Source organism: Musca domestica, unplaced genomic scaffold (genome assembly GCF_030504385.1).
Source record: "Musca domestica strain aabys unplaced genomic scaffold, Musca_domestica.polishedcontigs.V.1.1 17, whole genome shotgun sequence".
In the NCBI taxonomy this organism is placed as follows: Eukaryota; Metazoa; Arthropoda; class Insecta; order Diptera; family Muscidae; genus Musca; species Musca domestica.
The window spans coordinates 3,955,398-4,099,576 of NW_026712230.1; the positions used below are offsets into that span (position 1 = coordinate 3,955,398).

Genomic DNA, 144,179 nt, shown 5'->3' on the forward strand with positions numbered 1-144,179 from the left:
AATATAATATAATATAATATATATAATATAATATAATATAATATAATATAATATAATAATATAATATAATATAATATAATATAATATAATATAATATAATATAATATAATATAATATAATATAATATAATATAATATAATATAATATAATATAATATAATATAATATAATATAATATAATATAATATAATATAATATAATATAATATAATAATATAATATAATATAATATAATATAATAATAATATAATATAATATAATATAATATAATATAATATAATAATATAATATAATATAATATAATATAATATAATATAATATAATATAATATAATATAATATAATATAATATAATATAATATAATATAATATAATATAATATAATATAATATAATATAATATAATATAATATAATATAATATAATATAATATAATATAATATAATATAATATAATATAATATAATATAATATAATATAATATAATATAATATAATATAATATAATATAATATAATATAATATAATAATATAATATAATATAATATAATAATATAATATAATATAATATAATATATATAATATAATAATATAATATAATATAATATAATATAATATAAATAATATAATATAAAACAAAACTTGCAGAAACGAAAACAAATAAAAGTTTGAAAAATGTAAAAATGTGATTTCAAAATTCTATTCCATAGACCTTTCCAAAAATTTGCATATTGCCTTAGCGGTTTAAATCAGTTAACATTATAACAACAGAGTTATATTCACAGGGTTATAGTGTTTATCTTGTTTTTCTTTTCACTGCGAACTTCAGATCAGTTCGTCTCGAAAGAAAAATAAACATATAAAATCGGTCCTTAAAACGCTATTTGAAACAATAGGACTCTGCTGCAGAGTTGCATTTTTATACATAGAAATGGAGGGTGTATTATTTTGTCATTCCGTGTGAAAATATCTACTTTATGGGGTCTACCAAAATTCTATATCGATTAACGATGTCCGTTTGACTGCCTGTATGTTTTATGGTCCGTCTCCTGAGGTTTGAAATTTGGCACGATAGTTTGTATTATGTCTAGGATGGTTGGTATTGAAAATAATATATATTGGTTCACATTTTGGTACGGCCCCCCAATAGCCCTTATCGTTATATAAGGGTAGCTGCAGATATTCAGTATTTTTACAATTTTAGTCCAAATTTTCTATCGGGGTTGTATTAAATGCGGTCTTTGTAGTTCACAATGGGATCTACACCGGTGTCAAAACATTGTCCAAATTGGTCCACCAATGTTTTAATGATCCTAGTCAAATTTTTCCACAGTGTTTTGAATTCGGTTCACTGATATTTCGATCTCTCTGAAATTAGCAATTATATTGAAACACGTTTGAGTCCAGATACTTTTATTAAAATCAATTTTACCTAATGAAGTAGGGCGTTGAATGGTTTTAACTTCTTATTTCCTTCGATATTGTATTACCTTGCTGGTTGTGCCTTCAATGTATTGCTATATGGCGCCACTCTAAATTATGTACTACGAACATTGCTGCAGATAGGGTTCATATCCTTTGAAGACTTGAACCGTCCAATAAAAGTAAATCTTGTAAAAAATGTATCAAGAACTTATCAAATCCTTTATATAAATGGGTGGCATACATTGGCAAAAGTTTTTCTTACCAATACATAGCAATACATAAACGTGGTGGAAGTTTATCCATTTTCAATTTTGTACCAACTTTGAAATTCCCTCAGAGGGCTTAGAAACTGAGACAGACGGACGCACTAGATAAACTTAAAATTATTCGTCGATGCAACAAAAAACCAGTAAGGAGCCGGAGCCGACTATATGATATCCTACACCACTATGCATATTTAGTAGAGCTCCCGTAACAAAAGAATTTATATTGGGAATTTATTTGAAGTAGATCATACCACCTAACAATCTTTGGCTTTAGAGCAGTTATAATTTGGTTTGAGAGGGAGCTAATATATGGGAAGCATATCCAATTCTGAATTGATTTTCACCAAATTTGACAAAGACATTTTTATATTTAATACCACATTACATTGCTATAGAGTGAATGATATCACTTCAAGAAGGATTATATTAAAAAACCAGTAAGGAAAGCTTAAAAGTCGGGCAAGGCCGATTATATGATACCCCACACCACTATGCATATTTAGTAGTATGCATATTTAGTAAAAGAAAGGCTTATATGGGGTATTTGAGCTCTATGAGATATTTGGTACAAAATATGATTATGGTAGAGTGCATATTCCGAAAGTTGGAGATTTAAACACCAAATCGGATGAAACATATACAAGGTGTTAGAGCTATATCTGAACCGATTTTCACCAAGTTTTAAATGTTAACTTCTAGAATGAAGTCGCTCGGTAATGCAACTTTTCACTCACTTTGGGCTGAAATTAGCCATCTGGTGCACAAGATAGCTAGAATCGGACGAAGATATGTAGGGAAGCTATATCCAAGTCTGAACCGAATTTGATAAAATTTGATCTATGAATTGCTAGGCTGTATCTGATATCTGGTGTTAAATATCAGTCTTGTGGAGTGCATTTAACGAATGTAAGGGACTTAAACACCAAAATCGGATGAAACATATATATGGGAGCTATATCTGAACCGATTTTCACCAAATTTGAAGTACATGCTTGTAGGCTGAACTTGGACGGATGTAGCGAAACTCATACCAATTGGACTGATATTAGCCATTTGGTGCACAAGAAACCTAAAATGGAATTAAAATGTATATGGGAGCTATATTTAATATGGACCGATTTTCACCAATTTTAATAGGGTTCGTCCTTGAGGCAAACACATGTTATTTAGAAAATGTTATCTCAATCGAATAATAAATGCGACCTGCATTTTGTTTACAAAAATACATGGACAGACGGACGTACGGACAAAATGTGATTCTATGCTGATCACCAAAAGGAACTATGGGTCTGTCTCGTTTCCTTCTCCATGTTACAAACAAACGCACAAAGATTATGTCTTACCATTATATGGTGTAGGGTATAAATATATATTGGAGCCGAGTTCCACCAAATTTATTCCATTTTCGCTGAAATTAGCCATTATTTGCACAATAAACCTGAAATCGGATTAAGGATTTATATGGGAGCTATATCTAAATCTGAGATGATTTCAATAAAAATTTGGCAACGGTATTTTCGAGCTCTACAAGATATCTGGTACCAAATATCATTGTTGTGGAGTACATATTACGAATGTGAGGGACTTAAAGTACAAATCGAATGAAACAAATGTATGGGAGCTATAGCTATATTTGAACCGATTTTCTGATGTACTTGCATCTAGACTGAATTCGATCGGATGTGCCGAAATTCAGGTCATTTGGATTGATATTGATCATTTGGTGCACAATTAACCCGAAATGAAGATATAGTATATGGGAGCTTTATCCAAATCTGAACCGATCGTGATAGAAGTAGGCAGAGGTATTTCTGATATTTATTTAATCAATAGAACCAGATATCATTTTTGTGGGGTGTATATTACGAATGCAAGCGGCCTAAAGACCAAATCGGATGAAACATATACATGGGAGATATTTCCAAATCTGAACCGATCTTGACAAAAGTTGTCAGGGTTATTTCTGGGCTGTATTTGATTTCTGGTACCAATCATCCTTGTGGAGTGCATATTAAGAATGTGAGGGACTTAACAACCAAATCGGATGAAACATATATATGGGAGCTGTAACTATATCTGAACCTATTTTCTCCAACTTTGATTTACTTGCTTCTAGAGTCATTTGAATTGATATTGGTCATTTGGTGCACAATTAACCCGAAATCGGTTGAAGATATGTATAACTACATCCAAATCTGAACTGATCTTCATAAAATTATGCAGAGGTATTTATGTGAGCTATATCTATATATCTATTTGAACCGAATATCACCAATTTCAATAGGGTTCGACCTTGGGCAAATAAATATATAAAATAATAATAAAAGCGACCTGCATTTTGTTTACAGAAATGCATAGACACACGGACAACGGACTGACATGCATACATCAGTTAATACTCCCGTAAAACTTGAACCGCCCAATTAAAATAAATCTTTTCGGGGGGAACATGCAAAAAAAATATTATCAATACATAAAAGTGGTGCAAAATAATCCATCTTCAATTTTGTACCAACTTTCTAACAATGTCCGTCTGTTGTATAGCTTTAAAATTTAGCACAATAGTTTGTATTGTGTCTACGTTCACGTCCACGTTTTGATATAGCCGCCATATAACGGTGCCTACCGATATTGGCGTATTGATGATTTTCGCCACTTTTTTCAAAGATTTGTCTATAAAATGGTATTTATAGTTCATAATGGGTTCTAGCTCCGGTGGCGGGATATCTATATCTATAAAAGAGGAATATGTTTGTATGTTTGGTTGTAATTTATGGTCTCGAAAACCGCTGAACAGATTTTCCTGAAAATAATACAACATCGCCTGAAAGTAACATAGGCTATATACATTTTTGAAATTCCACTTGGAACTGGAGGTATGGCATCAGTATCGGAGGTACCTTCAAAAATTTTGATTTTATATGCAAATATCTATTGGTCGATTACCGATACAGTCTTCAAATTTAGAATGTGTAACGGAATTTGGAACAAAAATAAATATGCCAAATTATATTGAAATCGGTTTACATATGGATATAGCTCCCATATATATTTTCGGCCGATATCATGTATTAAACTAACAGCAAACAAGTAAGCAAAGGAATGTTGAAATGTCCAAGGTCTGTGCCAAAATGTTTGCCTGCCCAAAGCTTTGATACACCCTTCCGAATATGTTCGCGATAATATTCTGATGCCACGGTCGATTAATACGAGCGGAGAACGATCATCGGCTGTTATGGTGGCCCACACCATCACCATGGCCGGCGCTTGAGTGCTGGTGGCCAACCCAATTGGCACATTTTCAGTAAACACGATCATTTTGTTTGTTTGTAAACTGCTGGACAACGAATGTTTTCTCATCGGAGAAAACCAAATTCGGCAGTTCACCACTATCTTTACTTTTCGAACCATTTCTGCTGATGTTGCTGTTTTCTTCCGGCCACTTCTTTGACGTCGGGCTACGCTACCAGTATCACGGTAACGAGCGATGATACGAAACACAAAAGACATCTAAATGCTGGAGTGCTCTAACGATAGCCACTTATATAAGGAAATCACACTACCACGCTTGAATTCCATCACGAATAACTTTTTTTTTTGGAAAATTCTCACCAAAATGCCTTTGTATGCTTGTAAATAATATAATGAGCTATCACTGGAATCATTTTAACAGCTGTCGGACGAGTGGCTTAGAAATGACAGCGGTCTCAAGTTGGTTGCAGTTTTTTCATCTCACCCTGTACTACTGAGTATTTTCTTTAATGAAAATGTTATTGTACTGGCCGTTTTTAATTGTTGGTCAATTAATGTAATTTGCGTAAGATAATTACAGTAATTATGGTATGGAAAGCCAAAGATTAATCAACCGATCGAAGATATGCACAAATATTTATACAATTGCAATCATAATTACACAATTATCTTGTGACTAACTTATGTAGAATGCGTCAGTTAAAGTAAAATTAATTAATACCAAAAGAAACTAAAGACTAATTTTCATTGGCAATCGTGACCGACGGTTTAATACCCTATACCGGCACTGGTATTTATAAAAAAATAATAATTGGCTTGCTTTCCTTAAAATCACAAGGGTTATTTTTTATATAAATGTTATATCTAGAGTCTTCTTGATTATAATGCCAACTCTAATCACAAACGAAATCCTATTGTGGCTTCGAAATGAGAAGAACTAAAAAATATAAGAATAAAGCTAAGATTTACATACATTTGAATTCTGCTGTATTTTTCCTTTATTCTTTTACCAGAAATGTAGCCAAGCAGGACATACTACTTATAAGTATTTTTCTTTAAGCATACAAAAGGACTTCAATTATTTTACTAATTCTCTCCACATCATTGAATTTTGTTACCATCGACATTATATCCATGTTACAAATCCATACACAACACAAAATGACATTCAACAAAATAGGACTGGTAAAATATCCATATAAATACAGCAGAAAACTGTATTTTTTTAACACTATCGAAATGAAACTTTTTGTAGTCATAGGGGTGTTAGCCCTTTTGGCTGTGGGTCAAGCCCAAGTAAGTAAAACTGGAATGGTATCTCAACCCTTGAATGTGAAAATCTAAGAAATACATATATTTGCAGGAAGAAGGTGCTGAAACAACTACTGTTGATCCCACAGAAGATGATGGAGAAACGTCATCTCCCCCACCACCACCTCCACCACCATCTAAAAGGCCAGGACCACCTGGACCTCCTGGACACCACAGACCGCATGGTCCTCCCGAGCATCATAGACCACATGGTCCTCCGGAACATCAAGGACCACATGGTCCTCTAGGAAATAGGATTCCCGGACCACCTGGTCGTCCTTTCAGACCAGAACATGGAGAACCTGGACCTTTTGGAGGACCAGGACATAGAGTTCAAGGATTATTTGAAGAGTTGAGAAATAGGCCAGCACAAGGATCACGTCCTGGTCCGTTTGGAAGCCGATATGAAAATGAACGTCCTAGTGAGAGTCATCATTTCCCCAAACGTTTACCAGTTCTCTTTGATTTTGGATCTGGCAATGATTTTGGCGTCGGGAACATATTTGGCGGAAGAGATGGTAAACTACCAACAACAACAACAACAACTACCGCAGATCCTGGATACTGATTTTTAATTACGTAAAATAAATCATATTCATGAAATTCAATAAAAATGTTGACATATTTTAGACAGCAAATACAAATTGTCTTTACGTTCTTAACCTTTTCACAGGGAGTCACACTTGTTGTTGTTCCAACAGCTACACATATTTGTTTGATTTCTGCTAACTGCAGTGTCAACAATTCGGCTACCTCCACGGGTTGTAAACAAAGACCTTCTGGATTGAGTGGGTAGGTTTTGTAGGGCCATTAAAGAGTACCACATAATTTGTGCCCAATACGAATTGAGATGCGGGGTGGACTCCAGATGCGGGGTGGACTCCATGAACGGCATTCATACTTTAATTGCTGATGGGATCTGTAAATGCCACTTAGACCTGACACGCCCACGGGGAGTTTATCCACCATTGATGGTTTAGTTGGCTCCCACCCAAACAGGCACTGCAACAAAAGTATGTGGATATGATGTTATAAGAGGCCAAAAAATCTCTTTGTCCGCAACCCAAGTTCTGCCCGTGATACGCCTCGCCGTTGTCCTCGTATTTTTTTTTTTTTTTTTTTTTTTTTTGCAATCGTTTCATTTAGTGTGAGGATACAATTCCCATCCCCCACTCTGTCGTAAACAACACAAACTTTCGTTATAAATTGGAAATTTTTATTGAGCGGTTCAAATAACTTGAAAGATGTGAAATAAATATAAAGAATCATTAATATCGTTACAATGTATAAAAGGGATACTCGTCTATATTTTAATGATTTTCTTAGACAAAGACATAAATAAATTACTAAATATTTGTAACAACGAATACAAATGTAATGTTAAGAATCATACGCAAAAAATAAGTCTTTAATTCTGCTTTCCTCACGCAATACGATTATGACTTATTGTGAAAATGAGTGAAATATAAAAAGAACACCATCGACTTTATGTAAAAAAGCACAAAATGCTGACTTTATATGAAATGCTTCTATTTCTTTTTCTTGTTTTTGCCTTGAGCATTTGCATCTGGAGCCCCAGTCAAAGCGGACAATTGTTTTTTGAGAGCCAATAGAATCTCCACTTCTGGTTTCCATACTGATGCATCACCAGCCGCCTTCAATGTGCGTACCTTTTCACCCTATTTATATAAAATGCAAGTTATTGAATAATATATATAAAGCTTTGATCAAAAATATTCTTAAAACTGTACCTGTTTGGCTATTTTATCCTCAAGTTCTTTGACTTGATTTGCATCAGATGCTGGAGCAGGATTCGTTGTGGCGGGAGTGGAAGTTCCAGATTGTGCAGCAGCCAATTGTTTCTTTAAATCCAAAAGTTTGTTGACTTCTGGCTGCCATACGGACTTGTCTTTAGTTTGTGCCTTCAATTGCCTCACTTTTTCACCCTGCGCCTGAACAGCTGCTTCCAAATCTTTGACTGATGAGGTACCATTCTGCTTGTTCTCACCAGCAGCTTGTGCCTCAGATAGTTGTTTCTTTAAATCTAATAGCTTATCGATCTCTGGCTGCAATACTGCCTTGTCTTTTGTTGTTGATTTTAGCTGTCTTAGTTTTTCTCCTTGTTCTTGAACAGCCTTCTCCAAATCAGCAACAGATAGGCCAGATCCTGACGATGTAGTAACTTGGGGTCCAGAATACTTCTTTTTCATTTCATCAATGAACTGTTGTTCTAACTTGGCAAACAGAGGGGCTGGTTTACCAATCTTGTGTCCAGTTTGCAACAAAATAGAGACGTATGGTTTTCTGCAATTATAAATATTAAACAAAGATTTAGTTTAAGAGTTATTAAAAATGGCGAATGAACTTACTCTGCATTCAGTAATATCTGTTTTGTGTTTAATTGTTCAAACATAGTGCGTGCAGTGGAAGGCATGTAAGGGAATATCAAGTTGGCTAACCAGCAGGCGATGTTTACGCAAATACCAATAATTGTTGCTGCTCTGGCCTTTTGTTCTTCACTTCCCTTGAGCAGCACCCAAGGTTGCTGACTTTGCAAATAGCCATTGCCATGTCTTGATATGGATAACAAGTGACGAATACCGTCGCGCAAACGAGCCTTCTCCACCGAACTAATGTATCCACGTATTTCACGGTTGATGAGAGCCAAGAGAACCTCCTCGTCATTGGTGAGAGTCATGGCCGGCACGGTACCGTTGAAGTTCTTTTCACAGAAAACCAGGGCACGGTTAACAAAATTACCCAGATTGTTGAGAAGTTCGGAGTTATTACGGGCCGCCAAGTCATTCCAACTAAAGCTTGAATCTTGGCCCTCGGGACGAGCACAAGCCAAGTAGAAACGCCATACATCAGCAGGTATACCAGTATCCTGAAATAACATCTCAATTAGCAACCAAATTTTTAACAATGCTCCAGTGAACATTAAACGTAAGAGCGACTCTCATAAGAATCGACTTTATTCTTTTCAAACCCACCTGAGCATCATTACCAAAAACACCAATTCCACGGCTCTTGCTGAACTTGCCATCTTCATAATTCAAATATTCTGTTGCCATTATATGCGACACCATGGTGTTGCCCTTGTTTATGGCCAACAAAGCACTAGGCCAGACCACTGAATGGAACGGAACATTGTCCTTGGCCATGAATTGGTATAGTTCTACGTCAACACCCTTTTCGGGCTGCCACCATTGTTTGAAGTCCTTGGTGTAACGTTTAGTCATGGAGACATAACCGAATGGTGCATCAAACCAAACGTAGAATACTTTATTTTCAAATCCTTTGTGTGGTACAGGAATACCCCATTTCAAATCGCGAGTAATGCAACGGGGTTTCAAACCTTCACGTAGCCAAGCACGTGTGATGACTCGAGCATTGTTCGTCCAACCGTGTTCTGCGCGTTCAATCCATTCACGCAATTGTGGTTCAACTTTAGGCAAATCAAGGAACAATTGGTCTGAAGAACGTATGACTGGGGCAGTATTACAAACTTTACAACGAGGTCTTATCAGTTCAGTGGCGTTAACGAGTTTACCACATTTGTCACATTGATCACCCCGGGCATCTTCATAACCGCAACCGGGATGGGGGCATGTGCCCTCAACAAATCTGTAAATGGCATAAAAAATAGTAAATAATTTTAGGCACATGGGCAATTGTATGCATTACATACCGATCTGCCAAAAACCTATCGCATTTTTGGCACAACAATTGCTCAACACTTTCAGTTAGAATGTAACCGTTGTTATAGACATCATGGAAGGCCTCTTGGACAATTCTAGAAAGACACATAAATTAAAAAAGTTTTAAATTGGAGGTTTGAACTTTGACTTACTCTGTTTGTTCCTGAGTTGTGGTACGTCCAAAGTAGTCGAAACCGATGCCAAACCAACGGTAAATACCATTGTGTAATTCGAAGTATTTATCACAAATTTCCCTGGGAGTTAATCCTTCGGCTAAGGCTTTGTTTTCGGTGGCGGTGCCATACTCATCTGTGCCACAAATCAATAGAGTATTATAGCCCACTGAACGCGAATATCTAGACGTGAAAATAAAAAGTTTTGACGAAGATTTTAGTTATACGATCATAGATAAATCATAAATAATTGTGTGTATTACCTTGCAAATATATCCGCAGATAGCACACAGCCAATTATGTTGCCCAAATGCGGTACATTATTAACATAAGGTAGGGCAGATGTGATCAAGACATTGCGTTCACCAGCCTTTGGCAGAACTGTACGAGGCTCTTGGCGTTCAGCAGGTTTCTTGTAAACAAAGTTATTTCGTGCCGATGTTATTTCCTCCTCCGTTAGAGTATCAGCTATATTAGAACCAGCATCGGCCAAGAATTTACCGGCATCAGCTGATGAAGCAGATACTTTCAAAGGAACATGGTAAAGGCCGCCAAAACGATTCGAGTTTTGCAAAGCATTGAATGTCAAATCTTTCAATGGTTCTGTTGCCAGTACTGCTTGCACTTCTGGCATGGCACAAATTTTCCTATACCACACCAGAAGATTATCAATCTGTTGAGCACCTTTTAGGGTACCATCAGGGGCCAATAAAGACCACACAGAGATATCGGCAGCTGACAATTTATCACCTATTAAAAATGGTGTTTTAGATAAAGTGTCTTCTAGTTTCTTTACTAAAGCATTGAGGACGGGCGAGGCATTTGGATTTGCACGGTGGCCCACACCCATTTTGTGAACTAATGCAGGTGCCAGCAATGTAGTGGACCACTCCAACCACTGCAAAACAAAGATAGGTGTCAATTAGTGTAACCTTGACAAGGTCAATAGGCATAGCAATGAAATATTTTCCATCTATAAACCGATTTTATTTGACAAACCTCATCCCTCTGCAATCCTTCTTCAGGAAAGAGATATTTTGCTACAGCATCTGTGGAAAACAACTTGATACCATTTTCCAGTTCATATGTTGGCAACAAAAGAAAATCCTTGCCGTTTGCATCTGCAATAATAAAGAGACATTTCATAATTTTATTAAGAAAAAATTCCTGGGAATTCTATTATTTCACCGCGGTATTTTTGCCTTAATTAAAAAAATGTAAACACTCCCCCCTGCATCGAATGTAAAATGCCCCCTTTCCTATACTTACCATTTAGGTTAACTTTTTCCACAACCACCTCACGTTTTGCGAACTTGGCCAAAAGTTGCAGTTTAAGTCCAAAGGGATTCCCTTCATTTGTGTAGATTTTCATATTGAAATTATTATTCAAAGACCAAAATAAATTAAATTCTGAGGTTTAATTCAGCAAATAACGTGGCAAAAAGGGTTGAAAATTCGCAGCACAAATATTTTCTTCTGCCAATTAGACAAATCTCACCAAGAATATATTTGACATTCAAATAATCGACTTTCAGTAGGAAAAATCGATAACAATTCATGTACAGTATAGGCCAACTACAGACCACAACAAAATAAGCATTGCCTGCATGGTAGATGAATACAGGTAGTCGCATCGAAACAGCTGTTGGGACAATGAACTGCCAAATCAATTTTATATTTGAAAATTTTGAATGAAAAATTATTCAAATTTGTCAAAAATGTGGAAAAATGCATACAATAACAGCTTCAGATTGGCGTCGTATAACAAAACATATAAAAATCCACTTATTATTGCAAAAGAAAAATAACAAAACATTTTAAAACTTTTGATATTTCAATGTACCCAAGCGCTGATGCATCTACATGAATTCTTCTGCCGTCATTGCAAGCGTGGTACAATCGTGGTAGAAGGTAAAGTGATTGCCGATGTTTACAATTTTTTTTACATTATTATTTTGATAACATCTCATTGTCAAAATGTACATTTATAAATCCATTGTACATACACAAATCAGAGATGGGAACCTATTTTCTAAGCAGTGAAATTTAACAAGGTAACTTACAGAAAAGGCAAACACCGTTTCTGATTTCATGATTTTTCCTTCTTGATTCTACAATATTTGTTGTCTGAAAGTATATAAAATTAAATTTGGGGAAATACATCAATAAAGATTATAAATTCTTGAAAATTACAATATAATAACAATGCAATCAATCGAAATAAAAAACATGTGTAACTGCGTGATAGCAAAAATTATGAGTTATATATAACATAGGAATTTTGACATACACAAGGAAATACACGTGGATAATAAAAATAACAGCACATAATGAAAACCCATTCAGTCTGATAATGCCTTAAAGCAAAGACCACAAGGAGACGTTTTGTGACGAAAATCGGTCTCCCTGTTGTTCTTTTACCTACAATAATACATTAAATGGCCCTTTGTGCCCTGTCTGTTAAGCCCTTTAATAATTTACAATATGAAAATGGATGCCTTGCGATACGAAAAACATGTAGCACGTCCATTCTGTTATGCCATTGAGATTTATATTTATTCTACAATAAAAATTAGATACAAGTGTGCCATAACAGTAATAGTCTGTTCCAGAACTGCAAGAATATAAAAGTTTTTACTACGATAACCGAATTTTCCTTTTTGATATCGAAAAATATTCCAAAACTAGCAGATTCTTCCAGGTTTTGAAACAGATTAACTGTTGGGCAACGTTTACATTAAAGCCTTTTACCAGGACAATTAACTATTCAAAAATACCTTCTTTATTGTTTTTATTCAGATTTGATTTATTACGATAAATTATTTTAAAACAACACTTGATTTTACATTTAAGAATTGTACCAATGATAATACGATCACTTGAAAAAATGTCATCTAGTGCAAAGGTAAAGCCATGGTACAATTAAATCACGGTAGGTAAATAATAATATGCAGCTCTGCAATTTTCTGTAATTTACGGTATCATATATAACATCACTGAAAACAGTTTCCACCTCTGATTTGTCTATATACAATGGATTTATGAATAAAATGTTGACAATGAAATGTTGTTAAATGCATGGCATAATTACAGAAGGTAGAACCATGGTGCAATAAAAAGGTAGGTAGAGCCATGGTACAATGAATACAAGGTAGGCTAACTTTGAAAAAATTGCAAGTATAGAGGTCTACCTGTTTGGCTTGTAATGTCAGAATTACTATCAAAACAATAAAAAAAGCAAGCAACTTGTTGCATTGATTTTGAATAAATAATTTAAAACCGCGAAAACTGAATGAAAGGTCAAAATTTCTTTTCAAAATCGTGTTCTATATATCTCTTATGGTTTATTTCGTGTCAAAAACTGTAGATTTTGTCGATGCATAAGTCGCAATAAGCATTTTGAAAACACCCGAATTTGAATATTTTCTGAAAATTTTTTTATTATTGAAAAGAATACACATACATAAACAAATGAAGTTGACATATTAAGCCAGAAAAAAAAAAAAATTAAAATCATATGGTAGTTCTGCCCTACCTTAAATTCATTGTACCATGGGTAGAGCCATGGTACAATGAAGAGAAGGTAGGTCAACTTTGAAAAATTGCAAGTATAGAGGTCTACCTGTTTGGCTTGTAATGTCAGAATTAGTATCAAAACAATAAAAAATCAAATAACTTGTTGCATTTATTTTGAATAAATAATTGAAAACCGCAATAACTGAATGAAAGGTCAACACTTCTTTTCAAAATCATGTATTATATATCTCTAAAGGATGATTTCGCTACAAAAACTCTAGATTTTGTCGATGCATGCTTTGAAATGAACATTTTGAAAACACCCGAATTTGAATGTTTTCTGAACAATTTTTTTGTTATTAAAAAAAAAAAACACATACATAAACAAAAAAGATGACATATTAGGCCAAGAAAATAAAAAAATTAAAATCATATGGTATCATAGCCCTACCTTGATATCATTGTACCATGGGTAGAGCTATCAGCTTTTTACGATTTTTTTCTGTGTGTGCCCGACTTCTGCTAATTTTGTAAATGTATTTATTGTTTTAAAAATGAAAAAAAATCCAAAACCAATGATTGGAAGACACGTACATTGGGGCTCGCGCATTAAAGCTATTAACCAGTGTAGAAATTAAATTAAAATATTGAACAGTTTGAATAATTTTTTTGGGATAAAATTCGGACATTTCATTCATTTTTGGCGCTATTTGACTCATTAATAAATGAGGGAAAGTATGAAAAAAATGAAAACTACTTGTTTCGTAAAATTTTGAATGAATCTGAAAGAAATCGGGCATAGCCTCAGGGCTGTATTTCTGTAGTTTTACGAAGCTGTTCTACCTCCTTATTGTTCCATGAACCAAGCTACCCTAATGCAATTTTTTTCTTTTTGTGCCCTTATTCTGTCAAAACGTATACACATTTTGTGTATGTGTGTGTATTGTTTTGAATAAAAAATACAATAATTTCAAATTTGGTTGCAAAATAAATACAAATTTTCTACGAAATGGGTAAGAAATTGTACAATTTTGTGATAGAAATGTATTGTCCTAGTAGGACAAGATTCCATCTTGTGGAATAACACCGAAATTCCATTCTTGTTTCGCGGGCTTTTCCAAAAATAAAAATTTTGTTAAAAAAATTAAAAATTAACAAAGCAAACTGTTGTATATTTAAAAGTTTGTTTGACACATAGACTCCAGCACAGATTTGCATTTTTCTAGTTTCTTTGAAGTTGAGAAACCTTTGTTCCATTCTACAATCATAGTACAATTAAGAAGGTAAACCGGTGCAATCCTATGTTTACAGCTTTTTTAAAATTATACTAAAATTACATTAAAACATCCATTGTAAATGCACAAATCAAAGACAAGCTAACTTGCAGAAAATGTTGAGACGGATATGGTTATTTGACATGAGTTTACTTTCTTAACTCTACAATGGGTACATTATCAGAAGGAAAAATGTAAAAAGCAAAATGCGATTTTTTATAAGAAAATTTCATAAGAAACATTTCTTTAGTATGTTATGGCATATAGCAACGTTTTCTTGCATCACTACTGTTTGTATGTTTTATGTCGCAAAGTTGGGCTAGTTTAGAGAAATAAATCACAAAGAGTATAAATGCGGTCGGCGGTCACAGTAATATAAGTAGATAAAATAGCATCGTTTTGTTTCAATTATTTAATTTTTTCGACATTTCAAACTGTGTTAAAAATAGCGATAGAAAAATGATATTCCGGCATTTTCTTTATAAAATTGGATCTAAATAATTCTATAATTAAATTCAATTTCAAAGCTAGTTATTATCTTTAATGCGGCTCTCGCACTTTTTGTTTCTTTTAAATATTGATTTTCAAAATTCTTTGGTTTTATTTTCCCAACCACAAAAAATAGCAGAAGCCGGGCACAACCAGAAAAGTTTTGTAATCATCTGGTTTTTTCACCATACCTTTTTATTGTACCATGGGATAAGTGGAGTGTGCCTTATGAATAAACTACAAATAAAATCATACATTAAAAGGGTTGGCAGCTCTTTTAGATATACAGCTGATAGTTTGTTTACATTTGCGTTGGATCACAGACGTCTTGTTCGTTGCTCCTTTTAGTGAATAGCCCTATTGTGTCAAAGTTTGTTTTCCAAACGTTTCTTGAACTATCGAACCACTCCTGGTAAATCAAGGCCTTGGAGCTACGACAAATCTTTAGTTGAATACAAATAGAAAGGGAGGTAATAGACAACATTTGGGAGAGCTGTACAAGTATGGGATCTAATCTCCCAGTTGCCAATTTGTACGAAAAGGAATAATAAACCCTATTTCTGGTATGGAAACAACACAAAACGTATACCTAAACAGATGAAATTTTCATCTTATTCTCTAATTATTTCAGCTAATCGCAGTAATAACTAAACTAGGAAATCCTACATTAACGAAGTCGATTAAGATTTGCAAAGATGGGTGAACGCAAGGGACAGAATAAATATTACCCACCGGATTATGATCCACGAAAGGGAGGTCTTAATAAATTCCAAGGCACACATGCCCTTCGTGAAAGAGCCCGGAAAATTCACCTGGGCATAATTATTATACGGTTTGAGATGCCCTATAATATTTGGTGCGATGGTTGTAAAAATCACATTGGAATGGGAGTGCGATATAATGCTGAAAAGACCAAAGTGGGCATGTACTATTCCACGCCAATCTACAAATTTCGCATGAAGTGTCATTTATGTGATAATCACTTTGAAATACAAACGGATCCAGGTAATCTGGATTATGTGATATTGTCTGGAGCCCGAAGGCAAGAAAATCGATGGGATCCAACACAGAACGAACAAGTTGTACCAGAGACCAAGGAGGTACAAAAGCGTTTGTTTGATGATGCGATGTACAAACTGGAACATCAGGCTAAGGATATAGTTGCCGGTGAAAAGGCAAAGCCAATATTGGAGAAATTGATAGATCGAAATAAAACACTTTGGAATGATTGCTATGAGGCAAATTGCAAATTAAGATCAGAATTTAGGGTATGTATACAACGTCACTAAGTGCCTGTTTCTGTAAGACCATTCAAAGGTATTAAGAAAGAAAAACAATCATTGCAACAACTGTGTGCATTTTCCATTTTTTTATTTGCTTTCGCATTCGATTCAACATACTTAAACGGACCCAAAAAATACTGAATTTAAGTAAATTGACCAATTATTCATTTTAATTGCAGAGCAAGAAAAAAGAACTCAAGGCCCTCAAGGAAATTGATGATAAATTACTGGCAAAAAGTAGCTTGGACATTGATTTACTACCCGAAACGCAACAAGATCGTCAAATGGCTTCTTTAATGAAACTGCAAAGTAAATCTGCCCATGAACGCGAAGAAGAAAGACGTCTAGATATCCTAATGAAACCTGCCTTACCTAGTGCCACACAGACTACATTCGGTGGTTTGAAGAGACAAAAAGCTTTAAATTCACAACTGCAATATGAGCAATTGGGTATAAAAAGAAAATTAAACACAGCTGAAACTGAAGCAAATACAAGTGAGGAGTTTGTTGAGGCTAAAAAGGTATCAAACCCAAGTGAGGTTCGTAATGAAAACGAAAATACCAAGGACAAGTCCAGAGATGATGAAAACATTTCTCAACACCAAACAGTTCCTGTATTAGTAGATTTACCCAAAAGTTTAGCCTTAGTTTGTGATTATGCCAGTTCAAATTCATCATCGCCGTCTCCATCCCAACATTCAGATAATGATGGTGAATAAAGAGCTGTATCTATTGTATATTCTTAATTTTATATTTTATTAACATAACATTTATTAATACCAATTATGAAAAGTGAACAAAAATATATTAGAAATATTTCATATATCAGTTTCTAATGATAATGCTGGCATCATTTCTTGTGCAAGATCATCAACAGGGCCTGGGGGAGTGTCATCTGTAGCATAGAGTATGGTCAAAGCACGATTACACCACTCAACGAAGATATTATTCTGCACTGACTCATTGAGGCTAGGAAAAAAGAGAAAAAGTAATACATTAAAAATTCAAAATTATAAAACAATGAATGATGTGCTTCAATGGCACAGTTAATGCAATTAGAATTCCAGGAAGGACGTGAAGTATAAATACATAATACTTCGACTGCACAAATCTGATTTGTTTTTTTAAAATCAACTCGTATGCATCCATTGTAGTCATACATGCCAAATTAAGAGCAAATCATGAAAAAATATTAAAGTGAAGCTTCAAAAATACAGTAGCAAAAAAAGTCATAGGCATATTTGATTGGAGATTTGTACTGGTTACGAAAGCTTCAGCAAATGATCTTGCTCTGTTGTCTTGACTATAACAAGCGCCATCTTTATATTAACTAAACAAAATAAAATAGGGAGTATAGTTTTAGGCGGCCAAAATTTAATTTTAATTTAAAGAAAAGTTAATGTGACTGGTATTAAAATATATTTAAACAGTAAAACATATAATTCAATTAGAGTTAGAAGACGCGGAAAATGGTCACCACTTACTAACATGACTTAATACCGGGTGAGATTAAAAAACTGCAACCAATTTCAAACTCCTGTCATTTCTAAACCACTCGTCCGACAGCTGTTAAAATTATTCCAATCACAGCTCATTATATTGTTTACAAACGTACGTAAGCATTTTGATGAGAATTTTATAGGAAAAAAGTTATTCGTGATTGAATTCAAGCGTGATAGTGTGATGTTTTTAAATTGGAAAACCACAAGTGGATATCGTTAGTTAGACCACTCCAGCGTTTAAATGTGAATAAATCTTTTGTGTCTCGTGCCATGGCTCGTTACCGTGATACCGGTAGCGTAGACCGACGTCAAGGAAGTGGACCGAAGAAAACAGCAACATCAGCAGAAATGGTTCGAAAAGTAAAGAAGCGACTTGGTCGAAACCAGCGTCGCAGTGAACATATCGCAATATTCCATTCGGCAAATATTGAAAAATAAGATCGGGGTAAAGCCATTAAAATTCCAAAAAGTGCAAGAACTTACACCACAACAAAAAGAAAATTGATTCAAAAGAGCTAAAGAGTTGCTTCGCTTGGCCGAAAGTAAACTGCCGAATTTGGTTTTCTCCGGTGAGAAGACATTAGTTGTCTAGCAGTTTGTAAAGAAACAAAATGATCGTGTTTACTTACCAAAGAGGTCAGCTGAAAATGTGCATCTTCGGTTGGTTGTGTGTCATAACTGTCGATGGTCGCTCTCCGCTCGTATTAATGATATTATGAAAGGTGTATTAAAGCTTTGGAAAAGCGCTTCCCTTGACAAGCGCTTCGCCGGGATAGGCCAAAATACCGCAGAGCAACATTCGGGCAGCGTGTGACGGTTTCATTGGCCGTTTGAAGGCCATAATTCGTGCCAAAGGTGACCAATTCGAACAAATCTATCAAATCAGTTTTTTCTCACCCTGTATTTCATATTGAAAACAAATATATTCCTAAAACCAAGTTCTACGTATTCTATATGGTACACCAATTCCTCAGAAACTGCAAGAATCTACAAGTTGCACAATATTAGGCAATTTTCGCTTTGAAAAATGAAAATTTGAAAAGTTTTACCAGTTTTTGGTAGGAAAACCCCCTTAGAAATTTGGAAAGTTTCTGACGTTTACCACTTTTTCTACATCTTAAAAGCCGAACTAAAATAGTTCGGTGGATGTGTCGATAAGTTCGAAATAATTATAACTGCGAATTACAATGCTTTTTTAATGAGACAAATATATTGGCACTTGTTTTGGGCGATTTCATAAGTAATTTGGTATTTTGTATTATCGGCAAGTAAAGTATCTCTACGCAAAAGTGTAATTTTCATTTTATTGAAAGCATCATAGAGCTTTCAAGGACACAATACATTATTTGATAGATCAATTTTGTTGATCTTTACCACCATAATTACTATACCAAGAACTTCTCTCAAAATATGTTATTCATTTGAGTTATTATCAAATATGGGTCTAGAGATTTCGTCCAATCTATTGATGCATTTTAGTATTTTAAATTGATTTTTTTTTTTGGTGGGTACTTACATAACTTCAATTTCGGCCAATTTCTTATAATATGTATCTCTTTCATGTTCAACAGACAGTATTTGCTCGGCCAATTGTTCTTGTGTCTCTTGCAGGGTGCGTATTGTCGAAGGTGACACCTGGCGTTCGCCATGTTGTTGTGTACCTTTAGGAGTTTTCAGCATGTCTGGTTTTGCCGCAGGCGTTTTGGCGCTACCCAATGTTTGATTGCCAGGCTTCTTAATAGGTTTCGGAGCATTTTGTGCTGCTGCCGCCATGGCAGCTGGAACTCTCAGGTTCTCCTTACCGGCCGAATGAGTATCGAAGAACTTTTTGAACCATTGTAGAAATTCGAAATTATCTTGAAACTTTCCCTTCATTAAGCGATCAATGGGAACAGATTTATCGAAATTAAGTTTTATGAATGCCGCTTGGAATAGTTTCAAATTGTAGAGAAATTCATGTTCCAATTTCGCAGATGTTTTGATTCGTTTCAAACCAATGCAATTGGGAAATAATAATTCCATCATTTGACAGTAGGCCACACCTAAGGATATAAAAGGAAAAATTAATCATGCACAAAGCATTCAATCTTCCTTATAAGTACTCACCGGAGCACAGCTCCTCGATTTTCTTGTGTTGGCCATGAACTGTACTGTTAACCCACTCCAGCATATCATGACGTGACATTTTGTCCACTGTGGCGCTGGTAAGGGCCACAGTTGGCTTCAGTTCGGTTTTATTCATACTGAGGGAGAAGTTTTGTTCTAATTTTATTTTTGACTAATTAAATATTTAGATGGCGATCGATGAATGATTCGATTTGTAATGAAGATCAATATCTAACGGTATCACGATTAATGTGTTATGTAAATTGTTTTTTTTTTTTTCTTCTTATAATGTTGGTACCGGCACTAACTCGCTGGATGTGTGCTTATGTCTCCTACTTTGATCGATATGAATTCGGTTTTTGTTTGTGGGTAGGTAGGTATGTATGTACTGCAACTCTTCTTTTTTCTTGTTGCACTCTATTCTTAGGATTCTCACAAATGATGAGTGCAGAGACGGGATTTGTGAATGCATGCCTTGTGCAAAAAACAATGCAAATAAAATCCGAATGACAGGCAAAGGATAGCAAAACATGGAGAAACACAGTGGTGGCTAAATGTTATAGTATGCATGTGTACATATGTATGTAGAAGGGATGATCTCTTTGTTGATACTTGGATATTTTGGGATCATTCAGCCAATTATTAACTATTACCTTTTTAATTATTTTATCATGCAAAATATATAAAACATTTTGCAAATAATCTTTAAGTGATACCTAAATAAAAATAAATCCTGAATAAATCCTCCTTGCGAAAATAAGAAAATAATTCGCAAAAGTATGATACAGAAATGAATATACGAGACACAAAGCAGTCGAAAGCATGTGTTTAATGACATTTATTAAAACGTATTCTGAGATAAAATCTTGTGATCTAAGAAAGCATAACTTTGCTGCTGCTTTTCCATAGCTAAGTCGACATGATTTTTGTTTTGGGCACAGTCAGAGATGCCAACTGCTCCGACTTAAAAATCCCTAGTGATAAGTTAAAAAAAAAAAACACTATAAGAATTTGTAAAAACAGAAGAAAGAAGAAAAAAAAAAACAAAAATCATAAATATATTTATGTTATTTTAATCTGTCTTGAACATAAAGCAAGTAAAAATTCAGTAAGTTCGGTGAAAAATATTCCTAAATTTATAAAAATATTAAAAATGGACTACGGAAATTTTCTGTCAAAGACGGTAGTACTCATTAGGCGCCTCGAATAGGAAATTTGAAAAAATTCCACTGAATAATGTCGTTAAAATCATCAAAGATAGGGAGGTACCATGTTATGGGGGCTATACAAAGACGTGGACCTGCATAGGCAATTTTCTGTCATTAGGAACTTTAAATTGGAAATTTGAAAGATTTCCGACGAAAAGTGTGACAAAAATCATCAAAATACCGAATACTTGGAGATACAGTTTTATGGGGTCTATATCAAAAATTAGACCTACATTGACAGTTTTACGGAGGGATGTTTCTTACGTAAGGGGAACATATGCTGCCAATTTACAAATTGTGACTAAAACAGCCACAAAAAAAAAACCTTAAAAATGTCGGTACAGATATTTTCAAATACCTAACATTTTCAAAGTCATGCAGAACAAACATAGTGATTTTCACAGAAGGACGGACAAACAGACAGACGGAGGGATATCGAAAGGTCGTAAGCCTGATACAAATATTTCAGTGGAATCGGATATATTTTTGAAAACAAAGACCGTCTATGGGGAGGCACTAGAAAGAGCGAGTTCATATAGGTGCTCTCTCCGCGAACCTTATTCATACTTATAACTTAGGACGCTATACGTTTGGCCTAACATCGATATGTCGATAACACCTTTTAGGCTTATCAAATATATATCCTCTGCAGCGTTAAAAGAAAATATCCTATGCCATTATCATTACATAATTTCACTATATCATATGTCCATAATATTTATATATTAATATTTCTAAATTTTAATTTCCGACTCTGCTCAATTATATTGCTCATTCTGCCCGCTCGATGTAGGGTCTTGTACATATCTGCAAACGTATTAATCCGTGATTATTATTAAACGGAAATTACGCAGCAAGCCATTTATGACTTGTCGACGTATGACACACCATTATGGTATTTAACGGCTAGAGTCAATGTTATTGTGTTATCATGAAAGACACTGAATTTGTGGTCAGGACATTCATATATGTATATCTATGGTATTCTGCAGAAAGAAGTTTATTTAAATTAACTAATAATGGGTTATTTGGCTCGTTCAGCTTCCAAGTTTTTTCTGCGTGAGACATTATAATATTGTACATAAATATGTAAGCTCCATTACAGTACATTTTTAGAGAGAGCTATCAAAAATTGTTGTTATGAAAGCATAAAAAATAGTTGAAGAAGTACGGGAACAGAAAAGTTTTACAAAAATGAATCTAATCAATTTTATACAGGGTAAGATACAAAAACTGCAACAAGGTCAAACGCCATAATTTTTACATTTTTTTTTTTTTTGAATTAATTGAATGAAAGAAAAATGTCGGAAATAGCATCAAATTTTAGAACAAGTTTAGATTTGTTCGAATTGGTCACCATTGGCACAAATTGTGGCCTTCAAACGGCCAATGAAACCGTCATATGCTGGAATGTCCAAGGTCTGCGGCCAAAATGTTTGCCCAAGGCTTTAATACACCCTCCAGAATATTTTCACAATGATATTTGACATTTATTCCGAAGCCACGGTCGATTAAAACGAGCGGAGAGCGACCATCGGCAGTTATGGCGGCCAACACCATCACCATGCCCGCCGCTTGAGGGTGCACATTTTTAGCTGACCTCTTTGGCAAGTAAACACGATCATTTTGTTTGTTTACAAACTGCTGGACAACGAATGCTGTTTGAAATTCTTCCTTCTATGCTAAACTCGGTTAAATTTCGAAAATTCACCCCATTTGGGCTAATATTAGCTATTTGGTGCACAAAAACCTAAAATCGGATGAAGATATATATGGTAGCTATATCCAAATCGGAAACGATCTTGATAAAATTTGAATCATGAATTGCTAGGCTGTATCTGATACCTGGTGAAAAATATCAGTCTCGTGGAGTGCATATTACGAATGTGAGGGACTTAAACATAAATCGGATGAAAGGAGCTATAGCTATATCTGAACCGATTTTCACCAAATGTGAAGCACATGCTTGTAGGCTAAAGTCGGTCAGATGTAGCAAAATTCACACCATTTGGACTGATATTAGCCATTTGGTGCACAAGAAACCTAAAATCGGATGAAGATATATATGGGAGCTTTATCTAAATTTGGACCGATTTTCACCAATTTCAATAGGGTTTGTCCTTGAGCCAAACAAATGTCATTTAGAAAATTTCATCTCAATCGAATAATAAATGCGACCTGCATTTTGTTTATAAAAATACGTGGGCAGACGGACGGACATGCATAAATCGGCTCAAAATGTTATTCTATGCTGATCACCAAAAGGAACTATGGGCTTGTCTCGTCTACTTCTCCTTGTTACAAACAAATGCACAAAGACATAATACCCTTACCACAATGTGGTGTAGGGTATAAAAATGCATAATATAAATGTAAAAAATGAAGATTTACATAAGTCTCTAACATTATGTATAAGGCTATATACATACGTAGCCATTGAGTCAAAAATGAACTTCTTCGAGCAATGGCAAAAAGTTCCATTACCAAATAATGGGGGTTTAATCCATTTTAGTAAACGGAACTGATTACAGTGGTTTCTATTTACCTGCATCAACATTAGCTGCGCATTGGCCTTTGCAGACCAAAAAACTTTTGTTATGCCATTTTTTTCTGAATCCCTTTATTTGAATTGTATTTAAGTGCCCAATCGATAGCTGCACATTGGACATTCCTGCCTCGAAAATTTGGTAATTTTTTTTTAATTTGGTTACAAAAGTTGTATTTATCTGCACAAGAAAATTTTTTGGAAACTCAAAAACGATACTAAAAACTACCATTTCGTTTTTGTTTTTGTATTCGCAAAAACAATAACAACACAAGAAAAGAGCATGCATTAAAAACATATTCTCGCTTCCTCTCCCACACTAAAAGATGGTTATGCTGGATAAAACACCACTGATGCTCAAATACATACGAATATAAAATTAAAGATACCTGCACTTTTTGTGCACGTAAGTAAAATTAAAGATACCTGCTTCATTGTGCAGATAAGTGCAATGAAGCTACCTGCATTTTGGGCATTGCTGCACAAGATGTCATGCAATTTTTGATTGTGCAGGTAAGCAAAAAATACTGTACAAATTAATCTAATCTAACTCATTATATTTACAAATTCATATCAAGCTAAATGTAATTTGTTCATTGCATATTAATGTGAAATTATAAAAGCTTTGTGAGCGGCTATGACATCTCTTTCTGATATGTCACCAAATATGCCATGTCATGATGCCAAGTTGCTTGTGTATCATTTTCTCTACACCTTGGCTCGTATTTTATTTCCAACACACTGGTAATGCGCTAGATTGTTTGTTTACAGTAAATTTGGAAGACCCCCATTATTTTGAGACTGCTGGTAATACAGAAAATAGTTAAAATATAAAATAGTTAAAAAATAGAAAATAGTACATTTCAGGACCAGTGAATGGCAGTACAATTGCTGTTTACAATGATGCTTTCCGTTAATATTAAAGATATTTTTTGGCACGGCTCACTGGTTAAATAAATGCGGATTAATCAATAATCAGTCTTTGTTGGGTTGATCCACCGTGGAAGAATATAGGTAGCCGCATCGACACAACTGATGGGACAATGAACTGCCAAACCAATTTGAATATGTATATGGAAATTTTTGGAATGAAAAGTTATTAAAATTTATAAAATTTTCATCATCACAACCTCCGATTGGCGTTGTATAGGAAAACATTTGCAAATCTACTCACTTTAAAAAAAAAAACAAAACTTACAACCAATTGATATTTTCAATACAGTTGTTTCTGTTCTACTACTCCTTTTAAGTTGTTAATTGTCACAATATCCCATAAAAACAAAATAAAATAAAATATTTTTTTATTTATTTTGAAAAATCTTTAAAAATAAGAAATAAGACTTGAAAACTATGGTCTTATTTACAGTTCTCTCTTGTAGCCAGTAATTTTCTTCACCTTCTCCACTTTCTTAACAAATTCAATAAAATCTAGATATAACACATTTGAAACCTCCATGGCCGCAAAGTGGCCACCCTCCTTGTAGTAGGTGCTGTGTATCAGATTTTTGTACTTATCCTTCAATTGAAGATCCAAGAAATGCATCATTTCATTCTTAAAGCGGGCACAGCCAGTGGGTACATTCGTAGGAACGCGATCCAATTTCAAAGCACGTTGTTCCTCGGACACTGCCTCTTTGTAAATACGCACCGATGTGGTAATGGAATTTGTTAGATAATAAATCATGACATTATCCAGCAGAGCGTCTAATTTATAACGTTTCTTGAGACCACCATCGGGCAGATGACGATAGGTGGCATTTGTCCACGTTGAGAATTTTTCCAGTATATAGGCTGCCAAGCCGATTGGATTGTCATGCAAAGCACTTCCCAATGTATCGGGTTTGGTGGACTGTAAATGGGCATAACCAGTTTCTTCCAAGAGATATTGTATTTTTTCTGATACTGGCGAAAAGAAGTCTTCGTAGCCCTTTGGTGCAAAGAGTCCAGGGAAAGTGCCAGCTATCAAACCTTTTACCATTGATTTGGGACTTGAAACAGTGCACATATTCGAGTGGTAGCCAAGCACATTCTCCGGAAACAGTGTGGCAATGTGTGAGCCAATAATAGAACCCCAATCACCGCCTTGAATAAAGAATTTTTTATAACCCAAACGTAACATCAGATTTCTCATCATTACAGCGATTTGAGCTGGACCAAGACCACGTTTCGATGTGCCCTGAAATGAATAAAAAAGTGTACATTTGTATGTGTGTGTGTATTACAACATAAATTTGTATCTATATGTGTTGCTTTATTTATTTATTGAAAGGTTGAGTTGCATTAACTAACCTGTCGTATAATTTAATCTTTGGACCATTATTTATAATTGATTATAAATAAGCATTAACAATGTATTATTTTAATTAGAAATTGTTTTCTACAGCATTTGCGGAAATAATATGTACATTAGGTATAAAACTTTTTATAACCTTCCCCATAATATATGTGAAGGGTATATTAAATTTGCCATTCCGGTCGCAACTCCTCCAAATAAGCATTGTAGACCCTTCAAAGTGTGTATATTCTTGATCAGCATAAAATTCTATATCAATTTAGCTTTGGTATAGCCCCTATATAACGGTACCGTAAGATTTAAGGTGTTTTGGGTGTTCCAATCATTGTTTTAAGTCGAATTTGCTTTAAACTGCAAGTTTGTATTCCCAGTATGTAGAGAAATCCCCACAAAGAATAGGCCGAAGTCGAAGCTTTGAAATAGTCCTCATATAACTGTTTCTTAGAATCTTTTACGTCTACGTTTCCCACCCTTATGGGGGTAGCACTCGTTTTTTATCGTATAGCCCCCAAATAATAGTGCCTCCCGATATTCGGTATTTTGACGATTTAGATCATATTACATTTAAGACAGAATTGTCTTAAACTGGGTACTTTAAGTTTGTAACGGATTCCACCTCCTATGGCCCAACATTGTCTATATAGGTTAATTTTTCTTATTGTCCCATATAATTGTACATCCCCACAATTAAAGCCAATTTTTCAAACGGAATTGTTTAATATTCGAAATTTAAAACTTGTAACGTTGATTTGGGATTCTGACGGTTTTGGCCAAATTTCCCAGTGAAGTCGTGGAAAATTCGGTATGTGGAGTTTATAATGGGTTCTGTCTTCTTTGACAGAAGACTGCTGGGGCTGGATTCTTGTTCTATGGAGATATGAAATGAAAAATATTTCCTTTATACAATTTCTCACTTGACATTTCTTTCCTTTAAAAAAAAATTCATTTCACATTTTCATAGAACAAGAATTGAGGCCCTGGATTATTAATATTTTTTATCACTGATATTACAAAATATTTGAGGTTTTGTTGGGTTTAGCCACATTTTTAAACAGATTCTTTTCTAATTTGATTTAGATTTGGATTTAAATCCCGAAATAGATAACAACCACTGTAGCAGGAAAATGGTACCATCAACATTACGTTATTCTTAAGACTTTACCAACCGATTTCACTGGCATAAATTCAATATTCAATCCCAATTCTTTTATATTTAAAACGGTGGAGGGAGGGTTTGAGGTTCAGCCCTGCCAAACTTAATGCTTTTTTACTTGTTTTTTTTTTAATTGTGTCAGTGCGGAAACTATACGACTTTGGAATGTACCGTAAAAGTAATCTGGAACCCAGTGATGTTTTACGTTAATATGTAGATTTTACACCGGATTTAAAATAAAACGGGTTGAATAAATCCGGTTTAAGCAAATCCTGATAATTTGGGTTAATCGAGATAATAGATAATTTAATGCGGTATGGGTTGAAAATGTTAGGGCGACATTCTCTTAAATTAAAACATTAAGGAAAAAGTTCAAAAAAATCTCAAATAAACTAAATGTTGCATTTGTTATTATTAAATTTGAAGTCACAATGAACTAGCTTGTGAGGTATCTGATGGTATTATTTAGATAAGACATAGGTCAAGGTGTGAAAATGGACGCCACAAAGGGTCAAAATCTTGCAATCAACCTGTGGTCATTGTCCGATTTGAATCATACTTAGCACATTTTAATATTTTTGGCTATTTTGAAACCATTGTTAAAATGGAATTTATTGGTCTTTTAATTCTGGTACCTCTTAAAGGGCATAAATATTACCAAAAGAAAACCAACAAAGAGAGTCCAAAAGTCCCCCCTTGCATATTAAGTAGAGTTTCATTTAACAAATAAAAATATAACAAATCTGATGAACAATATATATGGGTCTATTGCTATATCTGAACAAATTGGACGAAGATATATGAACCAATCGCGATTAAATTTGGGAGACGTATTTCTGTGCTGTATTTGTTACATTTCCTCTAATATCGTTGTTACAGAGTTCATGTTACGGCTGCAGAGGACAAAAATAACAAATCGGATGAAAAATGTATATGGGGGATATAACTATATCTGAACCGATTTCGATCAAATTCGGCATACACATTTTCAGGCCTAATTTGGGTGTATATGCAAAATTCCATACAATTCGGGCTGATATTACACGTTTGGTGCACAATAAAAAGCAAATCCGACGAGGATATATATGGGAGCTATATCTAACTTTTTTTGTGTAAAATTTCATCTGGATCGAGCAATAAATACGGCTTGTACTTTGTTTACAAAAATGCATGGACAGACGGACAGACAGACGGACGGGCATGCATAAATCGACTCAGAATGTGATTCTCTGCAGATCATCAAAAGGAACTATGGGTCTATCTCGTTTCCTTTTGCTCGTTACGGACAAATACACAAAGACATAATACCCTGACAACCTTGTGGTGTAGGGTATAAACATAAAAACCTCATAATGAGAGATGGAACTTTCCAATATTGTAAAATCTTGGCAAATAATGTTTAGATAAAATATAGGTCAAGTCTAATATTTTGAAAAAAAAAATAAATAAATAAATCGCGTATCCGTGGTTGTATTTACATCAGACTTAAGTCAAGAGCAAACATGGAAAAAACATTGATTCACTGTGTATTGTCCTCCCCCCCAAAAGATAATGTGAAATCAGTGTCCAATTTTCTTTAAACTATCCCAATCGGTTCACTCCCTATGTTACATTTCCTACAAAGGGCCAACAATTTTAGTAAATTATATCTCTTGCTTCGTTCATTTATTTATGGAAACGCCCATATACTTTACGCTAAAAAGTTCTACCGCATTCGCTGCGTTGAAAACGAAAACGTAAACATATTTGGTAGATATGCAAAAATTATGGCACCGTGCGTGACAGCAATTCAAATTTATACATATTTTGAGAATAACTTATACTATCCAACAATATTTAAAAAAAAAACAACAAACAATTAGATATATTTCATTGCAAAATCTTATGTTTCTTCTCTGGAGAACTGGATTCGTAGAAGCCTATTTCGTGTGGGGACTAATAATAGCCAGGAAAGATCTCAGGATTTACTTAATAGTATGGTAGAGTAATTTTTTTCTTAGTGTGTCCCTTTATATCGAGACGGAGAAGACTACTTGCGGCCACGAGAGTTGAAGCTGCACTTCGGATCAGAATGGATACCAATCCGTAAACATCCTCCTCATCCGATTCAGTATGTGGACGAAGTTGGCAAGTGTAAATAAACCAGCGTCACTGAAAAGTTTATACTGCTGATCTCCTACATATATTACATCAAATTAAAAAGTTTCAGTCGAGTATGACAGATGTATACCCTCAGCAAAAGTTCGTTTATATTTTGACCTGCGTTATTATTATTATTCAAAATGTTGAGGTTCCGTGCAAGATTTGGACTATTTCGTCTACTTTCTTCACTTTATATGGGATATGTAATAACTTTTGAAAAATTTTAAAATGTGTGTGAGATACCAGACAAAGTGGACCGAAGTATTTCACTTCGTCTAATACTGATAAAAATATTGGAATGTAAATTTCATACGAATAATTGCAAATCAAAATTTAAAATTTTTGAGGGGGAGGTGCCAGAAGCATTGGGCAGATAAATTAGCGACTCTTTGTGAGGGTGGTATCTTGTGTTAGTAGAAACATTGAGATGTCTGAATTTGGAAGAGTATTGGATGCTTATTTCGCATTTTTGAGCGTTTGGTTATTCAAAATTTTGACCCTTTGTGGGGAAGGTACCAGAAGGAGTAAACCTACATTGGTTTACTCCTTCTGGTTCACAGATATTGAAGAAGAGTATCTAATGCAATTATTCAAAATTTTGACCCTCTTAGGGGAAGGCACCAGATGGAGTGGTCCGACAAATTCTATCTTCACATCTGATCTTGTACTAATAAAAATATTTGAATGTTGGAAATATTGGAAAATAATCGGATACTCATTTCGCGCTTAATGATATTCATTGTTATTCAAAATGTCGACCCTTTTGTGGGGGAGGTACCTGAAGAAGTAGATCGATATCTGCTCAATCTTCACACCTGACCTTGTGCTAGTAGAAATATTGGAATGTGTGAAATTTGAAGAAAATCTGATTAATTGTTCAAAATGTTGACCATTTGTGGGGGAGGAGTGGGCCGATATTATCCATTTTTCCAGTTGACCTAGTACTGATACAAAACATTAAGTTTGCACAAAATTGGATTATATTTTTTTTGTTCTATACGATAAATTATAGTGGAGTTATTAGAAGGAGTGAACCGATATTACCCATCTCCCAATTCGATCTAAGTTTGACAATACTATGGCGATATACCAAGTTTGGATCAACTCGGATACTCCTTTCGATAGTTATCGTGCAAACTAATAAGAGAGACCGTACACAGCACAGCTTTAGGACAGATCGACTATAAATGTCCTGAAACGGATTTTGTCCAAAGGCAGGTCTAAAACCGTTATTTCGTTTAGGCACGTTTTGGCCGTATCAAATGGTCCTGAGATGAAAAAACTGCAACCAACTTCAGACTGCTGTCATTTCTAAGCCACTCGCCCGACAGCTGTTAAAATTATTCCAGTCATAGCTATTATATTATTTACAAGCGTACAAAAGCATTTTGGTGAGAATTTTCCAAAAAAAAAAAAATATATATATTCATGATCCCAACATGCCAAAATGGCTTGAGAATAATATTACAATAAGCTTATGAACATAAGCCTTAAGCTTGAGAAAATCTTGAGAAAACATTGAAAAATGTTTGTGTTACAAGTATAGAATAATCGAAACGGAACCCTTATTTATAAGCTTACGAAAATAATATTATATTAAGCTTATTTGTGTAATAGTATAAAATATTTTTTTTTTTTTAATTTTTAATCATATTTCACATTTTTTTCTTGATGGACATCCCAGTAGTCACTGCCTCAGTAGTCACTGCCTTCATACCCTGACGCTTTTTTCTCCCTTATTTGAGCTTCTGCATCTCTTCCACTTAGACTACACATCGATTGAATTCCTGAAACTTTTTTGATGCTTCCAATCTGAAATGGGATTGGAATAATTTATGTGAAAGATTCCCGGATTTTTTATTCATCCATACCTTAAGAGTTCGGTCCAGAAATGGGTTCTAAATTCGCATGATTTTGTTTTTTACCAAAGAAAATAATTTCTTGCTGACAATTTTTACAAAAAATCCAAACTAATTTGTCAACAAAGGACAGATTTGAGAAAAGTTTGTGGAACATAAGTGTTTCTCAAGCATTGTTGAAAAATTATATTTTTATAATATTGTTCTCAAGCTGTATTGTATTTTTGGTATGTTGGGATGGGATTCAAACGTGATAGTGTGATTTCTTTATAATTGGCTGGAAAACCACAAGTGGAAAACCACAAGTCGTTAGAGCACTCCAGCATTTAAATATCGACAAATTTTGAAAAATAAGCTCGGGGTAAAGCCATTAAAATTCCAAAAGTGCAAGAACTTACACCGAAACAGAAAGAAAATGGACCCAAAAGAGCTAAAGAGTTGCTGTCGAATTTTTGGTTTTCTCCGATGAGAAAACATTCGTTATCCAGCAGTTTGTAAACAAACAAAATGATCGTGTTTACTTGTCAAAGAAGTCAGCTGAAAATGGGCAACTTCGGTTGGCCACCAGAACTCAAGCGCCGGCCGTGGTGATGGTGTGAGCCGCCATAACAGCCGATGGTCACTCTCCGCTCGTATTAATCGGCCGTGGCATCAGAATAAATACCGAATATTATCGCGAAAAATTTCTGGAGGGTGTATTAAAGCCTTGGACTCGATCACCTCATGCAAGCGCTTCGCCAGGAACGGGTCAAAATACTGCAGAGGAACCTTCGGGCAGTGTGCGACGGTTTCATTGGCGGTTTGAAGGCCATAATTCGTGCCAAAGATGACCAATTCGAACAAATCTAAACTTATTATACTAAAATTTGATGTTATTTCCGACATTTTTTGCTTTCATTCAATAAAATTTTTTAAAAAAATATGGCGTTTGACTTTGTTGGAGTTTTTTATATCACCCTTTTGTAGCCATATGGCTGTCACTCCTTCATCGTTCTTTACTAATTTAATTTGGTCACTAATTCAAAAAATTGCGTAGAAAATTCCACTATTGGCCAAACTTGCATATGGTGGAAAATATCTCTTTGAAAATAAGTTTTTCTCAGTTTTTAGAAGTGGTCTAAATTTTGTTAAATCTTTCATACAATTCTACTACTCCAATTCCATTTCAAACTTACCTGTGACCAAGCAAATCCTGGCAAACTTGGCACAATGACATTGAAGATATATTTGTTGTTTTTGTCCTTTTTCGTTTGATGCAATTTATGGATTAGACTATAAAACTCCCGAACTGAGCTGGGCCAGCCATGAAGCAGGAGAACTGGATAATGGTGTCTATCGACGGTGTATTCATCATAGACCATCAAATGGAGGAAATGCATACGTAGGCTGTATAGGATTTTTTTTTAAATTAGAAGAGAATCACAAATCCAGGTGATAAGAAATGATTGACAGTTAACAAAAACAACAACATCAACGAATAGTGATAAGACACTCGGACACATGTTTGTGTATAAAAACCTTACCCTTGAATATCGGTGGTAAAGTGATTGAACTGCCATAGGAAAACTTCACGTTCACGCCAACGCGGCATATAGTCATCGCGCCAATACTCAACCAATTCTTGCAAGAACTTGGAATTGAAACCGTATTCGAAGTTAACATCTTCCAGAGGTTCAGTTAAATGCAAAGTTCTGTTAAGTAGTGATTTCAAATCGTCCAGAGTCTGAGAAAAACAAAAAATGAACACAACTCACACACACAAATCACAATCAATCACTTGTTCAAAATCATTTTTCAAACTTTATTCTATTACCGTATCGGAATACATTAAACGATTGCCAATTACTTCCGATGAATTGGCCAAATAGGCCTGCCAGTCTTTGGGCTCTTCTTCATCGCCCCACCATTGATTCAGCGGCAGTTGGGGTGCCTCAACATCACCCATTGTGTCGGAGATTTTCTTGTAGAGCATTCCGCCGCCCATGGCGAGCGCAAGGACCAAGATACGTGTTATGAGCGACATTGTTATCACCTGTTGTAGTGACGTGTCTGCGAAAATTTATTACCCAAGCGTGCCACCGTTATGTTCCAGGTATTATAGACAACTGCCCTCCAAAGCATTTACTAGCGTATATAGCACGGCGCGATTGAGTGCTGCTACTACAACCCTAATCGTCATTATTAGCTGGATTGTTTATTTGTTATTGTTTTCCCTATTGGCCGTCCGTCTGCTGTTCGGGTTCTATTCCAAAACAAAAACAGTGACGACGTATCTATTCAGACTTGAACATTGTTATCGCATGATAAGTGCATTAAGCCATAAACGATCTCTATGGGCGATCATACCCCACTTCGTCGTATCTCGTTCCAGCCACAAAATGTACGTACATACATATGTTCACATTGTTGTGGGCAGAAGTCGGTTTTGTTGTTTACGATACGTGTATGTACCTCTTTCGTCCGTCTATTCATTGGCCCAGTGCGTCCAATGATTTGATTTGTTCTTATCAAATTCTTTTGGCGTTTTTGCTACTGAATGAGTAAAGTACACCAATGAACACAATTATAGCACAGCGTTTAAGAGTATATTACCGCTATATTCCAGATCTCCGAAAAACTTGCTCTCCTGGAAGCAAAAAAATCGAGCAAACTCAATTTGTTTGGTGTTGATCGAACATGAGTGAGCATATTTTCTTCGTTTTTGAGTGGGACTAAAAACTGTAAAAATCGAGCAGATTCTACTCTTTCCGAGCACTCTTAACGTTTTTGTCACACCGTTATTGTATTTCTATGTATATGTTTTTTTTCAGTACAAGGTCGCCTTTCTCTTTCCATCCTCTTCTACAGCACGCAGCAACATCAAGACCTGTTCGCTGTTACATACAAACGCACACACAAATCAGATAACCAAACATTTTTTCCACTCATTTATACTCTTGCTCTATTTCGAGCGATTTTGCTCCGACTCTAATTTTTCATGACTCGGAAGAGCATCCACTCAAAACAAATGAGTGAAGAGTATACTCCGTAAAAAACTCCTACACTTCTAGCAATCAAATCTAGCAATGCCCGTAAGCAAGTTTCGCTCCTGAGCGAAAATGAGCAAATCTGTGCTATGTATTTTCTAAATGTTCAGCATAATATTTTTTCATGATTGACCCTTTAGAAAAATTGAGCATACTCGATTTCGTTTTTTACTGGCAGGAGTGCTCCCACTCGAATTCGAGAAGAGAGTAAAATATTGTTTTAGAATCTTCTAGAATGTTTTCAGGCAGTTATAATTAATACAGTTATTCCAAATGTAATAATTTAATGAAGTATTTTGTTGAGCCTATTATACAAAGAACAAGGATAGCTAAAATTGAAATGAGGGTCACTTAGGGAGTGTATGATGAATGTACCAAAGGGTTTTTAGAAACTCGCACTATAACGAAGAGCACTAAAATGTACTACATTTGGTATTATGTGAACGGATAGAGCTAAAAACTTGAGATTAAGTATGAGAATCAAGATTTGGAAAGTAAGTTTGATATATGAAGGTGGTTTAGGAAATGTGTACTAAGTGTGCGAACTTTACAAAATGGTACTAAATTCGGAACAAATTGTTTAGGGTAAACTGATGAAGGTGGAATTTTGAAATTTAGTATTGGGATCTCTGCTGGTGGTAGGTTTGTGGCAAAGAGTTTGGAAATGTGCTATAAGTGCACGAAAAGTACTAAGTAGTACTACATTTGGTACAAATTGGTATTGGGTGAACAGAGAGGGTCGATGTTCATGTGTAGCCTGGCATATGGATTTGGTATGGAAATGTGTGCTATAATTGTAGGGAACTTAATAAATACTACCAAATTTGGTATGGTCTGTTGTTGAGATATGGAGGCGGTTTTGAAAATGTGTACGAAAAGTACAAAATTGTAGTAAATTTGGAATTATTGGTTAAGGGAATAGAACTTGAATACTGAAATTTGATATAGATGTCATTGTTAGTATCCGTGGTTGGTAGAAGGAGCTGGGTTTGGAAATGTGTACTATAATTGTTCGAAAAGAACTAAGTGGTTCTAAATTGGGTATTGGGTAAATGTATAGGTCTGAATTCTCAAATTTGATATTGTATATTATTAAATTGGATGTTGGTCCATTTTGCAATGGTTTTACTAATGTCCTCCTCGGAAAATATAAAAATAAACGATTTTGAAGACATTTTGGTAAAAATCGTAAACATTTCCCCATTATTCTTTCCAAAAAGTCTCAACATTTTGCACCATGTATGCAGTTTTAAATAAGAAAATTTGTCAATCTGAACAAATTGAAAAACTGTTTGAAAATATCTAAAAATGTAAGATGGACTTTTCACTGTCAGAGTAGCGACATTTGCCACTGGTTGTTAAAATTTCTAAGATATTTGAAATTTTTGAATGCGGATACGGTTCCCTAAAGAGAAGAAAACTTCAGCTATTGCTCATGGTTACAATTTTATAAGTCTAATATCACCGATTCTTGTTCCGCAGAAAACTAACCCGCGCTAACGTCGCAATATTCGCCAGCAACAACTAACATAATTTTTTTTAACTGTATAAGTTGTTGCAGTCGAATACTGCAATCGAAGTTTAATCTTCAGAAACAGTTCTAGTTCTAAACTGATTTCTGCCATATAGCCAGCACCTATGAGTGCACCGGCGTCAATTTCTGATCCTTTATTTGTTGTAGTATTTGAGCTCTATCATTTCTACAAACAGCAACGAATTATAATAGTTACTCCCAGAATAAGTATATTTATTACAAGGCTCAATTGTGAAGCTGGTATACAAATAATGTTACAATCCTATGTAGGGTAAGTGTACCAGTAGTCGGCACTTTTAGGATTTTCGCGTTTTTAATCGCTCACCATTCTGAGTAGAACTTTTCAATTACTACAAAGTTAATTTATTCAGATTCGAAATTTTGTATAGTTTTTGCAATAATAAATAAAGTTTTAATAACTTTTTATTCAATTTCATAAATTTGTAGTTTTATTAAAACAGTGCTTTTTTGCCAGTAGTCGGCACCACTTGCTAATTGTCGGTATGGCATGTTCCAACAGTCGGCATACCAATTTTTTTTGTAAGAATAATTAATAATAATAATAAATTAATTCATTAAAATATAATATTTTTGTTTAGTTAAACTGATTCGGCGTCTTTATTGTACTTTTCTTAAGAATATGAATTGTTGAGGACCTTCACAGACAAAAATTTAATTTTTATTAGAATAATTCATCTTTTCTTAGCAAAATTGTGCACAAAGATAGCTGACAATATATTTGAAGTAAACAAAATACATTTAGTTATAATAGTTTCATTTATTTGGGCTTAAAAATAAAAAGTGCCGACTACTGGGACATGCCGAACTTAGGCACACTTACCCTATAGTTTCTTTTCCTACATTTCTGTTAACCATTTTTTGTTTGTTTTCCAGTTGTTTTCTGAAAGGAAACATGTATATTATATAGCATTGTACAGTATATATTACAACAAGTAAAGAAGCAGTAAGTTTGGCCGGGCCAAACTTTGGATACTCTCCACCATTTGGAACAAATTAGGAAATTCGCCAGCAACAACTAACATAATTTTTTTTAACTGTATAAGTTGTTGCAGTCGAATACTGCAATCGAAGTTTAATCTTCAGAAACAGTTCTAGTTCTAAACTGATTTCTGCCATATAGCCAGCACCTATGAGTGCACCGGCGTCAATTTCTGATCCTTTATTTGTTGTAGTATTTGAGCTCTATCATTTCTACAAACAGCAACGAATTATAATAGTTACTCCCAGAATAAGTATATTTATTACAAGGCTCAATTGTGAAGCTGGTATACAAATAATGTTACAATCCTATGTATAGTTTCTTTTCCTACATTTCTGTTAACCATTTTTTGTTTGTTTTCCAGTTGTTTTCTGAAAGGAAACATGTATATTATATAGCATTGTACAGTATATATTACAACAAGTAAAGAAGCAGTAAGTTTGGCCGGGCCAAACTTTGGATACTCTCCACCATTTGGAACAAATTAGGAAATTCGCCAGCAACAACTAACATAATTTTTTTTAACTGTATAAGTTGTTGCAGTCGAATACTGCAATCGAAGTTTAATCTTCAGAAACAGTTCTAGTTCTAAACTGATTTCTGCCATATAGCCAGCATCTATGAGTGCACCGGCGTCAATTTCTGATCCTTTATTTGTTGTAGTATTTGAGCTCTATCATTTCTACAAACAGCAACGAATTATAATAGTTACTCCCAGAATAAGTATATTTATTACAAGGCTCAATTGTGAAGCTGGTATACAAATAATGTTACAATCCTATGTATAGTTTCTTTTCCTACATTTCTGTTAACCATTTTTTGTTTGTTTTCCAGTTGTTTTCTGAAAGGAAACATGTATATTATATAGCATTGTACAGTATATATTACAACAAGTAAAGAAGCAGTAAGTTTGGCCGGGCCAAACTTTGGATACTCTCCACCATTTGGAACAAATTAGGAAATTGTGAAAAATTGTTAAAAATACCGAATATCGGAAGGTACAGATATATTCAGGGGATAAAGTACATACAAGAAACTCATTGTGTGGAATTTCAGACAATTCCATTGAAAAATGTGGCTAAAACCATCAAAATACCGAATATCTGAGGATACCGTTACATGGGGGCTATACGATATCGTGGATCAATATAGCCCATCTTCGTTTCGATTGTAGCGTGATTACAACAGACGGATGTCGTAGAATTTTACGCTGATCAAGAATATATATACTTTGTTGGGTCTAAAATTATTATTTCGATGAGTTACAAACGAAATGAAGAACTTAATAAATCCTCCATACTATGTATTGTGTAGGGTATAAAAAATATAGCATTTCGTTTCCGCTTAAAATTCTGATTCCAAATTGTTAATCACAATATTTTAACAAATCACTTTACATATGACTTCATCACGATATGGAATCTAGTTAAAGTGTGTTGAAGTCATATGTAAAGCGACAATTTTCTACATTTATCTTTTGCATTTTTATAGCATACTTTTAGATGCTCTCCAGGATTTTTAATCTAAAAACAAATTCTTAATGGCATTGTATAAATAAATATTATTAATACAGGCATAATTCTCTTTACATCACACTGTTGCACAGATTATTATGTCTTTTTGCATTTGTTTCTAACAAGCAAAAGAAAACATGTAGGTCTATAGTTCCTTTTGACGAACTCCATAGAATTACGTTCTGGATCGATTTAAATACGTCCATCCGTCTGCCCGTCTGTCGTTTTTTCTTTTGTCGCATTCACGCTCGATTGGGAATGGGATTGAGATGTTGGACAGCACATTTGTTTGGGTCAGTTGCACTTTTATATATTAGTTGATATGTGACGAAATGGAATTGATTTTGACTCATACGACCGAATTCAGCCTCCAAATAAATATATGAAATTTGGAATAAAATAACTTCCATATATGCGTTTCATCCGATTCGATAACAATCTTGTTTAGCAATCATGTTGGACACAATACATCAAATTCAGCCTCAGTCAAATGTTGTCCAAATCGGTTCGATTTATATATAACATCATTATATATTTCCCTTCAATTTTTCATAAATGATACACTAACCGTACTACGTACTAGTCTCTCAAGTGTACTTCAGAAATAAATATATTATAACCTTTGTTGTTGTTTTATAAAATATATTTCATTCCATGAAAAACAAAAGTTATAAAACATTCCAAAAAAACTAACCAACTAACTATGAAATATTTTGAATCACATCCACAATTATTAATAGAAAAACAAAATAATAATTTATAATTAACATATCGATCAAATTTATAAATTAGCTTTCTTAACAAATTCGATGAAATCATTGTACAATACTTGTGGCAACTCCATGGCAGCGAAATGGCCACCATCTTCGTAGTATGTGCTTGTAACCAAATTCACGAACTTGTCTTTCAACTGGCAATCGGTTGTGTGCCAGAGGTCATGGAGGAAACGAGCGCAGCCAGTTGGTGCCTTGACTGCAACACGATCCATTTGCAGTTCCATTTGTGGCTTGTTAAATGCTTCGGCATAGAGACGTTGAGAGGTCGTGATTGAATTGGTCAGATAATAGATCATAACATTGTCGAGCAGACCGTCGAGAGTGTAACGTTTGGTCAGGCCACCATCGGGTAAATGTTTGAATTCAACATTGGTCCACGTGGAGAATTTTTCCATGATGTAGGCAGCCAAGCCAACTGGATTATGGGCCAGAGCAGTACCAATAGTATCAGGTTTGGTGGCTTGCAGATGCATGTAGCCACTTTCTTCCATCATATAGCCGAAGAAATCGCCCAAAGGTTTAAAGAATTTCGAATATTGTTTTTCATAGAAGAAGCTTGGTAGGAAGTTGGAAGCAAGCATTTTAATCATGCTAACAGGACTCATGGTGCCGCACATATTAGAGTGGTATCCAAGTGTGTTTTCGGGGAATAGGGAGGCCAAGTTGGAGCCAATAATGGAACCCCAGTCACCGCCTTGGATGAGGAATTTGTTGTGACCCAAACGCAACATAAGATTGCGCATCACAACAGACATCTCAGCTGGACCAAAGTTTTTCTTAGAAGCAGGCTAAAAAATTGGAGAATTTGCATACTTGAGTATATGAAAATTGTGTGTGTGTGGAGGACAAATTATAATTTACCTGCGACCAACCATAACCAACCAAGCTGGGAGCAATAACTTCAAAGACATAGTCACTCTTGTCATTGGGTGTCGTCAACAAGGGAATAATGTCGTAGAATTCGCGTACAGAGCCTGGCCAGCCATGCAATAAGAGTAAGGGTAATACCTTTTTACCTTCAGTTTTCTTGGGCTTTACATGGATGAAATGAATTTTCAATCTGGAATAAAAAACAAAAATTTCAAATTAGAGATTGGATGAACACATTGCATTGACTATAACAGCGAGATAAATAATACGATCTTTAGTGACCTTCTATGCAGCCAAAAAAAAAAAATAAAGTGTTTTAGCAAGGCGTGGTCCTAGAATTCAGATTACCTCTTTTGGCTTGGGCGCCAGAATTGTACAACGTAGAAGGATATGATAAAGCTGGGGCAGAAATGAAATAGGCTTGAAGCTCTAGGAGTTACAATTGCAATTCAGGACATTTGTGTTATTTTTTGGAGCCAAAGATTTCTACTCTTCTGTTTTGTACACCAAAGCCAAGAAAAGAAAAACTGCAGAGGCCATGAGTAGCGATATTATTAACCGGAATCGTTTCAAGTTTCGTATTTGAATATCGGAATGCCCTATGACAAAAATTGTATATACAGGGTGAGATAAAAAAAACTGCAACCAACTTCAAACTGCTGTCATTTCTAAACCACTCGTCCGACAGCTGTTAATATTATTCCAGTGACAGCTCATTATATTGTTTACAAGCGTACAAAAGCATTTTGGTGAGAATTTTCCGAAAAAAAAAAAAAATATTCGTAATGGAATTCAAGCGTGATAGTGTGATTTCTTTATATTTGGCTGGAAAACCACAAGTGGCTATCGTTAGAGCACTCTAGCATTTAAATGTGAATAAATCTATTGTGTCTCGTACCATCGTTCGTTACCGTAATACTGGTGGCGTGGCCAGACGTCAAGGAAGTGGACGGAAAGAAACAGCAACATCAGCAGAAATGGTTCGAAAAGTAAAGAAGCGACTTGATCGAAACCCGTGTTGCAGTGGCCGAAAAATGGTTCGTGAGCTGAACATATCGCTATATTCCATTCGGCAAATATTGAAAAATGAATGGTGAAGTGCCGAATTTGGTTTTCTCCGATGAGAAAACATTGATCGTGTTACTTGCCAAAGAGGTCAGCTGAAAATATGCAACTTTGGTTGGCCATCAGAACTCAAGCGCCGGCCATGGTGATGGCGTGGGCCGTCATAACAGCCGATGGTCGCTCTCCGCTCGTATTAATCGACCGTGACCATCAGAATAAATGTCGAATATGATTGCGAAAATATTCTGGAGGGTGTATTAAAGCCTTCCGCAAGCAAACATTTTGGTCGCAGACCTTGGGCATTCGAACAGGACTCTGCAACATCGCACTCAGCACACGCCACCAAAGAATGGTTACAAAATGAGGTTCCTCGCTTCACTTCCAGCGCACAATGGCCACCAAAATCTCCGGATACCAATCCGTTGGACCATTGTGTTTGGAGTATTTTGGAGAGCAAGGTTGGCACTAAATAATGCCAAGCGCTTCGCCGGGAATGGGTCAAAATACCGCAGAGCAACATTCGGGCAGCGTGTGACGGTTTCATTTGCCGTTTGAAGGTCATAATTCGTGCCAAAGGTGACCAATTCGAACAAATCTAAACTTATTCTTAAATTTAATGCTATTTCCGACATTTTTTGTTTTCATTCAATAAAATATTAAAAAAAAATAAAAATTATGACGATTGACTTTGTGGCAGTTTTTTATCCCATCCTGTACATCCTGGCTTCGTATATTTTTTTTTTTTTTTTTTTTTTTTTTTGGTTTATTTTTGTTTTGAAAATTTGCAATGTCTTTCTAAATAGTAAAGGGGATTTAAAGACCGTCCGGCCAAACTTACTGCTTCTTTTATGTGTTTTAGTTCGACTGAGTTCCACACTCTACTCGAATTTGAGCGGGAGCACTGTAGGGAATAGAAAAAATCGAGCATATTCTGTTTTCGATTTTACTCGAATAAGAACGAGAATGCTTTCGAAGGTATGGGCACAATTTAAAGGTCATATGTGATTTGTGAATAAATAGATGGGACAAATAAAGCAGATGCAGGATTATAATAGTCGATCTTAGCCTGTTGTGAAATATAATTAAAATGACGATAATAATGGTACATTTACACAGCAGAATCTTATAATCCAAATTATGACACGTAATATTTCCCTTCTGATATGCTATAATTATTTTATTACCATTTTGTTGATATCAACCCTTAAACCATATGGGATTCAAATTCCAAAATTCTCAATTGCTATCACATATGCATGGTCATACTAAATTTAGTCAAGTCATTAATTGAGCTATTTTTAAATTATGTCTACTATTCTTATCAACATTTAACTACCAAAGTTTTACGATAGAACAACAGATTCACCAGCCATTAAATAAATACCCAAACTTTATAGAATCTTCTCGAATCTTTGGACGTGCTTCAGCACGTTTCTTATCACATTTTATTGATAAATTGGCAAACCTAAATCCAATAAAACAAAAACATAATTGAAATTCAATCAACGGCTACTGTTCGTCGTCGATTGGCGGAAAGTATTTTGAATAAAACACGTCCCCTCCGCCAATTACTATCAGGTGTGTTTGAACGCACCTTGAACTATAAACTTTGAATAAAAAATTTTAATGGACTTATAAGTGGTGGATGTTGTGTGTACAAAATAATTGTAAACATATCAATAACAATCATTAAAATTTATCGTTATAGCCGCCGTAATAGCTTAACCTACAGCTGACCAAAAATGCACTAAGTGGTCAATGGCCCACCAAGCAGCTGACGCTGCGAATGTTGATACAATGTATGGAGCTTCTGTGCATACATAATTAGGAAACCAAATCAAAATTAAAGACAGATAAATACACTCGCAAAAAATCAACACAAAATAAATGGAATACTGGGAAATTGACTTAAGTTTAGAAAATTTGCTTAAAATTATTTGGATTTTTAATTAATCCTTATGTTGAAATCAGAAACGTAGATGAATTAACCTTAGAGGACAAGGGCAGGTTACTAATTACTAACAGATATGTTTTAAACATTCCATGATGCGGGCAGAGTCCATTATATTGTATAGATAAAATTTCGAAATCGAATACAAATTAAAGGTGTTGGCGTGGCGTACTCCAAAAGAAGTATATTTGGTCAGGGTATTATGTCTTTGTGGGTTTATTTGTAACAGGCAAAAGGAAACGAGATAGACCCATAGATCCTTTTGTTGATCTGCATAGAATCACATTCTGAGTCGATTTATGCATGTCCGTCCGTTCAAGTCGCATTTATTGGGAGAACTCTAAATTGGAGATAATCGGTCAAAATTTAGGTGAAGCTCCCATATATATATCTTCGTCCGATTTGCCTTATATTGTGCACCAAAGCCCAAATAGGATGGAATTTGGCTCATGCGACCAAACCTAGAAACAAGCATACCAAAATTGATCGAAATTGGTTCAGATATAGCTATAGCTCCCATATATATTGTTCATCCGATTTATTATTTGTGTTCTCCGCAGCCGAAGTATGCACTCTGTAACAACGATATTAGGGAAAATATATCAAATACTGCTCAGAAATACCTTTGCTTAATTTTATGGAGATCGGTTCAGATTTGGATACAGGATGAGCTGAAAAAACTGCAACCAACTTCAGACTGCTGTCATTTTTAAGCCGCTCATCCGACAGCTGTTAAAATTATTTCAGCTCATTATATTGTTTACAAGTGGACAAAACATTTTGGTGAGAATTTTCCAGGAAAAAAGTTATTCGTGATGGAATCAAGCGTGATAGTGTGATTTCTTTATATTTGACTGGAAAACCCCAAGAGGCTATCGTTAGAGCACTCCAGCATTTAAATATGAATAAATATTTTGTGTCTCGTACCATCGCTCGTTACCGTGATACTGGTAGCGTAGCCCGACGTCAAGGAAGTGGACGGAAGAAAACAGCAACATCAGCAGAAATGGTTCGAAAAGTAAAGAAGCGACTAGATAGAAACCCGCGTCGCAGTGGCCGAGCCGAACATATCGCAATATTCCATTCGGCAAATATTGAAAAATGAGCTCGTAAAGCCATTGAAATTCCAAAAAGTGCAAGAACTTACACCGCAACAGAAAGAAAATGGACACAAAGCAGCTAAAGAGTTGCTTCTCTTGGCCGAAAGTGGTGAACTGCCGAATTGGGTTTTCTCTGATGAGAAAACATCCGTTGTCCAGCAGTTTGTAAATAAACAAAATGATCATGTTTACTTGCCAAAGAGGCCACCTAAAAATGTGCTCCTTCGGTTGACAACCAGAACTCAAGCGCCGCCATGGTGATGGTGTGGGCCGCCATAACAGCCGATGGTCGTTCTTCGCTCTTATTAATCGACCGTGGCATGAGAATAAATGCCGAATATTATCGCGAAAATATTCTGGTGGGTGTAATGAAGCCTTGGGCACGCGAACATTTTGGCCGCGGACCTTGGACATTCCAACAGGACTCAGCACCATCGCACTTAGCACGCGCCACCCAAGAATGGTTACAAAATGACCAAAATCTCCGGATACCAATCCAATGGAAGAAAAAATACCAAAGTGTCGGTTCGCCGGAAATGGACCAAAATACCGCAGAGCAACATTCGGGCAGCGTGTGCCGGTTTCATTGGCCGTTTGAAGGCTATAATTCGTGCCAGAGGTGACCAATTCAACCAAATCTAAACTTATTCTAAAATTTGATGCTATTTCCGACATTTTGTGCTTTCATTCGATAAAATTAAAAAAATTTAAAAGTTATGGTGTTTGACTTTGTTGCAGTTTTTTTATCTCACCCTGTATTTATGTATGATTTAGGTCACGTCCGAAAATGGACAATATTGGCCGATCTCTGTTTTTGTATCTCCCCCACAAAAAGTAAAAAATATGAGAAATACCTGTGTAAAATAAGAAATGAAAATCCGATTTGTTCATACTCAAAATTTTACAAGAACATAAAAATCTCATATTGATTCCAGGTAGTATGTGATGTAGTTCCATCATGTCACATACTAATGTTTAGATAAGACTTAGGGCAGCTACGACCTTTTTGTACCTTCCCCATAAAATTTAAAATTTTGATTAATAACTGTCTTGAAGGGGAAAATCAATGTTCGTGTTATCTATACTTTTTAGTATCGGTACACTCTTTCTGGTGCTTCAAAAATATGAATAAATCTTTATAAACATCATTCTCCACTAATAAACAAACGTTGTTTTTATAAAAACATCAATAAAGGAATTAAGCCTTACCATTTTGCAACAACAAAATATCTCATATAGTTCAAATATCTCATATTGTTCAAAATTTTTATAGGACCTTCTGCTTTACTTTTGCACATTGCAATATTTCTACTAACATTAATCTAAGCTAAAGATACGATATGTGGGTTCGATCTTCATGGGTCGTCAAATGCTGAGGGCACAATTTAATTTCTCACGGTCACTAGACCGTTTCTTATTCTTTAACTAATGAAATATACTTGCATTATTCGTGTTCGACACTTTTTAATATTACTATTCTTCTAATTAATAATACTCAGTACAAAGTTATCAGTTTCACAATCATTTTCTCATTATACCCTACAACACTATGTGTTGGGGGTATTATAAGTTTGATTGGGCCAAAAATTATGTAACACCTCGAAATATTGGTTTCCCATATAGGAAAGTATATATGGATCTTCCTAGCTCGCCGAGCTGAGTCGATCTAGCTATGTATGTCCGTCCGTCCGTCTGTCCATGTTAATTTGTAATCACTCTACAGGTCGCAATTATGGCCCGATCCTTACAAAATTTTGCACGAAGGTGGGGTTAGGGTCAGAATAGAAGCCTATTTCTTTTGGAGATGATCGCCAAATGTTTAGGGGTTGAAATGGACCAAATACTGAAAAAATGTCGGATTTTGCAGTAGCTATACAGGTCGCAATTAAGACCAATCGACGCGGAATTTCGCATGTAGCTAGAGTTTAGGACGGGGAAGAAGTCTTCCAATTTGGGTGGTCTTCGGATAATATTTAGCGGGTAAAATAGACCATGTCTTTTGTGTTGAAAAAAATCAAAATTTTTCATTAAACCGTGAATTTTTTAAATCCCGGCGAAATCACAAAGTCATGAAAAGGTTACTTCTGACCTTTACATTGATGTTAACATCCAACAAATCGGATATATAGCAAAATATGTGCGATATATATGTCTATCAAAGAAGATATGCTTGAAAGATCTCTTATATGTCGAGAACGACTGAACTGATTTCGACAGTTCTCATTAATTCAGAATGGCCTCTTGACAGGAAAGAAAAAACGTCTAAAAAAATCGCATACAAATATCTCTCTAAAGATGAAAATATTGGTTTTGTTACATTTTCTCATATTTTTTCAATTTTGTCACATTTTTGGCATATTTTCATTTTGAATTAAACATTTGGTAATATTTCTACAGCTAACAAAACTAAGTAGTTAGGATATCAGGATATCATATACAGATCCCATTTGTGGCCCGATCCTTACGAAATTTTGCATGGGGATAAGATGAGGGTCAGAATAGATGCCTACTCTTTTTGGAGATGATCGCTATATATTTAGGGGTTGAAATGGACCAAAAAACTGCCAAATTGTCAGCAGGTCGTAATTATCGCCCGATCCTCACGCACATTTGAATGGGGGTTACCGGACATTGCAAAAGCCAAGCAGTTTTGGATGGCCATCCAAAAATATTCATTGTGTGAAATAGTTTGCCAACTTTTGTAGACTAACTACGAAATTATCCATTCCAGCGACATCTACCAATAAATTGGAAATGAGCAAATTCGTTTAAGCTGCTATTATCCGAAAATTAGAGAACGAAACATGATGGTTTTCTTTTATTATTTGTCACAATATCTTGCGGAGTTCTTTCGAGTATCTCGCCTGTATAAACTGTATAGTTTATTATAGTGTTGTAGGGTATTCAACTGTCGGCACCGCTCGACTGTAGCCTTTGCTTACATGTTTTTCTCTATGCCCACAAGCTAATTTTAAATTCTTCATTAAATATTATATTTTACTGTAATATTACATTAACACCTCAAAGATGCTATTAAAACAAAAATATTTCCCCGCCTCATTGGATCAAACTCATATTTACATTCCACTTAGACTAGTTTCTATGCAAAAATCAAAATGCAAATTGTTTTGCAATATGAAAAGTGAAAAAGTAAGATGAAATAGCTTCATTAACATGTGTTTTTTATAAGAAACCAACAGCTTACTCATAACAGATTATTCAACCAAAATGGAGCGGACAAACTTACAACTAACTACCACTAGTCTCTAGTCGATTAATGTTTTTTTTTTTTTTTGTTTTTTATTTCTCTTTTTATCTTTGGTATTTTCATAATCATCGACTTGAACTTACCCTTGAATTTCGGTTTGGAAATGATTGAATTTTTTCAAAAAACTTTCACGTTCCGACCACTTTGCCAAATAATCATCACGCCAGTATTTGATAACCTTTTGCAAATATTTCGAGTTGAAACCATATTCGAATGCCACATCTTCCAATGGATCATGCAATTTGTATGGCCGCTGTAGTTGTAATTTAAGATCTTCAATAATCTGGAGAGGAGAAAATAATGGGAAATTTATTATTGCTGGAAATAAACAAATGTGAAATTAAAACTGATAAAAATTCATAATGTGACTTTGGTAGTATGTAATACAAGGGGTAGCACAGATGTTTCTGGATTCTTCTACTTGTATAACTAATTTAATGTATTCAAAATTAAACAATATAAAAATCATTAATTATGGACGGCGCTAGTTTACCTAATAATAATAAAAACAATTTATTGTAGGATTATCTAACATCGGCAATATTCCAAAAGAGTCCGAAAAATATATGATATTTTGGCATTTGTTTTTTTCAAATAATATGAAATACGATTACTTCTCAAAGATGCCATTGATTTTAATCCAAATTATAAAAATATACAATTTTTTGCCTGTCAAAAAGTAATTAAGAAAAGAGGAAAATAAAAAATCCCCGATACGTATCTGGGTTAATAACAAAATTTTGCATAATTAAGTGGTGGCCGAAACATAACAACTTCAAAGTTGGGTCAATGCGATCTAATCTGAAAACGAGTTTGGGAAATTTCATACAACGTGAGAGAAAAGGTCACTGGCCGTATTGCAATGGATTCAAGTTCGGCGATGTTAAGTAAAACAATACAACATGTTTGGTGGTGTGTGAGGCATACTTATCAACAACCAATTTATGTTTATAAATAAATATGAAAAAAAAGAACCAAAATATATTAGTTATCGTATCTTTTGACAGTTATTAATAATTTCCTTTATATATATATATATATTTTAAGTAGCATAGAATAACGAAAAATGTGAATCTATGGGCCTACATTCTTTTATTTAAAACATTTGAAGTCCAATTTCGAAATGTTTGCAAGTAAGACCAGCAACGAATGAAAATTTGGGAAATGTGGACTGAAAATTGGCCGAAAATCTAAGGTATGGTAAAAAAACTCTTTGTACATTGTGTGTATGTAGTGTACAATTAGACCATACAATTTGGACATGGCTAATATAACTTTGACATTACTGGTGGTGGATGATACTAATGACCAATTGTGGAACTTTCTCACATGAGTTAACAATATTTCATAACTATGTCAAGTTTGTGAAGATTGGTCGAAGTTTCATAAGCCACAGCATATGTACACTCACAAGTATGCCATGTTACCATTGTTTATTCAATTATTGAAATATTCACATGCAGAACGGTAATTATTTGCAATATGTTCATTGTGGTACCACTTTTCCACAAGACAAGCAAACAAGTTTTCTACGGTACGCTTACAACATTTTATCAATCAGCTAGTTTTTTTTTCAAGTTATTTATCTAATAATCTATCTGTGTAAGAGTGTGTACAAAAAGCATGTTGCAAAATGCATGAGACATACAAATTTATGTTGTTGCAACATAATGTGGCATTTCAATAACGACACACAGCGTGTATAACGTTTGCAATAGCATCGTACTAATGAAATATTGATATTTTGAATGTGTACAACCGGATGGGCGGTGACTTAAAAATTCTGGTGTTTTTCGAATAAATTTCAGACGTTTCTGCTTATATTTTTAAATTTTTGTCGATAATCATAGACCGACCGATCACATACCTTATTTTTTTATTTTTCTTATTTCAGTTCCTCACAAGAACACTATTTCTACGATATAATTCATTTTCAAACTTGGTCTAATATAGCCTTGCACAATTTTTTAACTGACGATACGATGAATACATTCCATCCTCGAGTGGGTCTGAATGGTACGTTTATGCGAAGTTTGTCTAAATGTAAGGTGTGTCTGGTTACTTTTCCTGCAGGAATTGTCCAGCAACATCTTTCTGAGAGAGTAAGGTAGTTGTATTCTCTTTTGTAAGGAAAATGCAGCTGATTTGTCAAAACAAACCAATTTGCCCCCATTAAAAAATTAAAAGAAAGAAAGCATCACCAATTTTACAATTTTTATAAATAAAAAGGAAATTAGCAATAAAATAAAAATATGAGCAATAAAAGGAAGATAGATTTGATGTGTTCCCGAGAATCCCTTAAATATATTGGAAATATATTGTGTTTTTATGGTTTTTATACACTCTATTTAAGAAGAATATATTCTAAAGCAGAAAAGTAAGATATAAGGCCCATAAGTAATGTGAGACTTGATTTTGGAATGGTTAAATTTTGCTTCAAAGTATAATCATTCTGATTTTACTTTAAATCAAATTTGTAGGGTAAGTGCGCTTAAGTTTGTCCCAGTAGCTGGCATTTTCCCTATTTAAACTCAAATAAATAATAATGTTTATAAGTTAATGTAAATAAAAGCTTATATTAGCTTCGAATATAATTTAAGATATTTTGGGTAAAATTTGTATTCTATTAAAATTTAATTTTTGTCTATAAAGGTCATTCAGCATGAATGAGACATTGCACATTCTTAAAAAAAATAGTGGAGAACTCAACTTTTAAAGACGTTCTGACAATGGCGTATGCGATTCTGCATCACACATTGTGCTATAAACTCATTGGTTTTTTTTATGGACAGTCAACATTTTTGGGATATCGACATTTCCAAGAATTTCTGTAAAAATGTTCAAACGTTTGGAATTAGCAAATAAATGGATTAAGTGTTGTTCTGATTATCATTAATTCTGCTATAAACTTATTGGTTCTATTTTTTATTGATAGTCGAAATTATTGGGATATTGACATTTTTACGAATTTCTGTAAAATTGTTCAAATGTGTGGAATTATCAAATAAATGCATTAAATGTCGTTCTGACAATGGCGTATGCGATTTTGCAACATTCATTCTGCTATAAACTTATTGGTTCTATTTTTTATGGACAGTCAAAAAATAGCTATGTTAAAATTAACAATTAAAAAAGAAGGTAAGTTCGTCCGGGCCGAACTTTTAATACCCTCCACAATGTCGAAGAAAATTGAAAAGTTAAAAAAAAAAAATTCCGAAAACTACCACTTAAATAAAAACCGTTTTATGGGGACTCTACGAAGACGTGGACATGTATACGAAATGGAATGTCATAGGCTGTAGTGCCCATTACGAACTTCAAATACGAAATCTGTTTCAATTACGGTGAATAATGTCGCAAAAATCGGGTACCGAAGACGTCGTAGTACCCATTACGATCTTCCAGTAGGAAATTTGAAACAATTCGGGTGAATAATGTTGCTGAAATCATCAAAATATCGAATATCGGGAAGTATCGTTATATGGGGGCTATACGAAGACTTGAACCTGCATACAAAAATTGTTGTCATAGGCTGTAGTTTCCATTAGGAACTGCCAGTACGAAATTTGGAACGATTCCGGTGAATGATGTTGCTGAAATCCTCAAAATACCGACTATCGGGAGGTACCGTTATTGAAACAACTCTGGTGAAAAATGTCGCTAAAATCGTCAAAATACCGAATATCGGGAGGTACCGTTATATGGGGGCTATACGAAAACTTGGACCGACATGGCACATTTACGAACTTAACCTGCCTACTGATAAACTATGCATGTATGCAGAATTTTAGCCTTGTATCTCAATTCGTCCGAAAGACGGACATTGCTAGAATTGTTAGAATTTTATGCTGATCCAGAATATATATAATTTGTAGGGTCTATTATGAATATTTCGAGGAGTTACAAACGGAATGGCAAAGTTAATATACCATCCATAGAATGGTGGAGGGTACAAAAAACTGTACACAGAGTCTTTTTTAACGAACTGCCAAAAGAACTATTTAGACGAGGATATTTTTGTAAAATTGTTATAACTATGCAATTATTTCTGATGCCGACCAGTGGAACACAAAACATTAAGGCGTAGCCTAAAGTCGATTTGTAGGTGGAAAACGTGGACATAACTACTAATCAAAAAATTAAATAATTTTTAAAGTTAAATACTTAGGAATAATTTAATTGGCAAAATGAATGATGTTCACAATTACGACCATTTAAAACGCGAGCAAATCCCAAATGTTCTGACTACTGGTACACTTTCCCTATCTATTTAAAGTTTGATCGTATTTACTACAAGACCAGCGTCAACTTTCAAAACATTCGGGAGGATAATTTTTTTTCATTGCCCTCACGAATGTTAATACGAATTCTAATTTAAATTTGTATCGCTTGAAACAAAAACATAAGAGTACTGTAATCTCAGTAAAACTGGACCCTGGTATTTTTAGTGATACACAGGGTCCAAAGGTCTATATCTGTACATACACTGCCTCATATAAGTATCAGCAATTACTAGATCAACTACCTGTGCGTTGCAATTATTTGTGTATTTGTAAGTTTATTTTTCAAAGAAAGATCCGAACAAAATTTATTTTTCCGTCATACTATTTTTCCCAAAACAGTAGTCCTTCTAAAACAGCTAATATCACCCTCAAACTCACCTCCGGCTTAGCGGCAATATCGAATGGTTTAATGGAAACATCTTCCTTATAATCAGCTCCACTACCTGGCCCCCAGTATTGTTTCTCGTCTAATTTTGGTGCAGGAATGGGTTGTTTTAGTAGACGGTAATTCTGATACAAGGCGGCCAGACCCAAGCAAAGGCCTGCAATTAATACTCTGACCATTACACCCATGTCTAGATATTTGGCAGGAATGACGTTCTCCTTGCTTTTTGTGGTTTTTTGTTTGTTTGTCTTTTTGCGACCGTTTTCTACCGAATACGACGACGATGGGGGGAACACCGAAACGCACGGAGACGATTAGTATGTACCTAACGCTTCGAGTAGGTAAAAACAACTGAAACAGCGACTTCAAGCATTTGTTTCTTGTTAAATTAATAAAAAAAACTTTTGAAAAAGCACATCACTTCATACATTTCCAAACGCACACACCTCCAAACATACGTACATACATGAGTCGGCATATGCTTTTCAATTTTTTATTCGCATCATGCGAATCGCATGAACGATCCCAAAATTTAGATAAGAGAAGAAGAGAGTGTTAATATATTAATATCGTTCATATACAATAGCCGTGTTTTATGAAAATGTGCCGGGCTATTGGCATTTCTAGCAAAACGAACGGAATTTATTTGAATTTAACTTCTTAAATCAATGGAAACTGAAACTGAAAAATAGTAGTGTTGTGCAATATTAAAAAATGAAATTTATTTCGCAAAAAACATCTACTTCAGTTGATATAATCAATGCTGCTCAACAACATTTATCATTTACATATTTATTAGTATTAATATGTTGCTTATTTATCATTTTGAACAACATTTATGTTTAACAACAATTGATATTAAACGCCAAATGAAAACAAAAACATAATTTTTGTTTTCTCTTAAGTGATCTTATTTGTGAGCGCATGTCTGGTTTGAATAGGACTGGTATAAGGTACCTTTTTAAATATATGTGGTCTTTTGAAGGTACGTACTGTTATCAGATCACAGATATGTTCGCTTTCGCTAGGGAGAAAAACTTACTCGTGAGGGAGATTGCTGGAAATGTGCAAGTTTTATATTGGGTCACTCGTGTTTGGAAAATTATGGTGGGGGCAATTTGCTCGAAATAGAGTGAGAATTTTCTCTAATAGTGAAATCGGGTGTGAAAAATATTTTTTGTTGATTTGTGTGTGCGTGTTTGTGTAACAGCAAATAGGTTTTGGTGTTGCTGTGTACTGAGAATGAGGGGGTGATCGATCGTGTTAAATTATAACGAGAAAAAAGCACCTAATTTCGGTCGGCCCGAACTTTTAATACTCTCCGTCATTTGGAAGTAAGATAAAAAATTAAAAAAAGACATTTCGACGAAATATAACCGTTATATGTGGGCTATATGAAGACGAGGACCTGCATAAGTATTTTTTTTCATCGGTTGTAGTACGGATTCTGAACTTCAAATACCAAATTTGAAGCAATTCCGGTGAATAAAGTCGCTAAAATCATCAAAATACAGAATATCGAGAGGTATCGTTTTATGGGGATATACGATCCAATAGATTGATAAAATCTTCCAATACGAAATTTGAAACAATTTCGGCCTTTAGTCACTACCGTTGTATGGGGGCTACACGAAAACGTGGACCAGCATGACCCATTTACGAACTTAACCTGCCTACTGGCAAAATACACATGTGTGCAAAATTTCTATCTCGATTCGAAAGACAATGTGATTACAACAGACATACACAAAGACAGAACGATGGACATCGCAAAATAGACTTAGAATTTTACGTTGATCAAGAACACATATAATTGTTTGGGACGAGGGGTTCGAGAAAAGCAGCGAAACTAAAAAATAGAATATTGCCCGCTCGTCTTGGTGTTTATGAATCTGTCGGTCAGCGAATCAGCTATTAAGGATCGAAAACAGATGTCCAAACAACTCACTCGAATTCGAGTAAAGAGTGAAACACGTACCAAGTCTAGCGGGTGCACTACTGGAAATAGAAAACACAAATGCTCTGTTCCAGAACCTGCAAACTGGTACTAAATTTTGTACAAAATGTTACTCGATTTTAGTGTAAGGAGGTGTACCAAAAGTACTAAATGGTGCTAACTTTGGTATATAGTGTGGGAAAAGAGCTGGAATTGTGCCTTTTGGTATTATAATCACTGTGAGTGTCTAGTTTATAGATAAGGAGGTGGATTTATAGTGCCGAAAAATATTAAATGGAATTTAAAGCTATAAAGTGTACGAAAAGTACTAAAATTTTGTAAAGGGTCCATTAAAAAGTTGAAGTTGACGAACAATGCGATTTTCTTATATGAAGCGTAGGAATTGGACTAAGACCATATAGTGGGGACTTAAGCCAAATTTTTCCACGCAATTATTTGAAGTTTGCAATAGGTTACGCCTTGTCTAACGGATAAATGGCCATATAGGTCAACTTTTTCGCATAGTTCCCATATAACTGTACTACCCGATATACGGTATTATTATAATTTTAGCGCCATTATTCAACAGATTTTTTTAAAATTTGTCGGTTTATGCAAATGTCTCATACGTCCTCTTCATCACTTATACATGTGTGTTAGTCTAGTCTGACTTTTAACCTTTTCTAAACCAACATTCTCGGAACTTATCTAGTTTTATTTCAGAACGAACATAATTGCATCATCCCAAATCTATCCTTGTTGAATAAACATAGCATGGTTCAATGTGAATCAATTTCGTTTAAATTTGAAAGAATTATTTCCAAGCTCTATGTGATATCTTGCACATAATATTGTTATTGCAGTCGTCTTACTGTTGGTATGACTAAGAATCACAAAAGGTTTCACATTAATCACGCATGCAATTAATTAATAATTTATTGGGAATTCGGTAAAACGTGTTGATTCCTCTAAGCGGGAAAGACCAATTAAATATAAAGTGAGGAAAGTATTTAAAGACTAAGTTGAATTTCAAAATTGTTCTTCGTCTTGGCACTAATGTCTAAAATGCATAATATGTTTTAATACTTTTTGAGTATATACTTATGCTAATGTGCTGGGCGAGGATTTCCACCTCTAGATATTCTTCCATCTAAGATGTTCATGATATAGAGGGAGAGTCTTACATTAGAGATAGTTGAACATTTTTTCAAAATGATACTTTTGTGGAAGAACAGACAAATACAGAGTTTAAATCGTCTTAGATATCTTCCGATAGCCTTTGTTCGTTAAACCATTCAATTTTATACTATCTTGGCATAATATAATGAAAACTGCAGCACATGTTCTTTAATATTCATTCTTTAATAAGGTAATAGATCTTTGAACTTAATTCAACCTTGTTCAATGTCATATAAGGTATATGTTATCAATAATATCATAGACATTTTTGTGTCGGTATAATATGTACATATATACGTAACAATGTATATTCGATTTGGGATTTAATTAATATCAACGAATTATGCAGTTTTGAAATGCATAAGACACAATGGAGAGAGCACAATATGACAATTTTGAATTAAAACACAACTAATGTCGTTTAGTTTGTCTCGCTCATTCTCTATCCGCTCTCCGTGATCTGAAAAGCTTTTGTTTGGGCTGTTAATAAATTGCGATTTGTGAGCGGCAGCGACGACGACGACAACGATCTTTGCACTTTCGTATATTTTGTTGAGATTATTTTTAGGGAGAGTTCGGCCAATGAAAACAACAACAAATGTATGTTTGTATTCCTGTTTAGAATGAGAAGCCGGCATTTTTTTTAGAGGGAATGAATTGGCATTTTTTATTTGACTACTTTTTTTAGGTTTTGCCATCTCATGCCGGCTTCCAGAAAATACTTCAAGTACACGCTCCTAAACAAATTGTGTGTTATGTACAGTCACGAAAAATTGTATTCGTACATCCCTTAAAAGTGTTTCACAAAAATTAAAAACTTTAAAATAATCACCCAAAGGGATAGAAGAAAAAGAGAAACATAAATGTCGTTGTAGTAATTGGCATGCACAACCCAGTAGGAACAAGTAACCAATAAAGAAAGGCCCAAAGTCGGGCGGGTCGACTTTATGATACCCTACACAAATCTGCATATTTAATAGAAAATTAAACATTTTTATGGGGGATTTATGATCGTTTTTGGATGTGTATTATGGCTTTAAAGTAGATATATATGGGAGCTATATCCAAATCTGAACCGATCTCGATAAAATTTAGCACAGGTATTTCTGAGCTGTATTAGACACATTTCCCCGGATATCGTTGTTACGGAGTGCATATTGCGTCTGAGGAGAACAAAAATAACAAATCGAATGAACAATATACAACCAACTTCAGACTGATGTCATTACTAAGACACTCGTCCGACACCTGTTCAAATTTTTCCAGTGACAGCTGATTATATTGATTACAAGCGTACAAAAGCACATTGGTGAGAATTTTTCAGAAAAAAAAATTATTCGTGATGGAATTCAAACGTGATAGTGTGATTTCTTTATATTTGGCTGGAAAACCACAAGTGACTATCGTTAGAGCACTCCAGCATTAAAATGTGAATTAATCTTTTGTGACTCGTACCATCGCTCGTTACCGTGATACTGGTAGCATAGCCCGATGTCAAGGAAGTGGACGGAAGAAAACAGCAACATATGCAGAAATGGTTTGAAAAGTAAAGAAGCGACTTGATCGAAACCCGTGTCGCGGTGGCCGAAAAATAGGTCGTGAGCTGAACATATCGCAATGTTCCATTCGGCAAATATTAAAAAATGAGCTTGCCATTGAAATTCCAAAAAGTGCAAATACTTACACCGGAATAAAAATAGACTCAAGAGAGCTAAAGAGTTGCTTCGCTTGGCCGAAAGTGGTGAACTGCCGGATTTAGTTTTCTTCGATGAGAAAACATTCGCTGTCCAGCAGCTTGTAAACAAACAAAATGATCGTGTTTACTTGCCAAAGAAGTCTGGCAAGTGCTCAAAATGTGCACCTTCGGTTGGCCACCAGAACTCAAGTGCCGCCATGGTGATGATGTGGGCCGTCATAACAGCCGATGGTCGCTCTCCGCTCGTATTAATCGACCGTGGCATCAAAATAAATGTCGAATATTATCGCGTAAATATTCCGGAGGGTGTATTAAATCCTTGGGCACACAAACATCTTGGCCGCAGACCTTGGACATTCCAACAGGACTCAACACCATCGCACTCAGCACACGCCACCCAAGAATGGTTACAAAATGAGGTTCCTTGCTTCATTTCCAGCGCATAATGGCCACCAAAATCTCCGGATACCAGTCCGTTGGACTATTGTGTCTGAAGTATATTGGAAAGCAAGGTTGGCACTAAAAAATACCGCAGAGCAACATTTGGACAGCATGTGACAGTTTCATTGGCCGTTTGAAGGCCATAATTCGTGGCAAAGGTGACCAATTCGAACAATTCTAAACTTATTCTAAAATTTTATACTATTTCCGACATTTTTTGCTTTCATTCGATGAAATTTAAAAAAAAAAAAAATGTAAAAATTATGGTGTTTGACTTTGTTGCAGTATATTTACCTCATCTTGTATAGCTATAGCTAACATATGTATGTTTCATCCGATTTGATGCTAAGTCCCCCACATGCGTAATATACATCCCACAACAATGATATTTGATACCGGACATCAAATACAGCTCGAAAATAAATCTGTCAAATTTTATCAAGATCGGTTCCGATTTTTGTGTACCTTCGATGTACATCTTCATCCGATTTTATGGTTATTGTCCACCATATATGTAATATCAGCCCAAAGTGGATAGGTTTTTTCATATTCAACCGAATTTTACCATTTAGTGAAATTCAGTCCGGTATATCTATTACCCAAAAAAAAAATATCATATAGTCGGTCCCGCCTGACTTTTGACTTTTCCTTACTGTTTTTTTTTTTTAACAAAACCCTCGTTGTATCTCAACAATTTCAACAAAAAAGTTAAAACTTGGCTTTGAATTCCTTAACAATCACTGGATCTATTTTTTATGAAACATAGATTGAAGGAAAGCTTAAGATTTCACAAATCCAGCAAAATTATGAAAATATCTTTGCTGTTTAAAAGTTATTGATTTTGGGCCAGGGAAAATGTTTCTTAAGCACTGTGCGCCGTAAGCAAATTCAAATTTTTGTCACAGCAATTAATACAAAAACAGTCATTTATTAAATTGAATCATTAAAAAAAAAACAATAAATATTCTGTACAAAACAAAAACAACAATATTTAAAGAAATAACATATTTCATCCGATGCTCTCGATTTACTTGAATTCGATTTTATTGACAAATTCCGCAAAATCAATGTACAGCATTACGGGTGCCTCCAATGCGGCAAAGTGGCCGACTTGATTGAAGTATTTGCTGTGGATCAAATTTGGATACTTATCCAACAACTGCCAGTCGAGAGCTGGTGGCAAATCATAGCGGAAACGGGCACAACCCATTGGCACTGGCGTTTGGACACGTTCCAATTGTAAGCCCAAATATTCCTTTTGCATGTTCTCCTTGTAGAAGCGGCCTGCAGTGGTGGCACTGTTGGTCAGATAATAAACCATGACATTGTCCAAAATCGCATCGAATGTGAACACTTTGCTGATGGCATCAAATCGTTGATTATGGACCGGGCCAGTTGCCGCCTGGAATTTTTCAATGTAATACGAGGCAAGTCCAACTGGGCTAGTAAGCAGAGCTGTACCAATAGTATCGGGCTTGGTGGCTTGAATGTGGAAATAACCACTTTCTTCCAAATAGAATTTCAATTTTTCCGACAACGGGAAGTGATGGTCATGGAAAAAGCGGGACGGCAGGAATTTCTCGGGCATAAAACTGGCCACAATGCTCTTCATAATGGCCAGGGGACTTTGCATCACGCACATGTTGGAATGGTAGCCCAAAACGTTTTCCGGGAAGAGTGTGGCAACATCACTGCCAATAATGGAGCCCCAATCACCGCCTTGCACCAAGAACTTTTCAAATCCCAGACGCAGCATAAGATTACGCATGACAATGGCCATTTCGGCAGCATTGAAGCCAACTTTGCGGGCGGGCTGAAAAAGGTAAGATTGCATTTTTCAATATATTTTATTGGATAAGATTCGAGTTCGTGAGACTTACATCTGACCAACCATAACCCACTAAGGATGGTGCAATAACTTCAAAGACATAGTCACTCATCTCAGCCGGTTCAGTCAGAATGGGAATGAAATCGTAAAATTCCCTCACCGAACCGGGCCAACCGTGCAACAAAAGTAGAGGTAGGACTTTTTTCTTTTCCAAAGCATCAGCACTGGGTTTGGCGTGAATGAAGTGGATTTTTAATCTGAAAAAAGGGAACAGAAAAGTGTAAAATTGCATATGAGTAAGGAAGCTACAATGAACCTTTGAGGAAATACAATTTAATTTAATGCTGCAGATACCATAAATCGGAAGTAAATGCAATAAAAAGTTTGCCTAATAGTATTGGATCTTAGAAAAAAGCCAAACCGATAAATACAAGCATTCGAGAAGTGTTTCTCCCATTCAGCAGAATTTATCGCAAAACTTGGGCTTGTGTTCCTGAGCGTTTTAAAATAGTTTAATTGCCTAATTGAGGGATTGACTTTTTGATTTTCCCTGACATATTTAATACTGAAAATGGAATATATCGCCCCACGTTTAGGTATATTACTGTACCTTCAGAATTTGTGACCATATTTGTTATTTCGGGTGCTTAAGGCTAGTATACACATAATAGTTGTGTTCCAGTACTTTTTTAGTAGTAAAACTAGCAGAAGAGAGAACAGTTCGAAATGTCATTCTCATTTAGGTTTGCTCAAAAAATAAGGGAACGGAAAATTAGCAGAAATGCGATAAAATGTCAAAATTCAAAATTCCAAAAGTAAACAGCCTAAATCGGACTGGTGAAACCTCACTGAAAAGAGCGCCAACATTTAAAAAATGAGTATTGAAGATGATAAGTTAAAATTAATAATTTATAATAATAATTAATAATCTGATTCCTCATTCAGCCACTCCTCTTCACTGCTGGAATCATCCAAAAGTGAATACATCAGTTGCCCCATATTTTCTCTTTTTGTTTTTTGCACGACAAATATTAGTTTTTCCTTTAGTTTTCAAGTTGATCATTTTCTTTATTGAAATGTATCAATACATTTTTCAACCTTGTTAGCCCTGCCAATTAAATGTCAAATTTACAATATGCACATTTCTGCTCGGCCAAATTCATGTAGCTAAAACAAGCACAAATGTGCACCACTCAGCGCCATTTTTTTCTCGAGAGAGCTGCAAGTTTTGCTAGTTTTTGGAGTACGGGAACGCGTTGTAGCAGAATTAGTGCTAATTGCAGGTTCTGGAACACAACTAATGTTACAATCCCATGTAAAGCTACGTTTTCTATAACAATCTTTAAGGCGCTTCAAATAAATTGTTTTGTGAAAGGAAACGCTTTATTGTGTAGTAAATATTGATATATTCATAGTATATGTGCAATATAAATATTATATAGCATTGTACATTATATATTTCAAAAATTATAGCGTTGCGTTTAAGTTTTAAAGTTGATGGGCACGCTTAAAATTCTGCTTCAAAATTGTTAATAACAAAATGTTAAAAAATCACCTTACATATGGCACTAACAACATGTGGAAGCCTAGCCTTTAGTGCGTAATACGGTATCTCCTGATACACAAACTTCCAACCACATAAATTTGAATATTATATTTCGGGTTCTTTGTGGGTAGATCAGCCGATAGCTTTTACTGCTAGTGCTTTTTTAATATTATTTATTATAATTTATAACAAAAAAAAAAAAAAAAAAATAAATAAATAAATAAATAACTCATCCCAAATAAACTAAAATCAAAGTAGCTGCATTATAATTATGAAACATATTAAGTTCAGTGGCAATTCAAAGAGTTCACACAGGAACTGAATTCCGATCTTAGTTGTCTTTTGTTATCTACAGTTTTTTATTCAGCGAAGAATCTTCCATAACAAGAAGACACTAAACTATCTCTCACATATACTATTCTTAATCGTCCACGTACATGTATATATTTTTGAAATTGGTATATATTTTTAATGAAAACAATTTGACAGCAAAAGAAGGCAGCAGTCACTTTTATCCTATCATCTTCGAAAATAGAACACTATAACAGTAAAGGTAAGGTCACATTGAGCAAATATTTGACGAAAAATGTCAAATATTTCTTTGACGGTAAATACAAAAACAGCTGATTTTGGGAAAACAAAATTATTTGCCAGAAAACAAAAATTTGACCAGTGTGTCCATAATGTGAACACCTATGATCAATTATTTTCCTCTTTTTTGGTCAAACATTTATTTGACGGTGCAAATGTTTTGTAAGGTCAAACAAGGAAAAATATCAGTTTAAAACATTGGGCAGCATTTTGCTTTAAGAACAGGAGCATTTGTAACATGATGTTTAATGAATAGAAAAGCAAACGAATACAATAGGTGGTTTTGTTTATTTGATATTTTTGAATTAACTGAATTTGAATGCTTAGTAAAAATTTAATATATGGTCTGTTCCAGAACTGCAAGATGTAAAAGTTTTTACTACGATTGCCGATTTTCCCTTTATTATATCGAAGAAAATTGACAAACTAGTAGATTCTTGCAGGTTCAGGAATACGATATAGGTAGATGCATCAACGCTTGAAACATTGATATGTCAAACATTTTGAAATGTTTTGACAAAAATAAGAAGATTTTTCTATGTTTCCTTTTACGTAATGATATGTATTTTTCAACAATTTTTACAAATTTCAATAATATTTCATTCATTATTGTTTTGTCAGTTCATTGTCCCAGCAGCTATGTCGATGCGACTACCAGTATTCTTCTACCGTGATACAAACATACAAAAATGCAAAAAAAATGTTCTGACATGGAATTTATTCCACAACAGCTGGTCATTTGCTTCCCTTCTCCAAATAAATTATACCCGAAACTGCATTTTCTTTATGTCTCTCTTTCACTCTCTCTGTCTATTTCTCTCGGGCAAATAAATTTATGTTTCCTCACAGTTTGATCAAACAATTTATTGGGAAAATATATTTTACGAATGTGAACATGTGTCAAACATGTTTCCCCATAGCACTATTTGACGCTATTTGGTGACTGTTTGAACAAACAAAGTCTGTCAAATATTTGACTGTAATGTGAACATCGAATCAACTCTGTATGAATTTCGCATTTGTTCAGTCAAATATGGGAAAACAAATTTCGATCAAATATTTGCCCAGTGTGACCGTACCTTTACCGTTGTACGTTTCCTTTATAGTTTGAAATGCATTGGGATTATATTTCTCTGTAATATCAATTGTTAAAAAACATGGCATACATTAAGGTGGCTGTCTTTACGTTAAGGGGTTACCCCATTTGCAATTTTGGAAGCCCCAAATATTTAATCATTGGGATCCACCAGTTTTACTATTTTTACTGCTGATATTTATTAATTTTGGTATTTAGCGACTGAAATATCGGCGTTACTATGTTTACCAAAATATCAGGGAATATACATTTCAAATTGAAGAAGATCGATTGAGGTATGCTATTGAAAAAAAGGAATTCGTTGTGACAACGATAAAAATCAAAAATTTATTGACGAGGTTATTAGACAACTTGAAACCTAAATAATTATTCTTCTTGCATGCTTGAGAATAAATAAAGATTAAAAAGTCCAATAAGTAAACAAGTAAAAACGGTACAGAAAAGCCAAAGTCGAGATGGACCACTTTGCACATATAGTATAACAGATAAACTTTTTTATGGGGAATTTATGAGAATTAAAACATACCAAGTATGATGGGTCCTGAATGCGTATTATTCATAAAAATATATCCTATTTGAGCTGATATTGTACTTTTTAGGCAAAATAAACGTGAAAACGTGTGAATATATATTATGGGACCTATATCCAAATCTGAATCGATCTCTAAAAAACTTAACAGAAGTATTTCTCTGATTAAACGTATAGCTTTATCTTAATCGAATTTAACCAAATTTGATACACTTTCTGCCAGGCTAAATTCGTTCGTATGTGCCATTCAGTTCGGGTTTATATTTACCATATGGTGCACAATGAACTTCAAATCGAATAAATATATGTGTGGGAGCTATATCCAAATCTGAACTGATCTCGATAAAATTTTGCAAAAGTATTTCTAATATGTATTTGATATATTTCCACGAGTATCGTTGTTACGGAGTGCATATTACGGCTGTGAGGGAGAAATTTAACAAATCGGATGAAGAATATATTGGGAGCTATATCTAAACTGATTTCCACAAAATTGGACACTCTTGTTTCTAGGCTCAATTTTGTTATTTGGACTAATATTGCATATTTAATGCATAAAAAAAGGCAAATCGGACGAACATATATGTGGGAGCTATATCTAAATTTTGATTATCTCCAACTTCAAGGGTTCGTCCTTGGACCAAACAAATGTTTTGTGCTAAATTTTATCTTGATCGGCAATAAATGTGTTTATTTGTTTACAAAATTACATGAACATACGGACGGACATGCGTAAATCGACTCAGAATGTGATTCTATACAGATCATCAATATTAACTATGGGCCGAACTCTATGTTACAAACAAATTCCTTTAAAAAATGAAGCTATAACTTTATGAATTTTGAATATCTGGTGTTACACGGGGCTATAGAAGAAGAGAGAGAATATGCCAGAGAAGGGGGTGCCTTTTGCTCCAAACACACAATTTCAATCATCAAAATACCGAATATAGGGAGGTACCATTATGTACTGGAAATTGTCTGTCATTGGTTGTAGTAGTACTCCAAATACCAAATTCGATACGGTTCCGGTGAAAATTGTGACACAAATCAACAAAATACTGAATTTCTGACGCACAATTACACGAGGACTACACAAAATCTGGATCTATATGCACAGTTCTATGCAAAGACGTTTGACGTTAATAGTAGTTTTCAGATTTAGTATTGTCTGGGTAGAAAATTTCTGTGAGAGTGATTTGAAAACCCGATATTTTATCATTAAAAAATTCAAAATTCATTCTCATACTAAATGGTTTTTGTGTTATGTATGACCTATCTTGAAGTTAGTTTACCATGATCGACTCAACTCTTTTTATATTTTTCAATGTTTATTTTCATTTACAGTTTGAAATTGCACTGTCCGGCAATTTTCAAGCGAAATCATCAAGATATGCCAAAAGTATTGCATACTTCTAGGCATAGAGTTAAATACTGCCGTAAGTTTTGTTTTCATTCACATTTGATTTATTGGCAAGGAAGAACACAATATTCTACAATTGAATAATATCAATACGAAAATGCAATGCAGTCTAAGTATATTCGACAGGTGGCAATCAACTGTTTTCATTTTCCTTTTTTTCACGTTTCAAATTACCGACATTTTGCCACCAAAGTTTTCGAAAAAAAGGATGGGTTCTATCACGACTAAACTATGTCTTCGAGCATATATGATTTGTCTTATTCTATTTTATGAACCAATCAAAAGAATAGAAAGTTCAGTCGCTGTTTTTTTTTGCGTAGTAAGAGTTTATTGTCCACTCAAATTCGATTATTATTAATAGCTCAATAAATAATTGATTGCCGGTTAAAATCACCCATTGCGGTTAACTTTTCACGCATATAAACGATTGAATTATTGATTTCATTTTACTTACCCCTGAATTTCGGTTGTAAACTGTGGCAAACTATTTAGCAGAGCCTCACGTTCTGGCCATTTGGCCAAGTAGGTGTCACGCCAATATTTCACCACCTGTGTCATTGCCTCGGTGTTGTAGCCATACTCGAATTTCACACCTTCCAGAGGTTCAGTCAATTTTAATGTGCGGTTTAATTGTTTTTGTAAATCGGTAATGATCTGAAAAAAAAACGGATAGACGAAGAAAAACAAAGTATATGTGAGAATACTGATGTTTTGGGTTGGAAATACAAGTGTTTATCAATCACAACAGTGGCATCCAATCAAATTGTAATGCGTTATTCACAATAGAATGGTGGTAAGATTTTGAACCGAGCAAAATTTTGTCGGCAGACGGGTCAAATTCGAAGGTGGGCTATATCGTTCCATTATATCGTATAGACCCCAGATAACATTATATAGATGATTGGAGTCACTTTTTTAATAGAATTGTATAAAAGTTAGTATTTGAAGTTCGTAATGAGTAGTTATCCCACTAGTCCCGGATTTCATAAGTCCCTATATAACGGCACCTTCCAATATTCGACATTATAATGATTTTGGGATACATTTTGAAATGAATATCTCTAAAATTGTCATCTGAAGTGCGAAATGGGAATTAAACCATGTGACAGAAAATTGTTTAAATGGGTCTAGGTTTTCGTATATTATCCATATTACGGTACAACATTTCTCCAGATATTTTAATAATTATAGCAACCCTATATATTAAGGTAAATTTTAACAAATGAATCCCTCAAAAAACAAGGCCTACAAAATTTTACAACTTTAAAAGTTATTCTATGGAACTGATGCTGGTGTGCGGTTGTTGAGTTCGAGAAAAAGACCAAATTATCTGCCCAACGAAGAAGAACAGTGGCATCCGTGTGGAAGACTTTTGTCTTAAAAACGTAAGTTAAAAAAAATATTAAGTTCCGCCGGACCGAAGTTTTAGTACCCTCCACCTTCGGATAAAGAAAATATATTTTTATAAAAGTATTTGAATTCAAACGTGTTCCACTTTAAACAACAAATGCCTGTAAGACCGTTTGGATAATGTTGTTAAACTGTTCAAAACAAAAAAAAAAAAAAAAACTTAAATTGGGGAGGCCATTGTATGGGGGACATACAAAAACGGGAACCTCTACAGACAATTTTATACTTCAAGGATTGTCATCTACCAAATCTTGAAACAATTTCGAGACTAGGATTATAAAAATATCGGATATCGGGAGGTACCATTATATGGCGGCTATACCAAAACATGGAAATTATGAGTATATATACTCTATGGAGTCTATGTCGAATATTTAGGGATTTTACAAACGGAATGACAATGTTAATATACCATCCTTTTCAAGGTGGAGGGCATAAAAGTTGTTATATACAGGGTTGCCCATATTCGACGGACCTTTGGGCCCTTTGGGCCCATTCAAATCGACGAGGCTTGTCCGCAGGCAACATTATTTGCGTCAATTGAATTTTGTACGGGAACAAATGCAAATCAATGCAAATAATCCGTTGTAAAGTGGACCGAGCCATGCCCAACTGCTGAGAACGGCGTTTTTGGGATGTTCTTGGGGACCTCTCAACACTGGCTCGTACGGCAGCGATATTCACGGCCGATCGCCTTGGTCGGCTTTTATATGGCCTCTTCGGATTAGAAAGAGCCTTACTAGTCGAAAATTTTTCGTATAAACGCTTAATGGTGTTCTTAGAAGGCGCACTTCTCACATTTTTTAATGTTTTAAAAGCACGTTGAGTTTTCACAATTGACTTTTTCTGTTGAATGTAAAAATCTGCTTGGACTGACGCTTCAAACGCGGTATATCATTAAGCAATGTGACATCTCTGTCAAAAGTTATGGCGTTGTCAGATGGGTCCGTCGAATATGGGCAACCCTGTAGGGACTATTATAAATTTTGTATCTAAATTTGTGAGATTCTCAGTCTGTAATTAATATTACCTGGGACCAAATTTTTGTTATATCGGATGCTCACTCCTTTCTGTATAGGATTTTTTCTCGAAATTTTTTCAAGTTTTGTGGAGAGGTACCAGAAAGAATGTGTTAAAAATATTTATAGCTCCGTTCCAGAACTGCTATAAAGGAAAAATGTCTACTACGTAAACGGATTTTCTACTATGATATTGGATTTTCCCCTCTGAAAATTGCAAACCTAGTAGATTCTTGCAAGTTCTGAAACAGAGCAAATGTGTTCTAAATTTTAAAGTCGATAATATCAATTGCCTACCTCGATCTAAATATATTACTATGTACCAAGTTTAGACCAAATGGGATACCTCCTTCGAGAGTGTGCGCATAGATAAGCGGACATGGCTAAATAGACTACAAAGGTCCTGAAACGGATTTCGTCCAAAGCGGCACAGGGTCTAAACCCATTACTTTAATGAGACACCTTTGGGTTACATTAAATTTTGGTGTGTAGGTTTGAGATAAGGCTGGATTTTTAGAAATTTCAACTATAAGTACTGAAAGGTACTAAAAATTTAATCCATTGTTTTGGTCATACGGCTAAAAAGCAAAAATAAAATTTGGAATATGTCTCGCTGAAGTAGTGTATAATGGATGCATCAAAGGTTTTTTTTTTGGAAATTGGAACGATAAGTGTACTAAAAGTACTAAATTTAATATGAAATGGCATATATATTATGTGAACGGATGAAGCCAAAATCTAGAGTTAATATAAGAAGATTGTTTTGGAAATGTGTAACAACGTTGATAAATGGTATTACATTCGGTTTTGTATGAACGGATAGAGCAGGAAATTTGAAATGTTGGTGGGAAGGGTTGAGATGAAGAGGTTGGTTAGAAATTCGTAGTACAAGTATACGATAAGTACTAAATTGTACTAAATTTCATATTCGTGGAAGGGATAAGATCGGACGATCCCAATTTTTTTTTTTTTTGGAAATTGCTGTTATGCTGTTATGCGATGGAGGTAAAAATCCTGAAATTTAGTATGAGAATCAAGTTTAGGGAGTAAAGTATATGCAAGGGAATGATTTTGGAAATGTGTACTAAGTCTAAGATCTGTACTAAATGGTACTAAACTTGGTACAATGTTAATGGTAGAATGAGAAGGTAGGAGAAGGCATATCTATTGATCGGTTAAAGATAAAGTCTTCACATTTGGAACGTGTGACGGAATGCGGTACAAAAATAAATTTGTCAAGCTATATTGAAATCGGTTCAGATTTGGATGTAGCTCCTATATATATTTTAGGCCGTTTTCAGGTATTTAATACACCAAACACGATATTTATCTTCAGTTTCAATAAAACTTGAATTTGTAAATGAATTCAGTTCAATTCATTCATTCAATCGGTTCAGATTTAGATATAGCTCTCATATAAATTTTCGTCCGATTTCACATATTTTATGCACCAAACACGATATGTATGTCGGATTCTACTGAAATTCGAAATGAGTGATGAAATTTGGCACAAAAATAAATTTGCCAAATTATATTGACATTTTTTTAGATTTGAATATAGTTTCCATATACATTTTAGGCCGATTTCATGAATTTGATGCACCAAACACGCTTTGTATCCCCAACTTCAATGAAATTTGGAGAGTGTGATTGAATTTGGTCTTAAAATTTATTTGCCAAATTGTATTGAAATTGTTTCAGATTTGGATATAGCTCCCACACATATTTTCGGCCGATTTCATGTATTTGATGGACCAAACACCATAAGTATTTCCAATTTTCAATCGATTTCATGTATTTGATGCACTATACACGCTATGTATGTCAAATGTCAATGAAATATGGGATGTGTGACGGAATTCGGTATAAAAATATTTTTGGTCAAAGTATATTGAAATAGGTTCGGATTTTGATATTATTTTATTAGAAAACATAGTCCCACCATGCCTTTGCAATGGTAAGGATTATTGCGGGGAAGCATTACAATATATATATTTTTTTTAAATATTGAATTTGTTTTATTTTTATTTAAAAAACCAAAAAATAATCGTAAATAAAGTTTTAAATGCATATCAAATCGAAAAGGGTAGCGAAGAGCCCCGTGTTCAGCTAGTATAAACGTAAAACTCTATAGCCGTCTTTTTGCCAAACTTAATACCTTTTAAACTTTTCATTTATTTGATTTCATTTTGGGCTCTATACATATCCGAAATTAAAAAAAAAAAAAAAAAAAATGACCGTTTCCTTATCGAAATTTGTATTTATTCACAAAACATGGCATTTCATATCCACCGACATTGACAACAAGTTGACGAAGCAATTCATTAGCGACCTGAAACAGTATGAGGAACTTCACAACAATTTTGCTACACTTGGTAACTCTTAGTTTTCACAGAGGGAAAATAGTTTTATATAGAATTTTCGATTAAAGTCCACATTTGACGATACCATCAGACCATGATGGCCAATTTGAAGTGATTTCAATCATACTTTCCACAATTTAAACTTTGTGTTTTAACCTTGCAAAAATTTGAAATTCATGGTCCGAAGTTCAGTATTGCTTTCGCTTAATGGTAATCTCCAAAAGTTTTCAGTTTGTTGGTGGTGGGGATACCAAAAATTTTGTTCAATCAAACCATCATACAAATCGTGTGGCAGGGATGAAATAGCCATGCTGTGAGGCAACATCAATTTTTCTAATAATTTTTCACACAAAACGCATTTTTTGTTTACCGCACATCACTCTTTTTTGTCAATAAGCACTATTTTTCTCCATTTACAAGTTCATATCACTTCACTTTTGATATGACCCAACATTTGCCTACTAACCTCTGGTTGAATTTTAATTGCAAACGGTTTAATGGTTTTATCTTCTTTGTAATTGGCTGCATCTCCGGGTCCCCAATATTTGTTCGTATCGAACTTGGGTAAGGGGAGTGGTCGAGTCACTTCATCGAACTTAAGATAACCGTAACCGATGAGAACACCGAACAGTGCCACAAATATTAGGAATTTCATTTCTTCCGACCGACCGACAGTGTGTTCCCTTTCGAAATGTTTATTCTATTAAAGCGGGCGAAACTAAATGCCACTCGAGCAACGAATTATCAAAATTTGCCGGCAACGACGACTGCGACAACGTCGTCCGTGTATGAGCGAGTGTCTCTCCAAAGCGTTTGACAAACTGACTGCGTAAGCATTGTCCCCACAATTAAATTTGAAATAGATTGGGATGACTTTTCTTCACCAAGAGTGTATTTGTTATTTTTTTGATGTGTTTGGCCTTTTTTACACTAGTCTACAATGACAAATGAATGGCAAATAAATAAAATTAAAACTATTTATTTTTTTCAACTTTTTTTCAACTGGCAGCTACACATTGGGGTACTAAATTTAGTAGGGACTCGGATTCCCCTGTCTGCTAACAAGTAATCAATTGCCTGTTTTATTACAACAAATAATTATTATTAACTATGAACTTAATTTGTTGGGAACATGTGATATTTTTCTCACATATATAATGAGACTTGATTGACGGGTATTCGATAAGAAAGGGTTGAGATTAAGAACAATATTGTAACAAGTAAAAAGTATCAGTCGGTTTTGCCGACAGATGTATACCCTCTGCCAATGTTCGATTATTTAAAAATATTTTGACTTCTGTTATGAATTTTTAAACTCTTGACCATCTATGGAGTGGGTTTGGAAAGAATGGGTCAATATTGTCCATTTCGTATCTGACCTAAATAAATATGATATAAATATTATTATGAATAAATAAGAAAATCGAATCGAAATCATCTCAGGTTTCTGGATGAGAGACATATATTTAGATATAGCAAGCTGTAAAGAATCGCTGAGTTGTTTCGCAATTTATGACAGATAAAAGTATTGAAACTTTTGTCCCTTTGTGGGTGAAGGGGTCCGCAGATATCTATCATCTTCACAACAGATCTTGTGTTAGCAAAAATGTTTGTATGTGTGAAATTTGAAGAGACTTGGATGATTATTTCACTCTCTTTGAGCGTTATGTTTTTCAGAATTTGGAATCCTATATGGGGCAGGTAGCAAAAGAAATGGTCCGATCTCTACCGTCTTTATAACAGATCTTGTGTTGATGGAAATATTGAGATATTGCAAGTCTAAATGGAATCGGATGATAATTTGGCGTTTTAGGACCTTCATATTCAAAATTTCGACCCTTTGTGAGGAATTTACCAGAAGGAGTGAACCAATATATTCCATCTTCACAGCAGATCTTGTTTTAGTAGAAATAATGGGATGTGGGAAATTTGAAAACAATCGGACTCTTACATCATATTTTTAGAGTTATAATTCAAAATTTAGACTCTTTGTGGGAGAGGCACTTGACGAAGGGGATTTTAGCTTCCCTTTTCTGTGCAGAATATATACATATATATATATATATATATATATATATATATATATATATATATATATATATATATATATATATATATATATATATATATATATATATATATATATATATATATATATATATATATATATATATATATATATATATATATATATATTCGAATTCCAAATAAAATAAAATAAAAAACTCTGCAGTGTGATTAAAGACCAAAAATAGGAAGACTATTATCCCGCCGTTTTTCCCAACACTTTGGCAGTTATAGGTCCTAGTGTTTTGAGACTTTGTTGTCAAAATGGATCAATTTTTCGGGTTCATGTCTTCCGAACTAATATGATTGTTGGTTATTTGTTCGAAGCAAAGATGTAGCGCTTGTCAGAAAAATAAAAATCACTGATACAGATTTGATGGAGATTTATGCCCTCCATCAAACTTAATTTTCATGGTAAATTATACCCTTAGCCATATGCTTATAGAGGGTATATCGAAATAACGGTTTTAGACTCTAGGTCCCTTTGGAACAAATCCGTTTAAGGACATTTGGAGTCGATCTAGCGCTGTCAGTCCGTCCGTTTGTTTCAGGCGATTTTGTTTTTTTTTGATTTTTCAGGGAAATCTGTTCAGCGGTTTTCGAGTCCATAAATTACAAACAAACATACAAACATTTTCTTCTTTTTTATATGAGATTCAAGTTTAGAAGGTATGGTTGTTATTTGGGTGTGGTTTTGGAAATGAGTACTAAGTGTAATGACTGTACTAAATAGTACTAAATTTGGTACAATATGGTTCAGGGCGAATGGATAAAGGTTGAATGTTGAAATTTAGTGTAGAAATGAATGAAAAGTACTTAATGGTACTAAATTTGCAATATAGTGTGGGAAAAGAACTGGAATTCTGAACTTTGGTATTAGGATCACTGTGAATGCTAAGCGTTAAATGAGTGGTTGAATTTTGATTTTTTTGCCTTTTGTGGGAGAGGTACCAGAAGTGGACCAATATTTAAGTCGGACTAACGGGAAGCTGTAAGGAAATAGGTCTCTACTGATTTGACTGAATACACGTCATTTAAAAAATAATAATAAACTACGGGATCACCAACAAACAATTCATAACGACATATCCAAAAATGTTATTCATGGCGAATTTTTCCATTGGGCCCCATAAAAAAAATTGTCCAAGCCTTCTATTCCAAAAAGAAATTTTCACTCTCAGGCTTTGAACTCCATTTTGGTGAACAGAATAATGAATTATGCAACATTTTTCAATGAAGACGCTTCATGTTTTACCCACTGAAAAAGAACAACACCAAATGACAACCATTTTTTAGAAATTGTACCAGAAGCCTTCAAATTATTGGAAATTATATTTCTTTTAGAAATGTATTTTATTTTTTATTGCTATTTTGGAAATCCATTTATGCAGTAAAATAATTTACAATTTCAAGCAGTTTAATTTCGTTTTATTGGAACTCTTCGTCCATTGGAATTGGAAAAATCTTCAAGTATTAGGCTATCAATGACTACCAGTAGTCGATAACACAACACTTGTTGATTGGTATTCGAGTGTATAGGTGTTGCCATTATCTTATCAGTATTTGGACTTGGAATATTTTTGTCATTTCTTCTACAAACACTGGATTTACGAACTGTTGGATAGTTGTTGCCAGTAAAGTGTGGCAACTGATTAAAATTGTTGACAAATTGTTATCTTTCTTCTTCTTTTCAATCTAGTCTACGGTTATGGGATTTTTCGATCAACGATCGGGTGGTATATGGTTTTGTATAGTGGGTGATTTTTTGATCAAGAGATAGCAGAGACTACAGAGACAATCCGAGTAGAAGTTAGAAATGTGTTGAAATAGCAGAGAATATATTTTGAAATTTGATATTACATGCGAAGGTACAAAAATATGTATGTGTAGAAGTGTTACTCTATCTTTGGAAATTATAGCAAAGGGCAAACTTATCTGAGAAGCAAAAAATAAATAAATAAATAAATAAATAAAACAAGTAAAAACGTGCTAAGTTTGGTCGCACTGAACTTTCAATAATAAATTTTCCCTCCAACCTACAGCCCACATTATTTGACATGGAGCTTCAAAATTTGGCAGAACAATTTGTATTATGTCTAGGATGGTATTAAAAATGAGATACATCACGTTTTTGCATAGCTCCCATATAACGGTACCTAACGGTATTCGGTATTTTGATGATTTTTGCCACATTTTTCCACGGATTTATCTAAAATTTCTTGTTTTAAGGTCATAATGGGTTCTAGCTACGGTGGCAGAACAGTCCACGTTTTCCTATGGCGCACATATATCGATATCCACCGATATACGTGATTGTGATAATCCTAGATAATCCGACGAAATTCTTTCAAATTTCGTATTTAAAAAGTTTTGGTAGATGACAATCCTTGAAGTATAAAACTGTCTATATATTTTTCCGGTTTGGTATAACCCCTATATAACGGCATCACCCACTTTATGGTTTTTTGAAAAGTTTTACTGCATTATTCAAACAGGTATTTGTAGTTTAAAGTGGAACACGTTTGAATTCACATACTTTTATATAAAAATGTTGTCTTTACCCAATGGTGTTTTACTTATTTTTATATTCTCAGCCACATGGCTTCAGAGGGTATATACATATTAATACGGTCAAAACGTGCCTAGCCAAAATAACGGTTTTAGACCCTAGTTCTCTTTGGACCAAATCCGTTTCAGAACATTTGGAGTCGATCTAGCGATTTCCGTCCGTCTGTCTGTCTCTCTGGCTGGCTGGTACGCACGATAACTCTCGAAGGGAGTATTCGATTTGATCCAAACATGGTAGATCGTAATATTATTGTCACAAATGGCAAGTTTTTCAAAGAAAATAATTTATTGTACAGAAAGAGAAAGGAGAATCTGATTTTGCTCCAACTTTGCGAATCCTAATATGTTCATCAGTGCTAGGTCAGGTGCGAAAATGGACAATATCGGTGCACTCCATCAGGTACCTCCCCCACAAAGGGTCAATATTTTGAATAAATAAAACTCTTATAAAATGTGATGTAAGAGTCCGATTGTCTTCAAATTTCACACATCCGAATAATTTTATTAACCCAAGGTCTGGTGTCAAGATCGGCCCACTCCTTCCGATACATCCCTTACAAAAGGTCTAACTTTAAAAAAAAATTTTTTTTTCTGAACAGAAAGAGAAGCAAAAATCTGATTTCGTTCCATCTTTGCAAATCCTAATATTTTCGTCAGTTCTAGGTCAGATGCAAAAAATGGATAATATCGGTCCACTCCATCAAGTGTCCCTCCCATAAAGGGTCAACATTTTGAATAATTACAACTCTTATAAAAAGTGAAGTGAGAGTGCGATTGGCTTCAAATTTCACACATCCCAATATTTTTACTAACCCAAGGTCTGGTATGAAGGGGGAATATATCGGTCCACTCCTTCTGGTACCTCCCCAGAAAATGTCGAAATTTTCAAAAAATATATTTTCTGCACAGAAAGAGAAAGGATGATCCGATTTTGCTCCAACTTTGCAAATCCTAATATTTGCTGCAGTGCTAGGTCAAGTGCGAAAACAAATAATAAGGGCCTACTCCATCAAGTACCCCTCCCACAAATGATCAACATTTTGAATAATTACAACACTTATAAAAAGTGAAGTAAGAGTCTGATTGTCTTCAAATTTCACACATCCCAATATTTTTATAAACCCAAGATCTGGCGTTAAGATGAAATATATCGGTCCAGGTACCTCCCCCACAAAAGGTCGAGATTTTGAATGAGCTCATAAGACTCGAAATTAATATCGATTTCCATTTAGACTTGGCACATCTGAATATTTCTATCAACACAAGACCTGTTATAAAAATGGTAGAGATCGGACCATTTCTTCTGGTACCTTCCCTACAAAGGGTCAATGTTTTGAATAACCAAAACGTTTGTAAAATCCCAAATAAGCCTCAGATTCTCTTTTTGTTTCACACATCCCATTATTTCCACTAACAAAAGATCTGTTGTGAAGATGGGATATATCGGTCTACTCCTATACCAAATAATCCAAACCTGGCACGTCGCAATATTTATATCATATTTATTTAGGTCCGTTACGAAATGGCCAATATTGGCACATTACTTCGGAACCTACTCCATAAGGGGTTAAACATTTGAATAATCATAACAGAAGTCAAAATATTTTTAAGTAATCGTACATTGGCTGAGAGTATACATCTGTCGGCAAAACCGATAGATACTTTTTAACTTGTTTTTTTTTTTTTCAAAATTCCAATAGCTAGTCTGTTAATAAAGAGAATTTGGTAGGACTATATTTTGTAAATTAATGGCCCAAAAGTGTTTCTCAGGTCAAACTAGTTTTAATATCTTTTTTTTTTGGCCATGACCAAATACCAAGGTACGCCAACAATTTAAGATTTCTTTTGCAACATTTAATATTGAAAATATAGAAAGGTTCGGATTACTTCAAGAATTATTTGTTTGAATAGATAGTTCATGCCCGACCACTTTTTGATATTTTCTCTATATAATCCTGGTTTCAAGTATTTTCTACGTCTTAGTCCAATTTTCAATTTATTTTATCTACATTTTAATATTTTGGGTTCTTAAAGTCCTGTGGCAGAACATTGTCTATATAGGTACATGTTCTTCAATAGCCCCATACATATAACAATACTTCCCAATATTCGTTATTTTTACGAGTTAGATCACATTTTCTAAAAGAATTGTTTAAAATTCGATACTTAAAGTTGGTAACACGTTCTATCACCTGTGGCAGAACATTGTTTATATAGGACCACGTTTCATTAATAGCCCTCATAAAACAATACCTTCCGATATTCGGTTTTAAATGATTTTAGCCACATTTTTCAAATGTTGATCGGTATGTAGGGTATGTAATGTGTTCTATCTTCTTTGGTAGAAGACTTTTTCTTGTCTTTATTTTATCACCCGAAAGTCGAAGGCGATGCCTCCATATATTTGGTATTTTGTCGATTTTAATCATTTTTACACTGGGAATTCCGACTTAAAATTTTGCTGAAAGTCTGTTCAGAAATAGCCATAGCTCTCATATATATGTTTCATCCTGCACTCCACAACAATGATATTTAATACCGGCCATCAGATACTGCTCGAAAATACCTCTTCCAAATTTTATCGAGATCGGCTCAGATTTTTATATAGCTTCGATGTACGTATTCATCCAATTTTACGGTTATTGCTCGCCCTATATGTAATATTATATATTTAACCGAATTTTACCATTTGATGAAAATTGGTTCGGTCTATTGCTTCAAAAAATATTTTTTAATATAATCCTTATCGAAGTCATACTATGCACTATACAGCAATGTTATTTGGTTTATAGTTGGTATGATCTATCTACTTCACATAAATTCCCAATAGAAACTTTTTTGTTACGTGGGACCTACTATAAACGCATAGTGGTGTAAGTTATCATATAGTCTATATATATATATATATAGTCATATAGTCCCTATGGACAAGATACATATCATGAACAAGATAGGTAACAATTTCTTTTTTTCTTTTGTCTGACTGTATATATGCCGTTCAACATCATACTTTTCAATCATGATTTTAATTTTTTCTGAAATGTTTTAAAATTCTATTAAATTTTTCTACTTTGCATTTTCAAATGTCATAATTGTTTTTTCGATAAAATAAATAATCAGAATCTGCAAATAAATTAAAAATGTAGAAAGGGGGAGAACATTACCCCTATATTTTGGTTTCTGTGCGATGTAAAATTTCAAAACCTGATACACGTGTCTGCCATTTTTTCCCTATTTTCATTAACTACTTATGTTTCCAGGAAATGTTTGTAAATTTCAGGCTGTCAGGCAGTATGACTATCAATGTTCGAAACGGGGCCATCATTTTAAGATAGGGCACTTTTTTACTTTACATCGATCTCTCGCTAATGTCACTGAACTGTCTTTACTTTTATTATGTCGTCCTTAGGTTGGTAACACTCTTGTGCTGCTTTGTTAAATATTTAAACTTAAAATCTTCATAAAAATAAATATCCTCTCTTATATAAGTAAGTATGTAGGTATACTGTTCATTGCAAACCATTGTGGCTTGATTGATAGCGTGATTGTAATTATCGCCAAACTGCAGGGAAATATGGGCACCTCCTGAATTTCTTTGAACGATATACCTTATTTAACCGATTTGTGGGAAATTTAACTTTTCAATTGTTTCTTCAATATTCTATTAATTTCATGTAAAGCGGCAAAGGAGTGTTTGCTGGGGTTCACTAGAATCCACAGGTATTACTCGTGAAAAAGAAAACAAAATATATAAATTGTACAGATTATGCATACGGACAGGAACAGTTCTACTCGAATTAAAATTATCCACGTAACCATAACGAGCAAAAATTCCACGCAAAAATTAAAAAAAAAGTAAAAAGCAGTTTGGCCGGGCCGAAAGTTGAATACCCTCCACCAAATGGAACAAATTTGTAAATTTTCAAAAAAAAAGCGTTAACAATTCTGTATAGTATTTAAATACGAAACTTAAAACTTAAGAATAATGTCGCAAAAACATCAAAATACCGAATACAAGGAGGTAACGAATATGGGGGCTATACGAAGGCGTGGACCTGCATAGACAATTTTATGCCACAGGCTGTAGTACCCATTACTAAGTGCAAATACGAAACCATTCTGGTGATTAATGTCACTGAAATCAGCAAAATATCGAATACAAGGGAGCACCGTTATATGGGGGCTATACGAAGACCTGCACCTGCGTAGGCAATTTTCTGTCACAGGCTGTAGTATCTATTAGGAACTTAAAATACGAAGCTGAAAAAAAATTCCGCTGAATAATGTCCAATGGTAAGTATTTTTACCCTGATACCGGGAAACAATTTTTTTCTTGGGGGACGGTCCCTGGACCCCTGGTTTTTGACCCGAAAGGCAGGGTCCATGACCCGGATCCACTTACCCGATATATGGAAAGGTTATGATAATACCTACCCAACAAGTGGTCACATGATGGGGTAATTTTAAGCGGTTCGGAAGTTATAGCCAAATTATCGATTTTTGGACCCGGATTTTTTTTTAAAACTTCAAAAAATGCTCCCTTATGGAGGTCAACCAAGTTGATGCCAAATTATTGCTTACACTTTTACCTTTCCAAAATGCTAAAATTTGTAATTTTTCAGGGTCCAGAGATATGAGTCTTTTCACCTGCATAACCCAATCGGGTTAAGAAGTTCAATCAAATTATTTTTTCAATAAAAAAAGGTTTATTTCGCGTAGCCGGCGTTGGAATTACAAAAGTGTCATATTTAGGTAATTTTGCTTCGCGTTAGCCGGTGTGGGACGTACCCAGAGGAGAATATCTCTGAACCCGAAAAAGGTATTAGCACAAATAGTAGCATTTTTTTAAAAGGTAATAATATCAGCTTAAATTTGGCATCAATTTTGTTAACCCCCACAATGGGTCCTTTTTCGACTTTATGGGGTTTTTATAAAAATTCTGGGTCCAAAAAAATCGATAATTTGACTATTACTTCCGAACCCCATCATCCGAACTGCTTATAAATACCTATCATTGGATAGGTATTTTCATAAGCTTTCAAACGATATATCGGGTAAGTGGATCCAGTCCGACTTTTGGGACAAAAAATCTGGGGTCCCGGGTCTGTCCCCCAAGAAAAAATAGTTTCCCGGAGTCACATGAAAATACCTACCTCTGGGAAAAAAATCGAAGAGTTTTTCCTAAACTAGAGTTGTAATAGGAGTGACACATACTGAATACCAGTTGCCCTCTATACTTTAAATTACATTTTTTGAGGCTCAGCTGTAATCTCCCATTTGCATGCCGGCAAAATTTTTTTTTTTTATTCCATGCATTTATGTTTCGTTGTGGCTTAGCATTAACGCCCCGTCATTTGGTGGCCACAATGGATATTGAGAATATGTCCTTAACATGTCAGATCATATGTTTGTACGTAAATGTACAACATTCCTAGACACAGAAAACAAGGAATCTTTGGTGGTTTCCTCGAAACACAAACGTAAAAATGGGCGGAAGTTCTTAAACACACGGCAACCACCGGTAAATGCGGATAGGTTCGCCACATTCAAATTCAAAGTAAATGGGAACAAAAAACTTTTGAATACCACCGCAATTATTTGCAAATTGAAGTGTAAACTTCATAAAAGTAATTTTGTTCTGCCCTTCGACAGAGGCTAGCCGCTGTGAACACCTATATAGGTGTGTCGGCAGCCGGGCAGAGAGTTTCACTTTGTTATTTCACAGGAACAGGATGAACAGAGGCAGTTAGAGGTAGCTTGCCAAAGCTTTTAATGGAAATGGGTACGGAAATTTTAATTGTAAAACGTTGTAAAGGCTAGCTAGGTGGGTGTGGGTTAGGGTAGGTAAATCCACAATTTTCGTTCAACAATACTTAATGGGTTAATGAGTGTTTTTATGCTGCATGCCTAAAAGTATGCAACATTAAGTAATATTGTATTATGCGGGCAAATGAATGATTGTGAATTGTTTTTGTTGGCAAACAATCGGAGACAGACACCAGTGGTTCGTGTCGATCGCATATCAAACATGTTTTCAAAAGTTAATTAAGTGGAAATTCTGAATGAAGTGCAACACACTGTTGGTATTTTTGATTTGTTTCTAGAATTTTTCGCTTGATTAGTGAACGGACGTATCAAAGGATATGTTCCTTAATTAGTTTGTAGCACTTGGAGGTAATTAAAAATTTTTAATTTGTGCATTTGTTTGTAAAATGGAGAAGGAAACGAGATAGACCCATAGTTCCTTTGGTGATCAGCATAGAATCACATTTCGAGTCGATTTATGCATGTCCGCCCGTTTGTCTGTCTGTCCGTTCGTCCGTCTGTCCATATATTTTTGTAAGCAGAATGCAGGTCGCACTTATTATTCGATTGAGATGAAATTTTTTAAATAACATTTGTTTGGCTCAAAGACAAACCCTATTGAAATTGGTGAAAATAGGTCCCATATATATCTTTTAGGTTTCTTGTGCACCAATTGGCTAATATCAGTCCAAATGTTGTGAATTTTGCTACATCCGACCGAAGTCAGCCTACAAGCATGTGCTTCAAATTTGGTGAAAATCAGTCCAGATATAGCTATAGCTCCCATATATATGTTTCATCCGATTCTGGTGTTTAAGTCCCTTACATTCATTATATGCACACCACAAGACTGATATTTAGCACCAGATATCAGATACAGCCTAGCAATTCATAGATCAAATTTTATCAAGTTCGGTTCAGATTTGGATATAGCTCCCATATATATCTTCATCCGATTTTAGGTTTCTTGTGCACCAAATGGCCTCCTGATATCAGTCCAAAAGGTGTGCATTTTGGCACTTCCAACCAAATTTAGTATAGAAATTAGTACTTTAAATTTGGTGAAATCGGTTCAGATATAGCTATAGCTCTCATATATATGCTTCATCCGATTTGGTGTTTCAATTCTCAACTTTCGGAATATGCACTCTACCATAATCATATTTTGTACCAAATATCTCATAGAGCTTAGAAATGCCCAATATAAACCTTTCTTTTACGAGAGTTCTACTAAGTATGCATAGTGGGGTGATACCCTACCCCTATAAGGATATATATGTGAGCTATATCCAAATCTTAGCCGTTATCGATAAAACTTGGCAAAGGTATTTCTGAGCTCTATATGATATCTTGTACCAAATATCATTGTTGTCGTATGCATATTACGAATATGAGAAACTTAAACATCAAATCGGATGGAACATATATATGGGAGCTATAGGTATATCCGAACCGATTTTCTCCAAATTTGATATATTTGCTTCTAGACTGAATTCGGTCGAATGTACCAAAATGTAGGAGTTTTTGATAGATATGGGAGCTATATCCAAATCTGTTCCAATCTTGATAACATTTGGCAGAGGTATTTCCGAGCTCTATAAGATACCTGGTACCAAATGTCACTGTTGTTGATTGCATATTATGAATGTGTGGGACTTAAACATCAAATCGGCATATGTATGGGATCTAAACCGATTTTCACCAAATTTGATATACATACTTGTTCCTAGACTGAATTCGGTCGGATGTGGCAAAATTCAAGCCATTTGGACAGATATTGGCCAGTTGTTGCAAAATTAATAATATTATCTAATATATGGTACCAAATATTATTTTTGTCGAATGTGTATTACGAATGTGAGGGACTTAAACAACCAATCGGATGAAACATACATATGGGAGCTATAGCTATATCTGAAACGAATTTTATCAAATTTAATGTACTTACTTTTAGACTGAATTTTATAAAGATCGTTTCAGATTTGGATATAGCTTATATATATATATATATATATATATATATATATATATATATATATATATATATATATATATATATATATATATATATATATATATATATATATATATATATATATATATATATATATATATATATATATATATATATATATATATATATATATATATATATATATATATATATATAAATGCTTCGGCATATTTATTCGGCACTTTTGAACTTTAAATTATAATTATAATCATAGCGTGTATGATTAAATTCTCCCATAAAAACTTTTAATTGTTATGTGGAGCTCTACTAAGTTAGCAAAGTGGTGTAGGGTATCATAAAGTCGGCCCGCCCGACTTTAAGACTTTCTTTACTGGCTAGTTGTGAGCATGGCTGGTATAAATAGTATCAGTCGGTTTTGCCGACAGATTTATAACCCCAGCCTGAGTTATGATTTTTCAAACTGTTGAACCTATATGGGGGAGGTTCCAAAGCTGTTGGCCCATATTGACCAATTTGTATCTGACCTAAGACTGATAAAAATATTAAAACGTGCCAGATTTGGACTATATCGACTACATCCTATACTTTATATTAGATATGTGCAAATTTTTGAAAAATGTTAAAATATGCGTGGGGTAACAGATATAGCAGCCCGAAGTATTCCATTTTCACACTTCACCTAATACAGATAAAAATATTGCGAAATCGAATATTTATATTCAATTTTATGCAAAATTATAAATTCCATATTCATCTCAGATTTCTGGTTAAGAGACATATTTAGATATAGCAAGTTGTAAAGAAAATTGTGACCCTTTGAGGGTGGCACCAAAGTTGGATGCTTATTACACTTTCTTTGAGCGTTTTGTTTTCCAAAATTTTGAACCCTATCAGTGGGAGGTACCAGAAGACATGGTCCAACCTCTACCATTTTTATAACAGATCTTGTGTCGATGGAAATATTGAGATGCATCAAGTCTGAATGGAATCGGATGTTAATTTCGCGTTTTATGAGCTTCATGGTTATTCAACATTTTGACCATTTGTGGGGGAGGTACCAGTAGGAGTGCACCGATATATTCCATCTTCACACCAGATCTTGGGTTAATATAGATACTCTGATGTGTGTAAGTTGAAGACAATCGGATACTTACATCACATTTTATTAGAGTTATAATTTTTAAAAATGTTGACCCTTTGTGGGGGGAGGTACTTGATTGTGTGGACCGATATTGTCCATTTCGGCAAATGACCTAGCACTGCTGCAAGTATTAGGATTTACAGATTTGGAGCAAAATCGGGTCATACTTTCTCTTTCTGTGCAGTAAATTATTTTTGTTGAAAATGTTAACATTTTGTGGGGGAGGTACCAGAAGGAGTGGACCGACACTGTCCATATCCGAACTCGATCTAAGTTTGGTAATAATATTACGATGTACCAAGTTTGGATTTAATCGGGTACTGTCTTCGAGAGTTATCGTGCTCACCAGCCAGCCAGACAGACGGATATCGCTAGATCGACTCCAAATGTCCTGAAACAGATTTGGTCCAAGGAGACCTTGGGTGTAAAACCGTTAATATTGTTTGTATTTTCCAAAACGAAATTTGAAACTTGAATTAAGAAGTGAAGTAGTAAAATACAGGGTAAGATAAAAAACTGCAACAAAGTCAAACGCCATATTCTTACATTTTTTTTAATTTTATTAAATGAAAGCAAAAAATATCGGAAATAGCATCAAATTTTAGAATAAATTAAGATTTCTTCGAATTGGTCACTTTTGCCACGAATTATGGCCTTCAAACGACCAACGAAACCGTCATACGCTCGAATGTTGCTCTGCAGTATTTTGGCCCATTCCCGGCGAAGTGCTTGCTTGAGGTGATCGACACTTTGTTATTTTTCAGGGCCAATCTTGCTTTCTAAAATACTCCAAACACAATAGTCCAACGTATTGGTATCCGGAGATTTTGGTGGCCATTATGTGCTGGAAATAAAGCGAGGAACCTCAACGGACAACGAATATTTGCTCATCGGAGAAAACCTAATGCGGCAGTTCACCACTTCCGGCCAAGCGAATCAACTCTTTAGCTCATTTGAATCTATTTTCTTTCTGTTGCGGTGTAAGTTCTTGCAGTTTTTGGAATCTAAATGGCTTTACCCCGAGCTCATTTTTTCAATATTTGCCGAATGGAATATTTCGATTTGTTCATCTCACGAGCCATTATCCGCCATTTTCTGCGACGCGGGTACGGTGAGACACAAAAGATTTATTCACATTTAAATACTGGAGTGCTCTAACGATAGCCACCTGTGGTTTTCCAGCCAAATATAAAGAAATCACACTATCACGAATAACTTTTCTGGGAAATTCTCACCAAAATTCTTTTGTACGCTTGCAAACAATATAATGAGCTGTCACTGGAATAATTTTAACAGCTGTAATAATGAAAGCAGTCTGAAGTTGGTTGCGATTTTTTCATCTCACCCTGTATATCATTACCCAGATTTGGAGCTGAGTTCTTTTCATCGACTCCGATAGTAGCAAAATTAATCGACTCATACACCGATCCCGCAAACCTGGAGAAAATACACTCGCTTTTAATACTACGAACCCTGTCGTGATCTCAGATGTATTAATATCCAGGCTATATTGAAATTGTACTCGAAATATGAGTTGTACACCATGAAGAGGAATTTACTTTTTGAGGAAATAATTTTGTTCATGCCTCAATTTTACTGACATACTTAATTACAGATGAACTTTAGCTCTTTTCTTTTTTTCCAATGCTTCTTGTATACCTCGATCAAAAACTTAGTTTTTCTTTGAAAAATTATTCATGAAAATGTATCTCAAGGATTTCAATTAGTTACAAACGAGAAGTGATGTTAAAAGTTTAACAGCCCCGGAAGGGAAAATACAATTCTGTTTTTTGTTTAGCTTTAATTTTCTAAAATTATTTATAGAATTTGTTAATTGCTAGCTTCCCGAGATGGCAATGTCATCGTCACTTAGACACACCAAAGAGGTGTGTACGAGCATTTAATCCGATAATGGCCAAGACGCAGGATGACGTGGCAGAAATTCCTCTCAAATGAAAACATTTGATTCCGATGCGTCAGGAATGAAGAATATTTTGCCGTAGTTAGCTGTGGTTTCAAATGGTGTTTTTAGCTCATCGAACTGTGTGTTGATGCTCTCCATGTTTACCTGGCCTCAACTTAGTGTTCTAACTCCCCAACCCCCTCCCCCCTAACGTTCAACAGAACCCTTCTTGATAATTATTAGATTTATTTAATGCTAGTTTTTCATATTTCTGCTTGAGGTTTTGTTTACTTTTAATCTCGAAGATGCGAATTATGAAAGAAGCATTTGATGGAGCTAACGCAATAATCATCATCGCCACATCTTCGGCCTTTGATGAAATTTGTATTTATTTGATAGTGGAAGCGTTAAAAAAACAACAAAACAAAAGCAAAAACAAAACAGCATGCCTAGGTACAGCCATTAATATCTTTCAGAATTATTGCTCAATTACCCGACGATGGCCTTGACGATTATTAATCCAGCGACGGACAAGTCTGCCAGCTAGCCAGAAAGACAACCAACCAAACAGCCAGCCATTAAGCATTAAAGCCACATGGCAAATGAACCGCATCATGATCAGGTCGAATGTATGGACACGTTCTGAAGAATTAAAAGCGAAATTAACGAAAGTGATTCTTGTGGATTAGCAAATGAGCAGAGGCGCACTTCGAAGAAGGAATTTTAGTTGAAATATTATAATGAAGAAGGCCATTAGTGTTTTCTGGGATGAATTTTGCGAATAAATGATACATATGTATATTTTTGTAGCACACACGTATACATGTTTTTAGAACCTACGACGCCACACTGTGGTTCAGGGTATTTTGTTTTCTGCACTTGTTTGTAACATGCAAAAGAAAATGATATACTTTTTTATGGTTGCCAGAGACACACTTCCGATATGCATACACTGTAGCTCTTTGGGCACTAGAGGACTAGAACTTTTATCGGACGGAATATTAATCCAGCATTTTCAACCACAGCCAAATCTCAAACACATATAACATAAGCAACCTAATTATCAAATTTCAAAATTTCAGACCTTGGACATTCCATCGCACTCAGCACGCGCCACCCAAGAATTCTCCGGATACCAATCCGTTGTACTGTTGTGTCTGGAGTATTTTGGAAAGCAAGGTTGCCACTAAAAAATACCAAAATGTCGATCGCCTCAAGCAAGTGCTTTCCCAGGAATGGGCCAAAATACCGCAGAGCAACATTCGGGCAGGGTGTGACGGTTTCTTTGGCCGTAATTCGTGCCAAAGTTGACCAATTCGAACAAACCTAAACTTATTCTAAAATTTGACGCTATTTCCGACATTTTATGCTTTCATTCAAAAAAAATTAAAACTGGTAAAGAGTCTTAAAGTCGGGCGGGCCGACATTATGATACCATACACCACTTTGCTAATTTAGTATAGCTCCACATAACAATTAAAAGTTTTTACGGGAGATTTCAATCATACACGCTATGATTATAATTATAATTTAGAAAAGGTATTTCTCAGCTGTATTCGATATATTTTCCCAAATATTGTTGTTACAGAGTGCATATTACGGCTGCGGAGGACGAAAATAACAAATCGGATGAACAATATATATTGGAGCTGATTTCGATCAAATTTGGCATACTTATTTTTAGGCCTAATTTGGTTGTATGTGCAAAATTATGTACTATTCGGGCTGATATTACACGTTCGGTGCACAATAAAAGGCAAACCATTGTCATATATCAAACTAACTTTCCAACCTTGATTCTCATATTCGATTTCAAGTTTTTAGCTCTATCTGTTCTATCTAAATTGTATGATTTTAGAACCGTTCGAATTCAGCGTTTTGAAAATTCGCACTATAAATGTGCGAAAAGTACTAAAATGTACTACATTTCGTACCATTTCGTATCATGTGAACGGCTAGAGCTTAAAACTTAAAATTTTAAATTGGAATCCAGGTTGAGGAGTAGAGTCGATGTAAGGAGGTAGTTTTGGAATAGTGCATTCATAAATACGAAAAGTACTAAACGGTACTAAATTTAGTACAATTTGTATGTGGAGGAACGGAAGGAACTGAAATCCTGAAATTTGAAATTAACATTACTGGCCGAGTGTAGGATTGGGATATGGAGGAAGTTTTTGAAATTTGTACTTATGTGCCCAAAAAGTACTAAATGGTACTGAATTTGGTACAATTTCGATTTGTGTGAACCCATAGAGCAGAAATTTCGAAATTTTGAAATATGATTACTATTACATTCAAGGACTGAGGAATGTAGGTAGTTTTGGAAATTCGAACCTAAGTGTACTAAAATTGGTACAATTCAAATATTGGATAAACCGGTAGAGTTGTAGCCCCGAAATTTGAAAATTAGATTTCTATTGGACTGTATGACGTAGGAAGATACGAAAAATTGTGCTTTAGTGGACAATTGGTACTGAACTCGGAACAATTTAGATTTGTGTGAACCAATAGAGCGGTATCCTAAAAATTGGAAATAAGGTCAATGTCGGAGTGTAGGATTGGGATATGTATGTAGTTTTGAAAATTGGCCCTTATATGTACTAACCAATTGGATTTATGTGAACCAATAGAGCTGGAATCCTGAAAGGTGGAATTAAGATTACTGTGGGGTATATGATTGGGTTGAGTAGGAACTGTACTATATGATACTAAATTTGGCACAATTTGTATTTAGGCGAGTCGATAAGGATGGAATGCTTTGGAATTGGGATTGCTGTGGCAGTGTAGGATTGGTGTATGTAGGAAGCTTCGGAAATTCGCACTTATGTGTACAAATAGTACTGAATTTGGAACAATTAGGACCTGAGTGAACCGATAGGACTGGAATTCTGAAATTTAGAATTGAGATTACTGTAGGTGTGTAGGATTGTGGTATGTAGGTAGCTTTGAAAATTTATACTTATGTGTATGGAATTAAGATTACTCTTGGAGTGTAGGATTGGGGTATGAAGGAAGTTTTGGAAATTCCTTCTTGTGTTCCTTCTAAATTTGGTACAATTTGGTTTATGTGAACCGATAGGGCTATAATACTGAAATTTGGGATGGTAGTAATTTCAATGGTATTAAGTTTGGTATTTGGTAAAAGAATAGAACCGGAATCTTCAAATTTGGAATTAGTTGAAGAGATAGTGATTAATTTCTTAAATATGATATTTATATAACTATTGCTATTTCAGGTTTATATTTGAAGGTGGGTTTGGAAATGCTTACTTTAGTTGTTCGAAAAGAACTAAACTAAACTAAATTTGGTATTGGGGAAGGGATAGAGCTGAAACCGTGAAATTTTATATTACGATAGCTTTTGGTGACTAGGATTGAGGTATTGAACGTGTTTTTAATGAGTACTAAAATTGTACCAAAAGTACTGAATAGTACTAATTTTGGATCACTGTTGAAGTCTATGATAAAAATATGTATATTGTTCTGGATATGCGTTCTAAGTGTTATTAACTTTGATATTGATTAGAGCTGAAATTTTGAAAGTTGATATTGAGGATTTACATATAGAGACGTTGAAATAGTTTAGGACAGAAAATTTGGATGTGGGTCCATTGTGCAATGGTTTTACTAATATCCTCCTCGAAAAACTTTAAATGAAAGATTTTGAAAACTTCTTTGTGTCAAAGGTAAATATTTTCTTCCCATTTTTTTGAGAAAGGAGAAAGTTGAACAATATACAAAACTTTGAAAGTCTGAAAATTTTGTACGATGTATGAAGTTTTAATAAAACATTTTTGGAAAACTGAACAAATTGTGCATTTTGCGTCCTAAAAAGTTCTAAAGAGAGTTGACTGTTGTATTAAATTTGTCCATGGTATTTATAATGATTCATCACTTGGTTGTGGTGCTCTACATTGTTTCGATTGTTTGTTTGTTATATATTTCAGATCATGCTTAATCAAAAAAAAAAATTTAATGCTAATTTTTAACCATCACGGATGCACAGATTTATTTAGTTATAACAAAAAAGATGATAAGTTTTCAAAGTGAAATATAAAATGCTGATGAATTTTCCCAAGTTCCATTAGTTTCCCTTGCTTTTACTTTCTTGTTCGGTATATTCACCATTCGCATCATCCCACACTGGAAAGAATTTCTTTTCTCGTTTTCTGCTACTGCCATTATCCGTTTCTGATGGGCTGTCAATATTTTGAGATCTTTTGACACGTCTCAGGGGAACATCCTAAAAATGCATTTGAATTGTTTTTAAGCTTCAAAATAATAACCTTCCTGATTCTTTTTTTTACTGACCACTTGATTGTAACCCCCTTCGAGGGGAGATACAATTCCACTTTTGACAAAGGAAATCAAACCCAGAAGCAACAAAATAAAAAAAATATTTAAATTCATTTCAATTGATCTGAATTAGCTGTGACGTTTAAACAAAGAACGCTGCAGTGACACTGAGTCATGACACAATTTATTCACGCTGTGTAGCAGCGATTGAAAAGAAAGCAGAGAAGATTCTGTTTGGAAAACACAGGGTATTTAGTCTGTGGTTTTTACAGATAAGCGCTCATGTCGAAAAGTCAATATTTTCAGATATGTATTAAGGTTATTAAAAATATTTTATAAAAAATAATATGTCATTCAATGAATTAATTAATGAAAAGTTTTTTTTTATCAAATTACAATTAGTAAAATATTTGTGCAAAGGACTTGTGTACAATTTCGCAAGCAAAAAGTAAATATTTGATATTTGTTATAATATATTTTTGAGTTAAAAAAAATCTGTATTACAGTTTATTTGAGGCAATTCACTTAAAAGCTACTTTCGTTAAATTACCAATATATTTATTTTAACCCAAGTAATCGACTGAATGATTGAAAATATCAAATGATCTATAAGTCGACTTAGGCTATTCTCTTCGAGAATCACAAAATTTGTAATGCAATCATTAATATTTGTGTGGCTAAAATTTAGAAATTTCATCGAAATTAAAGAACATCTGAAGCTGATAAGAAAGTGAATAGCATAGCATCTATAAACAGAAATGACGTAGTTGGAGAGTATAGTGGGCTTATCACTTGAACCTGAATTGTTTTTATATTTTCCTGATTAAATTTTTATTTAATTCTCCATCCACAGATGACGACATAAAATAAATATGTGTTGATAATCCATTACACTACATTTACATAAGGAAATAATAACGATTTATTCGTATGTTTGGTCCATCTGAAAATACAGCTTCACTCAATTTATGAGTTGTTGAAGTCTCAGTTAATATACGCTTATTTAAATATATTTTGACTTGCTTTATAATTTTTCAAACTGTTGACCCTTAATGGGGGAGTTTCCGAGGGAGGAAGCCAAAATTGTCCATTTTCATCACTTTATATGAGATGTGTGATAATTTTCGGAAAATGTTGATATGTGCGTCAGATACCATTTAATATTTATTCCAATTTTTTGAGAATATTTGTTAATCAAAATTTTAACCTTTTGTGGGGAGGTTCGAAATAGGGTGACCCGATATATTCTATCTTCACATCAGATCTTGTGTTGACAGAAAAGTTGGAATGTGCCGAGTTCGAAAGGAAGCGGATGATCTATTTGCGTTTTACGAGACTAATGGCTATTCAAAAAAGTCGACCCATTGTCGGGGAGGTACCAGCAGGAGAGGTTCGCTCTTTTATCATATTTTGCGTTGATTGAAATAACCATATATGCGAAATCAATCATACTATTATTTCACATTATATAAGACTTAAAATTAATCAAAGTGTACACCCTTTGTGGGGGAACATATATATCCTCTGCAGTAATATGGCTACGGGTATAACAAGTAAGGATAGACCAAAAACCGGGCCGGGTCGACCATCAGTTCGGCATTTCATCATAAAATAAACATGTAAGAAAGCAGTTAAGTTCGACCCGGCCGAATTTTTTAAATAGCTGTTTTGCTACAGAAGTAAAACACTTCACGAAATCCAAATAACCAAGTTTAAGTAATTTCCTTAGAAAATGTGTCTAAAATCCTCAAAATACCGCATTTCGGGATGTACATTTTATTGGGGGCTATACAAAAATTTGGACCTGGAACTTATAAACTCCAAATTATACTAACTGTGGCTAAAATCTTCAAAATACAGAATATATACGGGTATAACCCGTTATGAAATCTAAATTCCAGATTTTTAATGATTGCTATGGAAACTGTGTCTAAAGTCGTGGAAATACCGAATATAGAGTGGTACTGTTATATGGGATATATACCACAATGTGGGCCTGTATTAACATAAATAAGGAAACATTTTTGCATTAAAGTATCCGAATTCAAGAGTGTTTCACTTTAAACTTCATACGCCACTAAGGCCTTTTGCATAATGCAGTTAAATATGTCAAAAAACCATAAAGTGAATGAGGTCGTTATATGGGGCCATACCAAAACGGGAACACCTACAGACAATTTTATACTTCAAGGATTATCATCTATGAAATCTTCCAAGGTACCAAATTTGAAACAATTATGTGGGTAAATGTGACTAGGATTATGAAAACACCAAGTGTCGGTGGGTATTGTTATATGTGCGCTATAGAAAAATGTGGAACTAAATATTCAATAATATTATTGAATATTAATATTATTGAACTAAAAATACCAACTTTTATCAAAATATTGAATATAGGCAGGTACGTTTTATGGGGACTATGCCAAAACTTTTATATCTCATTTTCAATACCAACCATTCTGTGCGTAGGCAGTGATAAGGCTGAGTGTTTGCAAATTTGAGCTAAAAGGGTACGAAAAGTACTAAAATGTACTAAAAATTGTTGCATACGTTTCATTGAAAAAATGGAGGGAGCTGAAATTCGGAATGAGAGTCACTGATGGAGTGTCGGATAGATGTACCAAAGGGATTTTGGAAATTCGATTGTTAAGGTTACGAAAAGTTCTAAAATTGTACTAAAATTCTAAATGGTACCATTTGGTGTTATATGAACGGATAGAGCTAAAAAATTTTAAATCTGGTATGAGAAACAAGGTTGGAAAGTAAGTTTGATATATGAAGGTGGTTTTGGAAATGTGTATTAAGTGTGCGACCTGTACTAAATGGCACTATATTTGCAATAGATGGTGTCCGTGTTGTACTAAACAGTACTATATTTGGTACTATTTACTATTGGGTGAACAGATAGTGCTTGAAGTCTTAATGTTGGTAGTAGGATCGCTGTGTTCGGAAATATGTACTATAATTGTACAAAAATAGTGTCTGGTACTATATTTGGTATTGGGTGAGGAGATAGGGATGCAATGCAATCTGATATTAAGATTACTGATGATATCTGTGTTTGAGATGTGGCGTTGGTTTGGAAATACGACCAATATTTGTACAAAAAAAAAAAAAAAAAAAAAAAAATAGTACTAAATTTAGTATTGGGTGAACAGATAGAGCTGTAATTCCAAAATTTGATAATGAGGTCTCTGTTGTCCCTCTGTTGGTATCTGGAATTGAGATATGTAAATGTGTACGATAATTGTACGAAAAGTACTAATATTGGATCACAGTTGGTATCTATGATGGAGAGATGCCAATTCTTTTGGTTAGGTGTACTAAATGTTACTAAATTGGGTATTGAGCGAAGGGATAGAGCTAGAATCACGAAGTTTGATATTGAGGTCTCTGTTGATATCCGCGATTGAGATATTGAGGTAGTTTTGGAGGTGTGTATTGTATGAAAAGTACTGAATTGAACTATATCTGATATTGGGTGAAGGAATATATCAAGAATTCTGAAATATAGATTTTTATGAAATTTGGCGGTGGTTTGGAAATAAGTTCCGTACTCCGTCCGATAAAAGTTCTAGTCCACTAAAATTTAGTACCTGGAGACAAATAATATAACTAATCTTGTACAAACGCTATGGTAACTTAAAAACATGTTTTTTTTATAGACAAAAATTATACCTATCTTAAAAATTAATTGGAAAGTTTAAGTCAGTGTTTGGAGAGATATGTACCTTCGTCATGTGACCATATATTGATATATACACTTTGCGGTGGACGTACCATAGATATTGGACCTACTCTCTTTATACAGATCTACAGATCGTTATGCACTTTATGCGAGTTTTTTTTAAGGCAAGCAAAAAAGCTGTAAGGTCGGCCGGACCGAACTTTGAACACCCTCCACCATTTGGAAGGAATTTGGCAATTTTCAAAAAAAAAAAAAAAAAAAAAAAGATAAAATCCGTTGAAAAATCCGGTAAAAATTTAAAAATATCAAATGGAGCCGTCATATTAGGGTCTAAACGACGACGTGGACCTGCATAGGCAATTTTTGTCATAAGTCATTAAAATATTCAAATGCGAAACTTGAAAAAAAAAATCGGTGAATAATGTAGCTAAAATCATCAATATAGGGAGGTACTTTTATTTGGGGCTATACCAAAATGTGGAGCTGCACAGACAATTTTCTGCCTTAGGCTGCAGTATCTATTACGAACTTCAAATGCCAAATTTCAAACAATTCCGATGAATAATATCGGTAAAATCATCAAAATACCGAATATAGGAAGGTACCGTTATATGGGGGCTATACGAAGACGTGAACCTGCACAGACAATCTCCATTTCAATACCAAAAGTCCTGCAGACATAATATACATTTGAGTAAAATTTTATCAATCTACTTAATTTCGTTCGGAAGCTAGAGTGATTTTCCCAGACGGACAGATGGATAGACGGACAGACGGACGACCATCGCTAAATCGACATAGATTTTTATATTGATCAAGAATATATATAGTTTGTGGGGTCTAAAATGTATATTTCGAAGTGTTACAAACGGAATGACATACTTAATATACCCTCCATACTATGATGGAGGGTATAAAAATGTTATCACTTGTGAGAGATGTCTTATAACATCTCCCGTACTAATTTTTCAGACTTTCAAAGTTTTATATATAATTCAAGTTTTTCCGTTTTTGGAAAGAATTAAAGGAACATTTTTACTTTTACACAAACAGGTCCTCAAAATATTTCATTTGAAAGTTTACAAAGGAGGACATTAGTAAAATCATCCAAATTTTCTGTCCAAAAGACTAGAAACTAACAAAGACCACAATATAAAATTTCGGTATTTCAGCTCTATACATTCACACAAATTTTAGAAACCTTAAGTACTTGTCGTTTAATGGTAATATCTATAAACAAAACCGTTCCATTTCTCAATCATAGACACCAACAGTTTCCACAATAAAACATTTTACGGTTTCAGCCCTCACCCTTCAACCAAAATCAAATTTAGTGCCATTTAGTGTTTTGCCTTACTTATAAAAGACGCAATTTAAAACCAAATTTTACAATTTTATTTTTATCCCTATTTACCAAAACCGAAAAGAACATGCAACATTAATAAGTTTAAGATACATACATAACACTGGGAAAAACACATTGATACTGATTCATTGTTCCCATCGATTTAAAAGGAAAAGGTAGAAACAACAAGTAAAAAAGCAGTAAATTCGGCCGGGCCGGACTTTGAATACCCTCCACCATTCAAAAAAAAAAAAAAAAATTCATTAAAAATTCTTTTAAAATCTTTAAAATCTATCTATATATATAAACGAAAGTTGTGTTAGTTACTACGCTTATAACTTAAGAACCGCTAGACTGATTTTAACGATTCATAAAAATTCGGAATTGTCTCCTCTCCGAAAAGGATAATATCCAAAAAAATCGCGTAAAAATGTGATATTTTAACATTTTCATTTTGACTTTTGAAATGTACAATAATAATGTTTTATTTTGCATGATTTTTTTCCATTTTGACTTACTTTTTTCTAATGTACATTTGTAGTGTTTTTATACCCTACAACACTATGTGTTATGGGTATTATAAGTTTGATTGGCCCAAAAATTATGTAACACCTCGAAATATTGGTTTCCCACATAGGAAAGTATATATGGATCTTCCTAGCTCGCCGAGCTGAGTCGATCTAGCTATGTATGTCCGTCCGTCCGTCTGTCCGTCTGTCCATGTTAATTTGTAATCACTCTACAGGTCGCAATTATGGCCCGATCTTCACGAAATTTAGAATGGAGGTGGGACTGGGGTCAGAATAGAACCCTATTTCTTTTGGAGATGATTGTCAAATGTTTAGGGGTTGAAATGGACCAAATACTGAAAAATGTCGGATTTTGCAGTAGCTATACAGGTCGCAATTATAGACCAATCGACGCGGAATTTCGCATGTAGCTAGAGTTTATGGCGGGGAAGAAGCCTACCAATTTGGGTGGTCATCGGATAACATTTAGCGGGTAAAATAGACCATATCTTTTGTGTTGAAAAAATTCAAAATTTTTCATTAAACAGCGAATATTTTAAATCCCGTCGAAATCACAAAGCCATGACAAGGTTACTTCTGATCTTTACACTGATGTTAACATCCAACAAAACGGATATATAGCAAAATATGTGCGATATATATGTTTATCAAAGAAGATATGCTTGAAAAATCTCTTATATGTCGAGAACGGCTGAACTGATTTCGAAAGTTCTCATTAATCCAGAATGGAAAGAAAAAGCGTCTAAAAAATCTCATAAAAATATCTCTCTAAAGATGAAAATATTGATTTTGTAAAATTTTCTCATATTTTTTCAATTTTGTCATATTTTTGGCATATTTTCATTTTCAATTAAATATTTGGTAATATTTCTACAGCTAACAAAACTAAGTAGTTAGGATATCAGGATATCATATACAGATCCCATTTATGGCCCGATCCTTACGAAATTTTGCATGGGGATAAGATGAGGGTCAGAATAGAAGCCTACTCTTTTTGGAGATGATCGCCATATATTTAGGGGTTGAAATGGACCAAAAAACTGCAAAATTGTCAGCAGGTCATAATTATCGCCCGATCCTCACGCACATTTGAATGGGGGTTACCGGACATTGCAAAAGCCAAGCAGTTTTGGATGGCCATCCAAAAATATTCAATGTGCGAAATAGTTTGCCAACTTTTGTAGACTAAATACGAAAATGTCCATTCCAGTTACTCTTTGGAGAATTCACAAATACAGGAAAGACGCATTTCTGACTATTTCGTTAACGCTGATTTCGTGGAAGAATATAGTCAAATGTCTGTATCTCATATAGATGCGTTACAGTCAAAAACCAATAATAAATGTTAATTTTTGCCACTTCTGAGAGATTATAGGTCTTTGGGAAATATTGGTTCCAGATCTAGGAAGACCATTTAAGTACAACATCTACCAATACATTGGAAATGAGCAAATTAGTTTAAGTTGCTATTATTCGAAAATTAGAGAACGAAACCTTTTCTTTTATTATTTGTCACAATATCTTGTGGAATTCTTTCGAGTATCTCGCCTATATAAACTGTATTGTTTATTATAGTGTTGTAGGGTATTCAACGGTCGGCCCCGCTCGGCTGTAGCCTTTGCTTACTTGTTTATATTTTATTTTTGAATTCAAATATTAATGCCAATTTATTTAATTGAGAAATGAAATTGATGGCGAGTTACATGGAAGTGTAGTACCGAATTATGTGGTGGCGAAACGGAATAGATGGTGTCGAAATAATTTAATGGAATCGAATTTTAAAATAGAAGTACATTCTACTGACAAACTATATAAGGATCTTTAAACATTTGCTGTAAAAAATCAGCGAAAAAGTTGAAGATTTTTCAATGTGTCATTCTTCTTTTGTGATTTTTTCCATTTTGTATTATCCAATTGAATTTAGTAAATTTTTTTGTGAACAAAATAAAGAATAATTTTTCACTATACACAAATTTTCACCAAAAAATGAAATAAGTGGGAAATACGATGTTAACTGACATCTACCTTTCAACTCCAGGGCCGACATCGTGGTTCAGCTGGAAGATGCGAACACATTTGAACAAACAAAAATTACCGAAAAAGCCTAATGGGGGTCATTTCAAAGCGTGGAACTAATTCTTTCCTGTCACAATAATTCGTCCAATGTACAATCAGAAAAATACGAAATATAAAGGGTGGAAAATAGTAGAACTAATGGGACTCTTAGTAAGAAAACGATTTCTATCCTTCCAGAAATTCTTCCCAAACATTCAAGATACCTTAAATCGCTTTTGCAGGTCATGGGCTATTTTTGGTGTCTTGGTCACTTTTTTAATATTTTGGTCATTATTTGGCATCTTTGTTTCTAAGGAGGTAGAGAACCTCTTCGCATAAAGTTTGAAATTTTCAGAGTAGGGCCCATTTTGGTCTTGACCACATTCATTAATTGATTTGGCTAAAAATTGTATTTATGCTACCCTGGGGTAGGGAACCATTATACAGATAATTGCCACATAGGAATTTATTTAAGTAAAGTCCCCACATTGGAGTATCCCCAAGTCCACTTTCACATCTAATTGGTGGTCAGAAAAGAAAATTTTGTTTTCTATTGAATTTGCAACCCCCAAGAGAATATTGATTGGGCCACGTTTTGGTATAACCCTTATATAAATGTATCCCTGATCTCAGCTGTGACCGTGGTCTTGGACACGTTTTTCAACTGATTTGGCCATTATTTGCTGTATTTAGGCTACTTTGTGAGTAGAGAACCATCTTACAGAAAAATGTAAACATACGTAAATATTTTGGTACAGTCTCCATATAGTCCCCAGGCCCGCCGATCTATAGTGATGTTTACCGATTGGCGGACAACAACGCGGGTATTGTTTAATCGTCATTGAATTTTACTATGAACAAGAACATAGACTTTTTGGGGACTCTAATGCGCAATTTGAGGTGCTATGGTAATAGGTGTAAAAGCGTAATTAACTTTGACTATTCAGATATTATTTTGCCCTCCTTCCATAGTTATTTATTTCTATTTAATCGAATCAATATTTATTTTAAAATTTGTTCACCTTTATGAGCTAGATTTGTGAAATATTATGCTATGCAAAATTTGCATTGAAGACTAAAACTACGGGCCGGCAAAGCGGACCGGGCTAGCTAGTATCTAATATAGGAAGGTGCCGATATGGGGGGATATACGATATTGTGGACCTATAAAGACTAATCTATGTCTGCGTGTAAAGTACTCACAAGGGACTCCTTGTGTGGATTTTCAAAATACCGAATATCGCGGGGTATCGTTATATGGGAGCTATACGTTATCGTTAACCTATATAGAGAATTCTCTGTCGGGGGGTAAAGTGCTCACAAAGAACCCCTTGTGTATAAAGAACCCCTTGTGACCATTCCGTTGAAAAATATGGCTAAAAACATCAAAATACCGAATATCGGGGGTACCGTTATATGAGGGCTATACGATATCGTGGACCTATATAGATAATTCTCTGCCGAGGTATAAAGTACCCATAAGGAACTCCTTGTGTGGATTTTCAGACAATTCCGATGAAAAATGTGGGTAAAATCATAAAAATACCGAATATCGGGGGGTACCGTTACATGGGGGATATACGATATCGTGGACCTGTATAGACAATTCTCTCTCAGGGGGTGAAGTACTCACAAGGAACTACTTGTGGGGATTTTAAGACAATTCCATTGAAAAGTGTGGCTAACATCATCAAAATACCGAATATGGGGGGGGGGGTACAGTTATATGGGGGGTATACGATATCGTGGACATATATAGACAATTCTTTTTGAGGAGGTAAAATGCCCACAAGGGACTACTTTTGTGGAATTTTAGACAATTCCATTGAAAAAATGTGGATAAAATAATCAAAATACCAAATATCGGGGGTACCGTTGTATGGGGGTATACGATATCGTGGACCTGTATAAACAATTCTCTCTCAGGGGGTAAATTACTCACAAGGAACTACTTGTGTGGATTTTAAGACAATTCCATTGAAAAATGTGGTTAAAATAATCAAAATACCGAATACCGTGTGGGTACCGTTATATGGGGGATATACGATATCGTGGACCTGTATAGACAATTCTCTCTCAGGGGGTAAAGTACTCACAAGGAACTACTTGTGTGGAATTTCAGACAATTCCATTGAAAAATGTGGTTAAAATAATCAAAATACCGAATACCGTGTGGGTACCGTTATATGGGGGATATACGATATCGTGGACCGATATAGCCCATCTTCGAACTTGACCTGCCTGCAGACAAAAGAGAGATCTGTGCAAAATTTTGGCTTCCTATCTTAATTCGTTTAGACTGTAGCGTGATTACAGCAGACGGACAGACGGACGGACAGGGCTTAATCGTCTTAGAATTTTACGCTGATCAAGAATATATACACTTTGTTGGGTCTAAAATGACTATTTCGATGAGTTACAAACGGAATGACGAACTTAATATACCCTCCATACTTTTTTTGGTGGAGGGTATAAAAACAACAAGGAAATCAGGCATTCTTGAATGCTCCTCATACTAAATAATAAGGTTACATTTATTTTAAATAACCTAACCTATCATCATAAAATACTTTTGGTTAGAAATTTACAAATGCTTTGTACTCATTATGTGACATTCTGAAGTAAACAGCCAATTCAAAATGTCAACAATTGAACTGAAGACATTTTCCTAATATGGAGAGTCAAACAAAAGTTTCAGTCCCAGATGAATAATCTAACAAGCAAAAGTTCAAACGGAGAAGCGATGTATAAGTGCACAGAGGTGAAAAGACTAATAGTCAACGAATATCAATGGCTATGGGTATATGTGATTTAACATGGGGAAATATAACAAACTGTTGAAATTGTCTTACACCATGTAACTTATAAAAATCTAATTATTTATAAAATTACATCTTAGATTATGAATACTAATTCGAGAAATTCGAGGAAGTATTTGAAATTGAGTATTGCTACTGCATCTTACATACCATTAAATAAAGGACAACACTCGGGCAAGGCAGAATTTGTGGTACCCAACACCACTTTACATATTTAGTAGAGCTACCCATAACAAATAAACTTTTTTATGAGAATTAAAACGTACCAATTATGATCGATCGCTGCCCGAAGGTTGCCCTGCGGTATTTTGGTCCATTCCCGGCGAAGCGCTTGCTTGAGGTGATCGACACTTGGGTATTTTTTAGTGCCAACATTGCTCTCCAAAATACTCCAGACTCATTAGTCCAACGCATTGGTATCCGGAGATTTTGGTGGCCATTGCGCGCTGGAAATGAAACGAGGAAAATAATTTTGTAACCATTCTTGCCATTCCACCATTGTTGGAATTGAGTCTTGTTGGAATGTCCAAGTTCTGCGGCCAAAATGTTTGCGTGCCCTAGGCTTTAATACACCCTCCAGAATATTTTCGCGATAATATTCGTCATTTATTCTGATGTCCTGTTGGAATGACCAAGGTCTGCGGCCAAAATGTTTGCGTGCCCAAGGCTTTAATGCATCTCCAGAATATTTTCGCGGTAATATTCGGCATTTATTCTGATGCCACGGTCGATTAATACGGACGGAGAGCGACCATCGGCTATTATAGCGGCCCACAGCATCACCATGGCCGGCGCTTGAGTTCTGGTGGCCAACCGAAGGTGCACATTAGTTTGTTTGTTTACAAACTGCTGGGCAACGAATGTTTTCTCATCGGAGAAAACTAAATTCGGCAGTTTGAGTCTATTTTCTTTCTGTTGCGGTTTAAGTTCTTTCACTTTTTGGAATTTCAATGGGTTTACCCCGAGCTCAGTTTTCAATATTTGCCTGAGCCATTATTCGGTCACTGCGACGCCGGTTTCGATCAAGTTGCTTCATTACTTTTCGAACTATTTATGCTGATGTTGCTGTTTTCTTCCGTCCACTTCCTTGACATCGGGCTACGCTACCAGTATCACGGAAACGAGTAATGATACGAGACACAAAAGATTTATTCACATTTAAATGCTGGAGTGCTCCAACACCAAAATGCTCTTGTACGCTTATAAAAAAGATATTAAGCTGTCACTGGAATAATTTCAACAGCTGTCGGACCAGTGGCTTAGAAATGACAGCAATCTGAAGTTGGTTGCAGTTTTTCATCTTACCCTGTATATCTTCATTCGATTTCACCTTTATTGTGCACCAAAGTAATATCAGCTCTAATTGGATGGATTTCTGCACCTTCAATCGAATTTTACCATTTGCTGAAACTTGGTTCTCATTTATGTTTTCTCCTATATATATTTTTTTACCCTCCACCTTAAAAAGGAGGGTATATTAACTTTGTCATTCCGTTTGTAACATCCCTAAATATTTTTCCTAGATTCGTCCTAGTATATAAGCATAATAGCATAAAATTCTAAGTCGATTTAACGATGTCCGTCTGTTGAAATCCCGATACATCCCACATTATTTGTCCTAGAGCTGAACAATTTGTATTGTTTCTGGAATGGCTGGTATTGAATATGAGATATATCGGTCCACGTTTTGGTATAGACGTCATATGACGGTACCTCCCGATACTCGGTATTTTGATGTTTTTTTGCCGCATTTTTCCAAGGATTTCTCTAAAAATTTGCATTTGTAGTTCTGAATGGGTTCTAGCTCCGGTGACAGAACATTGAAAACGATACCCACCGATATTCGGTATTTGGTGGTATTTAAGAAGATTTGTCAATCCTTTAAGTATAAAATTGCCTATAGAGATTCCCGTTTTGGTATGGCCTCATATAACGGTCTCGTCACTTTATGGTTTTTTTTGAAAAGTTTAACAGCTTTATGCAAACGGTTTTACTGGTATTTGTAGTTTAAAGTGAAACGAGTTTGAATTCAGATACATTTATATAAAAATGTTTTCTTTACCCAATGGTTGAGGGTATTAAAAGTTCGGTCCGGTCGAACTTAATGCTTTTTTACTTCTTTTAATATAATACTTTTCAAAGGAACTAGAGGTACAAATGCTTCGCCAAGTGTGGTGGAAATAGATTCAGATATGAATATGCTTTCCATATATTAGTTCCCTTTTTATTCGGAATTAGAACTGCTCTGAGGCCATAATTCACATAAAAAAGGTTCATAATTGATATGATCTACTTTACATAGCACTAGTAGCTCTACTAAATGTGCATTGGGATCATATTGTCGGACCTCTTGTTTGCTCGTTTTTACATAAAATATTTATACTTTTGCTAACCCAAATTTCTAAATTTTAGAACAATTAGCATCTTTAGAACAATTACCATCTGTTAAAATGAAGAACTTTTAATGGCTTATATGACTGAAGAAGTCGAATGTTGGGCTAAAATACATACTCTAAGTAATTTCATCTATTTAGTATTAAATGAGGGTTCCATGAAAATTTGAGGCCAAAATATCAAAAAATAAAACAAAATGAAATGAACACCAGCACAACGGTCTCGATGATGTACAGAGCCATTAATATCTGCTGTGCAAATGGGCGAAATGTCAAGCGTTTCTTTTGTTCGAACCAAATGATTAAAATGTCTTCAGATGTTCACTTCGCTCATTTGTTTAACAAAAAGGCCAAAAGTGTACACAAAATCCGCCTCGACCCTCCGAACAAAAAACGAAGACATTGTACATGAAAACATTTGTATGCTTGTTTATATGTGTGTCAGATATGGTTGAGCGCCAAGCGGGCATGAGCCAAGACAAACGATTAAAAGCCACAATTAACAAAGAAAGCTTTCATTTCACTTGTAAAATTGCATTGTTGTTGTTGTTGGTGCTTTTCTTTTCGCTGCTTTTGTTGTAGTTGAGTCAAATATCGTTGACGCTCTGAAGTTGGCAAAATTGCTTTTTAATTGTTTTCTAAGTTGTGATAATAACTTCCGTTGCCGGTTGCCGGTCATTTGCGAACACATTCGGCATCATCAAGAGGAGTGTCAACAAACTACTGGCGGTGGTACTTGATGACGTCACGACGCCTGACACTACGATGTGGGTGAGCACTGTCACTTGAAATAGTTTAATAATGACGGGAGAAATTTGTACGCAAGGTGTTAATTGGCTGAACTTTATACGGAATAATGATATAAATAATAAGGTATTTAAAACAAAACAACATGAATGTGGGACGGTTTTGGGGATTCCTACATCACTTAACCCGAATATGAATGAATATTGACTGTTTTACTCAAAATGTTATATTCAATGTTTTTGATATTTTACTTTTCGAAGGGAATAACTCACAGATATAGAAAGAATGTGGAACCAAATAGAAGTTAAATTTGAAGTAGAGAATTTACACTTGTTTTAAATTATTTGCATGAATATATGAGTCAAGCTGAACCTGGTACGCGTCGCAACCCTTTTTGATTTTAAATGCATTTAAAGTGTTAATATACGAATATTTGTTGGTTTAAGAAAATAAAACAAATCTAAAAAAATATTGTAATACTCTAATGCGTAAATAAACAAATAGCTCGGTCTACAAACGCGCGAACATGACAGGAACAGATGACAATGAAAAAAGCAGTGACATGCCAAATATAGTCCGCATATACGAAGGGTTTGTCCTTCAGATTTATAAATTTCATAGCTAATGACAAGCGTGCAGGAAACTGTAATCTTTTGAAGTTGAGTGGCATTTCTGTTACAATTAGAGAATTCGAGGTAGCAACATACCTCTCCGTAATAAACGTATCCTCAATTGAATTGTTTTGCAGTTTTTTTAGTCTTAGCGTTATACTATTGCAAAGGCGTTGTGGATCAATGATTCTTAATAAAGTCATATCCCAATCGGATTTATGGGAGCTATATCAGAATCTTAAGCGATTTCCAATTAATATATCAAATTTATTATTGTAACCAAATTCCGTCACTCATTCTGAATTTCACTGGAATCGATCATGTATATGTGTTTGGTGCATAACATATATGAAATCGGCCGAAAAATATATGTGGGAACTATACCTAAACTTCAACCGATTTCAATATAATTCGGCAAACTTTTTTGGGTACCAGATTTCGTCTCTCTCACAATTTCATTCGAATCAAACAAACATATCGATTATATATATCCCGTCACACATTTCAAATGTCATTAAAATCGAACATGCATATCGTGTTTGGTGCATAAAATAAAGGAAATCGGTCAAAAATATATATGGGAGCTATATCTAAATCTGAACCGATTTCAATATAATTTGGCAAATTTGTTTTTCAAATTCCGTTAGGTGTTCCATTAGATACAGTCTCCAAGACTGTATCTGTAATCGATCAATAGATATGTGCATATAAAATCTAAACTTTGAGAGTTACCTTCGATTCAAAAAATTTTATAGCCTACGTTACTTTCAGACAATGTTGTAGCATGCATAGAAATTTTCAGGAAAATCTGTTAAGCGGTTTTCGAGTCCATACATAACAAACAAAAAAACATAGAAACATTTTCCTCTTTTATAGATATAGAAGATTTGTGATCAGTTATTTAGCCATAAATTATAAATTACTTTAAAATGCACATAAGTCCCTAAATATCGAGTTTTCGGCGTTTTAGGCTATTATTTGTGATCAGTTTTTTTTGGAATAAAATATTAAATATTTAAAATGGCCAAAACTCCTTAAATATTGTGTTTTCGGCGTTTTTATACCCTCCACCATAGCCTGGAGGGTATGTTAAGTTTGTCATTCCGTTTGTAACACCACGAAATATACATTTTAGACCCCACAAATTATATATATCTTGATCAGCATAACATTCTATGTCGGTTTAGGCTGATAAAATTTCACTCAAATGTGTATTATGTAGGCAGGACTTTTGGATGTAGGTCTACGTGTTGGTATAGCCCCCATATAATGGTACCTCCCTTTTTTCGGTATTTTGGTGATTTAAGAGACATTCTTCAACGGAAATGTTTCAAATTTGGTATTTGAAGTTCATAATGTGTACTACAGCCTGACAGAAAATTGTCTGTACAGGTCCACGTCTTCGTATAGCTCCCATTTAACAATACACCCTAATATAGTAGCTACAGTCGGTACTTTTAAGTTTTTAACAAAATAGCATAAAATGCAAAGCATAAAATGGCCATAACTCCTTACATATTAAGTTTTCTGCTTTTTAGATATTATTTGCGATTAGTTATTTGGGTATGAAATATTAAATATTTTAAAATGACCATAACTCCTTAAATATTGAGTTTTCGGCGTTTTTTTATTATTTGTGTTCAGTTATTTAGGAATGAAATATTTAATATTTTAAAATGGCTCTAACTCCTTCAACATTGAGTTTTCGGCGTTGTTAGCTGTTATTTAGGATCAGTTATTTAGAAATGAAATATTAAATATTTTAAAATCGCCATAACTCCTTATGTATTGAGTTTTTAGCTATTATTTGTGATCAGTTATTTAGATATGAAATATTAAATATTTTAAAATGGGCATAACTCCTTAAATATTGAGTTTTCGGCGTTTTTAGCTATAATTTGTGATTAGTTATTTTGGAATGAAATATTAAATATTTTTAAAATGGCAATAACTCCAAAAATTTTGAGTTTTCAGCGTTTCTAGCTATTAATCGTGATCAGTTATTTAGGAATGTAATATTAAAAATTTTAAAATAACCATAACTCTTGAAATATTGAGTTTTCAGCGTTTTCAACTTTTCAAGCTATTATTTGTGATCAGTTATTTAGGAATGTAATATCAAATATTTAAAAATGGTCATTACTCCTTAAATATTGAGTTTTCGGCGTTTTCAGCTGTTGTTTGTGATCAGTTATTTGGGAATGTAATATTAAGTATTTTAAATTGACCCTAACTCCTTAAATATTGAGTTTTTAGCGTTTTCAACTTTTCAAGCTATTATTTTTGATTAGTTATTTAGGAATGTAATATTAAGTATTTAAAATGGCCATAACTCCTTAAATATTGAGTTTTCGGCCTTATTAGCTATTATATGTCATCAGTTAGTTAGACTTTTCTTCGTTTTAAGCTACGCATGAAATATTATTGGCTTTGCGACGTTTTTAGACATTATTTGTGGTCAGTTATTTAGCCATGAATTATTAAATATTTTAAATTACCACAACCTTATTCACTTTTGCCATTTCTGTTTGCTACTAAAATCTCCAGCTAATAAAAACAACGCTCCTCCAAACAGTGCTGAGTTTTTCTCAAATCTTGAATAGTACGACCAAGAGCTTCCAAAGTTTTGGAGGAAAAAACGAAGTAGACCCGTAGTCCCTTTTGATAATCTTCATAGAATCCGTTCGTCCATGTATTTTTGTTTTATTGTCTGAATGTGATGAAAACTTTCTACAAATGTGGGTGATTTGTGACCAGTAGAGCGACTGTAAAATCAGCAGAATTGTAATTTTTTAGTCCATTTGAACTCCTAAGAAAAACATCTTAAAAAACAATATGCTTCTATTCTAACCCTAACCCGATCCCATGCACAATTTCGTGATAATTGCGACCTGAATATAATACCCCAAAGGGTGAAAAAAATATTACAGAATGTAAATTTTAATATTGTAAGTCAAATATGAAAAATCTCATGCGATAAAAATAAGACAAAAATAAAATGTAACGAAAAATATGCAAGTTTTATTGGCATCTTCTTTTCTGTCAAAAGACCATTCTGAATTGGTGAGACTTGTCAAAATCCGTCCAGCCGTTGTATATATTTTGCTATATATGCGATATAATGCATATTAGGATCAGTGTCAGAAGTGACCTTTTCGTTGGAATTAAAAATATTGGCGGTTTAATGGAAATGTTCGTATATTTTGTACATAAAAGTCATGGTCTATTCCACCAGCTAAGTTTTTACGATGACCATCCAAATCTCAGCCCTAAACTCTGGCCCCTTGCAAAATTCCAAGTCGATTGGTCTATAATTGTGGACTCTAGAGCAACTACAAAATCAATCATCATCAAATCATCTTTTAGTCTATATCAATCTCTATTTTGTGATAATCTACAAAAATAATAGGCTTCAATTCTGAAAGCGAATGCGTGATTACAGTTTAACATAGACAGAGAAAGGACATACAGGTAGATCGCCTCAGTTCGGGGAGATTGGAAGATCCACATATAGTTTCCTATGTATTGGACCAATGCTTTGAGGTGTCGCTTAATTTTTTGTCTAATCAACGTTCAATACCCCCAACACATATTGTTGTGGTGTATAAAAAGGGATTGAGATGCCGCTTTGTTTGTAGTTAATGGTGCCAAGATTAACTGCGAGTTTTGTCTATCAGAAAATCGACAATTTCAAAAATTATCTAAGCATCATAAACTGGGCGGTTCTACATCTTGTACCGGTTGAGGAGGTAGAAACTCTAAATGCTAACAATTTCTCTGAAAATGCTGCTATGCGATCATCAAAATACTAACTCATTTGAGGTGACAGCTATAGGATAACGTAGACCTATATAGACCATGTCCTACGACAAAATATCAGGCCTATGTCTTCGAAATACCGAATATCGGTGGCTACCGTTATATACCAATTACAAAACATCATCTATCGAACGAATTGAGATATATGGCTGCCATCATATATCTCAATTCGTGCGATAGATGACGTGCTTAGTCGAACATCGCTACATGGACTTAGAAGTTTACGCTGATCAAGATTCTATACAGGGTGAGATGAAAAAACTGCAAACAACTTCAGACTGCAGAAGTGGACGGAAGAAAACAGCAACATCAGCAGAAATGGTTCGAAAAGTAAATAAGCGACTTGATCGAAACCACAGTCGCAGTGGCCAAAATGGCTCGTGAGCTGAACATATCACAATATTCCATTCGGCAAATATTGAAAAATGAGCTCGGGGTAAAGCCATTGGAATTCCCAAAAGTGCAAGAACTTACTCCGCAGTAGAAAGAAAATAGACTCAAAAGAGCTAAAGAGTTGCTTCGCTTGGCCGAAATCGGTGAAGTGCCGAATTTGGTTTTCTCCGATGAGAAAGCATTCGTTGTCCAGCAGTTTGTAAACAAACAAAATGATCGTGTTTACTTGCCAATGAGGTCATCTGAAAATGTTGGCCACCAGAACTCAAGCGCCGGAAATTGTAATTGTGTGGGCCGCCATTACAGCCGATGGTCGCTCTCCGCTCGTATTAATCGACCGTGGCATGGGAATTAATGCCGAATATTATCGCGAAAATATTCTGGAGGGTGTATTAAAGCCTTGAACACGCAAACATTTTGGCCGCAGACCTTGGACATTCCAACAGGACTCAGCACCATCTCACTGAGCAAGCGCAACCCAAGAATGGTTACAAAATGAGGTTCCTCACTTCATTTCCAACGCACAATGACCACCAAAATCTCCAGATACCAATCCTTTGGACTATTGTATCTGGAGTATTTTGGAAAGCAAGGTTGGCACTAAAAAATACCAAGTTGTCGATCACCTCAAGCAATCGCTTCGCCGAGAATATGCCAAAATACAGCAGAGCAACATTCGGGCAGCGTGTGACGATTTCATTATCCGTTTGAAGGCCATAATTCATGCCGAAGGTGTCCAACTCGAACAAATCTAAAGTTATTCTAAAATTTGATGCTATTTCCGACATTTTTTGTTTTCATTCAATAAAATTCAAAAATGTAAAAATTGTTTTTACTTCTTAGTACTCAAAATGCACAATTTCTTCAGTTTTATAACATTTTTTAATCAAAACTTCATACATCGTACTTAATTTTCAGACTTTTAAAGTTTTATATAGTTGTCTAATTTTTCCTTTTTTCGGAAAGAATGATAGCAAAATGTTCAGCTTTTGCACTAAAAAGACTTCAAAACCGATAAGGATATCAGTAAACCCATTGCACAATATTTCCACATCAATTTTTTCTGTCCAAAACTATTTCGGCGTCTCCATATGTAAAACCTAGAATCCAAAATTAGTACTTTTTGTACTTTTCGAACTATTATAGTACGCATTTGCAAAACCACCACCAGATCTCAATACAGGACACCAACAGAGATCTCAATATTAAATTTCGGAATCCGACTTTATACATTCCTTTAGTACCAAATTTAGTAACATTCAGTACTCTTCGTATAATTGTAGTACTCATTTCTCAATAGTAGACACCGACAGTTATCGCAATTCAAAATTTCATGATTTCAGCTCTATCCCCTTATCCAACACCAACTTTAGTATCATTTAGTAGTTTTCGAACAATTGTAGTACGCATTTTCAAAACAATTTCCATATCTCAAGCTCAGATACCAACAGCGACCTTAATAACTATTTTCAGGGTTTTAGCTTTTTAATTTCCCACATTACCAAATTTAGTACCATTTGGTGCAATTATAGTATGCAGATCCAAAACCAACTCTTTCCCTCAACCGCTGGCACAAATAGTGACACTCATATCAAATTTCAGGATTTCAGTTATATTTCTTTATCCAAAACCAAATATAGTACTATTCAGTATTTTTCGTACAAATATAGGACACATTCCCAAACCACCGTCAAGTCTCAAAGACTACTACACATATATTCAGTAATATAAATAACACATTTAAGAATGTTATCCCTATCCCTTCATCCAATAACAACAAATTGAAACAAAATGCGTACGCCTTTTTTCAAAATAATGACGAATATTTCATTGAAGATATTCAGCTTTGGTTAAAAGAATATGCTTTTATACCCTACACCACATGGTGGTAAGGGTATTATGTCTTTGTGTGTTTGCTTGCAACATGGAGAAGGAAACTAGATGGACCCACAGTTATGTTTGAGGATCTTCACAGAATCATTTTCTGAGTTGATCTATGCATATCAGTCCGTCCGTCCATGTATTCTTGTGAACAAAATACAGGTCTCATTTATTATCCGATTGAGATGAAATTTTGCAAATAATATTTGTTGGCCCAAGGACGAACCCTATTGAAATTGATGATAATCGGATCAGATTTAGATATAGCGCGCCCATATGTCATCAACCGATTTTGGGTTAATTGTGCACCAAATGGCCAATATCAGTCCAAAAGTCCTGAATTTTGGTACATCCGACCCAATTCAGTCTAAAATCAAGTAAATAAAATTTGGTGAAAATCGTTTCAGATATAGCAATAGCTCCGATATATATGCTTCGTCTGATTTAGGGTTTAAAGTCCCTCACGAGCGTAATATGCACTCCACAACAATGATCTTTGGTACCAGTTATCAGATATAGCTCTGAAATAAGTGTATCAAATTTTGTCAAGATCGGTTCAGATTTGGGTATAGCTCCCATATATATCCTCAATCGATTTCAGGTTAATTGTGCACCAAATAGCCAATATCAGTACAAGTTATCTTAGTTTTAGCATATCCGACCGAATTCAGTCTAGAAGCAAGTGCATCAAATTTGGCGAAAATCGGTTCAGATATAGCTGTAGCTCCCCTATATATGTTTCATATTATTTGGGGTTTAAGTCCCTCACATTCATATTACGAATGTTTACGAATATTTGACAACAATAATATTTGGTACCAGTTCCCAGATACAGCCCAGAAATACTTCTGCCAAATTTTATCAACATCGGTTAAGATATATTCTCAACCGATTTCGGGTTAATTGTGCACCAAGTGACTAATATCATTCCAAAAGTCCTTAAGATTTGTACATCCGACCCAAGTCAGTATAGAAGCAAGTACATCGAATTCGAAAAAAATCGGTTAAGATATAGCAATAGCTCTCATATATACGTTTCATCCGATTTGGGGTTTAAGTCCCTTAAATTCATAATATGCATTCGACAAAAATGATATTTGGCACCAGATATCTTATACAGCTCAGAAATACCTCTGCTAAATTTTATGCTAAGAACGGCTAAGATTTGGATATAGCTCCCATATATATCTTCAATCCGATTTCAGGTTTATTGTGCAATTAATGACTAATATCGGCCCAAATGGAGTAAATTTCGGGACGTACGTTTCCATTTTGTGCAACTTGACTCCGATATATAATTTTTTTTAATATAATCATTCTCCAAATGTTGATAGGTGGTATGATCTACTTTAATCAATTCTTTTGTTACGGGAGCACTACTAAATGTGCATAGTGGATCATAGGGTATCATATAGTTAGCCCCGCCCGACTTTTGACTTTTCCTTACTGGTTAATTCTGCCTTCGAAATTGATACTTTGACTTCGAAGTTAGTTTTTGATACGTTCTTTCTTTCTTTGAACTCCATTGAGCTATTAAATGTACAAAAATCGTCGTTTTAAAACTTAAAGCACCGTCTGAACAGTTATGTGTTTTTACACTGAACTCTTTATCAAATCTTTACTATCGGCATCAATCATACACTCCATTTGCTTGCATGAAGACAAACGATAAACTTCAACCATTGCATAAGAGGTACGGAGTGTGCTGATCTTCAAGACCTTCAGAATAATGTTTGTTCTTAAGTAACTTTTTTGTCGCATGAAATGACACCAAAACAATGACAGTGCAATTTTTCATTTTTCCAACTCGCTGTGTCAAGGCCTTTTTGGTAAATATTAAAATCAATGGGTTTCATATCAAAGTTTTTTTTGCCACTTTTTTGGAAATAACCAAAAAATGGATATATTAAATTTATATAAAGTTAGAGGTTATTAGGTTTATTCGACTTAAGGTTGTCCATGATGTTAATTTATAAAGTATTTTTTTTAACTTCTAACTTCTAATGGCATGATGCTTTTTCCATATAACGAATTTGTATATTCCGTCATGTAGAAATTTCAAGAGCTTAACTTTTGCAGTATGTATGGAGGTATGAGAAAAGTACACTAGGATAAGTCAGTACAGTTTCAAAATTCCTTGTGAAAAAGAAACGTAATCGTATCCACAAAACATATCTTTGGTTGCACAATTAAAGCCAAGTATCACGAAAGTATTGCCGCATTGTGTGAGGAATGTTAGCTTTTGTTGACTTTTGCATTAGTATAATCCTGATGACATAGCACTGCTGCTTTGAACCCATAATTATCGTCCATTTGGATTTCAACTTCAGCGGAAATTGCCCCCTAAGTAAAACGACGAAAGTTGTTCCAGTAGTTCTTTTCGTGGCACTTAGTTGTATGGCTATACAAATTAGTAGCAACATGGAATCCATTCCTATTTTAAACTAGCAAGGCTAGAAAGGATACCCCTACAAATGATAATTATTAACAAAATTATAAAAAAATAATATGTAACAGAAAGTAAATTAAAAATCCGATTTCGTTCAAACCTGCCACAATATAATATTTTTAACAGGGCTTCATTAGGTTGAAATATGGAAAATACTGGTTCACTCATTTCAAAATGTTTAGAACGTATCAACCGGTTTATATAAGATATGTGTATAAATATACCCTACGCCACACTGTGGTACAGGGTATTATGTCTATGTGCATTTGGTTGTAACATACAGAAGAAAACGAAATGTTCGTCCATCTGTCCATGAATTTTTGTAAACAAAGTAGTGGTTGCATTTATTGTCCGATTGAGCTGAAATTTTCCACAAACCATTTTTAGGCCCAAGGACGAACTATATTGAAATTGGCACATACAGCCAGGTTCAATACAGAAGTATGTCTAGTCATTTCGGTGAATATGGGTTCAGATTTAGATATAGGCCCCATACATATTTCCGCCCGATTTCAATTTTTTTTTGTTCGCAGTATGTTTGATATTCGTCCAATGGGATTTAAACGAATTCAGCTGAGCAGCATGTTCTTCAAATTTGGTGAAAATCGTTTAAGATATGGTTCTAGCTCCCAAATATATGTTTCATCCGCTTTGGGGATTAAGTCCCTCACATTCGTAATATCAACTCCACAACAATTATATTTAATACTAGATTTCAGATACAGCTCAGAAATACCTCTGAAAATTTTATCGATATCCGTTCAGATTTGGATATAGCTTCCATATATATCTTCATCCTATTTCAAGTTTATTGTGCACCAAATATTAAACTGAATGTATCCAGCAAGTAGGTAGGGTATTTGTTGAAAGTCGGCTTGCATCAAAGAAAATACACACGTGCGCATTTTTTCGTGACCTGTATCAGCGTATCACATCACAAGCTTGGGACAAAGACTTAAAGGTGCCAAGAGTTCATCTGGTGTATAGATTACTCTTTTGATCTCCGATGTCTATTTTTAACAGAGTACTTCATATATAAGTCATATAGCAAAGTTATTTGGTACGAAAGGTACAAACGCCTGTTTCAAATTTTATGGAAATCGATTCAGAGTTGGATGGATTGCATTGGACGTATACAATAATATATAAGTTTACTCTCATACCGAATTATAACTGGTTTAAAGCTGTAAAATCGGCCGCATTATATAATAATAATAATAATAATAATAATAATAATAATAATAATAATAATAATAATAATAATAATAATAATAATAATAATAATAATAATAATAATAATAATAATAATAATAATAATAATAATAATAATAATAATAATAATAATAATAATAATAATAATAATAATAATAATAATAATAATAATAATAATAATAATAATAAAATAAAAATAAATAAAAAAATAAAAAAAAAAATAAAAAAATACCCTCCAATATACAAATTTTGCAATTTTCAAAAAAAAAAAAAAAAAAAAAAAAAAATCCGTTAAAAATTATTTTAAAATCTTAACAAGTAAAAAACATTAAGTTCGGCCGGGTCGAACTTTCAATACCCTCCACTATTGTGTAAAGAAAACGTTTTTATATAAAAATATATGTATTCAAACGTGTTCAACTTTAAACTACAAATACCAGTAAGACCCTTGGGATAATGCTGTTAAATTTTTCAAAAAAAAAAATCTTTTAAAGTGGGTGAGGCCGTTATGTGGGGGCTATACCAATGGGGGGTGAGGGCTATATACCATGGACAGATCTGTGGAAAAATGTGACAAAAGTCATCAAAATACCGAATATCGGGAGGTACCATTATATAGGGGCTATACCAAAACACGGCCCTATATACTATGTTTCGCCAACATAGGTAGAACCCACTACGAACTACAAATATCAAGTTTTAGACAAATCCGTGAAAAAATGTTGCAAAAAAACATCAAAATACCGAATATCGGGAGGTACCGTTATATGGGATATACGAAAACGAAAAATACAATGTATCGCAACCCGAGCTAGAACCCACTATAACCTACAAGTACCAATTTTTAGACAAATCCGTGAAAAAATGTGAAAAAATCATCAAAAAACCGAATATCGGGAGGTACCGTTATATGGCGGCTATGCCAAAACGTAGACCGATATATCTCATTTTCAATACCATTCATCCTAGACACAATACAAATTTAAAAGCTCTACGTCAAATAACGTAGGCTGTATCGTGATTTCAACAGACAGGAGGACATCGATCTCTCGATCGTAGACATTGATCGCCGACATCTATTATTAATTATCGTACTCTCATACAAAAAAACTCAACATTCTAGATCTTATCAAATGTACTTAATGTTACTTTTCGTGAACAAAAAATTCTGAATTTCCAAATGTCCTTCCGCCTCGGGAGTGGCTCACGTGCGACATTGCAAAGTTTTAGATCTTCCAAATCCATAAACAATTCATGGTTGTTTTTTCTAACGTTTTACCATTTTTCGTATTCTTTAAGTACGAATTTCCAATAAACGTTTCATGTCTTCCCCTTTCATACTAAGAATGAATCTCATACAAGACCTAAAGATTCTGATGGATTAGTCAGTCAATCAGCATACCCTTTTATTAATATATATGTCATATAGTTTTAATCTGCTAATAATCAAAGATCAAAATAATGAAAAATCAAAGAAAATACACACGTGCGCACTTTTTCGTGACCTGTATCAGCGTATCACATCACATGCTTGGGACAAAGACTTAAAGGTGCCAAGAGTTCATCTGGTGTATAGATTACACTTTTGATTCCAGATTTTTGCTACTGCTGAACTCCGCAACGCAAGATGTGCAAATAATCATTTTCTACACTCAAACATACGTATTTGAATGTTTAGATATTTAATTTGCAATTGTTGTGGAATAGATAAAAGAAAATTGAAAATAACTTTAAGATAGATGTAAGATTAGAGAGCCTTCTCTATGAAACCAGCTGGTATGCTACGCAAGCAGATATACAGTATGTGTCAATGTTATATGGAGGCTTTTTTTGGCTTGAACTAAAAGATACTTGCTGTAGCGTTTCCTGAAGAATAGAAATTAAAAGTCAACTTTTTAAAATTTGGCGTTCTCCATTCCATTTGCGTCTTGAACAATTTTATAAAGTGTATATTTTTGCCCATCTTTCTGCTTAGATCGTGATACAATTTTGGGAGGCTGAAGGAAGTAGGGGTAAATATTTATCAAAAATTTTGAATTTAATTGGGAAAAATCGTATGGTTTGAAGTTTGTAATGACAGGGTTTCCCCTTGAGCTGGAGTAGCTCCTCAGAGTCCAATGGTTCATACAGAAATGTATGACTCTTTTTGGAGACAGTTGTTTTTGTTTGTTGTATGTTTTATTGTTGAGGCTTGAGCTTTATAATGTACTTAATTTATGCTTAGTTTAACTTATCCTACTAGTCTTTGATCCAGGATTGACACTGGTTTTTCTACTCGTGACCTGGAGAAGTGATTGAACAGGAATGCCTGGCGATTTTTATTCCAGAGACCTGACTAAGTACGTAAGTCCTCGGGATTTGGGATGATTCATGCAAGACTACCTGATGGATTTTCATGCGAGCTACCTTAATAAGTATTCAAGCAGGATCTTCAAGGATAGAAAGAATATACAATAATAGACCACACCTTCTTGTCCATCCTCAATTCATCAAAATTCTAAATGATAATAACTCCCTTAATGTTGGAGACATTGGAGACCCTAAAAGTTACAAATAATCATGAACAGCTTTAAATTCCAAGTTGATCGATGTCCGGCTACAGCCACATTATTTGGCAGAAAGCTTTCGAATTTAACATAATAATTTGTATTGTACTCACGTCGGTTTTGAAAATTATGTATATCGGTCCACGTTTTCATATAGCCCCACATAACGGTACCTTCTGATATTCGGTATATTAATGATTTTAATCAAAAATTACCACGAAATTGTTTCATTTCTGCTGATGTTGCTGTTTTCTTCCGTCCACTTCCTTGACGTCAAGCTACGCTACCAGTATCACGGTAATGAGACACAAAAGATTTATTCACATTTAAATGCGGGAGAGCTTTAACGATAGCCAGCCAAATTTAAAGGAATCACACTATCACGCTAGAATTCCATCACGAATAACTTTTTTTCTGGGAAATTCTCACCAAAATGTTTTTGTAGGCTTGTAAACAATATAATGATGTGTCACTGGAACAGCTGTCGGACTAGTGGCTTAGAAATGACAACAGTCTGAAGGTGGTTGCAGTTTTTTCATCTCACCTCACAGTCTGAAGTTGGTTGCAGTTTTTTCATCTCACCCCGTATGTAAACAAGCAAAATAGTCGCTTTTTACGTTACAGTCATTATCAGGTTATGTTGAATGAATGGTTCTTCACAAAAGTTGAGAAAGACGATAGTGGCAACATTTGGTTTCGACAGGACGAAACTTCACTAGATGTTTTGTCCCCTATTTTTTTTTTTGAAGATATCCTTATCAGTCGCAGAACACATGTCGACTGACCATCCCGGAGTTGTGATTTAACGCCGTTGGACTATTATTTGTGGGGTGCCCTCACGTATAAGTGTTACGCGACAAGCCAGAGACAATTGATGCTTTAAAAGACAATATTCGTCATTGGTGAAATACAGCTACACCCAGCTGCTAATTCATAGCCAGTCGAGTCAGCCATTTGAACGAAATTATTTTCCATTATTAATCGGAAGGATTGTACTTTCCAATAAATAAAGAATTTTGAGAAAATATTCGTTATTTTTTATGGCATTTTTAAAGAAGTAAATAAATAAAAGAATAATAATAAATATTTAGATGACCATTTTATACCCTACATCACATACTGATAAGGGTATTATATCTTTAAAATTGGTGAGAATCGGTTCAAATTTAGATATAGCTCCCACATATATCTTCAATACATTTCAGGTTAATTGTGCGCCAAATAACCAATAACTGTCCAAATGACCTGAATTTTGGAACATCAGACCGAATTTAGTCTAGAAGCAAGTACATAAAATTTGGTGAAAAGCGATTCAGATATTGCTATAGCTCCGACATATTTTTCATCCGATTTGGGGTTTTAAGTCCCTCAGAAACGTTAATTGCACTGCACAACAATGATTTTTGGTAATAGATATCAGATACACCTCAGGAATAAGCGCCTAAAATGTTGTCAAGATCGGTTCAGATTTGGATGTAGCTCCCATATATATCTTTATCCGATATTAGGTTGTGCATCAAATGGCTAATATCAGACGAAATGAAATGAATCTTGGCAATGTCGACAGAATTCATCCCTCACTTGCGTAATATGCACTCCACAACAATGATATTTGATACCGGACATCAGACACAGCTCGAAAGTATCTCTGCCAAATTTTATTGAGATCGGTTCAGATTTTTATATATCTTCGATATACATCTTCATCTGCTTTAACAGTTATTATCTAACATATATGTAATATCAGTCCAAATTGGATAGATTTTTTCATATTCAATCGAATTTTTCGATTTGATGAGACTCGGTCCCGTATATCTATTGGTCCAATAAACATTTTTTAATATAGTTCTTATCGAAGTGCTATCATGCACTATACAGCAATGTTATTTGGTACTGAGGTACCAAAGCGTCCGTAAAATTTGTTGAAAATCGATTCAGAGTTAAATATAGTTACCAAATTGTGACTACTCTAAAGCCATGATACGCATTCAAATAAGGTTCATAGTTGGTATGATATACTTCAAATAAATTCCCAATATAAATTTATTCAATAGCCATTTTCTACAGGCATATCATATATTTTAAAACATGCTACACGATTCATCACAATGGATATTCTGCAAAGGTTTTGCAACAAAATACTATTTACATAGCAGTTAAGAGCAAATATAGTTGAGTAGGGTATTTCATTGACGGTCCGTTCGACCGTACTCTTTTTACTAGTTTTACAGGGCGTATGTCTATGAAGGAACTTACACAACGCATTTGGTTTATTTTCAAATGCAACATTTGAACTTTCCTGCTGCTGCTGTTTCTTTTTTGCCACTGCAATTTGCCATGTAACTGCACTCATCAATATTATCTATGGCCTATTGCTGGCCTATGAAGTCTAAACCATACACATTCGTATATATGTACCTACATATATTACCTTTTTATGTGATTCGCAAAGAGAGATGTCGGTTGATTGCTTATTAAAACTTATTAACTTTCGAATCATATTTTGATCTCGAGACCAATTGTCCAGAGTTCATCAAACAAACATAAGCAAAAGTCAAAACATACAAATGGTCAGAGAACCGTCTTCCCCATTGTCCGAATCAAAGAATAGAAAGTAATGCACAGACATGCTTCTGTTCCTACTGCCCACATTTTATTTTCCCTAGCCATATGATGCAATCAGAGAAGTCAGCTAACTAGCTCCGGCTGCTGTTGATGCTACTTTGGGATTTAATAATACCCTGCCGGGGCGATTCGAGGCACATGTGTTCTGGCCATTTGCGCAGTAGCTTCAGTTTATTTCTTTGTTGGCTGATGGTTAATCGTAACAAGGATGAGAATAGAAATGTTGGATGTGATCTTGGCATGGCTATTAAAATAAATTAAATTTCATACAATGTCTTCATAAGTAACTGGAAAACGGAAAATGCCAAGACGTCATTAGTAACGCACAATCTGGAGTCCGTTACTAATGAATAGGCTGTGGAATCGGATGAATGGATGAACGAACTGAACCTATGCCACTCTATGGAGAAGTTACAAATTAAATAATTGTGGCATTGGATTTGTGGATTCTAATTGATATTGTCTTCTGTGTAAATAGTGGTTATAAGGAGCTTTGGAGGAATTCACTTCAGTTTGAAGTATGTATGTATACCTCACAATTATTTAAGGGAAGTGTATGAGTAAAATTTGCTTTTAATTACAGAATGTCATTAATTTTCTAGAGATTTCAGAGAAAAAGTACCCCGGCATTCTCTATTTTGATTATTTTAGGCACATTTTTCAAGGGAATTGCCCGAAATTCTAGAGTAGAGTTAGAAACCTAAATGAATCATCTTACTGAACACTTTCAAAATAAGTACATATTTTGGTATAGTCTTCATATAACAGATTGGCAGACAAATATAGAGTGATTTGTTAAGAGCTTGATAACTTAAAAAAAAACGCATAAAATTTGCAAAATCTCATCGGTTCTTTATTTGAAACGTTAGATTGGTCCATGACATTTACTTTTTGAAGATAATTTCATTTAAATGTTGACCGCGGCTGCGTCTTAGGTGGTCCATTCGGAAAGTCCAATTTTGGGCAACTTTTTTGAGCATTTCGGCCCGAATAGCCCGAATTTCTTCGGAAATGTTGTCTTCCAAAGCTGGAATAGTTGCTGGCTTATTTCTGTAGACTTTAGACTTGACGTAGCCCCACAAAAAATAGTCTAAAGGCGTCAAATCGCATGATCTTGGTGGCCAACTTACCGGTCCATTTCTTGAGATGAATTGTTCTGCGAAGTTCTCCCTCAAAATGGCCATAGAATCGCGAGCTGTGTGGCATGTAGCGCCATCTTGTTGAAACCACATGTCAACCAAGTTCAGTTCTTCCATTTTTGGTAACAAAAAGTTTGTTAGCATCGAACGATAGCGATCGCCATTCACCGTAACGTTGCGTCCAACAGCATTTTTGAAAAAATACGATCCAATGATTCCACCAGCGTACAACCACACCAAACAGTGCATTTTTCGGGATGCATGGGCAGTTCTTGAACGGCTTCTGGTTGCTCTTCACTCCAAATGCGGCAATTTTGCTTATTTACGTAGCCATTCAACCAGAAATGAGCCTCATCGCTGAACAAAATTTGTCGATAAAAAAGCGGATTTTCTGCCAACTTTTCTAGGGCCCATTCACTGAAAATTCGACGTTGTGGTAGATCGTTCGGCTTCAGTTCTTGCACGAGCTGTATTTTATACGGTTTTACACCAAGATCTTTGTGTAAAATCTTCCATGTGGTCGAATAACACAAACCCAATTGCTGCGAACGGCGACGAATCGACATTTCACGGTCTTCAGCAACACTCTCAGAAACAGACGCAATATTCTCTTCTGTACGCACTGTACGCATTCGTGTGGTTGGTTTAATGTCCAATAAAGTAAACTGAGTGCGAAACTTGGTCACAATCGCATTAATTGTTTGCTCACTTGGTCGATTATGTAGACCATAAATCGGACGTAAAGCGCGAAACACATTTCGAACCGAACACTGATTTTGGTAATAAAATTCAATGATTTGCAAGCGTTGCTCGTTAGTAAGTCTATTCATGATGAAATGTCATAGCATACTGAGCATCTTTCTCTTTGACACCATGTCTGAAATCCCACGTGATCTGTCAAATACTAATGCATGAAAATCCTAACCTCAAAAAAATCACCCTTTAAATGGACATATTTAATTGATATATACTTCATGACGGCTTTTATGCATAATTTAGGGTGTAATAGTGATGGGAGTAAACTATTTATTAACTTTGATGGCTACTGATTGCTATATCATTTAGGTTTCTAACTCTCAAATTAAAGCCCGTGTATTGACATATTTCGATGGGTATTTATTTCTATTTAGACGAGTCATTATTTGTATTAAAAATTGTGACTTTTATGTAAGCTAGGTCTGTGAATTATTATGCATTAAAAATTATCATGAAAGACTAAAACTATTTGCCGGAAAGGCGGACCGGATTAGTTATTTATACCGGGTGAGACAAAACACTGCAACAAAGTCAAACGCCATCATTTTTATATGTATTTTTTTTAATTTTATTGAATGAATGCAAAAGATGTCGAAATGGCATCAAATTTTAGAATAAGTTTAGATTTGTTCCAATTGGTCATTTATGGCACGAATTATTTCCTTCACACGGCCAATGAAACCATCACACGCTGGCCGAATGTTGCTCTGCGGTATTTCCGCCCATTCCCGGCGAAGCGCTTGCTTGAGGTGATTAACACTTTGGTATTTTTTAGTGCCAACCTGGATTTCCAAAATACTCCAGACACAATAGTCCAACGGATTGGTATCCGGAGATATTAGTGGCCATTATGCGCTGGAAATTAAGCGAGAAACCTCATTTTGTAACCATTCTTGGGTGGCGCGTGCTGAGTGCGATGGTGCTGAGACCTCTTGGAATGTCCAAGGTCTGCGGCCAAAATGTTTACGTGCCCAAGGCTTTCATACACCCTCGAGAATATTTTCGCGATAATATTTGGCATTTATTCCGATGCCACGGTCGATTAATACGAGCGGAGAACGACCATTGGCTGTTATAGCGGCCCACACCATCACCATGGCCGGCGCTTGAGTTCTGGTGGCCAACCGAAGGTGCACATTTTTAGCTGACCTCTTTGGCAAGTAAACATGATCACTTTGTTTGTTTACAAATTGCTGGACAACGAATGTTTTCTCATCGGAGAAAACCGAATTCGGTAGTTCGCCACTTTCGGCCAAGCGAAGCAACTCTTTAGAACTTTTGAGTCTATTTTCTTTCTGTTGCGGTGTAAGTTCTTGCACTTTTTGGAATTTCAATGGCTTAACTCCGAGATAATTTTTCAATATTTGCCGAATGGAATATTGCGATATGTGCAGCTTACGAGGCATTTTTTGGCCACTGCGACGCGGGTTTCGATCAAGTCGATCTTTTACTTTTCGAACCATTTCCGCTGATGTTGCTGTTTTCTTCCGTCCACTTCCTTGACGTCGGGCTACGCTACCAGTATCACGGTAATGAGCGATGGTACGAGATACAAAAGATTTATTCACATTTAAATACTGGAGTGCTCTAACGATAGTCCCTTGTGGTTTTCCAGCCAAATATAAAGAAATCACACTATCACGCTTGAATTCCATAACGAATAACTTTTTCTGGAAAATTCTCACCAAAATGCTTTTGTACGCTTGTAAACAATATAATGAGCTGTCACTGGAATAATTTTAACAGCTGTCGGACGAGTGGCTTAGAAATGACAGCAGTCTGAAGTAGGTTGCAGTTTTTTTATCTCACCCTATATTTTGACCCGTTTTGGCGAAGGTACCAGAAGGGGTGGTCCGACGTATTTCATGATCACAACAGATCTTGTGTTAATAAAATTATTCGGATGTATGAAATTTGAAGAGAATCGGATACTCAGTTCGCGTTTTATGATATTTTTGGTTATTTACAATGTTGACCTTTTGTGGGAAAGTATCAGAAGGAGTGGACCGATATCAACTTTCTTCGCAACAAATCTCCTGTTGATGGAAATATTGGGATTTGTGAAAATGAAAGACGATCGATGATAGACATATTTATTCATAATTTCGATACTTTGTGGGGAAGCTGCCAGAAGGAGTGGTCCTCAACAGATCTTGTTATACCCTCCACCATACTATGGAGGGTATATTAACTAAGGTCTTCGTATAGGCTCCATATATCAGTACCTCTCTATATTCGGTATTTTGACAAGTTTAGGTACAATACCCACCGAAATTGTTTGAGATGTCGTATTTGAAGTTCGTAATGGATGCTATAGCCTGTGACAGAAAATAGTCTATGCTGTTCCAGGACTTCGCATAGCTTCGGTATAACGGTACCTCCCTCTATACGATATTTTTTTGATTTTAGCTACATTATTCGCCGTTTATTTCAAGTTTCGAATTTGAATATGGTAATGAATGCCTATGTAGGCCCACGTCGTATAGACCCCTACATAACGGCTATATTCGGTATTTTTAAAATTTTAACAGAATTTTTTAAGGATTTTATTTTTTTTTTTTTAAATTACCAAATTCGTTACAACTGGTTGAGGGTATTCAAAGTTCGGCCCGGCCGAATTGGAGGTGGCTTTGGAAAAACAATTGTAATACTGTTTTACATATTATAAGAGTTATAATTATTCCAAATGTTGACCCTTTGTGGGGTAGGTACATGATGGAGCGAGCTGATATTATCCATTTTCGCACCTGTCCTAGTACTGACGCAAATATTACTATTTGCAATGTTTGATCAAAATCGTATGATCCTTTCTCTTTCTATCAACAAAAATATATCTTTGTTGACAATTTTGACCGGAAGGAGTGAACCGATGTTGCCCATCTCCATACTCACTCTAAGTTTGGTAATAATATTATGATACACCAAGTTTGAATCAAAACGGATACCTCCTTCGAGAGCTATCGTGCGCAGACGTACGGTAACGACTCCAAATGTCCTGAAATGGATTTGGTCCAAATAGGCCTTGAGTCTAAAACTGTTATTTTGTTGAGGCACGTGTTAGCCATATGAAATGTTATGTACCCTCTGCAGCCATATGGCTGATTGTGCTAAATTTTGACAAACCGTGGACTAAGTCGTGGATGAGAAAAATATTGACACATCCCGAGTTTGAGGAAAATCGAGCATTATTTCAAATATTTTTAGAGTTGTTATTGATTTCGTTCCATGTACCGAATAGCGAAATTGAGCCAAATTTGGCGAAAATCGGTTTAGATTTAGCTATAGCTCCCAAATTTATTGTTGATCCGATTTGTCCTTCTTATTTACCATAAATGCGATTTGTTTTTTCATATAATTCCGAATTTAATGAATTTTGGCACACACGACCGAATCTAGCGTATATACATATACGAGGGCAGTTTAGAAACTTCTTAGCCTAGCACAAAAAAACACGGTATAAATAAAAAAAAGTTAAGTGTTTTGGAAACTTCCATTTCTGTTATGAACACATGTTAAATTTTGTTTCGATCCGCAATTTTTTAACAATGGAAAAATTAGAAATACGTGCTGTCATTAAATATTTACATAAAAATTTTTATCTGGACAATAAATTCATGGATTTTAAGCGTCGTTTCATAACTGTTGATGAGACATGGATACACCACTATACTCCAGAAAAAAAAAAAAAAAAAAAACAATCCAAACAATGAACTGAAGCTGGAGGAAGTGCCCCAAAAGAAGGCTGGTAAGGTTGTGGCAACGGGTTTTTGGGGACTTCAAAGGCATTTTATTTTATTGAATGGGTAAAACAATAAATTCAGAGTGCTATTGAAACCCCTTGGATCAATTAAATGCACAAATTCGATAAAATAAAGTCTAGGCTTACAAAACAAAAAAAAAAAAAAAAAAAAAACAAAAAAAAAAAAAAATAAGTTAAAAAGTATCAGTCGGTATTGCCGACAGATATATACCCTCAGCCTAGGTCGATTAAATAATCGAAATATATTTGACTAGTGTTAAAATTATTCAAACGTTTGACCCTCTATGGAGCCGAAGGAATGGGCCAATATTGCCCATTTCGTTTCAGACTCAAAAATATGATGTAAACATTCCAACGTTCCTGGTATGGATTATATCGACTCACCCCTTACTTTATATGAGATATGTAATAATTTTTAGAAAATGTTAAAATGTGCTTGATGTACCATATAGAGTCTACCGAAATATTCCATTTTTATACTTCATCTGATACCACCTTTATAACAGATCTTGTGTTGATAAAAATATTGAGATGTGCCAAGTCTACATGAAATCGGATCTTAATTTGGCGTTTTATGAGCTTCAAGGGTATTCAAAATTTCGACACTTTGTGGGGGAGGTACCAGAAGGAGTGGACCGATACATTCCATGTTAACACCAGATCTTGGGTTTATAAAAATATTGGAATGTGTGAAATTTGAAGACGTTCGGATCCTTACATCACATTGTGCTAGTAAAATTATTGCGATGTGTGAAATTTGAAGACTATCGAACTCTTACATCACATTTTATAAGAATTGTAATTATTTAAAATTTTGACCCTTTGTGGGGGAGGTCCCTGATGGAGTGGACCGTTATTGTCCATTTTCGCACCTGACCTAGAACTGATGAAAATATTAGGATTCGCAAAGTTCGAGGAAAATCGGATTATCCTTTCTCTTTCTGTGCAATAAATTATTTTCTTTGAAAATTTTGACATTTTGTGGGGGAGGTACTAGAAGGAGTGGACCGATATTGCCCATCTCCGAACTCGATCTAAGTTTGACAAAAATATTGCGATGTACCAAGTTTGGGTCAAATCAGATACTCCCTTCGAGAGTTATCGTGCGCACCAGCCAGACAGACAGACGGACGGGCATCGGTAGATCGACTCCAAATGTTCTGAAACGGATTTGGTCCAAAGAGACCTAGGGTCTAAAACCGTTATTTCGACAAGGCACGATATATACCCTCTGTAGCCATATGGCTGAGGGTATAATAATTTTTCATCAAGACAACGCACCAGCGCTCAAGTGTGTTTTAACAATGACGAATTAAAGTACGAGTTGCTTGGCCACCCACCTTATTCTCCTGATTTAGCTCAAATGAAGATGCAATTACAGTTGTAAACGTCTATTTTAAAGACTTCCTCAACGTCTTTAAAATAGTGGTTTACTATTTTAATAAAGGTATAGAATTGCTAGAAAAGCGTTGGACTAAGTGTATTGAAGCTTCAGGAGATTATATTGAAAAATAAAAATATTTTTAAAAAACTAACTATTATGTTTCATTGATGGGCTAAAACGTTTCCGAACCGCCCTCGTATGTCGTGTATGGTGGAAATCGGTTTCACACCTCTGCTAAATTTTATAGAGATCAGTTAAAATTTGGACATATCTTATAACGATTTCAAAATTTTGCGTCAAATAGTTAATCTCAGGCCATTTGGATTGGAATTTGGCATTTACAATCGAATTCATCCTAGGAAATCGGTCAAGATAAATCTATAGCTTCATATACATGTTTCATCTCATTTGCTGTTCAGTCCTTCTCATTCGTAATAAGCACTCCACAACAATGACATTTGGTAACGGATATCAGATACAGCTCAGAAAAAAATTATGCCGAATTTTATGGAGATGAATTCAATTTTGGCTACAAGTCCCACACATACCCTTTTCCGATTTCACGATTATTGAATATCTTCCTCTGCCCACATTAGTATTTTTTGACATTTTGTTACATAGTTGGAACAGTAATGACATCAAACTACGACCTCCACATGTAGGCGTAATATAACGTTTATCTTCCTTTTTGAAAATACTTTGTACTCTAACTCCAAAATGCACTTTTGCCTTATCTGGTCACATTCGATTAAATGACAAAATTGAATATTCTTTATCGTGAGCGTGAAAGGGTCGCTGTCGTTGTGTGAGGTCAAAAACGAGGTGTGTTCTAAACACCTTGGCAATTTCCCGTTTATGGCCAAGACATGTTGTGCAATTACCTGTAGTAACCACAATAGGGAGAGTGAGAGAATTGGATACATCCTCATCGTCATCATCAATACGCCACTAAGTGTCCACATTTTTATGACCATGAAAGTGCTACTTCCAGTTGGAGTTAAGTGTTTTTTTTTTTTTCAGAATCCCCTTTCCCGAGTATCGAATAACAAGAAAAGCAACAACAATGGCCAGTTATGGCCAGAACCACCACAGCGGACATTGATTGACATTTTACTGTCATGGACTTTTACGAGCATTTATGGTGGAATGCCGTTGCTTTACGATTTGCCAGTGTCGATTTTATAATGGTCATGCCATGCAGCTGCCCCATACACCTCGATTGCTCCTACGATTCAATCGATTCGCGTCACGCTGCACGCAAATGATGGCGATGGCAGCAGCGATAGAGAAGATGAACATAGGAGGTGGTTGGTTGTTTGGTCAGAACGTTGAATAGCTATTAACCACTTTTAGCCTTAAATAATTTCTTTTGCTAAATAGTTTTAACGCTACGTATGGTAATCGCAACGAGCAGGTATTTATTCTACACTTCAAACATAGGTTTTTTCGTTCCTTAGAAGGTATTACTATTCTCTTGTTTGTTTGTGTGAAGGTTCGTTTTGGAGTTGTTTAGGTGGATGAGGTCGTCTAATGTTTACTCTACGAATGTTGTTGTTTGAATTGTATTTTATGGTAGGAAAATTGGAGAGGTATACATATTTTGACAAAAGGGAAATTGTAAACGAAAATTTCAAGCAAACTCGCTATAATATGAAGTTCAATGCTGTGGTTATATATGTTGAGTGCTCCTTTACACACATCCATATAAAGTGACGTATGCATTATGGGGTCTTGGGGAACTTTTGACCTAATACAAACAACGTCGCAGAGAATTTGTCACAAACCATACCAAATCTGTTGGAAATGTGAATGTAGGAATGTACCAATATATGGCGACTAATCTAGTAAGTGCCCGCTACTTCGTCAGCGAAAAGTCCACCTTAAAATTTTAGATTTGTTCCAAAAGTTGGTTTTACACATTCTTATGCCCTCTGCATACTTAGTATGAATGCTCATGTCATTCCATTTATAACTCATCGAAATAATCATTTTAGGCCCAACAAGGGTACATACAGAGTAAGATTAAAAAAAATTTAGAATAAGTTTGGATTTGTTCGAATTGGTCATCTTTGGCACGAATTATGGCCTTCAAATAGCCAATGAAACCGTCACAAGCTGCCCGAACGTTGCTCTGCGGTATTTTCCCGGGGAAGCGCTTGTTTGAGGTGATCGACACTTTGATATTTTTTAGTGCCAACCTTGCTTTCCAAATTACTCCAGACTCAATAGCCCACCGGATTGGTATCCGGAGATTTTGGTGGCCATTATGCGCTGGAAATGAAACGAGGAACCTCATTTTGTAACCATTATTGGGTGGCGCGTGCTGAGTGCGATGGTGCTGAGTCCTGTTGGAATGTCCAAGGTCTGCGGCCAAAATGTTTACGTGCCCAATGCTTTAATACCCCTTCAGAATATTTTCGCGATAATATTCGGTACTCATTCTGCCACAGTCGATTAATACGAGCAGAGAGCGAACATCGGTTGTTATGGCAGCCCACACCATCGCCATGGCCAGCGCTTGAGTTCTTATTTTTAGGCAAGTAAACACTATAATTTTGTTTGTTTACAAACTGCTGGACAACGAATGTTTGCTCATCGGAGAAATCCAAATTCGACAGTTTATCACATTCGGCTTTGCGAAGCAACTCCTTAGCTCTTTTAAGTCTTTCTTTTGCGGTTTAAGTTCTTGCTCATTTTGGAATATCAATTTGCCGAATGTTATCAATTTGCCGAATATTGCGATATATGGTACGAGACACAAAAGATTTATTTACATTTAAATGCTGGAGTGCTCTAACGATAGCCACTTGTGTTTTTCCAGCCATATATAAATAAATCACACTATCACGCCTGAATTCCATCACGAATAATTTTTTTTTTCTGGAAAATTCTCACCAAAACTCTTGTAAGCAATATAATGAGCTGTCACTGAAATAATGTTAAAAACTGTCGAACGAGTTTAATTAGAAATGACAGCATTCTGAAGTTGGTTGCAGTTTTTTCATCTCACCCTTTATATTCCCGATCAGTCACACTTTCTAACGGAATAGTTTAAAATGCGTATTTAGAGTTCACAGTATCTTCTGCCTCCTGTAGCGGAACGATGGACATATCTAGTCCATGTTTTCCTTCCAGATATTCGGTATTTTGACGAAGTTGGCCAAATTTTCTAAGGGTATTAGTAAAAATTCAGCATTTGGGTCCGTAATGAGATCTTCTGCTTATATTGAGCAATTTATGTATAGGTCAAAGTTTTTTATAGCGATATTCGGTACTTTGATGACGTTAGCCAAATTTTTCAAAAAATTTTTGAAATTTGGATTAGATGTTCCTAATAAAACAAAATACCCATACCCCTCGAATACTGGACTTTCGGCTCTTATAGGCATATTTTAACATGACTTATTTTCCAAATGGTGGAGGATATAAAAAAAAACTTAAGTGCTACTTTTCTGCGTAAAATGCATAATTTATTCAGTTGAAAAAATATTTAATCAAAACTTCAAACATCGTAAATAATTTTCAGACTTTCAAGGGCTTATATAATTCAAGTTTTTCCATTTTGAGAAAGAATAAAAGGATAAAAACAATTTCAACATCTCCATATGTAAACCCTGAATACCAATAGTGAAATCCATATCAAATTTAAGAATTTCAGCTCTATTCCTTTGTCTAATCTAGTACGCATATCCAAAACAACATACATTTCTCCACCCTAGGCACCAACAGCAATCTAAAATTAGTACGACTTAGTACTTTTCTAACAATTATGGTAAACATTTCCAAAGCCACCTTCATATCTTAATCACAATTCTAATCCTTCAACCAATACCAACTTTAGAACCATTTAGCACATTTTTTTGAAATATAGGACACAGATACCAATAGTACACATTTCCGAAACAATATCCATATGTCCAGGCTAGACATGAACAGTGATTCTAATATCAAATTACAAATTTCAAGCATTATTTGTTCACCCAATACCAAATTGTATCAAATAATGTACTACTTAGTATTATTCGTTCACTTTTAGTACACATTTACAAAATCACGTCTTTATCACAAACCAAATCACCAACAGGAACTCAATAAATATTTTCAAATTTACAGCTCCATCCGTTCTCCCTAAACCAAAGTGTTCCAAATATAGTGCCATTTAGTACACTTCGCACACTTACTAAATATTTCCAAAAACACCTTCATATATCAAACATATGTTTTAACCTTGAATCTCATACCAAATTGCAAGTTTTTACTCTAACATTCACATAAAACCACATGGAAAAAAAACTATGGTATTTTTCCAAATCAGTTGGAAAAATACCGGATTTTCTTTTCTCCATATTTATCATATTTTTATGAGAGTTATACCAAAATCTGATCTTATATTAGTAATTGCAATATAGTTGCAATAAAGTATAAAACATAATCAGAACTTAAAATGCCAAAATTTATCGACAAATACCACTTAAACTTTAATAATAATAAATCGGGGTATGCCCTTATTTGGGGCCATAAAAAGTGTGGATCGACATGACACATTTTAAATACGATGATGAAGTAATCCAAAGCTCTCTGTAGAATGCCAATGCCAAAGCTCTCTGTAGAATGCCAATGCTCTATATTAAATGTTGCGAAATATAGCTCAAAATACTGGGGTCTCTTTGTATATGGTTAAGGTTATCTAAAGGCCCTTACAAAGTTTCACCTGCGAACTGAAAAATATGTTAGGGATGAGATCTTTACACACATCATATTGTGAGACAGACAGTGACATTTTTAGAAAATTTACAATGTATTAGGGTACTCAGTTTTGTCGAGTCCGATTGACTTCAAATTACACACATCACAATGTTTTTATGATCCCATGTTCTGGTGGAATATATCGGTCCACTCCTTCTGGTGTTTATATTTATAAATTCCTGACGTTTATATAAGATTTATACTTTTCATGTCCTCTGGGACTTATAGTTGAATCTTAAAACAAATAAATTTGTAGAATGTTTTGACGGGCTATGATCACGTTTAAAGGGAGTTGTTAACCATATTTGGAAAAAAGGACTCGCTTGAGTGTTAAAATTGTTGACGAAAATAAACTCCGTACAGTTATCGGTAATATTGCCGAAAACACTATTTCCTAAAATGAACAGATTCCAAGGAAACTTCTTCCGAAAATTTCCAAAGGAGTTGATGAGGGAGGAAATTATCCTCTCTATTATGGATACTTTACGATGTAAACCTTCAAAATGCCGATACACGTCTCAAGAATAAAAAAATCTGTAATTAGTTGTTCTAATAGCATAAAAAGCGAGGATATACGTTAAAAGTATCAAACTTGGTAGCGAAAACGAAACTACTCTCCCCGAAGTTGTAATCCCGTATTGGCATGCAAATGAACTTTCTTCTGGTAACTGTGAAAACAAAAGACCCACTACTGCGCAGTCGGGAACAAGTGAATTTGAATTGTGGCTAATCAAACATTCTATCATTATTATAGCACCTTGTTCATCAATAATTGCCTGCACGACTCTGTGGCTAAATGGACACTAATGGCATGTTGGCCATAGACACAATGCAAACAAGTGCTGGATTAGAATGAGCGGGAACAGTCGCCACTTAAGTTTTGCAAGCTGGAAAAAAGCCTTCAACTTATTATGGACTTTGACTTCGCCCCTAGCCCCACCCCCCTGCCCAGCACTGGGATAAATTATAATGTTGTTGTGATATGAAACAGGTTGGGGATCGAAATTGACTACACAATGGTATGGAAATGGCCAAAACAGCCAAGGAACAGCTGGACAACAAAGAAGTTGTTAGGCCGTAATTTTACTATTCCCGGGACAAGACAACAACAATTATTGTTGTGGATTGAGGCGGAATGGGTATGGGAGAATGTGAATTTGTCCATCGACATTGGCCGCTTGGTTGTTGTTTGTTTTTCTTGTTTACACCCCAGACTGCCGCTGAGTAACAATTCAACAGCAACTGCAGCCGTAGCCACAGCCGCAGCAGTAAAAGTGAAGGAAATGCAAATCAATGTTTAATGTTTTTACTGTTGTTTTTGCTAATGTCTAACAATTTTGCCAGAGAAAAAAAAATGATGTATCTCTCGTTCTGTACACATTCTAGGCTTTGGGAAAACAAACAGCACTGCAAAGTACTTTGGAGTTATCGTGGTAATCCTTTTCTTTGGCATAACCACCGAGTGCAGTTAAAAACCTCCTTAATGGCCTTAGTAAATATTAAAAGTCGTCATTTTCATTCTACTTGCCAAGCACAGTGATTTCATATTTTATTTTGATGATGTAATACAAAATTGTTTATTCCCATGGACTAGTACGGTGGATCAGATGAGAAAGGGAGAAGGGAATTTCATATGCAAATTGCTTCCCTAGATGAAATTCTTAAGTGGCTATTTTGTTATATTACAGCACATATTTATTATTCGAATTCAAAAAAAAAAAAAAAAAACCTTCAATTCGTCTATTAAAATACATCAAAAACCTTCATTCCAAATTTCAGGTTTCGAGCTCTATCCCACCCCAAATACAAATATTTTTATTATTTAGTACATTTCGTAATTTTTGGTACGAATTTCGAAATATACAAAAGTGATACTTATACCAATTTTTAGATTTACAACTTAATTCCTTGGTAGCACAACAAATTTAGTACCAAAAAAGAATAAAAGTACTTTACGTACTTTCTCTACATGCTAACAGCGACCCTAATGCCAATTTGCAGATTTCAAGCTATCTCGCCAAAACAAAATGGTACTACAGTTATTGGTACATAATTCCAAAACCACTTGTACAGGGTGAGATGAAAAAACTGCTACCAACTTCAGACTGCTGTCATTTCTAAGCCACTCGTCCAATAGCTGTTAAAATTATTCTAGTGACAGCTCATTATATTGTTCACAAGCGTACAAAAGCATTTTGGTAAGAATTTTCCAGAAAAAAAGTTATTCGTTATGGAATTCAAGCGTGATAGTGTGATTTCTTTATATTTGGCTGGAAAACCACAAGTGGCTATCGTTAAAGCACTCCAGCATTTAAATGTGAGTAAATCTTTTGTCTCTCGTACCATCGCTCGTTACCGTGATACTGGTAGCGTAGCCCGACATCAAGAAAGTGGACGGGAAAAAACAGCTACACCAACAGATATGGTTCGAAAAGTAAAGAAGCGACTTGATGGAAACCGGCGTCGCAGTGGCCGAAAAATGACTCTTGAGCTGAACATATCGCAATATTTCATTTGCTAAATATTGAAATTCCAAAAGGTGCAAGAACTTACAACGCAACGGAAAGAAAATAGACTCAAAAGAGCTAAAGAGTTGCTTCGCTTGGCGGAAAGTGGTGAAATGACGAATTTGGGTTTCTCCGATGAGAAAACATTCGTTGTCCAGCAGTTTGCGAACAACCAAAAATGATCGTGTATACTTGCCAAAGAGGTCAGTTGAAAATGTGCACCATGGTTGGCCACCAGAACTCAAGCGCCGACTATGGTGATGGTGTAGGCCGCCTTAACAGCCGATAGTCCCTCTCCGCTCGTATTAATCGACCGTGGCATATATCGCGATATCGAATATTATCGCGAAAATATTCTGGCACGCAAACATTTTGGCTGCAGGCCTTGGACATTCCAACAGGACTCAGCACCATCGCACTCAGCACGCGCCACCCAAGGGTGGTTACAAAATAAGGTTCCTCGCTTTATTTCCAGCGCACAATGGCCACCAAAATCTCCGGATACTAATGCGTTGGACTGTAGTATGGATACGAGTGTTCTTTTCTATTTCAAATTAAAGACTAAATTTTATTTCATGAAAATGTTTTTGTTGACATTTTATACAAAGGTATAATTCTTAGCCTACTTGATGTTTATTATATTTTATAAGCACAGTTTATTTTATACTGAGTGCCACCACAATACTCCTTCCCCAGTGACAACGTTAGGTATTTATTCGTACAGTTCTTCCAGATCGAAGAGTTCGAGTGTGAATATCAGGTAGAACTGTAAGTGGTGGTGATTCTTCCGCTGGAATGTCATCTTTTAAGATTGAAGCTGGTTTGAGGCGATCAACTGATATTGTTTTTTGCTTTCCATTTACATCGACCAAAAATGTTTTCTCTCCTTTCGATACAACGGGGAATGGTCCGGTGTAGGGAGGTTGCAATGCCGGTCGTACAACATCATTTCTGATGAAAACAAATTTTGCAAGTTTTAATGCTTCCGGTTCATAAACTTTGGAAGTACCATGACGGTTTACCTCTGTTGCTTTGACTTTACTCATATCAGCCTTAAATTGCAGAACCCAATCGGAAGTTACTTTCGTAGTTTTTGATTCTGTAAAAAATTCTCCAGGCAACGTTAACTCCATGCCATAAACTGAAGCTGCAGGTGAAACGTTCAAATCGTGGTTAATAGATGCACGTAGTCCTAGCATTACAATTGGTAAGACTTCAGACCAACGCTCTTTCTCGTGACACATTATAGATGATTTAAGGGTCCGATGCCAACGTTCAATTTGACCATTGCATTGAGGGTGGTAAGGAGTAGTGTGAGTGACTCGAACTCCTATCAATTTTGAAAATTCTCTAAACAATGCGGATTCAAACTGTCGTCCTTGGTCTGTCACTACTTGAGAAGGCACTCCAAATCTTGATATCCATTCACTAAGAAATGCTTTTGCAACAGATTCAGCTGTGATATCTTGCAGTGGAAAAGCCTCGGGCCAACGGGTGAATCTGTCAATACACGTTAGACAGTACCTATACCCTTCCGACGGAGGAAGTGGTCCAATTATATCGATGCTTACTACTTTAAATCGCTCGCCTGGAATTGGGAATTGCCTAACAGCACTTTTCACGTGGCGTACAACCTTGACTTGCTGACACTTTAAGCATGATTTAGCCCAAGTTGAAATTTCTTTTCGCATATTCGGCCATACAAACCTATCCGATACCATCTTAATTGAAGATTTTGCGCCGGGATGTGATATGTTGTGTATCATGTCAAATACTTGCTTTCGGAAAGGAGATGTGATGTACGGTCTTGCTTTAGATGTTGACACATCACATACGATTTCTTTTTTCGACGTTGGAATTTCAAGAGATTTCAGTTCCAAATTTGATGATTTTTCGTGTGCAAGCAAAGATTTAAGTTCTTCGTCTTTCGTTTGATCTTCGGCTAGTTCTGAATAATTCAAAGAAGATGGGAACGATATCGTGTTGACACGAGACAATGCATCTGCAGTTGTATTTAGTTTTCCAGGTACATGACGAATGTCTACCGTATGCTGTCCAATAAAATCTAAGTGACGAAGTTGGCGAGGAGATGCTTTATCGTGACGTTGATTAAAAGCAAATGTAAGCGGTTTATGTTCTGTGTATATGCAAAACTGACGTTCTTCAAGAAAATGTTGGAAATACTTCAATCCTGAGTATGCCGCCAAAAGTTCGCGGTCATAAGCACTATACCGTGTTTGTGTCTCTGACAACTTCTTTGAGTAGAATCCGAGTGGTTTCCATTCACCATCAATTAGTTGTTGGAGGACAGCTCCCATACCTGTATCTGACGCGTCTACCCATAAAGATGTCTCGGCGGATTCAATAGGATATGCCAAAAGTGCAGCGTTCGAAAGTTGGGTTTTGCATTCTTCAAATGATTTACGTAATTCTGGAGTCCAAACTATTGGCGTTTTGTCGTTCTTCTTTTGACGGGTTTTTAGGGCATTTAGCGTTGCTTGAGCTTGGGCGGCTCTCGGAATAAAACGTCGATAAAAATTGATCATTCCCAAGAATCGGCTCAATTCATTGACAGTTTGGGGCAATTTGTACTGAAGGATTGCAGAAACACGTTCTGCACATGGAGTAAGGCCGTCTTGTTTCACACAGTATCCCAGAAATTCCAGAGAGTTCTTGCCAAATTCGCATTTTTCACTGTTGATGGTTATGCCATATTCTTGCAGTCGAGAGAATATTTGCCGGAGATGATTTTCGTGCTCTTCTTCATTTTCAGACGCTACGAGTATGTCATCGATGTAGGCAAAACAGAAGTCAAGTCCTCGTAAAACCTCATTAATAAAGCGTTGGAATGTTTGCGCAGCGTTCGTAAGACCAAATGGCATGCGCGTGAACTCAAACAATCCAAATGGCGTAATTATAGCTGTCTTTGAGATATCTTCTTCTGCCACAGGAATCTGAAAGTATGCTTTTTCCAAATCAATTTTTGAAAATACTTTCTTACCAGCCAGCATATATCCAAAATCTTGGTTATGCGCTACGGGGTAACGATCGGGTACGGTTATCTTATTAAGAGAACGATAATCTCCACAGGGGCGCCACAACCCGTCACCTTTTGGTACCATGTGTAACGGACTCGCCCAAGAACTTTTTGATGGTCTGCAAATTCCTAACTGCATCATATATTCGAATTCATCTCTTGCGACTTTGAGTTTTTCTGGAGATAATCTTCGCGCCTTGACGGAAACTACTGGTCCATTTGTATCAATATGGTGTGTTATTGGATGTTTAACTGGAGGCAATTTAATATTGGGTGTCGCCACGTCGACAAATTCGGAAATAATTGACTTATATCTTCCTGGGGCATCTGAAACTACCTTCAATGTCAAATTCTGATCAAGGGAGCAATAACCAGGAACTTTAAGGTTCGTCGTTGAATCTATTAGTTGATTATTTTTAACATCCACAAGAAGACCAAAATGTTTCAGAAAGTCTGATCCAATTATTGGCTGTGCGACATCAGCAACAATAAAAAACCAGAGAAATTTGCGTCGCAGACCAATATTGCAATTTACAATTTTCGTCCCATATGTTCGTATTTTCGTACTGTTTGCTGCATACAATACAAATGATTTAGGTGGACTTTTCTTCTCTTCAGCCGTTGGTGGTAAAACTGAAATGTCGGCTCCAGTATCTATAAGGTACCTGTACTTCGATTGTTTATCTTGAATGAACAGGCGACTTATCTGTAGGCCACACTCATCCGTCACCGTAGATGAGGTGCCTAATTGTTTTCCGCTGCTTTGAAGGAACAGGGTGACCGACATTTTGTAGCCTTCTTACCAAACTTGTAATGGTACCAGCAAACAGATGATCTTGCTCGTGAATTGCTTCTTGAACGACGATAATTAGGGTTGTTTCTTTGTTCACCTTTTATTGACAGACTATCAATCTTTGATAACAACTCGGATACTTGCCTTTCGAGAGATTGCAATCGGTCATTGTCGCTTGTTGAAACCGCATTTAATACCCCAGAAGCATCCGATTGGTCATGGATCTTATCTGCCATTATTGCTAGTTTGTCAATCGTATCTTCGCTCACCGACAATATTGCTCTCATTGTTTGTGGAAGGCGTTGGATCCACAAAGTTTTAAGCAACTCTTCAGACACTTTTCCACATGCCAATTCTCGCATTTCTCTCAGCATTCCAGAAGGCTTCTTGTCACCAATGCACACGTTTTCCAATAGCTGCCGTAGTCTATTTTCTTCGGATTCCATCAATTCGTTCAGCAATGTCTTCTTAAGCGTATCATATTTCCCATACGCTGGAGGATTCTCTAAAACATGGCTCACATGGCATAGGATGTTGCTTTCCATGGACCCAACTAGCGTGTGGAACTTTGTTTCGTCGGAAGAAATTCCTGCTGTTACGAATTGAGATTCCAATTGAATAAACCACAGCCTTGGATTTTGTCGCCAAAATGGTGGAACACGTAAAGCAACACGGGATATTTCCATTGAATTGTTTTCGGTTGTCATGTTTGAGATTTGTTATTTTCTTTCGTTCGGGGTCACCAATGTAGTATGGATACGAGTGTTCTTTTCTATTTCAAATTAAAGACTAAATTTTATTTCATGAAAATATTTTTGTTGACATTTTATACAAAGGTATAATTCTTAGCCTACTTGATGTTTATTATATTTTATAAGCACAGTTTATTTTATACTGAGTGCCATATTCTTGCAGTCGAGAGAATATTTGCCGGAGATGATTTTCGTGCTCTTCTTCATTTTCAGACGCTACGAGTATGTCATCGATGTAGGCAAAACTGAAGTCAAGTCCTCGTAAAACCTTATTAATCAAGCGTTGGAATGTTTGCGCAGCGTTCGTAAGACCAAATGGCATGCGCGTGAACTCAAACAATCCAAATGGCGTAATTATAGCTGTCTTTGAGATATCTTCTTCTGCCACAGGAATCTGAAAGTATGCTTTTTCCAAATCAATTTTTGAAAATACTTTCTTACCAGCCAGCATATATCCAAAATCTTGGTTATGCGCTACGGGGTAACGATCGGGTACGGTTATCTTATTAAGAGAACGATAATCTCCACAGGGGCGCCACAACCCGTCACCTTTTGGTACCATGTGTAACGGACTCGCCCAAGAACTTTTTGATGGTCTGCAAATTCCTAACTGCATCATATATTCGAATTCATCTCTTGCGACTTTGAGTTTTTCTGGAGATAATCTTCGCGCCTTGACGGAAACTACTGGTCCATTTGTATCAATATGGTGTGTTATTGGATGTTTAACTGGAGGCAATTTAATATTGGGTGTCGTCACGTCGACAAATTCGGAAATAATTGACTTATATCTTCCTGGGGCATCTGAAACTACCTTCTATGTCAAATTCTGATCAAGGGAGCAATAACCAGGAACTTTAAGGTTCGTCGTTGAATCTATTAGTTGATTATTTTTAACATCCACAAGAAGACCAAAATGTTTCAGAAAGTCTGATCCAATTATTGGCTGTGCGACATCAGCAACAATAAAAAACCAGAGAAATTTGCGTCGCAGACCAATATTGCAATTTACAATTTTCGTCCCATATGTTCGTATTTTCGTACTGTTTGCTGCATACAATACAAATGATTTAGGTGGAGTTTTCTTCTCTTCAGCCCTTGGTGGTAAAACTGAAATGTCGGCTCCAGTATCTATAAGGTACCTGTACTTCGATTGTTTATCTTGAATGAACAGGCGACTTATCTGTAGGCCACACTCATCCGTCACCGTAGATGAGGTGCCTAATTGTTTTCCGCTGCTTTGAAGGAACAGGGTGACCGACATTTTGTAGCCTTCTTACCAAACTTGTAATGGTACCAGCAAACAGATGATCTTGCTCGTGAATTGCTTCTTGAACGACGATAATTAGGGTTGTTTCTTTGTTCACCTTTTATTGACAGACTATCAATCTTTGATAACAACTCGGATACTTGCCTTTCGAGAGATTGCAATCGGTCATTGTCGCTTGTTGAAACCGCATTTAATACCCCAGAAGCATCCGATTGGTCATGGATCTTATCTGCCATTATTGCTAGTTTGTCAATCGTATCTTCGCTCACCGACAATATTGCTCTCATTGTTTGTGGAAGGCGTTGGATCCACAAAGTTTTAAGCAACTCTTCAGACACTTTTCCACATGCCAATTCTCGCATTTCTCTCAGCATTCCAGAAGGCTTCTTGTCACCAATGCACACGTTTTCCAATAGCTGCCGTAGTCTCTTTTCTTCGGATTCCATAAATTCGTTCAGCAATGTCTTCTTAAGCGTATCATATTTCCCATACGCTGGAGGATTCTCTAAAACATGGCTCACATGGCATAGGATGTTGCTTTCCATGGACCCAACTAGCGTGTGGAACTTTGTTTCGTCGGAAGAAATTCCTGCTGTTACGAATTGAGATTCCAATTGAATAAACCACAGCCTTGGATTTTGTCGCCAAAATGGTGGAACACGTAAAGCAACACGGGATATTTCCATTGAATTGTTTTCGGTTGTCATGTTTGAGATTTGTTATTTTCTTTCGTTCGGGGTCACCAATGTAGTATGGATACGAGTGTTCTTTTCTATTTCAAATTAAAGACTAAATTTTATTTCATGAAAATATTTTTGTTGACATTTTATACAAAGGTATAATTCTTAGCCTACTTGATGTTTATTATATTTTATAAGCACAGTTTATTTTATACTGAGTGCCACCACAGGACTATTGTGTCTGGAGTATTTTAGAAAGCAACGTTGGCACTAAAAAATACCAAAGTGTCGATCACCTCAAGCAAACGCTTCGCCGGGAATGGGCCAAAATATCGCAGAGCAACATTCGGGCAACGTGAGGCGGTTTCATTAGCCGTTTGAAGGCCATAATTCGTGCCAAAGGTGACCAATTCGAACAATTCTAAACTTATTCTAAAATTTGATGCTATTTTCGACATTATTTGCTTTCATTCAATAAAATTAAAAAAAAATGTAATAATTATGGCGTTTGACTTTGTTGCAGTTTTTTTATCTCACCCTGTACATTCCAAATTTAATTCTTATATCAAATGTCAAGATTTTAATTTAATCCGTTCAAATTATACCAATTTTTTTTCCAAATTTAGTGCTTTTTTGTACACTCATATATTAAAAATTTCCTATCCTACACTCCAATTCCTCATTCCAAATTTCAGAATTCTAGCTCTATTCGTTTGTCCACTACAATGGATTTAGTTTTTAGTGCCATGGGTGGAGTCTCCAGCCCTATCTCACCCCTACACGCCAACGTTGACTCATATGTCAAATTTTATATTTCGCCTGGGCGATGATGATTGTATAATTTCAAGGGAAACATACATTGATTCCCCCAATAAAAGGGTAATTTTTATACCCATAGCCATATGGCTTCAGAAGGTATATATCATTTGATACGGCCAAAACATACCTAATCGAAATTGCGGTTTTATATCTAGGTCTCTTTGGACCAAATCGTTTTAGAACATTTGAAGTCGATATAGAGATATCCGCCCGCCTGACTAGCTGGTGCGTAAGATGACTCTCGAGGGGAGTGTCCGATGTGGTCCAAACTTCGTACATCGTAATATTATTATCAAACTTACATCGAGTGCGGAGGTTGTCAATATCGGTCCACTCCTTCTGGAACATTCCCAATTTTAATAGAAAATAATATAGGACAAGAAAAGATCGTCCAATTTTGAGCATGCTTTGCAAATCCCAATATTTTCTTCAGATACAGATACGAAAATTGAATATATCGACCCACGCCATCAAGTACCTCCCCCACAACGGGTCAAAATGTTGAATAATTTTATCTCTCATAAAATATAAAAAAGCATCTGATTCTTTCTAAACTGCGCACATACCAATACTTCTACTAACACAAGTTCTAGTGTGACCCCTCACAATGGGTCACAATTGTCAGGATTTATATATCTCATAACGAAACAAGTCAGCGATTATTTTCAAACTTGGTAAATCTAAATATCTTTCTCAACCAGATAGTTGAGATAAAGCATTAAAGCTGGAGAAACAGAGAAATGAAAATACTGGATTTCGATGCCAATATACATGTTTTCAATAGTGTTACTTTAAAATGGTGGATGGAATAAAAGTTCGGCCAGACCGAAATCAACAACTAATTTACATGTTTTGCAAAATATGTGGGGGAGGTACCAGAAAGAGTGGGGCGATATTGCCATCTGAAATAATGACAAGACGGTTTGAGAATTGACAGCTGTCGACAAACTCTATTAATACGAACTATTTTTAATCACAAAATTACCATTTGTTACAATTGTATCCCATGTGACTAGGTTCGACAACCGGTGTCCGAGCGCATGATGACCATTACTCTCGTCATTCATTTGGTGCTTTAACGCTGGTCTTCCTTTATTATAATTTGCACGCGAATTATTAAAGATTAATCCGATTCAGAGCAAAAGCTATGGTTTCCTTGACCGAATCGGGAAATTCGCCGATTAGCATGGTCAATATCCAGAGGGATGGGAAGGTAATAGAACAGGAAGAAAATTACATTATTAGCATTTGACATGCAATCAGACAAGTGTTTCGGTTCTTCGATTTGCTCAGACCAAGTTCGACCATTGAATGAATGAAGGAGTGAGCGAATGAACGGACATTCAGTCCGCATTGATGTCTCTGAATGTTGTGAACACCAACAAAGTAGAGGTCGACGACAATGGACACAAATAGTCAGTCAGTCAGTTGGACGTACGTATTGGCACATTCAAATTAGTTGATGTTGTTGTTGTTCGTGGTTGCATTTGTGTGTTTGTTTGTTGCAAACTTGATTTCTCTAATGTAAACAACGATAACGACAACAACAACAGTGACCATGTATGACAGGAAATGAGCAACAGGAAGTCTTAGAATTTAAACAAATAGGGTAACAAATGTCCGCACTACCACCAATGTTGTTCTCCAAAGAAAACTAAATTAATGATAAGACGTCGGCAGATTTATGAGTGTCGCATTGATTTGTCAATGATTGAGATCTTTGAATTTGAGATTTGAATTTATCGTATTGGCAAATCTGTAAGACTGGTTCCGTTGTTATCTCAAATTCAGGTGGACCAACTGCAAAACCAAAAGAAGAAAATTCGAATGTGTGCTTTAAAAAAACAACAAATCTTAGCAAAAAAAAAAAAAAATAAGATCAATTTTGAAATAATAACAAGTTTAAAAGCTTAATTTGGGGTTTGGCTGATATAATATGTATCACCTTACGCACAAAATTTTTCTTTATAAAAAATCGGTCAAGAAAGGTCAATTTCGGGCGGGCCCGATTACATTATACATATTTAGTAAAGGTACCCGTTACAAACCAACGTTCATATCTAAAATTAATGTGAAGTGGATCATATAATTTTTCTCCCTTTAAAATGTGTATTATAGCTTTTAGCAGTTGAAGTTTGGAATCAAAGGGAACTATTATTTATGAGGTATATTCGACTCCGAATCTATTTCCACCGAATTTGACGGAGACATGTGTACCTCTTGTATCATTGCTATAGAGCGCATAATATGACTTCGATGGATTATATTGATGGATTATATTGAAGCCATAGAAATGAGGGAAGCGAGTTTAAACAAAGGTCGGGTTTGCTTCAAGGATAAATACAATTGAATATGAAAAAATGCGTCCGATTTGGTTGGCTAATGTTACATACTTGGTCCACAATAACAGTTAAATCCGATGAAAATACAGGGTGGGATGAAAATGCTGCAACCACCTTCAGACTGCTGTAATTTCTAGGCCACTCGCCCGACAGCTGTTAAAATTATTCCAGTGACAGCTCTTTATATTCTTTACAAACGTACAAAAGCATTTTGGTGAGAATTTTCCAGAAAAAAAGTAATTCGCGTGATTCCTTTATATTTGTCTCGTACCATCGCTCGTTACCCTGATACTGGTAGCGTAGCCCGACGTCAACAAAGTGGACGGAAGAAAACAGCAACATAAGCAGAAATGGTTCAAAAAGTAAAGAAGCGACTGCATTGATATCGCAATACTACATTCGACAAATATGGAAAATTGAGGTCGGGGTAAAGCCTCTGAAGTTCCAAAAAGTGCAGGATATTACACAGCAACAGAAAGAAAATAGCTAAAGAGTTGCTTCGCTTTGCGAAAGTGGTAAAATACCGAATTAGGTTTTCTCCGATGAGAAAAACATTCGTTGTCCAGCAGTTTGTAAACAAACAAAATGATCGTGTTTACTTGCGAAAAAGGACAGCTGAGAATGTACACCTTCGGTTGGCCACCAGAACTCAAGCGCCGGCTATGCTGATGGGGTGGGCCGCCATAACAGCCGGTGGTCGCTCTCCGCTCGTATTAATCGACCGTGGCATCAGAATAAATGCCGAATATTATCGCGAAAATATTGTGGGGGTGTATTAATGCCTTGGGCATGCAAATATTTTGGCCGCAGACCTTGGACATTCCAACAGGACTCTGCACCATCGCTCTCAGCACGCGCCACTCAAGAAAGGCTACAAAATAAGGTTCCTCGCTTCATTTCCAGCGCACAATGGCCACCAAAATCTCCGGATGCTACTAATCTAAACTTTCATTCAATAAAATTAAAAAAAAAAAAAATGTAAAAATTATGGCTTTTGACTTTGTTGCAGTTTTTATCTCACCCTGTATGTATGGGAGCAACATTTGGGAGAGGTATTTCTGAGATGTATCTCAAATCCGGTGCCAAATATCATTGTTTTGGATTGTATATTATGAATGTGAGATTTAGAAACCGCCTCGGGCGAAATACATATATGGGAGCTATAGGTACAACTCAGTCGTATCTGCAAAAAATCCAGACCATTTGGACGATTATTACATATATGGCGCACAAAAAAAAATTTAAATCGGACGAAAATATATATGTGTCCTATATCTAGATCCGAACCGATATTCCCCAAAATTGCCATTGTGTGCATTTGGTGCACAATACTCATAATATCGGACAGCACTAGATGTGAGAGCTTTATCCAAATTTGTTCCGATTCAATTCATATATCAATAGGTTTCGTCCTTGGACCAAACAAATGATTTGTGGAAAATTTCATCTCAATCAGATAATAAATGCGACCTGTACTTTTTTCACAACATATATGTGCAGACAGACTATAGGTCTATTTCGTTTCCTTCTTTCCATATTATCTTGTAACACGGTTTGCAGACACTTAGTGCAGAATCGTTCTAAAAAAATTATCGCACACGGGCAAACAACTTTACCTCAAAAAACAAGAAAAATCTTCTGATTTTGTTTAAAATTTGCAAATTCTCAAATTTGTATCAGTGCTAGGTCAGGTGTGAAAATGAACAATATCGATTCACGACTTCTGGCATCACACCCACAAAGGGTCAACATTTTAAATAATCACATCTCTTATAAAGTGTGAAATAAGAGTCCCATTCGGTCCAATTACGGTTGTCGTTTCTATAGTCGTCGTCGACGTTATGTGCAAGTCGCCATCGCCGTCGCTTCGATTCAAAAATTGTTTTGCGGTAAGGCATAGAAGCGACATCGACAGTTTAAAACAAATTGGCAAAACTTACTTGTTGTTGATAAAAAAAGTTAAAAAAATATATTTGCGAGTGCTGTGCAGCAAACAGACATATTT

The 144,179-nt window shown here is 35.1% G+C and overlaps 6 protein-coding genes and 1 long non-coding RNA gene across 7 annotated transcripts; 2 read left to right on the plus strand and 5 right to left on the minus strand.

Moving 5' to 3' along the window:
• Positions 1-6,079: 6,079 nt before the first annotated feature.
• Positions 6,080-6,888, plus strand: LOC131801685 (basic salivary proline-rich protein 1-like). The gene is made up of 2 exons (XM_059120611.1): positions 6,080-6,233; positions 6,301-6,888. The coding sequence occupies exons 1-2, from the start codon at positions 6,099-6,101 to the stop codon at positions 6,814-6,816; spliced, it is 651 nt and encodes a 216-aa protein (XP_058976594.1). The 5' UTR covers positions 6,080-6,098; the 3' UTR covers positions 6,817-6,888.
• A 554-nt stretch (positions 6,889-7,442) lies between these two features.
• On the minus strand, positions 7,443-11,639 carry LOC101900665 (methionine--tRNA ligase, cytoplasmic). The gene is made up of 9 exons (XM_005182318.4): positions 11,392-11,639; positions 11,122-11,243; positions 10,386-11,020; positions 10,102-10,305; positions 9,940-10,044; positions 9,242-9,875; positions 8,618-9,135; positions 8,000-8,552; positions 7,443-7,927 (listed from the first exon to the last, which is right to left on the minus strand). Exons 1-9 carry the CDS (start codon positions 11,492-11,494, stop codon positions 7,778-7,780), a joined length of 3,024 nt encoding a protein of 1,007 aa, XP_005182375.2. The 5' UTR covers positions 11,495-11,639; the 3' UTR covers positions 7,443-7,777.
• Positions 11,640-15,743: 4,104 nt separating this feature from the next.
• On the plus strand, positions 15,744-17,507 carry LOC101901749 (coiled-coil domain-containing protein 130 homolog). Its single transcript, XM_005182323.4, has 3 exons — positions 15,744-15,964; positions 16,033-16,669; positions 16,864-17,507. Exons 2-3 carry the CDS (start codon positions 16,097-16,099, stop codon positions 17,401-17,403), a joined length of 1,113 nt encoding a protein of 370 aa, XP_005182380.1. The 5' UTR covers positions 15,744-15,964; positions 16,033-16,096; the 3' UTR covers positions 17,404-17,507.
• LOC101901582 (microtubule-associated protein RP/EB family member 2) lies at positions 17,415-20,741 on the minus strand. The gene is made up of 3 exons (XM_005182322.4): positions 20,293-20,741; positions 19,703-20,228; positions 17,415-17,653 (listed from the first exon to the last, which is right to left on the minus strand). The coding sequence occupies exons 1-3, from the start codon at positions 20,426-20,428 to the stop codon at positions 17,503-17,505; spliced, it is 813 nt and encodes a 270-aa protein (XP_005182379.1). The 5' UTR covers positions 20,429-20,741; the 3' UTR covers positions 17,415-17,502.
• A 4,593-nt stretch (positions 20,742-25,334) lies between these two features.
• LOC131801737 (uncharacterized) lies at positions 25,335-52,628 on the minus strand. The gene is made up of 8 exons (XM_059120681.1): positions 52,258-52,628; positions 47,680-47,879; positions 40,204-40,402; positions 39,350-40,130; positions 33,306-33,541; positions 33,016-33,215; positions 32,668-32,878; positions 25,335-26,221 (listed from the first exon to the last, which is right to left on the minus strand). The coding sequence occupies exons 1-8, from the start codon at positions 52,450-52,452 to the stop codon at positions 25,406-25,408; spliced, it is 2,838 nt and encodes a 945-aa protein (XP_058976664.1). The 5' UTR covers positions 52,453-52,628; the 3' UTR covers positions 25,335-25,405.
• A 5,796-nt stretch (positions 52,629-58,424) lies between these two features.
• LOC131801589 (juvenile hormone epoxide hydrolase 1-like) lies at positions 58,425-70,173 on the minus strand. The gene is made up of 4 exons (XM_059120396.1): positions 69,788-70,173; positions 64,984-65,183; positions 59,397-59,601; positions 58,425-59,329 (listed from the first exon to the last, which is right to left on the minus strand). Exons 1-4 carry the CDS (start codon positions 69,974-69,976, stop codon positions 58,544-58,546), a joined length of 1,380 nt encoding a protein of 459 aa, XP_058976379.1. The 5' UTR covers positions 69,977-70,173; the 3' UTR covers positions 58,425-58,543.
• An 18,586-nt stretch (positions 70,174-88,759) lies between these two features.
• On the minus strand, positions 88,760-89,272 carry LOC131801686 (uncharacterized). The gene is made up of 2 exons (XR_009341899.1): positions 89,092-89,272; positions 88,760-89,023 (listed from the first exon to the last, which is right to left on the minus strand). It is a non-coding gene; the product is annotated as an uncharacterized LOC131801686 (long non-coding RNA).
• Positions 89,273-144,179: the final 54,907 nt, after the last annotated feature.

Coding starts and splice junctions, on each gene's coding strand:
- LOC131801685 (XM_059120611.1), top strand. CDS start 6,099: ATGACATTCAACAAAATAGGACTGGTAAAATATCCATATAAATACAGC. Junction 6,234..6,300: donor TGGCTGTGGGTCAAGCCCAA/GTAAGTAAAACT, acceptor ATATATTTGCAG/GAAGAAGGTGCTGAAACAAC.
- LOC101900665 (XM_005182318.4), bottom strand. CDS start 11,494: ATGAAAATCTACACAAATGAAGGGAATCCCTTTGGACTTAAACTGCAA. Junction 10,306..10,385: donor TCTGCGGATATATTTGCAAG/GTAATACACACA, acceptor TTTCACGTCTAG/ATATTCGCGTTCAGTGGGCT. Junction 7,928..7,999: donor AGGATAAAATAGCCAAACAG/GTACAGTTTTAA, acceptor TTATATAAATAG/GGTGAAAAGGTACGCACATT.
- LOC101901749 (XM_005182323.4), top strand. CDS start 16,097: ATGGGTGAACGCAAGGGACAGAATAAATATTACCCACCGGATTATGAT. Junction 16,670..16,863: donor AATTAAGATCAGAATTTAGG/GTATGTATACAA, acceptor TTTTAATTGCAG/AGCAAGAAAAAAGAACTCAA.
- LOC101901582 (XM_005182322.4), bottom strand. CDS start 20,428: ATGAATAAAACCGAACTGAAGCCAACTGTGGCCCTTACCAGCGCCACA. Junction 20,229..20,292: donor AATCGAGGAGCTGTGCTCCG/GTGAGTACTTAT, acceptor TTATATCCTTAG/GTGTGGCCTACTGTCAAATG. Junction 17,654..19,702: donor TTGGCCGAAATTGAAGTTAT/GTAAGTACCCAC, acceptor CTTTTTTCCTAG/CCTCAATGAGTCAGTGCAGA.
- LOC131801737 (XM_059120681.1), bottom strand. CDS start 52,452: ATGGGTGTAATGGTCAGAGTATTAATTGCAGGCCTTTGCTTGGGTCTG. Junction 40,131..40,203: donor TTGGTTATGGTTGGTCGCAG/GTAAATTATAAT, acceptor CCAATTTTTTAG/CCTGCTTCTAAGAAAAACTT. Junction 33,542..39,349: donor TGTTAAGAAAGCTAATTTAT/AAATTTGATCGA, acceptor AAATTTTCGCAG/ACACGTCACTACAACAGGTG.
- LOC131801589 (XM_059120396.1), bottom strand. CDS start 69,976: ATGAAATTCCTAATATTTGTGGCACTGTTCGGTGTTCTCATCGGTTAC. Junction 59,602..64,983: donor TTTACAACCGAAATTCAGGG/GTAAGTAAAATG, acceptor CCCTTTTTTCAG/ATTAAAAATCCACTTCATTC. Junction 59,330..59,396: donor TGGGTTATGGTTGGTCAGAT/GTAAGTCTCACG, acceptor TACCTTTTTCAG/CCCGCCCGCAAAGTTGGCTT.